Here is a 144,179-nt window from a genome sequence, read left to right on the forward strand (position 1 = left end):
ATGTGTTTACGGTACAGAGAGAAGGCTTGGGAGGGCATTGCATTGCATGCCATATCATTACATTTGCTGCTCTAGATTCACGTCAAATTGCTCTCAATTTAATTTCTATTTATTTATTGTGTATGATATTGAGTTATTGCTTGTGGTGAGGACCCCATATTTATTGGACATACTTGTGGATTAGATGGCTCCACCTAGGCTTATAACTTGAGGTTTAAGAGATATACAATTATTATTAATGATTGAGTGTTTGTATGAGACTAAGTTTTTATCTTCTCTATCTAGTCAATTTCTTGGCATGATTCCTTTCTTATATATGTTTTTCCAAATGTCCCGTGAACTAATCGTTGTTTTCTAGAATATAATACCATAATTCAAGAGTACGTGTATTTGTACTAAATATTTTCCATGTTACTCTTGTTCTACATGACAACAACAACGGACATTTCCGGTTAAAGGTGTAGATGATTATGATGTGATGATTTTAATTCTAGAAATTCCAAAGCTTATGATGTTCGAGATATGGGGTAGATTTTTCTCAATTTTATTCATTGTTTTTTATCTCAAAATAATTGTTCCTGGCGATGATAATTCCATAATGAAAATCGGTTGCATTTTGAAGTCTCTTATAGCTACTATATCTATATATATATATATATATATATGTATTTTACTTACGGACGGTGTTTACCTACTTTTGAAGTTTGCATGTTATTTTACATTCTTGTAATTCATTATAAAAGCTCTTGTCACACGTGTAAGACTAGATTTTATGATGAAATTTATATATTATAAAAAAAGTCTTGTTTTAAAGGCTAAGCATGCATGTTAATGCCATTAATATTCTAGTTATGTTCTACAAACTTAAATTCCGCACTTGTTTTCCAAAAGAGATTAATGATTTTGGGAATGGTACGCCTATCGGGGGGATAGTGTAGGTGCCATCATGATCATGATTTAGGTCGTGATAAGGTGGTATCAGAGCCCTAGGTTACCAGTCTCATGAGTACAAGAGAAATGTCTAGAAGAGTATCGTGGAATGATACGAAGATGTTTGTACCCATCCGCGAGAGGCTATAAGATATTTAGGAAACTTCTATTCTTTCACTCCTATCATGCCACTTCATTCAAATTGGTATCTGGTTGATTCAAATTGGTATCTAATCGATTTCAATTGGTATTTAGTTTTAGTGTCTTTTGGAGTGATGTGTACACTTGGTTTGCACTGGGGAGAGGTTTGGACGATTTTGGATGTCATGTGAAGGTTCTAGACTTAGCAAATATTTCTTTATGGTTTTAGTCATCTCGCATATGCGAGAGAGAGAAGGTTAAAGTCGTACGCACGGCGCATACAGGAAGATAGGCGATGGAATGCGATATGTTACATACCAAGGCCCGTATCTGCGAGACATTGTTCGCAGATGTGAGGTCGTATATGCGGAGTTTGGTCCGACAAGCGGATCTGCAACCGATAAACTTGAGTTTGCATGGGCGAAAGAAACCCCGCTAAAGCGAAAGCACGTCTGTGATGATGGGTCAGCATCTACGAAATCACTGGTAGGAATCAATAACTAATTTTCACCTGTTTAAACATTATTCCAAACACCAAATTCATTCAAACCAACATTTCCTGCATAAAAATCAAAGCCCGGAAAAGGCGAAAGTTTAGCATAAATATCAAAGCCCCGGCAAGTGCATAAATCCAACATTAAAAAACCAAATAAAAATAACAAAACCAAAGAAACAGTATCCAAATTATCCAACAACCCAAAAAGAAAAAAAATGAAATTGTCCAAAAGAAAACCCAAAGACAAGTTGAACTAGTGAGCTGCAGGGCTCAACCCTGTAGAGCTGAACTCTAGGCCTCATCCTTTCCATCTGTACTGCTATCATCGCCATATGACCCACCCTCAGCCTCTGTCAGGAAGGAGTACTTCTTTTTATCATCCTCATCCTCGATAGGGAATTTCCCCTTCGGATTGACCCACTTAAAGATCGCCTTGATGCCTCTCTACATGTTCACCAGAAGCTTGCTCCTTGACTTGTTCTTCCTTCTCTCAGTGTCAAAGTCCTAGCTTAGCTCACCGTGGGCCTTGTCCATATTTCCATAGGCTTTCTTGAGCAAACCTACGGACATTTTCAGCTCCTTCTGTGCTTCCAGGTACTGTTTCATCTCCTATTAAGTGGACTGGTTAGTACTAGCTTCTGAAGGACCAACCTTCGAGGGACCATGGAGAAGTTGAGTCACTGGCTCTCGAATGGCCCTCAATTAGGAATCAATCGAACTAAAGGGTCCCTCCAGCTACGAGAGGGACTCATCATCATCAACATCCTCAACGGTCACCTCGATCTTCCTCTTCTTGTTCTGTACTGCGCTACCCTCTCCAATGACCTTCAAGGGTGAAACACCCTCTCTGGGTCAACCCAATGATCTATAGGATGCTGAGTAACCCCTGCCTTCTTGCACAAACTAATAATTAAGGAAGGTAACACCAGACTCAGGCCACCCTGGTGCAGGTACTCCTCAAACTCCTGAATCACGTGATAACCAACGTTCATCGGAATGTCATTCAGCATATGGGCAATCATCAAGGTACGAACGTATGTGAAGTTAGTAGTGTTTCCCAAAGAACATACCCTATGAGTGATGATGTACTGGCACCTCTTAGCCTCCGCGAGAAAGTCTGTGTTTTAAATCTCCGTCTTCTTGTGAACCCAGGTAATCTTATCCCTCTTGCTTTCAGGATTCATCTTTCAAACTAACCAGTCCCTATTTCCACAAAATTCTTTTCCATCCATAGCTTCCCTGTCATGGTCAGGCAATCCATAATAAGCATTAATCACCGCAGCACAAAACTTCACCATTGTACCCCAAATGATAATCTCTGGATCAAGCTCAGCCAAACTTACGAGCTTTAGTTTCGTGTAGAACTCCCACACCCATTGCTCGTTTGACTTGTATAGGGTGGGAGCAAAGCAAGTCCAACCAGTGTTGCGTGCACGTTCGGTACCTTGCGCATGTTAATTCCCCTCTCGAGTAGGAGTTTCTTGTCTAGCAAATTATCAAAGTAACGGCTCTGGCATGGTGTCATATTGTTCCTCAGCATCCCCTTCGATATTTTCTTAGACCTGGGCGATGTTTTCATTTTCGTTTAGATCCATCTTTAACTGATTAGTACCTGCATTGATCAAAATCAAGTTAGTACGACATTTGATTCATGTTCAGCATTTCAAAAAATTTCAAACAAGCCAAAGAAACCAGCAAAACAAACCCAGAAGGAACTGTTGTGAAGCTTCTGTTTTCAGCAATTTTGTGCAGGTCTCGCACCTGCAATCGAGCTATCACAGATGCAAGACCGCTTCTGCGAGGAAACTCTCACAGAAGCAAGATCGCTCCTGCATAAAATCCTCCGCACCTATAGAATTTCCCTTCCCTTGTGGCCGTCGCACCTGCGCAAATCTACCCGCAAATGCAGCACCGCATCTATGGAAGTTGTTTCGCGCGCGAGAAAATCATCATCTTCCTCAGACCCAGAAAAATTTTGATTTTCCCCCATAAGTTTTGACCCAAATTCTCAGTCTTTACCCTTAAATCTTCAATCATTCAAGCATGCATGGTGATTAAACACAATGGGCCATGATCTCAAGCAACAAACACCCTAAAATTCTAAAAGCCCCACCAAAAAATACCATGAACACCGACCCGTTGTTATTCAATTTTTCAACCCATTTTCGAACAATTTTTGTACTTTACATAGTGATAAACATGATCTTATGATGAACAACAACCAAATCCAACAATTTTTCAACCACCCATATGCAAACCCACATCACAAATTTCCACAAATCTACCAAAATTCTCAACCCATAAACAGGAATAAAACCAGATTTACAAGCCAAAAGTTAGTTCCAGAGTAAAAGGAAAGCATAAGACCTACCTTGTAGTGGAGATTCAGGAGAGGTGAGGGTGTTCAAAATTTTCTCGTTTCTTGAGAAATTAGCCCTCAATTTTTTGTTTCTTTTAAGTGTTGTGTTTGGAATGGGGTAGAAGTGGGAGAGGGGAAGAGTTTTATGGGGAGTGGGGTGTAACGTTTGGTAGTTGGGGGAGGGGGGGATATCTAATGAAGAGAGGAGTAAGGGTATGAAGAGTTTGGGAGAACACCTCTTTTACCCCAATTGAAACTGCTCGACTTCTACCTTAGCAGAGTGGAACCCGTGTTCGTGAATTTGGCTGTGTGAAATTTCACCGTCTCCACTAAAATCATCTTCCAGCCGAGTTGCTTCTATGTAATTTTCGATCACGTCTGCGAATGCGCTTCTGCGATAGTATGTCCGCTTATGCGGATTCTTTTCTACTTAGCGGTTGCCGCATATGCGGACAACCCATCGGACCCACGAGTACGCACCTACGAAGAACCTTTCTCATAGGCAAAATATACAAGGATTTATTCTTCGAGGAGCACTGGTCCACCGCAGGTTGATTCAAGACCCAACTCTCCGACTCTTATGTGACCTTTGCGAAGCATGATAGACTATCGAGATCCTTTTCCTGTGTTCGACCACCCAAGTTGAAATATTTGAGACCCCATGGATAGACAAAGTTGCAAATTCAATAGTACCGACCTTATTGTTAGTCAAGGCAAGTGACTGTCAAACGACAAGAGCCTGGCAGACAAGGATGCGCAATGAATTTTGTATAGAGAAAATTCACCACCTACGCATTCCACCATTTCTAGCACTGAGAAGATGGATCGTGATTTACGGCGGCACAACATAAGAGACAGCCGTGGATAGAGTGACGAAGTCACCAGAGATGTGGGGCAACTCGAGACCATTGGAACACATTTGGCAACCAAGACCATGTCATACCTTCTGGATTGATTCATCTATAATTTGGAGGAGTTAGTAAAGACCGGCATTGAGATATCTTTTGAGCCAAATTTTCCCGATTACCTTCATTCTGGAGAGTTGCAATTCCAGCATGTGTGTTCAATTTGGTAGCCATAGATTACTCACAACGAGAGCTATTTCATAAATAAAGGTTAGTACCCATGGGCGTTGGCAAAATATGGGATGTCATTTCCTGGTTAATCATTCTACGCATTTTAGGAAGAATCCCTCAAGAGGCCAAGTCTAGCAAGCACAGCGAGTGTCTCCGACACTTTACCGGTTCTACGTATCTCCCTTCCACTACTCTCCGTTCGGGGATAAAAAGTTTGTTAATTGGTATCTGATGTAACAACCCATTTGGTCGTTATGAGCATTCCTTCTCTTTCTCTAAAGTACCCCTCGTTTGGTTTCGCGACAGTAGCATTTTACGGGTGGGATTTGCGGGTAAGGGTGACCTATAGCCGATTTTGAGAAAAAATAAATCAACCTAGGAATTTTAGGGAAGTAGGTGCCTCGTACGTATCTGCGAAACCTGATCCTCGTAGGCTTGAAATCTGAGGAATTAATGAGTCCATATCTGCAAAATATTTTTCCGCAGAGGTGGCATCGCATAGGCAGGCAGCAGTTCGCGTAAGCGAAAATCGCAAAATAGGTCAAATATTTATTTATCCATTTCAGGATTGGACCTCATTTTCACCACAAAATGTTCCTAGAGCTGATTTTAGAGTGATTTCAAAGACTTCCATGGTTTTGTCTTGGGTAAGGATCTAAACGCTACTTCATTTCTCCTTCTTAATCCTTACCTCTTCCTTTAGTCAATCCAAGTTAGGTTTTGGGTTTCGAGAAAAACCTTTTTGGCTTGTAAAACCCTAGGTGGATAGATGTTTTCTTATTTTATTTAAATCATGATTTGTTGAAAGGACTTCACAGTTTTTAGTTTGGGCATGTTCTTTGCAAACTCAAATCCCAATTCTAAAATGGATTTTCAAATGGGTTAACTTTTGGGTTTTGCTTGAACTTTGAGAATTTTGGGTAATTAGGGGAAGTGAAAGCTCATTTGGGGTTAGATAAGTATGAAACTTAGGTTGTTGATCGTTGGAGCTTCTAGTAGACTAAATTTGCGTAAAGTTGCGATTTTGTCCTTGTGGACCCGGGGTCATTTTCATAAAGTCGTTTGAGTCCTTCTAGGGGTATGATAGCTTGGATGTTCATAGTATCTCTTGCTAATGAAAAATTTTTGTTTGACTAGACTTCGCCCATTCGAATACGTTCCAAGAAGGGAAAAAGCTCAAGGATGGATGGTTCGTGACTCCTGTTCGGCTTCGAAGTAGGTGTCGGTTTATTTTAGCATAGACTCCGATTAGTGAATAATATGTAGGTAGATACTGTTGATGGGGAAAGCATGATAGTCTTTCAGGCATAGCGTGGAAGTTGATTCTAATTAGGTTGATTGCATCAGCTGTTATGCGGGCTTGTCGCCATATTTAGAACTGGCTGTGTTTAGAATTGATGTATATATGGTGGGGTAAGGTCTTGTCAATCTTTAATAGGGTATTAATAGGTTTTGGTTCCATGAAACATGCTAAGTAGTGGTTTCTTAATTTTTGTTAGACTTATGGATAGGGAGGACACGGTTCAATGATGTGTGGTTTTGTATTCTTGATTTGTGTTATGAATTCCATGATAGGAATTTTGATGAGTGACTATGCATCAATTTACTTTCCGGCCCTGGATTATCTCTGATTTCCCTCTGCTATTGTACGGAGATTGAATTGATTTCATGCATGGCATTGCATTGCATCTCATCCCGTTATTTCATGATATAATTGTGATTCTGATATGATTATAAAACTTGAAGTAATGAAAAGTCGAAGAGTTTAGCCTCCGAGGTCTTTACCAGAGCATAAAAGTGAGATGAGAGAGTCCATGATCCAAGGTCTTTATTGGAGCGAAATATGTGTCCGTGATTCGAGGTCTTTACCGGAGCGGAGAGAGTGCTCGTGTCCGAAGTCATTTACCGGAACGAGAGGTACATGGACTTCGCAGGTCCCCCATGGGTCATGGCTATGAGACGTCGCCCTTAGCATGTGTGTACGATGTGGAGAGGAGGCATAGACGGCATTGCATTGCATTGCTCCACCTCGGCTTATAACTTGAGGTTTACGAGATCTACAATTATTATTGATGATTGAGTGTCTGTATGAACTGCCTATTTGTTCTATTTGTCAACTATTGTTTATTATATATGTGACCTAATCGTTGTTGGCCGATGATACCTATGAGTACGTGTATTTGTACTCATGCTACTCTTTTACACCCTTTCCGGGGTGTAGAGTTGTTCCAGGTTGATGTTCGAGATATCGGGGTAGATTTCAAGGATTTCACAGAGACGTTCTGGGTGAGCCACTAGCCGGTTCGGCATTCCGAAGTCCCTTCTTATGTACTCTATCTATTCTACCCTTATGGACAGTGTTTACCAACTTTTGGAGTCGGCATGTTATTTCAATTCTTGTAATTCATTATAGAAGTTCTTCTACTTGTAAGACCATATTTTGGAAAATTTATTGATGAAAGTCTTGTTTCTTCATTTGTTAATGTCATTATGACTCTAGTTATGCTTCTACAAACTTAAATTCTGCACTTGTTTTCCAAAAGAGGTTAATGATTTTGGGAATGGTACACCTACCAAGGGGATAGTGTAGGTTCCATCATGACCGTGATCTAGATCGTGACAAATAGATACAAGGAGGGACAAATTTGATCCAATATGTGGAAGGAGAGCAGAGCATTTTTGAGACTTTTTAATAGGTTAAGGACATTTTTGACCCTTTTCCGTTTTATGGTGTAAACACCTGTATATTCGAAAAAAGTCTATGAATTTTAAAACTAGGAGAAGCCATTGAGTTAAGTATCTTCTCATCATTTATGTCCCAATTCCTTTAGTATAGATATCTATCTGACAGGAATGTTTGTAATCTAAACATTAGGGTGAACTTCTTTTACTATCTCTATTGCAATACTAACAGATTATTATTCATTTGTTTTGTTCTCGTCAACATTTAATTTTTTGCAGTTCGTAAAGCAATTTAGCAGATAGTAACTTAAAAAACATCTAAGTGCTCCAAATGTGATGAAACAATGTTTAAGAAAGTAAAGAAAACTTTTGAATCTTGTGGTCTTGAATTAAAGATATGTAGAATATACCAAAATGTCATTTAATCTTGTGATCTTTTATAAGTCATATTTCGTCACCAAAAATCTTGTGTGACGAAAAAAATTTCGTCAATCATTCGTCCCTAAAAGCGGGTCGCTAAAAGTATACAAAGACAACTTAGTGTTTCGTCCCTAAATAAAATTTATTAACTACGAAATCTTCCTTTCGTCCCCAAATGCATAGTATTTGTGACAAACATATTTGTCATAAAAAGGATAGATTATCGTAGTTGATAGTGTGTTTTTGTCACTAAAGAGACTATTAATACCGACGAAACTACCTTGTCACTAATTATTTAGTCTGTTCAATGACGATATAAATTGTCTCAAAAGTTATATGTATTTTGTAGCGGAAATAATGTAATTTCGTCACTAAAGACTACCTTTTATATACAAAAAAATGTTTCGTCCCTAAACGTATAGGGATTAGTGACAAATTTGTTGTTATAAACAAAGTTTACAATTTTGTAGTTGAATCTATCATCTCGTCACTAATAGTATTGCTTTTGCTGACAAAAAAAAAATCATCACTATAAATTGTCATGATTAGTGACAATTACAATTGTCATAACATAAAGCATTAATTCGTACCCAACAAAGAGGAGGATACTGGGACAAATATATTTTTGTCACTAAATGTAATCAACTTATGACGAACAAATTTGTTTCGTGACGAAAATATATCTGTCTAGAAAAATTTAGTTTAGTCGTCGCCAAAAATTAATCCTTTAATGACAAAATATTTGTCACTAATTATAGACATTCAATGACGTTTAATTATTTTGTAGGTAATAATTTTTAAAATTAGAATTGCATAAATTGAAAACAAAATAATAAAACATGCCAGATAATGATACAATTCACCCATGATCATATAATTAACAACTAAAATTGTACTGAGATCATATCTCATTACAAACTCCTAAATAAAAGTAAAATATGTCTACTAACAAGAAAATCCAACTGAAATATACTAAATATTACTGCTAAACTAAGATAGACAATGCAGTTTCTTCCAAAGTACCAATCCAACTGAAATATATGAAATATTACTCCTAAACTAAGACAGATAGTGCAGGTTTCTTCCAAAATACTAATAATGTGGTGACACTTAGCTTGCAATCAGTCTTGATTCAATTCCCACATTTAATACCTGCGGAAAAGAGAGAAGAAAAATAAGATTAGATTTAAAGTGTAGAAGTTGAAGAATTCAAAGCTCAATGGTTATGAGTGCACAATCCAAAGCTAAATTGAGTTCATCAAAATGGTTTAGCAATTTGGAACATCATCAATACATAAGCAACATTATGGGTATGAAAACATTGAACAACTCTGCTGCTTTCATTAGAAGAATAAATAGTATTGGAGTAGAAGGTACAAAACAATTTTTGGAACATGAAAGCTGCTATTGGTATTGCTTTTCCCAAATGTGATACTACACTGTCTCGGTTCAAGCTTTGTAGATTCGTGGTCTTTGAGACCTGTTCTTAACACTAAACAGGTTATGTGGAGTAAGCCTTTGGTGGGACAATTCAGGATTAATACTGATGGTAGTTACATGAAAGCTAAAGGTCTTGCAGGTATTGGGGGCATCATTAGAGATTGCTCTGGTAACATGATCAGTGCCTTTTCTGTGCCAAAATGCTTATTCTACATGAGGCTGTCTAGTATTTACCTAAGAACACTTTGGCCACAACTCATTGCCTTTCAGAACCATAATTCCACTCAAGCTATGATTTTCTTTTCGTACACTTTTTATGTCTTCCACATGTTTTTTTTTTATTAGCTGTGGAAAATTGTACAAAAGAAAAGCTGTCTAAAGAATGAAAATAAATGAATATGATTAAGAGACCAATTAACAATGGCAAAAAAAGAATGTAATAAAGGCCTGAACGTAATGGGAGAGTCTTTAAGCAGAAGCAAAGATCTCGGGAGGCAATAGTGTGATTGATAATCCAGGAAGTTTACTATAGAGCTAGCTTATTTCCAAAATTAACTAGCCAGTTGAGTAGATTAGACTGCTGTCCAAACCTGGTATGAGTGGTATAGAGGCTTCGTAAATGAGGAGAGTGTGCACTGGAAGCTGGGGAATGTCCAGTTCCAGTAGTGATTGTTTTTTTTCTTTTGTTTGAGTTGTACAGACTTGCTTGGTAAATAATACAATGTTAGTTACCCGGGAAAAAAAAAAAAAAAAAAACCAGAACTAAGAGTTTGCAGAAGCTTAACTGGAACATATAAACTAATTACTGCAAATCTGCAATCATGAAAACAATCAACTATTCCTAACTTCAAGTCTAGTTTAGTATATGAAAGAGGACCACCAATTAATGAGTATTATCCTGGATAAATAAATATCTCAAAGTTTAAAGACTGCTGCAACAACAACAATTCTAATATCTTCTCCTAATAGCAGTAACTCTTTTTATGTTTCAAGTGTCTAGCTAGATTTATGAGGAGTACTACTCTTTCCTTCATGTTTATTCCAGTTTTGATGAGTACAGTTGTATAAGAGGCATATATAATAAAAGAACAAAAATAGAACTTATCATGTAAAGTTGTGTTACTTCTAACCTTGATGGCGATGAGCTAGCAAAATGTTGCATTTTTTTAAACATTTCCTCTTGGCGTGCTGCTAAAGTAACCAGTTGAGAATTTAATGCTTGTATCTGGGCCTGCTGAGTTTCTATCTGGGACTGCTGGTTTTCTATCTTGGACTGCTGGGTTTCTACCACAACTTCAGCTGCATTTAATCGTTTCTGTAAATCATGTTGGGCACTAGCAGCTTCCTCTTTCGTCTTTCTAAGGGAGTCTTCTAACTCTGCTGTTCTTCTTTGTGTGGCTCTGGTAGTATCAGGTTTCGGACCATAACCGAGACCTTTTATGTACCCCGATTTTGTACCAAGTACAGTATCCATAATTTGATCAATAGTCATGCAAGGCTCTCCCGGCTCTCCCGAAGTATATATATCTTTCAAATCTTTCATGGTGTTCTGCATAAGAATAGTAATATTAAATTATAATCTAGCAGCAAATACAACTATATTGCAGTGAAAATCACGCTACCAAATAGCAGCACAACACACAAATTTTTTCAGCGAACACAACATCTAGATTGGAAATCAGTTTTCTGGGAACACTATCAAAATCAATATTCCTTGGTAGAATGGAATTCACCAAACTCGCTCGGGAATTGACTTGAGTAGTTGTTTCTGTTGTAAAGTAGAATTTTCATTATTTTAAAGTTCAATCACAAGAAAAAATTTATTATGAATTATTCAAGGCTAATCTCGATTTCTAAGCCAAAAAGAAGGAAGACACAACTTCTGAAGAATATTTACCCGGACAAATGCAATGGATATGGTATTAAAATAATAATTTTCTTACATAGTTTGTCTCAGCCTCTAGAGATGACCATCCTTTTTCAGTCGAGTAATGAGTACTCTTGTAGAACTCAATTCTATCAGGCTCTACTCCATTTTCAGCCTATAAAATAAAATATTAATATGAAGTAGAACTAAAATATTGTTAGTAAAAAGAACAAAAATGGTATAACTTACAAGTTCAGCACGAGCCGGTACAAACGCTTTTGACCCCATGAAATGATTAATTTTAAGCTTACTTCGATTGGCCTTGTTTATGTCGCATCGTTTCTACAAAGAACATATAAATATATGTAACTTAATCAACAAGGATAATAACATGAATATAAATTACCTTATATTATGATCAACACACAAACAATCACAAAGCTTATTCCAATTTTCTCGGGTCAACTCGGCACTTCAATTTTCACGAGCTTCTTCCTCCGAACGTGCGCTTTCAAATAGTCGTTTTAACTTGTACCGCCATTGTCTAATAATGGTCTTCTATTTTTCAAAATATCCTCACAACTATCTTTCACGTAATGCTTCATCCAAATCAATTACAAACTTCTCTAAAAATATACACAATATGTTATGAAGAAACACACGAACAATCAAAATTCCTTTTATATTAAAACAATAATTAATCATCACATCGGCTAATATATCTGAATGGGAAACATCCTGTTAATGTGCAATGGTCAAAAGGGGGTTCTTATTCTTGGAAAGCTTTTTGTGGTATTAGAAGTGAAGTTGAAGTCAATATCAAATGGATTATTGGCAATGACTTTATTGTTGTGAACCTTGTAATATGACTAATGAGCTTGAAAATATACTGACCATTTATTTTGTGCAGGGGAACATGCTAGAAAAATGTGGGACTACTTTGCAACACCATTGGGCATTGAATTCAGGAACATGAATCTAAAAATGCTATTGCTCAACTGGTGGAATATCAAAAACAAAAATCCTATTGCTGATTATATCTTGAAAACATTACCACAAATAATTTGTTGGGAATTGTGGAGTACAAGATGTAGCAACAAGTTTGATTTCGAAAAACCTTCATTCTATAGAACTAGTACTAATATCCTGAATACTGTTTTGCAGGTTACAAAGAAGGAATTTGGAAATGCAAAGCTAGGAAACAGCTGGAGCTGTCTATGCCAAGCCAGTGAAGCATCCATACAACGTCATACTATCACTAGAGTCAACTGGTACAAATCCGAGGCCCCTTATATTAAACTCTATTTAGATGGAAGTTGAAATTGTGGAGGAGGAGGAATTATCAGAAACAACCAAGGAAAGGTCATTTTTGCTTACTATATCAAGATAGTGCCTGGCACTAGTAACCTTGCTGAGGCAGTGGCTTTACTCTATGGATTGCAATGGTGCTCCAAGAATGGTTTCACAAGGATCTGGGGAGAAACAGATTCCATGTTGCTTACTAAGTGCATCAAAAGAGAATGGAAACCTCACTGGAGAATTCTCAATCAAATTATGGAGATCCAAAGAATTTTTGAAGAGCATGATTTCCTAATTAGTCATTGCTTCAGAGAAGCCAATAAACTAGCTTTGAGTCATGATTGTACAAACCTACAACTCTTTTCCTACTCTCCCTAGTTTTGTTAAAGGACTTGAAAATATGGATAGGTGGAACCTTCCATCATTTAGAATCAAACTCAAAACCATCCCACATTAGATAGCAGATCACTTTTTCAAACTTTGGGTTAGGACAAATTACACTAGCTTCATCTTAATGGTCATGTATCAAGTTTGGTATGCCAAACTCAATATGTACATTTTTGCCCATCAATGATCAAAGGAGTCCTAGTTTGAATTAAAAAAAAAAAATGGACAAACTGGACGATAGCAGGTCACAAGAAGAGTGTGATGCTAGATATTAAAGAACTAGCTAGAATTACCCTTTGTGAAAAACTTTGATATGTCCTGGAAAACGGGGATTTCACCTTAAAAGGAACTTTAATTCATATCTTGTATGGATAAAATTGCCTATGTCATATTTAAGTAGTAGTCATAAGGTTCTTGGTGAAAAGGAGATTGAGTTTAAACTAAACTCTTCCTTTTTTCATACAAACAGGCCAAAAAAAAAAAAATAGATAATGCAAATAGATTATTTTAAAAAACTTAGGGAAGCATAAATTGCAGTTCAAAAAATTTGTACTACATCACAGAAAATGATTGTAGTTCATGTGTGAGTACTCTAGAGCCATACGTAGTAAGCGAAGGATACATGAGTTAACTTACTACTAGCTTTCGATGGAGATAGATATAGCCGATGAGTTTGCCAAATAAATAGATGGATGAGTAACAGCAATACCCAAAAGAAGAGAACTCACTATAATCACTACCATGTAATAAAATTACAAGAGTATAGAATCCTTACGTGGCATCTAATTAGTGCTGCATCTTTGTCCTCTCTTGTGAGTTCCTTCCACTTGTTTGGAAGCGAAAGAAAATTTCTGGCAATTATCCCTAGTTCATTGGATAATTTTGCCGATTGAGTTGGCTTAGTTGGCCTCCCTTTACCAACTGGGATCTCAATTTTCATCTTGCTTCCCATAGTCTTCCTCATCCTTTCAAGACCTTTCCCTCTAGTCTTGCCACGACCATTCCTGATCCTAGGGGAATCATCTGAAGGAAAAAAGTCAGTTCAAAATACCACATATGAGTATCGCACAGGATGAAGAAAGCAACAACTTAGGGACCTTATTTCATTTTACAACTTATATGAGCAATTTCGCCTCCAGATAACTTTCACTCAAGTGCAATCCAGTTAGAAACTGTTACATAATACTTCAACTCATCCTTAAGAACATGGTCTAGTAAAGGGTTTTCACACAAGTATTATCTAAAAAAAAAAAAAACATCAGATAACTTTTAAGCCCTTAAATCCACAAAACAAATGGTATAGATGATTGTGGAAAATATAGACGACCAGTCAAGAACAAATGTTGGAAAAGCAATTATTTGAGAAAGCAAAAGGCAAAAAGAGATGGCTTTACAAACAACAGAAGAAAGGAGGAAAAGATAAAAACATGTTGCTAACATGAATAATTTTTTGATGTTGTGCAAACTAAAAACAAGTTTGCTTTGAACTAAAGGAGGGTGAGGATGAGGATCACTAAAAATTATTACATGATGCTAGTAGGCACTATTACAACCCTCAATGGAAAAGTGTGGTATCTAAAAGTTGGTGGAAGTTCCACTTAGGGTAGATTGGTACATTGTGTAAAAATCAGAATTTCACTGTCCTGTTAATGCAATTCGAAGGTTGCACAAAAAGGTCAGATTTTAATTACCACTGTAATTGGCAAAACCACTCGAATGAGAATAATAAGCTGGGGTTCTTATATGCTGCACTGTTTAGGCTCATTCAATGCATGTGGTGTTAATGTTGGTAAGACTATTAATTGCTGATCTTTTTCAAAAAGGTGCAGATATAGACACAATATGAATAAGGTTTGCCAGAAGTTCCTTCCACCACTTGTTTTAGTGGTGAGAGGAATTTGCATATGATCGGATTGAAGAAAATGTGGAAGAAAACTAGATTGCACAAAATATGGAGACAAAATTTGCTATAACACACACGGATCATTAGTGAATGATGTTGCAAGATTGGATTGGAGAAGCGATTGATTGTTGCAACTATTGATATGGTAAGTTTGTGGAGGTTTGCATGGAAGTCCAACCAACAAGTATTTGAGGCATGTAGCAAAAGGCTAGTGAGAAGCAACAAATGTTAATGCCAATATTCATGCTTACACTCCAATAAAGAGCACGAAGCTTGGGATACATGGCATGTCCTACTTAGTAGGATGCACCTTCACGAGGGTAAGAAGTAAAATTTGTTTGGGTCACCGTCGGTATCTTGAAGCTAGCCACCCATGGAGAAGAAGCAAGAAATTTGATGGGAAGACGATAAAACCAAAAGAGCTCTCGGGAGATGATGTCTTGCAACAATTGGATTTACTCGGTGATTATAAACCGGAAAACACTCAAATAATAAGAAAAATAAACGTGTTCTGGAGAGTTGAATTGGGTGAGGAAAGTATTTTATTTGAGTTACCATATTGGAAGAGCTTGAAGTTGCGGCATAATTTAGATGTCATGCACATAGAAAAAACATTTGTGAGAGTATTATGGACAGGACTTTATTAAATATTGATGGGAAAACTAAGGACACATATAAAAGCAAGACAAGATCTTAAGGATATGAACATAAGAAAAGAACTATGGTTGCAACATGATGGTTCTAGTTGTACAATGCCTGGAGTCAAAAAGGACCAGTAGTTATAATATGTCAAAAAAAGAGAAAAAAAAGTTTTGGGCATTTGTAAAAGATGTTAAATTTCCAAATGGTTATGCTTCAATATCTCGGGGTGTGTAAGTGAGATGATGGTAAAATAAGTAGACTCGAAAGTCATGACTATCATGTCCTAGTACAACGAGTGCTACCTATTGCTATTCGTGGATTTGAAAATAAAAATGTCTCTTCATCATTGATTGAGTTAGTTTTTCTTCCAACGATTATGTTGTAAGACATTGAACGAGATGACTTAGAACAACTTGAAAGGGATATAATTGTTATATTATGTAAGCTTGAGATGATCTTTCCACTTACCTTTTCGATGTTATGGTACATTTGGTTGTTTGATTTATCACGAGAGGCTATGTATGGGGGACAGTTGAATATATCGTTGGATGTACAAAATTGAGAGGTTCTTTTTGAGCTTAAGAGTTATGTGCGAAACAAGGCACGACCGATCTTCTATTTTGATTAAGGCTATATTATTGATGAATGTTTGACATTTTGCTCTATGTATCTTACCCTGAAACTAGATTTAATCGTGAAGATCGAAATGATGATGGATCTAGCAAGAAAGATGAACACAATTCTAGACATATTTTCAAAGAGTGCTAGAACTGGATTTGGAGATGGAGATTATGATGCCATACCAAGGAAAGATCTTGATATGGCTCGGTGGTATGTGTTGAATAATTGCGAAGAACATAATCTTTTCTTCGAAAGAATTTTTCTATTTATATATTGATATATTTATTTTTGTAATACTATTTCTAAATAATTTTTTTTACATGCGAGAGCATAAAGAAGAGTTGGTGAAACAAGATGTTGGGAATATAGAAGAGAAACAGTATAACAATTTCCTTTATGGTTTAAAAGGAAAGTAAGTGATTTTAAGATAATAATCATGTTGTTGTGTTTAAATTTTAATCTTTTTCTTCTTTACTAATTGAACGCTATATTTTTTTAATCATAGATTTTGAAATTATATAATAAGGACAAGTCAATTGGCTTCAACAAAATATCCTTTATTGGAATCCGTAAGAAAACATTCATCTCATAAATGGTGTTAGGTATCTTATTCAACGACGCGATGAATTACGTAAAAGTCATTGGTATAGTTGTTTTCGAATCATCATGAAAATGAGTTGATTGATTTTTATGGTATTATAAAAACAGACATCATTGAGTTAATAGATGTTGATAAGTTCTATTTAAATGCAAGTGGTTTGATCTTGACACAACGGGGATGCAAAAAGATAAACATTTTACGAGCATATGTGTTAAAAGATTTTGGTATGAACATGATTCTTTCGTTAGCTACAAGTAAAACAAGTATTTTACATTGACCTCAAAAACAAAATTGGCGAATTTATTTTCTCAAATTTCAAGATTTATATGATGTCCGGAATATAAATCAAGATTCGATGTTCAACAAATAATGAGTCGCATGAACAAATAATGATGTGTATCAAGACATTGTCACAAAAAAAATTTAATAAAAAAAAGAATGATGATACCATTACCCTGGATACAAATGTAATTGAATTGGAGGCTCAGGTGCAGAAATTTGAAGTTGATTATATCGAAGTAACTTCTTCCAAGAGGATGAGATATGGTAGAGTATAAGTGATAATGAGGAGAATGAAGGTAATAATAGTACTAATGATGATGTGATTACCCTGAAAAAATGGCGAACATTGGCTTGTGATGTAATCTCAAATAATAGTCGATTTCTTTTTCCATTTTTCGAGTTTTGTATCTTGTTTAGCGGGATTTAGAAGGGATGACTTTCATAAGTTCAAACCCAGTGCGATATGAATTGTTGTATATATTCTTGTGTTTGATGACCTGATCCTTTCCCCTTTTTAATGTTATGTGTTGCTAAGTTGTGGGACTTCTTTTTATTATTTGATTAATAAATTATCCACTAAAATGAGCTTGTTGTTAGATGGTCCCTATTTCTAACTTGAGAAATTTCAAGGTGCATCACCAAGATGGCACTCTTGACTATGTGTTATCGTTTAAATATACTATTTGCTACTTCGGAGTAAATAACTCTATATTCTCAAAGTTACTATTTTGAATTTCCTTTGTAACGTCTCTTTTTATCGTTTCGTAAATGAATCATATAATAAATGACTTGAAATATGAAGGTAAGAGTGTCTTTCTTTTGAAAATTCTTACCAGCAAATAATTTATAAGATCATTTTAGCATCTATCAATCTATATAAAGCCCTCTTCGTTTTTTGTGCACAATATGTTCTTTTCATTTTCTTTTGGTTGGAAAAGAGCTAGTTGTTCATCTTTCATAATAAGTTATTTGAAAAAAAAATTATCATAATTTATATGCTTTTCACAAGTTATGTACACAAAATGTTCATTTTCTTTAACTACCTTATTTTCCTACTTTATATATCTTTGATAGTGTTGTGCCTTATAATTGACACGTTATGTGAATGTAATCATAATAAATCTTGCGTGAATACACTCCTTCATATATATCATTTGATTCTCAATTTCTCATTGAAGTTATGATTTTAGCTATTTGGAATCTCTCGGGTGCACGAATTTTGTATTGTTGTGTTTTCCATTCCTTGTTTGCTTGTAAAAGATTAGATTACCTCTTTAGTTCTAATATATTTTTTTTTGCATATTAAAAGTGCAATGGAGTTGTATCTTACCTTCAATTTAGTGTCATTTCTCGGTTGATCCCTTTTTAGCATTTTAGTTTCATACAAGTATCCTCAGTTGTGGCATTAACTATTTTCATAAGGTAATAGAGTTGGCTAAAATTTTCCAGGTATAACATCCCTTATGTGTCCTCAGCCAGTGGTGGTGACATGATCCTGTATGTTGCTTCCTCTCAGTGAATTAGGAGGAGGATTTCTGAATATAACTTATATTGTTCCTGAAACGTAGGAGTTGGGTTTAAATATTTTGACTAGAGAATAAAGCTTAGGAGTTGGTAAAAATCAGGTTTTTATTCAAAGATCTTATTGATTCTTTTCTTTTTTTTACCAAGTGATGTAGATGGTGAACCCACATCACCCATGGACACAAAAGATCATCCGGTGGTAGTAATCCTAGTGACAACTATTAAAGTTCGTTGAATTTGGATTAAATATATGAAAATGTGATTGTGTGGTTAGAATGGATGTTAGAATGGCTAGAGTGAATATTGGGTTTAAATTTAGTTTGTAAGGCTGATGATCGTACTTTATGATGATATTTTTTGTGTTGTTAAAATATGTTGATATTTCTTATAGTTAATATGCCTTTTTGGGTTTGATTATGAGGTCTATAGGTTAATATGCCTTTTTAGATTTGAAATGAATTTGGGGAGCCATTTCTTATGCTCAAAGTGGCGAGAAATGTGATAAAGTTGAATCACGTCGTGCCACGATGTTAAATGTGGCACTTGGTGGGAGGCAACCTATCAATTTCAAAATTCTTAGTCGTTTTTTGGAATTTTCTTTTTTAGAATAGTTTATTATATTATTTTTTACTAATATACCAAGTTTCATGTTATTTGGAATTAATTGGACGAGTGTTTAAGGGGTTGAAGTTGGTTAAAATAGTGCAAAACTTTTCTTGGTTAAAATAGTGCAAAAGTTTTCTTGCTTAAAACGGCAAGTTCTCTTTGCCCGGTTACATGGAGCGTTTGACAAAGAAGTCCCAAAGTGTTTTGTGGTTCGGATGGTTTGCCTTATTTTGGGTCCGGTAAGTGTTAGACCATTCACCTCTCTATTTATTTCAAATCGTAACTCCCGCTTCCCCGACACCCCCACACCTTTCACGACCCCACGAGGGTATGCTCCTCTTCTCTTCTCTTTATCTCCCTCTCCCTTGCTTTCTCTTTCTTTGGCTAATTTTGTTTTCATCATTTCTATACCCGTGGTTTCTTTGTGTGGAATTTAGATAACAAATCGTGAGAATCGTGTTCGTTGTTTGATCGTGATGAATATATGATTGTTGAACTATAATTACCACTTTTGGGAGGGTAACTCTATTATCCCGTTGTCACAAAAACTTGGTTAAAGTTATGCACATAACCAGTTCGATATATTTTCTGAAAGACGATTTCATTCGCCAATGAAGTCTAGGTAACCAGGTGAAATTAGGAGATGCGTAGAAGTGCGTTTTGGGTAGTGCCGGTTGGCTTTAAAGTGTTCTGTTAAGATTTGACCAATTTATAAGGAAATGAAAATTGGGGAGAGGAAAAGTGTTACAATTTTGTTTTCAATCTATAGCCATGAATTTTGAATTTTTTTTTGCATTGTTTTTTGTTTTCTTGAGTTGAGCCTTTGATAAACATGATCTTCATTTTATTGTATGATCAATGAATTATCCCCCAAACCGAATGGTCAATCAACGTGGTAAGCACCGCATGTAGCTTACGGCGAATCCCCAATTCATTGTTTAAAAAATGTGCCTGTTTTCTACACATGAAAAGTTTATGTGCCCCAACTTTAGAAATTCTATTTTTCTGAAAATAAGTAGACAATGAATAGTGATGTGCCAAAATTCACTTGTTTTCCTTTTATTTTTTAGATGCTACTAATTTTAATTTCCCATTCCGACAAAGATGGTCATTTTAGGTGACAATTGTTTCCTTTAAAAGAAAAGTATTTCAATTTAAAGTGAAAATCGTGTCTATATGTAATAATGTAAATGTGTCTACTTCCTTTTCCATTTTATCTTTATTAAAAAAATTATAAATAATTGAAAGTTTGTGTGCTAGTTTTTTATGCTTTAGATCCTTTTTGGGGGATGGTGGGAAACTCTTATTGTCACATAGCTTGTTTTAATATTTGAGGATAAAAAGTACACTCTTAAAACTGTTTTTCAAAATATTTTTTGTGGGATTGGTTTAACCGAAAAAATTAAAAAGCTAGAAAAACATCCTTGGGTGGAGGTTGTAGCATCTCACTACTTATGCTATATTTTGCTTCCCTGTAGCATTACTGTAAAGATATCAAAGTAGTATAATGTTTTAAATACCTGTTTCTATAATATATAAAAATTGAACTTATAAAAAAAAAATTTTGTTTGTGGAAATACAGGACCCAACAAAGAAGTTTGTAAGACAAGACGAGGTTCCGCAGGCGGGGGTCGTTTTGGTATGTTAGTTGTAATTTTGTCTTCTGTTTATTAATCCCAACAAACTTTTACTCACCTTTTTTTCCCTTTAGATTCAACTCTTGAGGCTACAAACGCGATGTGGGGAATTGAAGTCATTAGCGCTTGATGAAGTTGAAGGATGTTGTGGGTTGTTAAGGATCCTTTCACAATTGCATTCTCGAGTTCTAGTTTCGAAATGAGGATCATCTCGAGTGAGAAAATGTATTCCCCTTCTCTAGATTCCCGTGACACGCATTAGTTATTCTCGATTTACGAAATGGAACAATTTACAGCTTTGTTTATCATGTAATTATAATTGTATAATTTAAGTTAAAATTTTAAAATCTTGTATAGTTTTTCATAATACTAACGAAAGTGTTTGTTCGACCTATCATTTGACGATCCATAAAAATAAACTAGAACTTAAAATGGAAGTGTATTTGGTACAAAGGAGATTTTTTTATGCAAAATATTTTCTAAAACATTTCCTAATTTTTAAGATTATTTTAGAGAAAATGTTTTATCAAACATTTATTGACTCAAAATAAGAGACAATTTTCTCGATGATTGGTAGCATTTTATATTTCTACAAAAAGCGCAACTACTTTCTTGTGATGTAAGGTGAACCTCGTTATTAATAAAATTCCTCTTCTTGTTATAATAATTATTATATTGCTGGAACGAGTTAACTAAAATTGACAAGCAAAGAATGTCCACAAAAGGCAAAATGACTAAATTATGTGAAAGGTTAAACTGCATTTCTTGGTCTACGTTCTAATCTTTGTTACCTTTGTCGAATCCGATTAAACGAGTATAAATTTATCCATTCATTCTAAAATATTTGTTGGTGCATAGTGGTCAAGACTTAGTATAAATGTTGGCCTTCCATTTATTTGATTAATAAAAGTGCGTAAAGTTTCTTTTAATCTCATAGTTTTTCTTTCAATCCGTAGATTTTTTGAAGAAAATAGAACCGAAAATTGCACTATTCAACTACGAAATTTAAGTTGTCACCATTTGAAAATTATATTTTTTTGTGACAATTTCGTTGTGACTAAACTGTAGGTTGAGTAGAGATAAATAACACAATTGTTACTAATTGTTCTAACTATTAGTGACAAAAATTAAAGGCACAATTAAATATAAAATTTAGCTAAAGTTTGGAATGATTAACTACAAATTCTAATTTGTCGCTAATGTATCAACAAAGTTTTTGCGACAAAAGTTTTTGTCTCCAAATTTTAGTGGTATATTAGTTAAAATATGTGTATAGGCATTTTATCTCTTTTATTATGTAATATGGTTATGTCGCTTGTCGTTAGTATGTCTAGTATTTCAAAGAAAATTATGCTTGTGGGTATATCTATTGACGGATAAAACTCTAATTTTTATTTTGTTTAGATCGAGATGTGTCTGAATCTTTTTCTTTATAACAACAAATTTTTTTGTAGCCAATAATTGCACTAGTCAACTACGAAATTTGAGTCGTAGCCATTTCAAATTTATATTTTTTGTGACAAAATTGCATTGTGACTAAATTGTAAGTTGAACAGACAAATAATACAATTGTCACTAATTGTTTGAACTATTAGTGACAAAAATTAAAGTCACAATTAATTATAAAATTATGTGGCTAAAGTTTACAATGGTTAACTACATATTTTAATTTGTCACTAATGTATCAACATAGTTTTTGCGACAAAAGTTTTTTGTCTAAAAAATTTAACTTATTTTAGGACGAAAATTAGTTTGTCACAAATTTGGTACATCATTAATGACAAAATAATGTGTCACTAATAACTTTAAATTCGTGGCTAATAGTACTCAATAAATGGCGCCAACGCTTTTTTTTTGGAGGGAAACTTTTAGGGGACAAAACTTTGCTACGAATTTTGTGTTTCGTCACTAAAAATATGTGCCATGTATTTAAGGACGAAATGGAACTTTGTCACGAAAAGTGAACATTTAGTGACGAGTTTTGCGTCGTAGCTAGTATTTTCGTAGCTAAATATCATATTTCTTGTAGTGAATACAATATATTAAGGCATCCTTAAAAACTCCAATGAATAGCTCCTCAATAACTACTTGGCCAGTTCAACTGTGAAAGTTGAGGTTGTTGATAGACGTTGGTGGTTGGTCCAACCATATCAACTGGACAAGCTATCTTTTGAGACTACTGCAGAAGTGAATGAAAATTTGATGTTGTAACTGGTTGAGCTGGGTGATAAAAGGTCAACTAAATTGACATTAATAACACAAAACTTTGTACATGAACCTTTCCCTTGCATATATGTTAACAACAGCGAGTTTGACTGCATGGAGCATGCAAGGGGAAGGTTCGAGATAGAAAGCCCGAACTCTTGTGTGCCCCATACGATTTGTTACATGTAAATGATTCAGCTGCACACGAAAAACAATTCCTGTGAAACCCGTGGTCAAGCACAAAGATTTCGTGACAACTTGGTTACTCATTGATTCAATATTGATGAACTGATGATACAGTGGATTTACGGTTCCTCGCCATCGATTTCCTCGATGCACTACAATAAAAATAGGAATATCGACCAATTATAACTCTTGTTACTCAATGAGAATCATCCAAGAAATTAGTAAGAATCTCGTTTCTTTACAGAACTTGTTTTTCTTACTTCCACCATAAAAGTCAATTTCTTGATTATTAAGGAACTATTTTTCAGAGAAACATGAAAAAATTAGTTAGGAATTACTCATATTTAAGTTCATAAATCAATGTCATGAAAAGAAAAAATAAAATTATGAAACTAATGATATCTTACTTGATTACTTCTAGCAACTCTTCTTCTCTCTATGAAGGCAAAGTATTCAATGATTTATGAAGAAAAGTGTTAATAGTTAGGGGTTTTTATAGCAAGAACAATGACAATTATTGTGACCAAATTAATGGCTTACATAATGTAATCTCATTTCTTTCCTTTTAGCAATGATTCTTGTAATATATTTTTTGGAATTTGATTCTTGCAAAATCTAACTTATTCAACCTATATTAGTAAGTTTATTAAAATCTCCTACACCTTCTTCTAATTAGGAAAATAATTGTTACCCTTGCCTGTCTGTAGGTTTTAAAATAGAAGGCAACTTTTAGGAACAAAACTTTTCATTTAGAGTTTAACTAATAATTTAGAATTATATACACTGATAGTTAGTGTAACGAAGTTTTATACTATCCAATTATCTTTATCTATTGTGGTAGATAACCTGTCTCATTTTCAAGATCACAAATATCATAAAAAATTATTTACACTAACATTGTATAAAACTTAAACTCCTAACTAATGTCCATCAACTTTCGATAGTGTAAATATTTTTTACACAACAAGCCACTTTCACTTCTTACATCAGGTAACTGCCTTATTACCAAAGTTATAAATTTTATTTTTTATTTTAAGGGAATTTTAAAAATACCACTCCTTAATTAAATTTTAACTTGTATTTTTTATTTTTTTTATTTTTTTGTTAAGGGTTCAAAATTTTATATATGTATAAAATTTTGTCTGAACTCTATAAACACATTTAAATTACCGTCTTCCTTGCATGTGGTTCCGCTACTGCATGGTGATATTCAACGTCGCAAAACAATCACATATCTCACACAACATGTTAGGTAGGGACGAATCTAATAACTTGTAATTTATAGATTAACGTAAGCTTATATAATTTTTGTCCAAACCTTGCAAGGCTGCAGGTTAAGAAGCGCAAAGGTCTTTGTAGCTTGAAAATATATGCTCTAGAACTCTTGTCAATATAGTTCTTTATCAGTAACAGTAAAACCCTTAATGTTGGTCATTTCGTGGACTGTTGGAAGCTGAAAATAGTTGTACTTGCAGCAAGATACCTTCAAGATAAAATGATGAACTTGACCTATCGTCTCAACTGCTGACCTAATTCCTACCTCAAGTCTTTTGCTTCGAGGCTCCCTACTTGCCTCAATAGCTTGAAGCAGAGGCAGATTCAGGATTTGGAGGTTCCGGGTGCCACATCATCAAAACTAGTAAACGGGTTGGTTTGTTCAATTTTGGGCTACGATTCGGATTATTATCTTTTTCGATTTACATAGACAAATCGACCAAATATACATATTTTTTTATTTTGTTTTGTTTTCTTTTCTTTTAGATATTCTGAGATGAAAGACACCTAGCTAAGAGTCTTTTCTTTTTCTTTTTTTGGAATAAGAGGGCTTATTCTCTAAAACTTTGAGAAGGAAAAGATTTTTCACGTTAAAAAACCGAACCTATATAAACCATCTAATACCTTTACCTCATGTATTCATACTCCATTGTCTTTGCGTGTTGTTGCAGATATATAATTGAGAAAGAATTAAGCATTGTAACTTCAACCCAGTCATTTTCACTTAACGCGAACATCAGTGGAAGATCAAAAACCTTCAAATTTTAAAAACTCTAACATAATAATATTCATCATTTTTAAGAATCTAAACTTTTAAAAAAATTATAATTTACTATTTAAGTATATTTTTATTAATATTTATGTGATGTTTAAAAATTTAATACTCATTAGTATGAGATACGCACAAAACACGCATATCAAGAGATTATACTTAAAGAAAGAAAGAAGTAAAAAGAGTCAAGAATTAATTAGAGCAAAAAAAGTCTTTTTTGTTTAATAAAGAATATAAGTAAAAACTAGAATTTAAATACAAAAGATAAAAAATGAAGATGAATAGAGCTGAGCGTGTACTTTCCATCAAGCAAATAACAAGCCAAAACAAGTAGAGAAAAATTAATTAAAAGGATAAAAGAAATGAAAAAGAAAAGAGCTGAAACGTGTACTTTCAGGCTGCCAAAAAAGAATCGCAGCAGACCAAAAGAGGCACGCTAGGTTCGAACTCCTATCACATGCCTGGAATGTTGTTCCCTTTGGCAATGCCACCTTTTGAGCTTTTAGTATTCCGGGTGGCAAGATTAATATATATACGATTTCTTATTCATAAATACATATATACACAGAGTTTTAATTGAGGCATCCAGGTACCGTGCCTCTCCCACCCTTCTACGTAGATCCACCCCTAGCTTGAAAGTTATCGCTTCAATTGATTTTGATTTTGATGAGATGATAATGAAGGTCAAATACTTTCCCTTCTAAGAATGCTTGGAAGTTCTCCCAATTTGGAGGACCTACTATTTACGTTGAGCTGGAAAATTAAAAATGAATCCGTTTTCACTAAAGGTAAATTTTGAAATCCCTTAACCACTGTGTCAACCTCTAGTCTTGTGTTTTGGGGATTCAAAATCTATATATGTACATAAAAAAAAATTAAAAAATTATCTAATATATACAGTGTAATTATTTGTCGAGGGGGTTCAGGTGAATACTCTTACCCCCTCCTAGATCCTGAAGACCATCCTTAGGGTAGATGTAGAAAGTCTTCATGGCCAATGCTTGAAGCTCGCAAAGGAGTTGATGGGGTACGCTCGGGCTTTCCCAAAATTGGAAATAATATGTGAAGTGTGAACCATCGACAGTAGGCGAGAAAGTGTTGTGTTATTTATTCGTCAACTGCATGCATGTCAGCCTTGGATATTTATACTTCTGGTTCCTTATCCAGAAATTTTAATCTTTTATTCTAGTTATGCGACTAACATTATTTGATCGATCAGCAATTAATTGAGTGAGTTACCTTGGTTTTTTTTAAAAAAAAAAAAAAAGGAAGAGCAAACCAATCGCTTTATATGTATGTATAACAAAAATGGAAGTGTGTTTTCGAATTATTTCAAATCAAGACCAACCATTACCTTTTTAATAGCTTACACAAGTTGTTTATTTGAGTTCAACTGTGCAGTAAAACGTGAATTATATTTATATGTAATCATGTTTTATAGTCATTTTCTTCCCAGTTATCAAAACGGCTTCTTAATGTTTACATTGCTTCTTTGGTGGGTGGACTACTGGATTCGTGAATAGTGGAGGGAGAAAATTTGGGCAATTCGCAGGAATGCCTTATTTGAAAGTATCTTTTGTCATGGCTTTCCATACTAATTTGCCTTATAAGACAAAATCTATATCTTAAAGAAAAGTTAGACAAAATCTATTTTAATTATATCTTATTGTCTTTTAGTCTTCGCCAAATGCACCATAAGCGGCTTTAGGACTTAACTAAAAATTTGCCCATTAAAAGTTTGCCCATAAAAACCAAAAAATCAAGATTGTAGCAGTAGCAGAAGAAAGTATGTCGGGTCCGGCATAACTTTGGTAATTCTTAACAAGTGTCCAGATTCAAAATTCTACCCGAGGATAGCAAACTTAGGCTTTAGGCCGAAGCAGTTTTGAATGCCAAATATTTATATGTAATCATGTTTTATAGTCTACCCAGTTAGACTTCTTAATGTTTACATTGCTTCTTTGGTGGGTGGACTACTGGATTCGTGAATAGTGGAGGGAGAAAATTTGGGCAATTCGCAGGAATGCCCTTCTTTTGGGGTGGTCTTTAATTTTTGCATTCAAAATTTTGGGGTTCGAATAAAATTTCCCGAGCAAAGTTTGCAAAAACTGCACTGCCAAACTACGCAAATCCCAACTTATGCCTTGCGATTTTTTTTTATTTTTTTTTTGTATGCTTGAAATTCAAGGTCTGTCACGAACCCGAATCTCAATTTATGCCTTGCAATTTATTTTTTGGCAAAATATAAAGACCACCAATTTAAGGGGCAAAAATTAAAGACCAATGCTTTTGAAGGGCAAAAGGCACAAAAAAATGATTTTACTCTAAACTCAAGTGATGTAAAAAAGAAATTGTAGCCACAGAACTTCGAGAGATTACTTATGTGTTTTCTATTTTCTCCAATAATAACACCACTATTAAATCTCATGAGCTAACAAAAAGAAAATAGAAATGAACAACAATAATGTATAGTAAGATTTATCTAGCTTTCAAAAATCGAGATATATAGGTGCATCCGTGCATTGATATTTAAAGGAAAAACATAGACAAATCCAGTCGTCTTTAACAATTTTATCCAAACTCACTATTTTTACTCGGTTTCATGTATATATACGAAGACGAATTTAAAAAAAAAAAAAATAATAAGCCAAGTAATTTAAAAATATATCATGAATTACACCGATGCGGAAGCCAGTGAATCTACGAAAATAAAATATAAAAAGAGAATGATAATGAGTTCTCATGCTTGCTGCATACCAATTTAAACTTCAGTATGCTTCTAACTACTACAACCACAGATGACAGATAGTAAGAGAATAGTCAAGCAACTTATTTTTCAAATGCCATATCCAACTACAGTATTCGACATCTTACGTTCGATACATTGTCTTTTCTTTTGAATTAATGAGACATTACCTTGACTAATTCTAAGCTTAAAAACAGCATTTTGCTGACTAAGCAGGAAATGCATTTCATATTTTTTGCATACAAAGTTCATTTTCTGCTAATGTATCTATTCGAACTTCTTTAGTCTGAATTTGCCCGTGTTGATTCTGCTGAGGACACCACGATCCAGCTTTTTGTAATGGCCTCGAAACTTTTCGAGGGCATTATATACAAAACCATCAACTTTATCATCATATCTTTCGTACAGCACGGGGAGCACATGTGCAGCAACAAAGCCTAAAGCAATCAACATTGCGAGCATATTCAAAATTAAAACCTTTCTGGAGCTTAATGTGACTTCCAGAGAAAAATACGAATACTGCTGATATAAAATCTTGAAAAGAATTCAGAACAAATGTACAATCAATAATCGAACGAGCAATCCAGAGTATGGCAAGATCTCTTACCAATGTACAGAACAGTCAAAAAATTGCACCAGCTTCCAATTATAGCAGCAACCCACAAACTCACCACAACCTAGAACAAATCCCAAGACATTAATGTTGCAGAAGATAGTGGGTTAACTAGCTCACTACAACAAAATATGCTTTTAGCGACAATTAATTTGCGGCAATAACTTAATTGCAGCTAATTATATTCTAGAATCAATTATTACCGGCAATACCAAACTTTAGCCCTAACAATAAATGCCGCTAAAGGCTTTAGCGACCTTGGATCTAATAGCATTAACCAATTGCTGGTAAATGTTTTTGTGGCAATAACTATTGCTGCTAAAAGAAAAATATATTGCCACTAAAAGCCTCTTTTGGTGTAGTGACTTGCACACAACCACACAATAAAAGCAAATAGAGAAGAAGAGATAACACAAGGATTTAACGAGGTTCGGCCAAGCCTACACCCTCGGGCCAAAAGCAAAGATAGTTTTCCATTATGATTGAGAAGACTACAAAGAATTTCCAATTACAACCCATTTTATAGGCCCTAAATAATTCATATTTTCCACAACAATTAATTTAGTTGTCCTCAGAAATAATCTGGATCAGATGATTTAATGACGTTTTCTTTTGTCCAAGTGCTTAAAGGTCAAAGCACCTTGAGAGGAGACTGCATATGGACAAAAGAACAGCATCTTAACCCCTAAATACACCAACCATTGAGCAATAGGATTTCAGAGTAACACTATATACGGGAAATAAGAGATTCAATATCTAATTACAGTGTATTAAGTAACATAGGAGAAAAGAAAACCAATGAGGAGAAAAATAAATGTATAACAAAAGACAGAAGAAGGCAGGAAGCCTTCTTTTTCTTTTCGGGAAAGGAGCCGGGAGACGCAAGTTTAATGGCGAAAATCTTACACGTACATCGATCAACCAACTCAAGCAATATTTTATAGCTAGTTGAGTAAAAATGCCCACTTATCTTTTTATTGTTTCTACTATCCGTTTTCTAAAATCTGGGGAAAACATTGCACATGTATGCATCTTACTTAACAGAGGTATTTGTTTGGAGCAGATATTTAGAATGAGCTGACGTGTACACAATGTTGAACAAGCAAAGGCAGCAGTCTGGGTTTGGCTTTTGCAACTGAATTGAAGGGATAGGGAAATCTGCTTGCATTCTTTCTGGAATCTGACAGCATAAATGTCGTGGTATGTCCACTAAGTGGAAATGAAGGGTAAAGTACACCTCTCGACATTAATTATTATTTTTAATCACAATTTCTTCAGCGCTATATAAACAGAATGGAAAGCTGTCTGGAACCACAAACATAAGGAGAGCCAGAAAGTAGAGATAATACGATATTTATGTATTATTGTTGTTTTAGGAAAGGAATTTCCAGAACAATTGTTCAAGATACTTGAAAAATGCTGAATCAAAGAAAGCTTACTAAAGGGGTGAGAGGCCCATGACCTTTGCAAAAGAATTTGGCGAAGTTGATGCAGAGAAAGCAAAGTAATTATTTAAAAGATCAGGCTTGAAAAAGCGTCAAAATATGATACAAATCAAATGCATAGTAGTTTGTAATGAGCTTTTGCAATTGGATCAGAGGAACAATTTTCATTTAAATAAGCTTGTCTATTTAAAAGGATTCCAACAAAAAAGTATGAAGATTTACCACTAAGAATTGTTTGATGTTATCCCCACAGGCAACTTTTTGAAGGAAGGCTAAAGCACGGTTTACTTCAGCTCCTATTGACTTGGCAATGCAGATGAAGAAGTCATCAGGTAAGACAAGATGAGGGACTTTAGCTGGAGACCTGTTGCCACAGAGATCACCATTAACTTGATTCAAGAATATCGTATCAATTGAGAATAAGACAGGAGAGTAGGTTAAGTTGTATTACCTGTTTATCATGCCAGAAGCATTTTTCCATATAAACTGAACAATCATACCAATGACAAGAGCAAAGCATAAAAGTGAAAGAAAATTATAATTCAGCCACTCAAATAACACCCAGATGGCTGAGGCACTGGCTAAAACACCAGCTGAGATTTTCTTGTTTCTCCATAACAGGACATCAGCAGCTACAAAAAACCGAAGAAGCATGTATAGGATCCGCAATACAAGCATTGTAAGGACAAAGGAAAGCTAAGGTTTATAGGTGTCCTACATTTGCCTCCACCTAAAATGTGGTGTACCGGCTTTTGACGGCCAAATAGCCTATTGAGTTGAGCATTAACTGAGCTTGCTTTCTCCTCTTCGAAGAAGGACCCTGACTTCTGCTTCGATAATGACTTCTGCTTCGACAGACCATCAGCAATTGATTCCACAATGTTGTTCAGAAGATTCTCGGCCGTACTAGTTCTCTCAGGCATTTTCCTACCTTTTTAAGATGCACAAGAGATTAAGTCAGTCATCAGAAGAATAAACTTCAATGCACAATGTTATCATAAACAAGTACAAAATTCATTTAAACAAAAAAATGATGAAAATTTAACAAGCAAAAAACAGCTTTTGATAACTATTATAACAGTCAAAATAGCACACTTATCCAGGTTGATACGAGGTTGGAAATAGTTTGGTCCTAATAAAATAAAACATTTTGCCTTTTTTCAGACTCACCAGACTGAATCAACTGGCCTTCCCACTAATATAGGCATTCTTCTTTTTCTTGTTAATAGTTTTCTCTTCTTGTACTTCCTCTGCAAGAAGAGCATTTGTTCTTCCGTGAACTGCTTATAGCTAATCTGACACAGAACTGAGCTCTAATTTATTATCGGTGAGGAAGGGATTCGGAAGCCCTATCTGATATCTCCTCTTTTATCATAAAATTAGCTAATCACGTTCTAATAATCCCTCTCTCTTCTAGCAGCCTAAAGTTCTTCTTCTTCCTTCATCTACAAGGAAATCAAATGTTTTATCTAAAAGATAGAGCATTGCAGTCATCAAGACAGAAGAAAATTACAGTTGAGATTTGCATATGGCACTACCCTTATACTCCTTTATTCTCTCCAGGCCCTATACATCATTTCTTTTCAGACAATTCACTATTCAACAACTTTGAGACTTTAGGCTTTTGGTATTCAAGCTAGAATTCAGGCAACCCAAAAAAGAATAAAACGAATGCGGATGGATACGAATCTTTCTCTATCAGTCAGCAGACTCTATACACTTCTCAAACATCGGTAATGTAATGATGGCAAGAGATGCCGCCAGTTAATTCAAACATCTGTATATTTAATAATAATAATAATAATAATAATAGACTGATAATCACAACGCAATTATCCAACCAGGGAAAAATACATGACTATGAGCAGCTTAAAAATTTGCAATTCAAGTTAAACCAAAATTAGGCGTTCCTCTTTCAGTTAAACATGCTCAATCACTTTGTGTGCAATTGAACAGATATGTAACACACATGGAATCAAAAATATTCCAAAAAGAAGAAAAAAAAAAAAGTATTGCTTCCTGCACAAAAGAACAAACTACGGAACAGCAATCTGCGAAAAGTAAACCAAGAAAAGTAAGGGAAATACTATGCACAAAAGTTCCTTTTTCTTTATTGGTGGGCCAATGGGGGGAAAAGAATAACAAATCTGATGGCAAAAGCATATCAAGAAATATTACCAATGATGAAGAAAAATAGTGTCATTCATTATGAATTAACTTTACCAGTAAAAAGGAGCACAAGAGGGGAGCAGAAACGCTATTTAGCTCTAATCAAAACACCATATTTGTCACTGTACCTCTCATCACCTTAGCCCATAGCACACAAAATTGAACCCCACACACACCAAAAAAATAAATTAAAAAAATTATAAAAATAAAAAATAAAAAAAAGCACAAGATTCATCCATACCATTACAGTGGAATGAAATTGGACAAAATTATTCACATGCCAAAAGCATTTCAAACAATCTGCAATTTATGGCTAACAATGGGCAACAATAACTGCTACTTTGATATGGAAAATAGCAGTACCATAGACCAAAAGACCATAACTTTGGAGTGAGATAACTCCAGAAACCACCAAGAAAACTCAAGATTTAATTTCCCCAAATTAGATCTATGGATTACCAAAAAGACCCAATTTTTAATATTTGCAGGAAAAAACAAGATGATTCTCATACACAACAACAACAACAACAACAACAACAACAGCCCAGTGAAATCTCACAACGGGGTTTGGGAAGAAAGAAAATGTCACGCAGATTACTTTCCTACCAAGGAGGACATTTGAAAAGATACTCGATATAAACAATGAACTTAAATCAGAGTAACACAGTGAGAAAAGATCTAACAAGCAAAACCAAGATATCAAAAACAAGAGAAAAAAAGACTCACCCAAATGTAAGCAGCCAAACAATGCAAAAGGTAGGAATCTTTTTTTTTTTTGGCTAAAAGAGATACTTTTATGTTTTTTGAACCTTTTGAGGTATCTCTATTATGTTACTACCAAACACTTGTACTATGTACAGTTAGTGAAAGAGTTGGGTAGAGTGATTAGTATATGTTGGGAATTGGAGTCATTTGAAGAGAAGGAATTGATGGTATACAGTTGAATTTGAATTGGGAAATGGGAGGAAAGATGATGAGAATCTATAAAAGCTTATTGCCTGCGTGTAATGTTTGTCTGTATTAAACACACATGCCACTTGACTTGTGCCACTATTTAAATACTCCCTTAATTCTCTGTTTTGCCGCCTTCAAATAGTAGATTCGGTTCAATTTTATCATATTCGCGTCTCCTATCACTTTTTTATCGATCTTTCTTGCGTTGTGACTTAACTTCACTCAGTATTGTTTGGATTTATCGATTGTTTCGTATGTAAACATAGTAATATCGAGTGTTATCATTAATAAAAGTTATAAAAAAAAAAAAAAAAAAAAAAAGTCATCATAAGATAGTATTGACTTCATTTTACAACTGTCAGTATGTATTAAGCCTAAAAGATTGAAATTCCTTTTAACTGACTTATAAGAAAATTAAACAAACTTTGATTTAACACGTACTTGACATTTTGAAATACTACCTTCAAACTCAGGAAATACTTTCAAGTTGATCATTTTTTGCATGATTTTATAGATGACATGTCGCAAACGTGCATACCATAAATTATTTGATTCAAGTAAGTAAAGAGAAGCTTGAAAGATAGGCAATACTTTCTAGCTGATCATTTTTGTATGATCTTGCTAGGACCAAGCATGCAATCACGCAAGAACACGATAGGGGCAAATGCTCGCAGTCGTCAGGGGTGTTGGCCGCGATCGCGAACGGCAAGGAACTCCGCATTCCCGAAGTGGGGATTGGGCAGACTTGAATAGTCTAATTCAAACCCATTTATTCTAAACACAATTTTGGGAGTTCTAAACCTCGGATTTGGGCTATTTTTAGGCAACCTTCACGATTCTTTAAGGGGGTAAGTTTCTAATACCTATTTTTGTCAGTAATCATGATTCCTAACGTTTAAATATGACTTAATCTATGAATTGAATTGGAAAATAGGGGATTTGTGCCCAAAACTTAAGAGGGGATTAATTATGGAGATTGAGGATCAACTAATGATTGGTATTGGATGAAAATTGAGATGTGAGGGTAACCAAATTTTAAAAACTAAATTGTGATGATCGGGCTTTGCTCAATATTGAATAATCACGTTAAAAATTGCTAGTTGAAGGAATAGAAATGCATATGCAAATTGTAACTTAAACATGATCAGGTACCAATCAAAATCTCATGTTCAAAAATCTCTCGCCAAGAGGATTTCCTATTATTATTCATGTGTAATTTGTACACTTTGAATATGGTGCACATCTTGCACGCACACTTCCTAGCTATTTCAAGGATATCCAAAAAAAAAAAAACTCTAGAATTTTTTTCTCTAAACAAAGAAAGAGCAAAAAACTTTGTAGTTATAGAGCTCAATTAGACTGAGCAGGACCAATGTAAACTGATAGATTCTCACATCTTCAAAAAAAAAAAAAAAAAAAAAAAAAAGTTACTAAAAAAATGCACAAAACTTGGGACTCAAGCAGACTGAGCTCCAGCACAAACTGGTGGATTTTGCTTCCCCACAAGAGTTGGCTTGACATTCTCACACCTAGACTTAGCTGGTCCTTCCTTTCCATTGTAGGCAATGTCTATGTCTCCAACTTCAACTCCTTCACATGGTACTCCTTTACTGCACAGTAGCAGCACTGCATCTTGTGTTCTTGATGTACCCCTTACATTTTTTATGCTCACTTTGCTTATCTTCACTTGTGATGGCAACTGCAAACGTACAACAAAAGTAAATCTACAACTTATTTATTTTCAAAGAGTTTAACTTTTATACACCGACAACGGTGGTGGAATCAAAAATTTCGCTAAGGATATATAAGATCTGATGTACATTTATAAAAAGTACTACAGTAATATATTTGTCCTATGTGCATAGTTTCACTTTGGTTATCATAGTTTGACTTGATATAAAGTTTAATTAAAAAAAAAGACTTTTGAAACTTGTGATATTTAAATATGTCATAACGTTTGCGCGATGATAAAGCTTTTGATATTTTGTGGTATTATACATGTCATAATATTTGTATGGCTATCAAAGTTTCTCATTAAGAAAATATAAGAGTGTTCCATTGTTTCTGCAACTAACTAATAAGGAGATATTGTCAAGCGAAATAGAACGTAGGAAGTATAATTAAAAAAACCAACCACTCTTTGCGAGCTGTAGCCGACAGTGTAAAGGAATTTTTGCACTATCAGGTCATTTTAAAGATGAGTGCAACCTAGTGCATGCATGCTTAATAATAAGTGAATATGAGGACTTACATCTTTGTTGCATTGATTGTATGGGCAATAGACTTGATCAATGACAATAGGGTTGGTAACATTTTGTACAATGATATCTTCATAGTGCAAATCCGTGACAACACCTTGATGAGAAGCTGGCCATGTCTTTACCCTAACACCATTATCAGTATTAATAAATGTGCAATTCCTCACATAAACTCCCACCACAGGCTTTTCACCAGGAGTCTTTCCAAGGCTTCCAACACTAATACCATGTCCAGGTCCACAAGTAACTCTAGTGATATGAAGTTGTTCCAATTCATCACCAACAGAAATACAGTCATCTCCAGTGCCAATGACACAATCCGTGATGTTTACGTTGCTCGATCGTGCCACGTGGATGCCATCGGTGTTGACGCTTTCTGGTGGAGCTGTGATGTTAACTCGGATGAATGTCAAGTTCTTGCAACCGTTCACGTTGACATGGAAGAGTTTGCTGTCTTGTGATGTTATGTCTTGGATTGTGGAATTTGTAAGGAAGTTGAAGCTCAAATTCTGTACCAGAGTAAAAATATATCAGTGAGCATAACATTTAGATAAATGTAAGTTGTATATATGAACTAATGAGGTAAAAAAAATATGTAAATACGTGTCACGTATAAGGTACTCACTCCATCCATTTATGTGACATTATTTGATTGAACACGAAGTTTAAGAAATAAATAAAGACTTTTGAAACTTGTGGTCTATAACAAGTGATAGACATTTGTGTGACTATAAATTATCTCATTACCAGAAAAATGAGAAGTTTAAAGTTAAATTATTCTTTAAAAAAAAAAATATGACATTCTTTTTAGAACAGACTAAAAATAAAGGATTGACATATAAATTAGGACGAAGAGGGTAATTACATGTGAATGTATATGAATATAAGAATTAATTGGTAACATGATAAAAATGACAACGAATCTGTTATCGTAGCTCAAACTACACTAATAGTGAAGAGAAAAAAATCTCTACAATTTTAGTATACATATAACTTAAATCCCAAGGGTGATTCTTTATACCTGTAAAAATTTATTACAGTATAAGGTTATTTAAAAGTTAATCATAAATACTTATAATAGATGGAATTAGCAACCTGAAAAAAATAAAATAAGTAATCTTGTATGACATGTTAAATTGCATTGCATTAATAATGTAAAGTTGTTTCTATATCGTCGGTGTATATAAGTTAAATTCGTGTTAAAACCTATGAGCACAAAATGTAAGGGGAATGTAGATGTGACTTACATTGGGAAGATTGCCACAACTTTTGGAATCCTTGCAATTATTTTGAGCCCATGCTGCTTTACCTTGGCCATCAAAAGTACCACCGCCAGAGAGTGTAAAACGATCAATATAATTAACAGTCAACCATTCAATATCAGCATTGAGTTGCTTAGGATCTTCATTAGCTTTCAAAGTGGCTTGGACTTGAAGTTCAAGAGGTGCCTTGCATGGACCTTCTAGTTTTACTTGAGCCATTTGAAATGTACCTTTTGGTATCACTATTGTACTTGGGCTTGTTGATGCACATGCCTCTTTAAAAGCATCCAACACTGCCTGTACAATTTGAATATCAAAATAAGAGAAATATTGTCATTACACAGCCTATACATTTTTGAGATAATTACCTTTCTGGACCACTCTAAAAAATAATAGCCGAAAAACGTATGTGTTTTGTATATTAAGTATAAGTATACATAAATATACTTATAATACACTTAATCAATGTATATATTTGATATATTTTAGCTAGTGCCCGTAATTAATTTCGACCGGCAGGACAAAACAAAGCCCTACATTTTTGGTAATCATCAAGATAAGAAAAAGACTATAATTGTTAATTAGTTTCAGTTAAAAGGAAATCTAGATTGAGTGCAATGGGTTCAACGAAACTCATTATTTTCGGTTTGAACCACTATACATATGCAAAATAATTTAGGAATATAAATATATACTTCCTCAGCGAGCCACTCCTCTCCCTTTCACTCGAAACAAGATCGTTTTGTGCCAAGCATAAGATAAATCAATAGGACCATATTATAATCCTAGAAATACCATAACTTTCTTTTTGAACGTCTCAACTTTCTTTCTCAAACCATTTCAATTTATACGGGGATGTTTGACTATACATGAAATTTAAGAAAGAAACATTTGAAGCCTATGTCTTAAACATATACCATAAGATTTACGTGACTATAAAAACATGTCATTAAGGGTAAATAAGAAGTTTAAAATTGAATTATTTCCTAATATAAAAAGATGTTATTCTTTCAAAGAATGGCACGGAGGGAGTAATAGGTCATATCCATTCTGAAGCCTCCAACTCTAAATATTGGATTTGCATATAATTAATGTGAAAATAGTTAATGAAAGTTACCAAGATCAAATTAACTAGATGATGAAAATGCATGATTTATATACCTTACTGATATCTCCATTACTAGTTGCGCCATATTTAGTAATATCAAACACTGCTGGCTGAGATGTTGGTGCCTGAGCGTCTCCAAGTCTTGCTAAAAATAGCAATAGAAGTGCAAATGATACCTTGATATTATATTCCATTTTCTTTTCTTTTTTTTTCCCTTTTTATCTTTTTCTTTTTTATTTAAATTTAAATTTATTGTGTTTTTTATTGCGTTTGAAATGGTAAGTGAAGGTTTGAAGCTCTTTTATAGTGTAATTAAGATGAATTGAGAACCATTAAATTTCTACAGGCTTATTCGGAATTTTGGTGGTTCATTTTGTCTTTGATCCTTTTATCCTTATGACTTATTCTTATGCAAAACCAATAAAGTAAACATTAGTTAATCTTCTATGGGAGCAGCTTCTCTATTGGAAAGGAGGAAAAGATTAGGATAAGATGCAAATACAAATAATTAGGTTGTGTTGGAAATTCCAACACCATTTAGCCAAAGCAAATTAATTAGAATCTCTTGCATTTCTAAAATGTAGTCCTAGACATCGCTTTGAATTTCATCATTCATCGGGCATTTTGGAAAAAATTTAAAAAAGAAGAAAAAAAAAGGAAAGAAGAGTTTAAAAAACAAAGATTTTAGTAGTTTCATTTTTGCAACTTAGGGAATACCTACTAGCTAGCCAGCAAATTAGGAACTACCGAGTCCGGAGCCAAAATGGCTTCTTTTTGCAGCCATTACACAAAAATGGTATGCTTTTTTTTTTTAAGATCAAAATGGGTATTTCGTTGGTTATCCAACGAAATACCCACACAGGTTACTGTTCATGGCGAATTATTTCAATCAATTTTTTTTTATTTTTTTATTTTTTTTTTTTTGCATTTCGTGCAATGTTGCACGAAATGCAACAAAATTTCTTTTTTTGTTTTATTTCGTTTTTCATATAACAAGCGAAATAAAACAAAAAAAAAAAAATTTGTTGCATTTCGTGAAATGTCCAACGAAATGCAACAAATTTTATTTTTTTTTTAATTTCGTTTTTCACATAAAAAACGAAATAAAACAAAAAAAAAAAAAATTGTTGCATTTCGTGAAATGTCCAACGAAATGCAACAAATTTTATTTTTTTTTTTAATTTCGTTTTTCACATAAAAAACGAAATAAAACAAAAAAAAAAAATTGTTGCATTTCGTGCAATGTTGCACGAAATGCAACAAAATTTCTTTTTTTTTTAATTTCGTTTTTTATGTAATAATGTAGGCTCAATACATCAAGGATACGTAAACGTTCGGATCGTCGTTTTAAAAAGGTAGCAAGTAAATTTTGTTTAAGGTTTAAGTGTTTTATTTTTTAAGGTTTTGATTTAAGCGTGTTATTTTTTAATCAAGACATAATGTTATTTTGAATATAAATCTAATTCTAATTCTAAAAAATATAAGGTGAAAAACTAGTTGTAAAGTGGTCAAACTTTAGATGGTCATAACTTTGCGCTCGGACGTCCGATTTACGCATTTTTTTTTTGAACTTGCGTATTTTTTCGAGATCTATGGGGCAACCGCTATGGCGGTTTGGCCGAGCCGATTTTTAAAAAAACACCTTTATCCCATTCAATTTCAATTTTCCCCCAAATTGGCGAGAAATTTTCGCTTTATTCACTTATAAGATGATGATACGCAATAGATTTCAACGTAAAAATCCTGTGGTAATGTAGTTGTGAATGTCAATTTCACTTCGCGGTTTCAATTTTTGAAAATAAAGTCGACTAATTTTCTCGACATATAAAGTTGACTAAAATAACCTTACAAATGTTTTCAACCCCTAAAATGACTATCCGAACGTCTATTTATCCTTGATGTATTGAGCCTACATTATTGTCCTCGAAAAAAATATCGGTTCTATATAAAATTATATTTTCCTATTTCGTTTTTATATAAACGAAATAAAAAAAAAAAAATTAATGCTATTTCTTTAAGCATTTCACGAAATGCAACCAAATTTAAAAAAATTATTATATTTTCCTATTTCATTTTTGTATAAAAGAAATAAAAAAAAAAATTATTTCGTTTACACAAAAAACGAAATAAAAAAAAAATTGTTTCGTTTATACAAAATGAAATAGGGAATATAATAATTTTTTTTAATTTGGTTGCATTTCGTGAAATGCTTAACGAAATAGCATTAAATTTTTTTTTTTTATTTGGCTCATAACAAAAACGAAATTAAAAAAATAAATATTTTTGTCCTATTTCGTTGGACTACCAACGAAATAGGATAAAAAATATTTATATAAACGAAATAAAAAAAAATAAATTTTGTTGCATTTAAAATCGCACGAAAATGCAACAATTTTTTTTTTTTTTATTTCGTTTTTTATGTGAAAAACGAAATTAAAAAAAAAAAAAAAATTTGTTGCATTTCGTTGGACATTTCACGAAATGCAACAAATTTTTTTTTTTTGTTTTATTTCGCTTGTTATATGAAAAACGAAATAAACAAAAAAAGAAATTTTGTTGCATTTTTCACATTTATTTGATTGAAATAATTCGCCATGAACGATTGGGTATTTCGTTGATAACCAACGAAATACCCATTTTGATCTTAAAAAAAAAAGATACCATTTTTGTGTAATGGAATTACTAAAAAGCCATTTTGGCTCGGATAGAACTACCAGTTGTTAATATTCTTCAAGTTATATAGCCTCATCGATTGCAATAGTGATAATTTAATAGTTTAAGTACTTATTCATCTTATATTAATATCTCAACTGTGCCCGGTTAATTTTAAATTTTATGTAGTTCTAATAATGTTTGACGTGTCCGACAAGTTGGCCGCTACTATTTCATTATTAGCCCATTTTAAAAAGAATGACCTAGAAGTTTTTTTATAACTACACAAATGTTATGACATTTTTAAGAAACCACAGTTTCAAAAGTTTTATAGTTACAAATGTTACAGCATATTTAAGACACGCGTTTCAAAAGTCTTTCTTTATTTATTAAACCTTATAAACAAGTCAAACTATGACAAACAAAAACGAAATGGACGTTCCATTTATTCATAAATATTTAACTTATTTTTCACTTTTATTGTTATTTGGTAGGATGATAAGCTTAGATTAAAAAAAACATGATTAGTGAAAATTCATATAGTCAATCCCAATTTATTAGGCTAAGCCGCGGTATTATTGCTTATTACCAAAAAAAAATACTTCAGAAATTAGTTTCAAGTCAATCTCCTAGTCCTAAAAACATGTAAATGCTACATTTCTACTATTACATATTTTGTACATGTTGAAAGGAAGTGTGGTAGGGAACAGCCTTACTCCAAACTTAGCCCCACAAGAGTATGACATGGAGATTGCAGAGGAAACTAGAACAAACAACAATATTGTTCAAGTCCAGTTGGCACCAATCAAAACCTCAACAACCTTATCCCACATCATAAATCTAATCTTCCCCCACATCTAAAAACTAAGCCAATTTCCCTTCACACATCACAAAAATTATCTAAAACATATTGCCCCCCACATCACCATTCCAACAAAAGGGAATAACAAAGAGGAAATCCAATTCCAAGCCAAGAAAAAGAAAGAAAGAATAGGCTAATTGCGAGTAGTGAGCAATGGCTGCTTCCACACAATGCTTCTTGCACCAGTACACTGCACTCTCTAGCCCTGCTAGAACACAGAGGTCTGTTTCATCCCTCAAGCCTAACCAATTGGTTTGCCGTGCCCAAAAGCAAGATGATGCCAACAACAACTTTGCTGTCTCTCGCCGATTGGCTCTCACTGTCCTCATTGGTGCTGCTGCCATTGGATCCAAGGTTTCCCCGGCCGATGCTGCCTATGGAGAAGCTGGTATATTTCTCCTATATAGGACCTCTCACATTCTTGTACAAGTTTAACTATGATATACTGTCTCAAAGATTTTCTACGCTATCAGGTCATCTAAAAGATGATTATAGGTACCTGATCATAATATGTGAATTAGTCGCATACACTACTACTTTTGCCTTGCGTGGATGATATAGAGATAGTGTTGTCATAATCATAGAGTAACCCAAGCCACCTAGGCTGACTCAAATTCAAGTCTTTCTTCACTTGAAAATAGAAAATACATACAACCTAAGTCAGACTCATAGCACAAAAGTTATTTATACTGTCAGTATGTATAAATTAAATCATTTTTGTACACACTCACTATGATCTGAATATTGAGCAAGTGCACCTACAAAAGAACAACTTTCCACCACTGATCTATGTTGTTCGGATCCTCCAAATATATCGTAGTTCATGTGTCAGCTCCTCCAAAAGTAATGCATTTCTGGAAGATCTGACACGGATGCAACGACTTTTTTAAGGATCCTAAAACATGATGCTTAATTATGAACTTGATGATGGTGTTGTGATATATGCAGCAAATGTTTTTGGCAAGCCAAAGGCAAACACTGATTTCGCAAAATACAATGGAGATGGATTCAAGCTGGAAGTACCAGCCAAATGGAACCCCAGCAAAGAAATTGAGTACCCTGGTCAGGTTCTCAGATTTGAAGACAACTTTGATTCCACCAGCAATCTCATTGTCACTGTCACTCCAACTGACAAGAAGTCCATCACTGACTACGGCTCCCCCGAAGACTTCCTCTCTCAAGTAATTCTCTCTCTCTCTCTAAAATCATGAATATTATAGTTGATGGACTGAAAGTGGTGAGCTCATAAGTGAGTTTTTTTTTTTTTTTTTTTTTTTTTTCTGAGCAGGTGGACTATCTGCTAGGAAAGCAAGCCTACTTTGGTAAAACTGATTCAGAGGTAAGGAGTCATAACTACCATGGATTAAAGGATTTATGTTCTGGTTTGTAGAGTAGGAATATTTTTAAAATTTGGTGAAAGGACTGCTTTTTCATATGAGATAAGCAAAGGTTACAAGCATAGTATCTGCTGCTCTTCTATAACTTGAGCATAAGCTTTTTCATTAATCTACCTCAAAAGGCCCTCCATTTTGTCCCCAAATAAAGAAAAGATAGAATGGTGGCTTCGAGATTTTTTTCAATATCCACTTAAGAGTATGAACAAACGAGTCTAGAATACGGTCAGTATAAGCTACCCTCATAAATTAGTCCTCAACTGGCTAGCAAGCTCTCGTCAACTGGTGTTGTCATTGAGAATGGGAGGCTCAATTTGGGGAATCACTTGGTAAGATCATAACAAGTAATGGCTTTTGATCATATTACCATGAGATCTTCAACTTCAGCACCAACTAGTGGAAGTAAAATGCATTTAAATTTGCTAACTGTAGCTGGCAGCTTTTTTCTATAAATCAAATGAACCATATCCATATAACACATGGAACGAGTGAAGTACGAAACTATGTGTCAATCCCAAGCAAGTTGGAGTCTTCTATATGAATCCTCACTGTTTAGTTGCTCCGCTCCGGAATTGTCTAAATTTGGTGGCTAAAGCACTGTCTGAACTAATGTATGGACAAATTATGATACAAAAATGAAGTGAGAATTTGTTGGTGCAGGGTGGATTTGAATCTGGTGCAGTGGCAACTGCAAACCTGCTGGAGGCATCAAGCGCAGAAGTCGGAGGAAAACCATACTACTACTTGTCAGTATTGACAAGAACTGCAGATGGAGATGAAGGTGGGAAGCACCAGTTGATCACAGCCACAGTGAATGGTGGCAAACTTTACATTTGCAAGGCACAAGCTGGTGACAAGAGATGGTTTAAGGGTGCTAAAAAGTTTGTGGAGAATGCTGCCTCTTCTTTCAGTATTGCTTGAGAATAAGAAAACCATTATTTAAGTTTGTATCTACTTAGTTGATCTCCCCCTTCTTCAAAACATATGGTGCTGAGATGAGTTGCTCAATTGGACTACTTCCTTTTTTCTCTTTTCAACCAACCCCAAAAAAGTTACTGGAGATGTTTGAAGTATTGTTGGAGGAAGCTAATGTTAATAATTTAAATATTTTCTTTGCATATATCTGACATCCTTTTCCGCCTCTCTTTCTCCCCACACTCACATATGTAACAAATGCAACAGCTATGTTAAAAGGTATAGAGCCTGTTTGGATGGGCTTGAAAAAAGCAGCTTATAAGTTGCTATGTTAAAAGGTATAGAGCCTGTATGGATGGGCTTAAAAAAAGCAGCTTATAAGCTGAAAATAGCTTATAAACTTTTTTTAGATAAAAAAGCCCAAACGCAATGACAGCTAATTATTTTTTGAACTTATTTTAAGACAAAAATAGTTTTAAACAGTAAGCCAAACCCTATAAGCCAATCCAAACGGGCTCATAGTATCATTTACATTGTTTTAGAAGGGAAACAGGTTACTTCAAGAAGAACCACCCAAGGAATGCAGTTGGATAGTTGAGATCCCTCCACCCTTAACCAAAGGTCTTGGATTTGAACCCTAGGAATATAGATTTTCCCGGTAGCAAGTGCATCACCCTTGGATGGGCCTTACTCAATGTGCATTTGGATTAACCGGAGGCAGTGGGTTTTGGATGAAAAAAAAAATTATTTAAAAAAGAGAAATCTATTCTAATAACTCAAACTCACAAGGCTTTGGTACAATTCATATAAATCTTGAGGAAATGGAATTATCTCAAAAGGAAAACTAGAAGCGTTTTCCTTCTCTTCCTTTTTTGGGTTATTCTGAGGAGTAAAAAAAATATAAAAATAATTAAAAAAGTATTATTTTTCTTTGAATTCTAACATGTAAATTTTGAGTAGGACAGAGCTTTAGAATAAATCTAGTCCATCACCCTTAAATTTATTTCAATTTTAAAAGAAGATGAGAGATGGAATTAACTGAATTAGCAAAACTCACTAACTTGACCAAGCCTAGATCTTCAAAAGCAAATTTTATAGTGATGTACCAATAACATGCCTTGGTGAATAACAGTGACAACACTGCATCTAACCGGCTCAAACCATTAACTACTTACCTACCTTAAATAGCAAGGGCCAATTAAAGACGCAAGCAATCATTTAAATGGAAGAAAAAAAGTACAATATGGAGAAAGTACGCTATTTATTAAATGGACTGAATGCAAATTTCACATTCTTGTTTGTCATAAATGTTGGTTCGACATGAACGTAAAGAATATACACAGAAACCAGTGATAGAAATAAGAGATCATTCTAACATTACACACTTGCCCTTTTGCATCTCTGACTTACAGCTTCGCCCATTGCTGCAGTTTACACCATTACTAACAGTGCCATGTTGATTCATGTTTACTCGATCCAAGCCCCATATACGAATAGTACGATCATCACTCGCAGATGCCAGCATATGATGATTTGCTGGGTTCCAGCTAACACAGTTTACCGTCCCAGAATGTCCGGCCAATGCCCCAACAAGTTCACCTGAGCCTCTGTGCCATATATAAACCTGAAAGTGTAGCAATAGATCAGGGTCAAAGTCCCTCTCAAGGATATAAGGTTCATGGTATAGACAAAGATCAAAGTCTCTCTGAGCATGCAAGGTCAGTATCAATATCTGACAACATATTTCTGTGATTTGTGCCCAGTAATAGAGAGAAATGGAAAATATCATCTTTTCACTATCAAAATTTACTTCTCTATCGTACATTTCAATGAAACAAACAATTGACAGGACACAAAAATTACGTTTGCACTACAACTAGTAATATTTTCATCGAAGAGCACACCTAATAAGATTGATTTCTCTTCGGCTTTCCTCCAAAAAAAAAAAAAAAAAAATTCCTCAACATTTAGACTTTCTCCAAATAGGTATCTCTTAATACTCAAATGCTTCGTTCCCAATGTATATTGCACACTTTCTGACGTCCTGCTTTTCAGATTCACAAGTTTCAAGAATTCAAATCATTACTACCCACATCATTGTGGACTACAAGAAAAAATGATATCTTGAATTCTGTGGAGTAGCATCTTCATACACAAATTTGTTGCATATCCAAGTACACATATCAGCTATTTTTTACAATTGGACTGATGAGCAGACTAAAAACTTGATTCCAAGCACAAAATTTGTACATTAGAAAGTAGTTGCGATATACTACATTTTTGATAAGGGTAGTTGTGAATTGTGATATACTAGATCACAGGAATATGCCATAAAAATTAGGATGTATTCAACGCCAAAGCCTATAAAACTTATCTAGTTCCACAATAACTTCTATAAATTTGAAAGAATATATGACCACTAATTGCAGAAATGCAGGTCATGCTTTAAGGTGATTAATCTCATGAAAATATACTTGATGTGTTCATTATTCCTTTTTTTTTTTTTTTTTTTCCAGAAAACTTGAGATCTCCTTCTTTGCCAACTATTATAGACCAATTCTGCCTCACACTTCACATGGAGGTCATGACCTGAAGGCAGTAAGTAACTGCATGTCATTGATATAAACTCATGATCACTGAGAGCATTGATTATTAGAAAGGCAGCATGTGGTTCCAAATAGTATAATACACTTTACTCATGATAGAAGAAACTCAAAACAAAAACAAAAAAACAGAACAACAGATTAGCTCAGGCTATTTTGAAATACTCAAAACAACAATATAGCAGAAATAACTCTTTAAGGGCACCATTTTACAAGAATCTTAGAAAATGCAAAAGAAATAATGTCAATTGCATATATGAAGCATAAACATGAAATGTTATACGCCAAGAAAGATAACTTGTTCACAGGACTTCTTTATGCAGGCAAATATAGTTTTTCCTCATTCAGGTAAACAAAAGATCACTTTTCTGGTCAAAATACTGGAATATAGGCAATATGCAACCTGATTTGAGGAATAGAATTGTCAATTTATTCATGTGCTAAGATCACTAAAAGGCACAGCCCCGACAAAATAAAATTCTGCAACTTTCAAAATAGATTGTGCTTCTACATTCAACAAGAGAAGTAGTACCTGTGAGTCCTCGCTTCCACTGGCAATAAAAGCTTGATCCAGTCCTCCAAAGCACGACCTCACAACGAACCGAGAACGTTTATGCCCCTTATATTTGGCTGTGAGTTTAATCATTCCCTCTATATTCCAAAGATGAATTTCTTGGTTCGAAAGACCAACCAATACGTATTTATTGTCCGTGGACAATACAAATGAGGTTATTTCTTGATCCTCCTGAATTACTTTCTCTACTTTTGATTCCCATTCAACTATTACTATCATATCTTCTTTACAAACAGAGACAATATGCTTCCCATCACTTGTTATCCCCAAGTCCGATATTCTCATAGTCCTGTGGCCTTTCCAGCCCTCAAGCTCTTTCCCTTCCAAATCCCACATGCTAATACTTTTGTCAGTTACACCACAGAATATCCTTTTGCCATCAGCAGCCCATCCACATGAGATCAAACCAAGGCCATTTTTCATATAAGTGTGTATACATTCACCGGACTCGACATCCCACCGTCGGACAACTTCCTCTACACCACAAGTGAGAAGCTGATGGTCATCAGGACTCCATGATATATACGAGACAGCTCTCTGGTGACCAGTTAATTGGTGCTTCAAGCAGACACGGCCATCCAATTTGACCTATAAAGAGCAGAAAGTTAGTAATGAACTTAAATTCTATCAATTATCCTGATTAGTTCAAATCTTCATGATTGACAGCTCTCTTTTCTTTTATTCCCAGCATTGCCTCTCCCAACCCCCCACATAAACACCAACGGTTTCTACTAAACTTCTAAAGACCAACTTTTTCAATTTAATTTTATTAAACATAAATTGCACCTGATATTAGGATCTTAGAATTTGGAGGAAAACGAACCTTGCATATCATAGTCCTCCAAAATATAATCAACCATCAAAAATAAGAGGACATGATCCCAATATGTCCAATATTAATCCTTTGATAAGAAAACAGAGGCAGTAATTTTATTTTATTTTGATAACTGTGGTGTCCGGGCTAGCGTGCGCGCACCTCGACTAGTTCCACGGGATACCTGCCACCTCCCACCAGCAACAGGTACCAGGTAACTCTGTCCACCAAGGGTATAACAGATGGGAAGAAATCACCTATTGTTTTCCTCTATTGGGAATTGAACCTGAGACCTCATGGTGCTCGACCCACTTCATTGACCACTAGGCCACACCCTTGGGCGCCAAACAGAGGCAGTATTTAGGAGTAAATACATCAAAAATCTGATTTCCAACTTATAAAGCCAGTTGAATAAAGCACACCAACCCTCTAAATCTCTTTTATCAACAGTTTGTTAAGAATTACTTCATGGTGAAGTAATATGTTTTTTGAGATGGTGAAGTAATATTAGCTATCAGCTTTCATGTTTTCTAAAGGACATGGAACTCTTCCATGTGTTTATTTCTCTTCAAACTTGAAAAAGGACATCATTATATGAAACAACTACTCCCTCCGTTCCATTTTATGTGAGACCGATTTATTGAGTACCGAGTTTAAAGATATTAATTTGACTTGTATAATATGTTTGTGATAATGAAAGAGAATATAAAGTAGAGGTGAAAAGATAGCAAACATCATATCAAACTTGAAGTGTGAATAATTAAACGAATCCTTAAAGTTATAAAAATTTGTATAAAATAGAAAGGTGTCCAACATTTTGCAATGTACCAAAATCAGAACAGTGTCCTATAAATTTGAACGGAAAGACAAATTAAAATGGAACTAAAGCCATAATATAAAATTTAACAAGGATTTGTATGCAATTTTTTTCCCTCAAATTGAATGCTTGCTTGCGCAAGTATCACTTGAAACATCACTGTCGCTCTATGTTACAGAATCTGATAAATCCTAAATTAAGTTTTAGAGAACCTCCACTCAGCGAAAGGTTTGCCAATTCTGTATACCTCTAATGCAGACAATGGCAGATATGCAGCTTAGTAGTAACAAGGCTCTTATGTTTCGTGTTATTTAATTTAGCAGCTTATGCAAATCTGTCCACCAGATTTGTGACTCACTCATCCCTTTCATAGACATGCACATTAACGTTTAACGTGCCATTCATAAAATGGCTCCTTTTTAAATTTGGAAACAATTTAACTTGAACTTTCCATTTTGACCTTAATGACAAGCTTTTACAGCTACACAAATGTCATGGCACGTTTAAGACTACAAGTTTTAGAAGTTTTATTGCCACACAAATGTTACTGACGTAATTAAGACCACAAATTTCAGAATGTCTTCATTTCTTTCTTAAACTTTGTGCCTAGTTAAATAGGTTTACATAAATTGAAACAGAGAGACAATAAAGCATCTCTTCTTACACTGTAAAGTGACACAACAACTTTGGCAGATATTCATCAATTTGAGGGGAATCAGATGGACTATACCAAGGAATACATTGGATGTTCTAGCTTGCTGGAATAGAGATGGGAATATGTCAGGACACAGGGAGAAATGGAAGATTGTCCCAGCTTGCATTTGGTGGACAATTTGGAAGGAGAGAAACCACAGATGTTTTAAAGACGAGTATCTCCTTTCAGAAATTGAAATGAATTGTCTAGTGTTTTTCTATTTTTGGTGTATTCATCACCTTCCTCAAGAGGCTGAGGACATTGTCACTGTTTTAGATTAAGTTACACGGACTCGGGTGCGGGTATCCGATACGGGTACGGATTCGAGTGTCGGATTCTGCGAAATCTAAATTTTAAGATTCGGGGGTGCGTATCTAGTTATGGATACGGGTGCAGGGATTCGGCTGTAAATATGAAAAAATATAAAAGGCATATGAAAAAATACGTTCCAAGAATAATCCGTTGTACAAAGGGGTCAATTTTATTATGTTCAACCAGTAAATATGTCCGTGCTTTTGTGCGATTAAAAATATAAATTAATTATCAAAAAATTGACATGCTAATAATTAATTTAAAAATTATCCCTATATTGTATAAGAAAGAAACATTTTTAAATAGCATAATTAGGTGCCTTTCAATTTTGTGTCACAAGTAGCATATAATGGAAAATAAAGGGGATAAAAATAGCACATATGAAGAATAAAGGGGTCATTTTTGTACGCTAGTACAATTAAAGACTTTTAAGAGTCCTAATTCAGCTTGTACACGACTACATGTCTCCTCCAGCTGTAAACAGTCGTCTTCTTCATATTCTCCAAATTTCCTTTTCAAGATTTTACATAGCAAAGCTTTTACAGAGCAAAGTTTTCAAGCCTCTAGGTCATCTCTTTCACAGTCTTTCATTCTTTGTCTTTCATTCTTTCCTCAAGATAGGACGAGAAAGTCATTCAAGGTCGAAAACAAACCCTCCATCTATATCACTGCTTCTCTCTGCCATCCGAACTCAACACAACCTTGTATTCTTGGTTTATATGAAACATGAAGCAGCAAACATAAGATAAAAGTACTATAATATTGAAGGTATGTCATTTTCCTTATCTTAAATCTGTTTTATTTTTAATTTTGAGAAATCAAAATCTCAAATTTTTCCCCCAAGTTTGTCGACGGACTATGGTCAAAGTATCCGTATGTAATTGACCGTATCCCGGACGTTTGCCGTCCCCGCACCCGCACCCGATCGTATCACGGACGGGAACGGCACCCAAAATGGCGAGTCCGTGTAACTTAGGTTTTAGATTGTCAGTGAAGGTCCTAGGTGGTAGGTTTTGCCTTTGTAACCACTACTTGTAAGTATTACTGAAGTACACCTTTGGTGAAGCTTTGTCTACAATAGAATGTTAACTGTTTCCCCAAAAAAAAAAAAATTGAAACAGAGAGAGTAATAACTTTGTTCTTAACAATGGAATAATAATGAACAAACAAATATATTTTAGCTTTCCTTGCCCAATTTTGGATTGAAACAACTGACACAATAATTATCGAATGCGAACCATGATATGACTTGCAATATTCTAATCAGTGATAATGGAAAATCCATAGGGCTATAAATTTAATTAGGTTACATAGAACACCTCCCATTTCTTCATAGTGTTTATCTATACTTTTTTTTTGCCATGGCTTCTTTACTTTCTTCAATCCTTGTCTAACGTTTTTGTCATGCTTTCTCTTGAGCCGAGGGTCATTCGGAAACAGCCTCCCTACCTCCCAAAATAGGATAAGGTCTGCGTACACTCTACCCTCCACAGACCCAACTTGTGGGATTACACTAGGTATGTTGTTGTTGTTGTTGTAGAATATGTCCCATGAAACTAACACCTCAGCCCATATTTAACATCAGCCTGCAACTGATTTTTGTTGGGGACAAGTAAAAGAGGCATTATTGATATAGTTCCCAGCTTAGGTGGAATGTTGTGAAAGTAGTACAGCCAAAAGTATTTACAGCTTCAACATCATCTATATTGTGTTGCACCAAAAAGAAAGCAAAAAGGAACCAAAAACATATCACTATGATTACTCATTATTTCCAGCTCTATAAAAATTACTCTCTTTTTTGCTTGATCCTAGAAAAGATGAAAAATATCAATTATCAACTAATTAGAAATTATATAGTGCAAAGTACAAGTCAATGCATAATTATTATTAAATCTCCTCTTACACTATAAGAACCTGGTGAAACACGAGGATATATAATAGTCACTTAATAACACAACAGAAATGTTAACTGCAGCATAGTTAGTCACGATGTAAGGAGGTTCCAATTAGCTTTCAACATAACAGCATAAAATTGAATCACGTACTCAAGTCCTACTTGAGTTTGAAAGCTATACCAGTCAGAAACAACTCAAATGCATCAGTAATAGTCACTGGACTTTTAACTCTCAAAACAAGGGCACCCTACTTTTCTCAGACTGCAAAATACAATTTCTTGATAAACTTAATTCCAATAAGCTGCAAATCATGTAGACCAGAAAATGAGAAAGGATGAGGAGGCTTCGCTATTAGATACAGACATGTGGAGTCTTAAGTCTGCATACATACAGACATACGTCTTGGACCAGTAGGGGCACAAACTATCTGATTACAGTCAATCCTACAAGATCTCCCGCGGAAGTATCTACAACTTGCAAGATCAAATGGAAATACGCCAAAAAAGGAATAAACCTTGATCACAACGGGTTGATATCACCTCTACAAATATTTTGCTTTCATTGTGTTCATTATATATTACTATCTGAGGTTGCGAAAACCACAGAAATTGTTTGTTTGCGCACCCATATGTGGCACTCCATGAGACTGTGAAGCATACAAGCTATTAACTTTTTAAAGCAGAAGTAAAAGACCATATGAAAGCAACTGTGATATAGGATGCAAAGAGTGGAGGAAAAGAAAATCAATAAGCAAAGTGACATTTGATCTAAGTTGAAAAACAACAATTGATATGACAACAAAATCAACAGAATCTAAATATACCTCCCATACAATTACTGAATAATCAGCAGATGACGAGGCTAAGTACTTTCCATTATGGGAAAACTGCAAGAACCAGACTTCATCATTGTGTTCTCGTAATATCTGGTGCAGTAGAAGCAATGAAGAAACAATTAGAGCTTAAGATAATTAACAAATTGTATCTGCAAGAAGTAATCCACTATCAATGGTTGCTCTAAAATGACTTACAACACAAAAAACAGCTCGTTGGTAAATGATAGCAACCAGAAAGCCAGTGAAGATCATTTTATCAAGCATGGAGTATCTGGAATGAAAGGAACAGAAGGTGCTTTGATGGAATATCAACTACCTACCAATCTTTAAAAGCAATAGACTCCCCAGACACCTTTTGTATCTATATAGCTGGGCTAGTTTGTCCCCTATAGACTCCCCAGGTACCTTTTTGAACTTTGTTGCCTCCTTAACTTTAGATTGAAGATTCATAATGGAGCCAATAAGTTACCCCCCCTTTTGCTATATTACCTTTGTAACTATTGTCCATTTGCTTGATGCCAGTAATGAAATCTTTACTTCATCAAAAAATAAAAAGACATAAGAAATAAAATTGCATTCATGTTTTTTTTTCATGATTAGTAAATCATGAATTGCATTCATTAGAAAGCTCGCTATGATAGGACAGCATGTATCCCCATATTGATGCTCACGGACAGTGGGTGCAAATGAATATGATTTTAGTAAGAGTTACGTTGCGGAGCTCACATTTTGGAGATCCACGGCATTGAAAGCTGGAGTGTCAAATCTCTGTTCTTCATTTGTTATTTGGTGAACACAGTATTACGTAAGCTTCTAGCGTTCGTATATGTAATTTATAGTATATAGATACATTAAAGCAATTTGACATAGTTTCTGTGGGGGTATTAACTTCTTGCATTATTAATAGTAGTTCTTTTTTGAAAGGGAGAACAACGGTAAGAACTATTTTCGTGTTACCAGGAGGTTACTAGTTCAAGCAGTCAAAACAACACCCACTGTGATATAGGGAGCTTAATGTACCGGGGTGACCTTTATTCCAAAAAATATAAAGCCTTGTATTATTTCTAAAACTTGATTTAACAAATTTAAATGTTCCACTCCATGTCTTATAGCAACTTAACAATCTATGTAAATCCTATCCGGTCCAAATACAGCTTTAAGATAAGCCATGTTTATTATCGTTACAGCTCTAAAACAAGCATTCTAAAAGAGCATATGCAAAATTGGCAAAACATTCAACCACGAAGAGTTAAATGAAACAAAGCATGAACTCAATGAATGCTTTTCTTCATAACACCAACATATGTTATTCAAACAATGATATAAAAAAGAAGTGGTAACGTTTCTAAACACAATGACAATGTTTAGAATGCAAAGGAATAAACTTGATGCAATACTAGTCATCGCATTCATTTACCAACACACAGATAAAGATATGACAAACTATTGCGTGACTGCAAGATGCATTGAACATGGAAAAATTTTACTTTGTACCTCAGACATCTGACACAGGTTGTGTGAGGCTTCTTTTTGTTTCCCAAATTGATGAACCCAAGTGTAAAATTTGGGTCCACTAATTTGTGAAACAAAAAGAAGCTTCACACAACTAGTGTCAGTTGTGTGAGGCATAAAATAAAAGTTCCTCCTAAACATGTCAAACAATCAAGAGCAGAATCAAAAGGTTTGTAGATCAAACAAACACCCAATTGTTAATGTGATCTAACCTGCATTGTTTGAGAAGGAATATGATCTCTTCCGCACTGATGATCAGTGAGCAGTGACATTTCACCTACCACAGAGTTGTGAAATCTACAAGCATCTAGTTGCAAGTCAAGAGCCTGCTCAACAAGATGTACCAGTCTCTTTTCTGGAATCATAACTGTTGGGGGAAGCAATCTTTGCAATTCCTCTAGTAGATTTGTACGTGACTTTACTCTCACTATACCTTGACCTGATACCCCAGCAAGAACCTGCTCAGAAGGTGATATAACACACGACGAAAGCTGATGGACTCTATCACTGTTTACGCAAAGGGGTGAAATCTCGGTCCTCAGTGTCTTCAAGGCATCCATGACTTTTTCTTTGTCCAACAGTTCGAAAAACTTCTGCTCCAATATCACAAAAGATGCCAACTTTACAATTTTTTCATCCACCAGACTAAACTTTTTCAATGTGTTTAAACTTTCATCCCATTTACCATCAAGAATTTGCTGCACAAACAAATTTATGACAGAAGAGTGCAAGGGTATCCCTGACTCTTCCTCTAGATTGGCCCCCGTCTTTTTATAACCAAGAGAATATAATGCCTCAGTGATAATCCGAACAAATTCAACTTTCTTGACAACCCCTTTTGTACCAACAACCTCATCATCCCCTTGAAGAGCCAGGGGCCGAGCCATGGAGTCACTCAATGAACAACTTACAGGATCTCTAACAAATGTCCCGTCTGAAATATCTACAGATTGTCCAGAGGATACCTTCACACGTTTCGATGGTGGTTCATCATCCTCCGCAGCTCCCATGAAACGAACACCTCAGCCCATATATAATAGCAGGGGGGAGACAAAACTGAAAAGCTGAAATTGTAGTCCTAAATCCTTCAATTAACAAAAGGAGACCCATGTAACACCAGAGAAGGAATAACATAAAATTAATCAAATAGAAACAGAAAAAAGAGAGAGAAGGCAATTTGCAGGATTTAATTTCAACGATCTAAGATTAGAAAAAGATCAGAAAAAAGAAAACCATAGCAATGACTAATGAGATAGTGATCAAAACAGAGAGTTAGAAAAAACTGCAATTAAGAAGAATACAGGCTAATCTTTATTATAAGTATGTAATCAGTTTATTGATGAAGATTGCACAGCATTGAGCAAGAGGATTTCCTGAGACTAATATCACATGCGAACATACCCAACAAGTTTTATGAAAGTAAATTGTTTGGACAGATTCTCAACGAATACTGCTGCCAGTTTCAAACAGTCAAGAGCTTCTAACCATCCCCTACCAACACCTTAAACAGAATATATAGAATTACGCGATAAAATGCCATCACGAGGTGCAACCAGTAATATTGGACCTGATGCCAGATAGCAATAATTGCTTATGCTACACAATAATTTTGCTTGCTTAAGTTGAAACTCATTACACAGAAGGCGCCATCAGAACTAGAGATATGGATCCATATACAAGCTAGTTGCTCGGACTCTCCAGAAATGATGCCGCATCCGTGTCGGATCCTCCAAAAATACACTACTTTTGGAGGATCCGACACGCACCCGTCGATATTTTTGAAGAGTCTAAATAACATAACAAGCTACAGCACATAAAGTCTCCTTTTTAAAAACTACTCGAGATAAAGGAAGGGCAGTGAGGGACGGCCTGAATTAAAAGCTTAATAAACATACAGCCTAAAATGGACATCCAGATTTCATACTACTAATTATCCAACTATTGAACAACCTGCCTACTAACATCAATGGAGCATTTGCTACCATTTTCATTGAATAACCCACTCGGTCTACTGAATACCATCCTCCAGATCAAACAGCATTATCAACTACTTATGTTCCTCCACAAAATAAGAGAACTGATGCAAACAAAGAAATTCCAATTACCCCAAATACAAATGTTTTTACCAGTGTGCACGCTAGCATGCAAGTTCTCCATTAATCAACACTAAAGCTAGGTAGTTAGTGTAAAATGAATGCATATATTCAATAGAAAAGAAAACACATCCTACATATGTTAACATTACCGACTTGGTAGCTCTATCCAGAATAGCTTGGCCCCTAATGGGAAGAGTCTATTCCTCCTAATCATATGCAAGGACGACTTAAGGCGATAAATTTGGCCACAATAAAGCTGGAGCTATCAGCAAAATCTCACTCATTAGATGTGAAAATTTGCAAGAGCTGGCTACACAAGGTAATCATTCTCTCAAAATGAAAAAGAGGGTCTACCCTATTTCTATACAGGATTATGGATATGTCATATCAGATCTTGGCAATAAAGTTAATTCCTCCCCAGGCTAGATATTGATGTAGGCATGTAGCGAACCCACTGAGCCCCTCAAACCTGTTATGATAATGATAGTAGGATACATGTATATATGCACAAGACAGTGATGAGTGTTAAACCTTTTATGATCAAGAATGATAGTAGGATACACGTATATATGCACAAGGTAGTGACGAGTCTTAAGCCCCTTAAACCTTTTACAATCAAGAATGATAGTAGGATACACATATATATGCACAAGATAGTGATGAGTCTTAAGCCTCTTAAAACTTTTACGATCAAGTATGATAGTAGTCTTAAACCTTTTACGATCAAGTATGATAGTAGTCTTAAACCTTTTACGATCAAGAATGATAGTAAGACACACACACACATACACACACATATATATGCACAACATAGTGATGTGTCTTGAGCCGCTTAAACCTTTTACGATCAAGAATGATAGTAAGATACACACACACACACACACATATGCACAAGACAATGACGAGTCTTAAGCCTCTTACACCTGCTATATCCAACAATGAACTAATTATCGACAATTTCACTCCAACGCAATATCATTTTCGGTAAATCTAAACCAGTAACTCTCCACCAACAGCACAAGCTAAGGATCTTGATCGAAAAGATTCGATCGAAACTAAAAGTCATCCAATTGCTCATACAGAAAGAAAAAAAAATTACAACACCCCATAAAACGACAATGGCACCACTTTATACATTCCATTTTCACCAAGGTAAAGCAGGTAATAGTAAACTTACTTGCAAAAGCTAATTTTAACTCAAAATGCATAATCTTCTTAGTAAAATAAGCAATACTACAATAACCACTCAAAATCCAACTTGGGAAAATCAGATTATAGATAATCTAGTAATACCATTCAACAAATATAATCAAGAATGAAAATCAAACCAAACCCCACAAAACATTTGCGTAAAAGAAAAGTAAAGTATACATTAAAAAAAAAAAAATTACCAGAATAAAGATTGGGCAAAATCAGCAATACCCAAGAAAGCAAATATAAAGATTCAGATCAAATTGTATTCTTTATTTACTTTGTATGTCGGCAAAGCTAAAAGAAAAAAAGGGAATTTAAAGAAGGGTAAATAAAGGTAATATGAATGATTGTTGGGAGTTGAGAAATTGGGTATTTGTTAATGGAGAAAGAAATAGAGCAAAGTGTTGTTTGTTTGGCATTATACTTGTTTTAAGGGGTATTGTAATTATACTAATCTTTTTGCGTGGATTAGGAAACCACCTCTCAAACCTTCTAAGGCGGCCTATGAATATCCAACAAGCTTTTTGTCTATTGGTAATACTGAAATTGTAACATTAATGGAAAGAACTTTCGTTCTTAGCCGGCAAGTATGCCTTCCAATTTTAGGTGCGGATAAGTAGATATTTCAATTTGTATAAAACTAAACATGTAAATATAAATACTCATATGGCACATAAATTTTGGAGTGTTCAACTAACAAAGTAGAGAAGTTTCTAACGTAACATGACCTTCAAAGTTAGAGCAAGATACGTGTCAAATTTGAGGCTAAGTTTGAAGATTTATTTATTGTATTATGCTAAGAATAATATTAGCGTAATGAAGATTGATATGGTTTGAGCATGTGAAAAAAATTAATATGTATTAGTATATGTTGCTTCATTTACATAGAAGGTGTTTACCATGCTTCAAATTTATTTATTTTTCTTTCGAGTCAAGGAGCTATTCAAAATAATCTATCTACCCCACAAAAATAGGAATAAGGTATGTGTACATCTTAGGCTTCTTGTATCTCACTTGTGGGACCATACTAAATATATTATTGTTGTTGTTGTTTTCTAATATACTATGCTCATGTATTTCAATATTTGCAAACATGCTTGTTTATTACTCTCTCTGTTTCAAAATGTTTCTCTTACTTTCCATTTTAGTAGAATGCCTCTTTTTTTTAATAGTTTTTTAATTCTAACTCTCAACGTGATATGTTTAGGATCATAAGATTAAATAATATTTTGATAAATTCTAATCATCTTCTATTTAAAATCACAAGATTTAAAAGTTTCTTTTTTTTTCTTTTTTTTTTTATACTTTTTTAAACTTCCTTTCAAATCAAAACGATACAAACAGGAAATGGATAGAGTATTAAAGGATTGAGGCTGTCTTTTTAATTGATGAAATCAAATTTAAAGACGAATAATTTTTATGCCATCGTCGTATTCTAAGCTTGTATAAATATCTAAAATCACAAAGATATGTCTTTCTAAAATTTATAATCATGTAAAAATTGTTTATTGAAAATTAATATTATTTGTATTGGTGTATATTCTCGATCTCTTATCTTTGACTTTTAGCTTCTTTGGACTTCTATATATATGAAATAAAAACAACTAGTAATCCTATCTGTAAGATTCATCAGGATATATTTTAACCTTTTGTCTTACAAAAATAGGTTATAGAAATTAATGATCTTTTCGGTACTTCATTCACCTTGGTATTCTAGTGGATCTCTTTTGGTACTCCCTTCGTTCATTTTTATTTGTCCATTATATTAAAAATACAAGTCAACTTTTACTTGTTCGATTTGAAAATCAAGACATAATTTATCATTTTATACTTATTTTATCTTTATTATTAAGTACTCTAATTTATTTCCCAATATCGATGATTAAAATAATTAAGAATAGTATAGTAAAATTACCATTTTATTTGTTGTTTACAAGAGTGTGTTAAATCAAACATGAACAGAACGAGTAATATATATAAATGTTTTACATTATTGAAGAACCCGTAAATGAAAGGAAAAGAAAAGTTGCTTATAGGAATAAAATTCAATTCCTAAATAGTTCATAGATCCATATTAGTGGGTATAATGATTGAGAATCATAAGTATGAATAGAATATATTGACAATGGATGGACTAATTAAACCAATTTGGAGTCCAAACTAATTCAAAATTACCACATGGAGCAAGAAAACGAACATAGATTTTATGTTCCACTAGGGATTCTCGTTAACTTACATGCTCATTTATTACAAACAGAGTCAATAATCAGTAGATTCAAAATATCAATATTAAGATATTAAAAAAGTAGTTGATGATAGTAGGGTTCTCCATTAATAAACTAACTATTACGATCAAGGGATCCCACGGGGGATTATAGCCTGCTTGTTTAAATATTGTCAGAAGTGTTTTTTCGAAAAAAAAGTACTTTTATTAATATTAGAATAGCAACTGTGGGATTTCACTGGGTATGTTGTTGTTGTTATTGTAATATTAGAATAGCAATTTATGATGGGGGTGGAGGGGGATCGTCTCATAAAACTGACACTGGTTATGTGGCGCTTCTCTTTTATCTTACAAGTTAATGGAATCAATGTTTAAAATTTTCAACTTGTAAGATTAAAAAAAAAAAATGTAAGATTTCACCAACTTGTAAGATTTAAAAAAATAAATAATAAAAAAAAAAAACTCACATAACTAATATCAATTATGTGATGCATAAAATTAATTTTTTTGGTGCTTGGCTAACATTTCAAAAATATTTCTAGAGAAAAGTTAGTCCATTAATTATGAAAAATAGTTTTGCTACTATAACATCAAATACAAGGACAGCAAGATATTGGTGGAAGATGCATATATTAGACGAAGATAGCAGACGTACTTTAATAAGCTCTTGAACGAAGAGGGGGACAAGAGCATAGTGTTGGGCGATTTGGAGTACTCCGAGATTCGTCGTGATTTTGGGTATTGTAGGCGCGTTAAGGTTAAGGAGGTGGACGGGGTAATGCGTAAGATGAGCCGGGGAAGAGCGACCGGCCTAATGAAGTCCCCATAGAATTCTTGGAAGAATGGGGGAAGGCAGGCTTGGAGTGGCTTACTCGGTTGTTTAATCTGATTTTTAGGACATCGAAGATGTCTGAAGAATAGAAATGGATTACGATGATCGCGTCGTACAAGATCAAGGGAGACATCCAAAATTGCAACAACTATTAGGGTATCAAATTGCTATGCCATAGGATGAAAGTTTGCTAGAGAGTGTGTTACACCTCGGAAAATTTTCCGTTGATGCACAGTGAATAGGCGAACAAAGAGCACGAAGTATATGGTGTTTCGATAAGTAAGAAATAGCATTTGATGATTCTAAATAAGATTTCAAAGACATTTGAAGTAGGAGACGAAAGTTGTTAAGGAAAGTAAGGTATATGTCATGTGTCGGGCAAGATTTACGAGTATCGAATTAATGATGACTTAATGAAGTTTTGGAGAAGAGTTATAACGTCCCTTAGATTGTTAATGAAGTGTTAAATAAGTGTTAAGAAGGTTCCATAAGGATTTAAGAACAAACAAATAAAGGAATTGAGTTTGTGGGAACTTTGGTAAAACTTGGCAAAATTTTGGTCCAAATTGGTGGGGGCATATCTCCTAGAATATGAGGAGTTTTGGTGTGTTTATTTTTCCCAAATTGAAGTTTATCGAGTCTAGTTTCCAACGCAACAAACCGCTCGTCAATGTGATGTCTGAGTAAAAGGTTATGGTCATTCTACGACAGGTATCGTTCGAGCAGAAAATTCTGCGACCATTTGACGCCCAAAATTTTTGACGGCCGCGAGAAAATTTCCGCGTCCGTCAAATTGACACAGCCCAAAGATCAAATGGTCACAGTGACCCATTTTTGACTGGGCAGTTCTACGGACCATTTTGACGGTCCGTAGGAATTTATACGGCCCGTCAAAATGGGCACAGAATTGCCCGACGGATCAGATTTTAAGTTATTAAAAAGGAGACCCAAGTTCATTAATTCATTTTATTTTCACTTCACTTCTCTCTAGAACCCTCTAGAACTCTCTCTACTCTTCATCCACAAGAAAACAAAGGAAATCAAAGATCAATAACAAGAATTCAAGTGAATCAAGTGTAAGAAACCCATCAAAGTTCATCTAAGCCAAGGATTCCAAGTGAAGGTGAAACTAGGGTTTTCTCAAGTGAAGTGTTTGCACCCGAGGTTCATTCCTACACCATCTAAGGTAGAAACGTGAGCATTGAAGAAGCACGTGCAAGTGATAGAATAATTGAACGGAAAGGTATGTAAGGCTAAACCTTTCTTTCTAAGGCATGAATCTTATGACATGAATTTCCTTCTTCTTCATGAACCTTCTATCCTCAAGAGAAACTAGGAGTCTATGTTCATGAATAGCCATATGAGACAAGAGATACATTACGAGTACGATAAAGATGATGATGAGCTTAAGTCTAAAGATTCTAAAGTTCATGATATGCTAGTTCCATAAAGTTCTCGCTATGATTACGATATGATGTTTCTACAATCTAATGACCCTGTTCACGATCCCTGGAGGTTACATCGTTAGGTTACACTCACCTTAAAAATGTTAATTCCTTCAAGGTGAGATATGACGAATATGATCACTCCATAATATAATCGGGGGTTCTCGACCTTATGTCACCCCGATATTGTTATAGATTGTCTATGAGCTCTAATGCATGTCCTACGACAATCGTTCCTAAGAATTATGAGTCTATGTTCATAGAGGATTTCATATGAGATAAAGGTAAGAGATATGCCATAGATGCGATAATGGTAACGAAGAGCCTAAGTTTAGAGACTATAACGCCTATCATACGATATTTTTATGAAGTTCATGCCATGAATATGATATTATTTTCATAGATTGTCCTTAATTCAAATACATGCTCTATGAAAAGTTATGATAAGCTGATGAGATGTATGTGATGATAAAATATTTCCTTAGTAATGGCAATGATGATGATGAGATATACCGAGCCTCGTTATGGCCGGGTACGGAAGACATGTATGTGATATTGTCGAGCCACTACGTGGCCGAATACGGATAATGTTTGATGTGTATGAGCAGATACGGTATTATGATATGTATATGTATGTGCATTCCGCGACCATTACGAAAAGGTAAAGTAAGCATGACAAACAACTCAAAACGGTATTTGAACTTTCATTTTATGTTGCCCTTCACGTTTACTTATGTTACTGTTCATGCTTTACATACTCAGTACAATGTTCGTACTGACGTCCGTTTTTTTTTTTTTTTTGCTCATGCCCACAGTAGACAGGAGGCGACCCAGACTCGTAGAAGCTGTTAGCTGACTGAGAGCACTCCATTGTTCTGGAGGTGCCATTGATTTATTCTTTTGGTATATATATATATATATATATATATATATATGTTTTGGGCATGACGGGGTCCTGTCCCATCTATGTGTCTAGTACTCCAGTAGAGGCTCGTAGATACGTATGTGTGGGTAGTATGGTCTCACAAGTTTCTCATATGTATACGCATGTATGTACATTATTATTTTGATAGCCTAAAGTATCGACATTTACAAAGTAAATATGTTTTAAATGAAAGTCGTTTTCTATGATTATGAGCGTAAGAAGTATAAATGAAAGCAGGGTGAGTAATAGAATGAGTGGTGCTCGGTGGTTAGCCCCGGGTACCCATCATGGCCCTAGTCGGGTCGTGACAGATTGGCGAAAATGAGATTGAGGAGAAATGTGTCATTTCCAAAAATCAGTTAGGATTTATGCCGGGGAGATCGAGCACAGAGGTTATTCACCTTGTTAGGAGGTTGGTGGAGCAGTACAGAGAGAAGAAAAAGAACTTTCATTGAGTATTCGTTGACCTAGAAAAGGCCTACGTCAAAGTCACGAGGGAGGTTTTATGGAGATGTCTGGAAAGTACGGGTGTTCATGTAGCACACATTAGAGTGGTTCAGTTATGTATGATGGAGCCAAGACCCCAGTGAAGATATTAGATGATGACTCTGAACACTTCCCAGTAGTGAGGGCTCTGCACTAGGGATTCGCTCTCAGCCCGTTTCTTTTTGCCCTGGCGATGGATGCACTAACACGTCACATTCAAGGAATGTGCCATGGTGCATGTTATTTGCATATAGCATTTGATTAACGAGAAGCGGATCGGTGTTAAAGCAAAGTTGGAGGTTTGGGGATAGCCCTTGAGTCTAAAGGTTTCAAGTTCAGCAAGACTAAGCGAAAATATTTGGAGTACAAGTTTAGTGACGCGATTCATGAAGCGGGGGAGGATGTGAGGCTTGATACTCAAGTCATCCCTAAGAGAGAAAGTTTTAAGTATTTGGGGTTAGTTATCCAAGGTAATGGGGAGATTGACAATGATGTTACACATAGTATTGGAGCGGGTTGGATGAAGTAGAGGCTCGCTTCCAGCGTTTTGTGTGATAAGAATGTGCAGGTTCAACGGAGTGGTGGTGAGACTGACTATACTGTATGGGGCGGAGTGTTGGCGTGTTAAGAAAACTCATGTTCAGAAGATGAACATTGCAGAAATGAGGATATTGAGATAGAAGTGGGCATACCAGGAGAGATAAGCTAGAAATGAAGTGATTCGGGATGAGGTGCGAGTGGCCCCCGTGGAGGATAAGTTATGTGAAAGGAGATTGAGATGGTTCAGACATGTGCAGAGGCTCATGTGTGAGGTGTGAGAGTTTGGTTGTGGTGGACCTAAGGAAAGGTAGAGGCGGGCCTAAAAAGTCTTGGAGAGAGGTGATTAGGCATGATATGGCGCAGCTTCAACTTACTAAGGACATGACCCTTGATAGGCGAGTGTGGAGATCGATTATCAAGGTACAGGCTTTAGTAGATTGTCGTGGATCTCATATACGTACCAGAAATATTAGTAGCTTTTACATCTACTTTTTCTTAAATCTCTAAGGCTACCTGCTTATTTCTTTCATTTCATTTATCTTATTATCTCGTAGTTGTTACTGCCTTGCCCTTTATTATGGTTGTTTTTTCATCTTTCATTAAGCCGAGGGTCTATCGAAAACAACATCTCTATCTTTACAAAATAGTAATAACAACTGCGTACACTATACTTCCCAGATCCCACTGGGTCAAATTATACTGAGTTTGTTATTGTTGTTGTACATATTTTTTCCTAAAAATTTGATAAAACGCTAAAACTTTCTAAAGTAGTTCTTTTTAAAAAAATAAAAAGAGTATTTTGACTACTTACAAACTTGGGAAATTTACTTGTCATAGCTAACTCTAAGACCTATTTATGAATAATAACTACCTTTTATTTTATTTATTTTTTATAGCTAAAATATTTTCTTAAATTACACATCATAACTAGGGTCCTGTATTTTACAAGTTTCTATTAATTAATCGTTAATTAACTATTAAAATACTCCAATAATAATGTCTTCTTCATCACTAAGCCATCCCACCATTGAACCACCACCACTGCCGCTAGCCCGCCACCGCCGCCAGCCCACCACCAACCCAACACCCCCCCCCCCCCACCACCACCACCACCACTTCTTCTTCTTCTTTGGATGAAAAATCCCTCATTTTAACTACCCTAGTGGTATTATTTTTCCAACTACCTTCTTCTCCATTTCACCCGTCCACCCCCAAACCTTTTTCCCTCTGATCTCCGGTGAACTTGACGCTACCCCTCCCCCTTCATCTTATCTTTTGGTTTCACACTTAAACTCATCGAAGAACCCTTCAGATCTGGTCACAAGTGCATTTTTCTGGCGTTGCTCCGACGTACACCGTTGAAGCAACACCGACGAGTACCACAGAGCCATTAACGGCGACCCAATGTTGGGGAAACAGATCTGGCCATTTGTTCTATTCTCCGACGAACGTTTGACTCACCCCTCCACCCCTCTGATGACTGTATTCTTCATTTTTTTTAGTGTACATAGAGTGTATTTTTTGTGTTTTCACCGGAGATCTGACTTGATTTGACTGTATTCTCCATTTTTTAGTATACTTAAAGTGTATTTTTTGTATTCGCTTGTATTTCTATATTCGAAGGAGAAAACGTGCATTTAAATAATCAAATACACCCGAATCCAGTGTATTTCTTAAAAAGATTTGAATGTATTCATCTTTTTTGGTGTAAAGCCAGTGGTATTTTGTATTTCGCTTGTTTTTTTTTTTTTTTTTGTATAGAGTATATGTTTTTGTATTCGCTTGTATTTCTGTATTTTGAAGGAGAAATTGTGTATTTGAATAATCAAATACACTCGAATACAATGTATTTTTTTAAAAGGATTTGAATGTATTCATCTTTTTTTAGTGTAAATACAGTGAATGTTCCAAATATATAGCTTATCTTTACTCCACTTTGTTTTCACGATTTTTTTATTTCGCTATATTTCAAAACAATGAAATACAGCCATTAAGACATTAAAGGTAGCTACGATTTGTAATTACCAAACTTGTAACTATATATTGTTAGGAGCTAATAAAAGATAATTGTTTATGTAAATTCCCTAAAAACTTAACCAAATAGGCTATTAGTCTACAGCTTGCTAACTTGTGAATTCATTAATTTCGTGGTCTAAATCATCCCACGACTATAGTCCTAAAATAAAATTCTTCAACTAATTTATTCCTCCTGAGAGGTGGGATAAGACGAGATACCATGGATTTAGATTTGGTAAATTTATACTTTGTTTGGTTGAAGATATAATTTTATCCCAAAATAAATTGATACATTCAACCAATCAAAGTAAAACTTTATACCTATACTACCCCACCTGACCTCATGAACCAAACAACCCCTAAGTTATCTTTCTCCCTCCGTCCTTTTTATTTCAGGTCAAGAAATGTGAAAAGAAAAAAGCCACATGTTTCTAGGACCGAGATCAGAAATTTGGAAAATTTACTTCCGTCTTTTTTCCATTTCAGCGGCTTCCAAAGGTATAGCTTACCCGAGTAAACACCTCTACTTGTTTGTCTGAAAATGGAATATCATTCTTGCAATATCAAGTTCTCATAATAGGGAGATAAGGGGTAAAAAGAAGAAAAAAAAAAAAGACAAGGATCATCAAACAGATTATGTATTTCTGCCACATATGGTCAAGGATTAAGAATTTTCGTTCACCAAAACGAAAAATTCACCTCAAGATACGACTACATGCCTTCAAAGATTACAGGTTTAACATGAACAGTATATCGCACACTCTTTCCATCACAGCTTAAAACAAAGCCATGTGGTAGAATGTCAATAGCTGTTAATATAAGCTTAAAAAAATGCCTTATTCAAATAAACGGAAAGTATAGAACGTAGTGATTATCACTTTCCCCTTGCGCCAAAACTTCAACCCTAAGGTCTATGAAATATCTAGACGTCAACAACCTCGATCAAGGTTGGCTCGTAATCATCAGGTGCCTCGTAGCCATGCAGATTCATAAAGGTTGCAGCCACGTTAGCAAGCCCACCAGTGGGGACATCTTTGCGGAATCTCACACCGGGTGCCAATCCAGGACCACCAATTGCAATAGGAACCTATAGAATATAAACAAGAATTATCGATTCAGAAATCATTCCACGAACCAAAGTAAGATTACTATTTTTTTATAATGTTAAAAAGTATTTGATGGACAAAAGCACTAAGTGCTACCTAGGTTTACAAGTTGTGCAAGAGACTAAGCATGTCCACCACAGCATCTACATCACTTACAAAAGACTGCTTGCACCAAAAGGATAGGCCTATGTTTAAGGCTAAATATGTTTTCCTTTTTGCCTTGGAAAATCCAATGATATCTTTCTAACCAAACTCTCCACTAAATCACAGCTGGGATAGTGTTCCAAATGGCCCTCTCAGATTAGTAGTCGAAGTTCTCCTCATGAATGAACACGATCCTCAAATTTTCCAACCACTAGGACCCTTCTCCTTTCCCTCCCTGTACTAATTCTGATGTTTCTTCTCCCTATTCTAAAGTATCTTGACCTGTACATTCAGGGTATCTAAGTAGCTTTTTTTAGAAATTATATGCTTTTCCAGTTTTTTTCATCTCAGAATGGCGGCAAAAAATGAAGTAATATAACCTAAAATTGATGAATTACTTACAGGTTCGCAAGTGTGAGAAGTGAGAATCTGAATGTTCCCATTCTTGTCAAGTGCCGGCTCTCCCTTCTTGTTTCTCTTAACCATATCTTCAGCATTTCCATGGTCAGCAGTAACTACATATATTCCACCCACTTGTTCAACAGCATCGAGGATCATCTGCAAGAAAGATAAGTTACAACCATTAGTGATGTCAATGACAGCTATCTAAATAAAATATGATGTCATGAAGATGCCATCATGTAGCCTGAAAATTATCATCCCCTTAACAGAAATCTGAAGTACCTTCAGAAATTATGTCAAGGATTGAATCTTAAAAATGTAGTGAATGAAACTGAGTTTCAGCAGAGCGTCAATTTGATTAAAAAAACAATGAACATGACCAGAAATGCAGGCTTCAGCCTCAAGTTTCAGTAAACAAAGAGGGTGTTTGGCTGAGCTTATATAAGCTGGTCAAGCTGGCTTATAAGACCCTTCTGACTTACTTATGCGTTTGTTAAACCCCTAAAAAGCTTATAAGTCAAAATAAGCCATAAGTCATAAGCCACAAGTTGGTCACCCCCAAATTATTTTTTTCAGCTTATAAGCACTTTTAGTTTGACCAAGTTTTTTTTTTTCTCACTATTTTATTCCCCTTTTTTTTCCCTTTCAAAATATCATTTTCAAAACAAAGCCACTAACCTCCTCTCCATTCTACATCCGTCGTTCATCCTTTTTCTTGGAAAAATACTTATAAATTTATAATTTTTTATTTTAAAAAAAAATTAAGGGTATTTTGGTCAATTTATCAAAAGAGCAGCTTATCAGCATCTTTTTCCCAACACATCAGCTACTTATTATCAGTTTCAACACTTCCATCCAAACACGTAACAGCTTATTTTAACAAAATTAATTTCAACACTTAAAAGTGCTAATCAGCTGATTATAAGCTATTTTTATAAACAGCTAATCCAAACAAGCTGAAGCTCCAAAACCAGATTACGTCTATGCTCCAATGATCAAGGCATGAAGCATCTTCAAAAGACAGCATCATAGAAATTAATTCATCCAAATCTTGCAGCTCAACAGAAATGCAGTGGGCATCCAACCATTATGTTAGTAACATCAAAGCTTTGGCAAGAAAGATCAATAAAAGAAAATCACAGGAAAACCTTATAACACTCGGAATAATAGATCCAACGAAGCACTATTACCTTGACACCTTCATCAGCAGCCTTGCAAGCTACAATTGTTGCTTCGATGTCACCAGTATGTCCCACCATATCACCATTAGGTATGTTCACACGTACCTAACAAATAATTCGGGAACCAGGGTAAGCTTGCTATTTAAAAAATAAGTCTTATCAAAAACATAAAAAACACTCGCAAAGCAACAGGATATATTACCTGATCAAATTTGCCGCTAAGGATGGCATCCCTAGTCCTTTCAGCAATCTCCAGCGCCTTCATCTTTGGCTTAACATTAAATGTGATCCCACTGTCACTTGGAATTTCCACATACTCTTCCAATTTCTCATTAAAATACCCCGAGCGGTTTCCATTCCAAAAGAAGGTGACATGACCAAATTTAACAGTCTCACTGTTGAAACAAGAATTGAAGTCATTAATACCAGTTAAAAGAAAGTTCGAACTCTTGTATAGATGTTTCTTCTTGTAGAATATTTTAATATGTAGATTGGAATATTTATCTTCCAAATAAGCTTTTAATTTTCTCTTTTTTTTTTTTTTTCCGAAAACTAGACTCTGGCTTTATGCTATTAATTAATAAAAGTAGCAGCAGCCTCTAGGGTAAATCAAACATTTTGAACTAATAATAGCAATTCCAATATTCTGCGAGATATTACAAACAAAGGTACCAGAAGAAACATCACATCAACTCACCTGCAAGCAAAAGTCCGAACACCATTGCGCACTAGATACTCCCCAGATGTCCTGTCAATCTCTGGAGGAGAAACAAGGTATTTGCTTGGAAGCTTCAACTCACCATCATATTGGAGCATACCAGCATAATGGATTTTAGGGACTCGTACACGATCAAACTTATCGAAATCCTCGTATTCAAGGGCCTTGGCAAGCATGGTCATACGATCAGCTCTGAAGTTGAAAGTCACTACAGCATCACCGTCCAAAACAGGCCCAACAGCCTTTCCATTATCATCAACAATAACAAAAGGGGGTAAGTACTGATCACTGGCATTGGGTTCCTTCCTCAACGTCTTAATTGCTTCAACAGGATCCTTAAACTTGTGTGGAGCCTCGCCAAGAACTTGTGCATCCCAACCTCTTTTTACAACTTCCCAGTCATTCTGCATCAAAGGTGTGACTCATAATTAACCATAGGACATGAAGAATGAAATCCCAGGTAGTTTGAAGAATCAAGTCAACTTGATCAAATTGATATACAGAGTAGAAAGAAGCAACCAAAGGAACAAAACTCTGGAAAGATCAGAAGAACTGTTTATGTGACAAACAACAGAACATGTCAATGTCGAGGTAGTATGGTGGTCCACAAATAGCATTTGCTTCTTGGAATTCTACTTCTCATTTTTTTCTTTTGATAAGCAACTGTGTTATTGGTGTCTGTTAAGAATATTAATTATGTCAATAAAGTGTATTTGAGGATAATACTGTATGTATCACTTAGACCAGTTAGGAAGACCGTAAGTACATTAGAGGATTCTGTGATGTAAATTCTGACCTATCCTATTTTACAACGTCCCTATACACCACTATTTAAGCCACAATAGCTTCAGAGCATATTCGAGTTCAGAATGCTCAAAATCTCTTCATCTCTTCACTCATTACATGGTATAAAGCAAGATAAATGATCCAATGTTGAGCCTCCATTTTATGTTATCCACACTCTAGTTGTTTAGTCCTAGAGCTTACACGGGGTGTTTGAATGACCGACATCAGGTGAAGGAATGGGTTGTAGTCTCTTTAGTTGGACTTGGACAACCCTCACTTCATGAACCAGCTTTTGGAATTTGAGTTAGCCCCAATTTCCTTTAGGAGAACAGCTGACAACAGACATGAAATGTTGATATTGAAAAGAGTAAAATGGGTACAACAACATATAGTAAAGCTAAAAGATTGGAGAGTGATGAATGGAATTCTTCTTGAACCAAAAGATTAAGACAGCAGACAGTTATAAGAGGCAGCAGACAGCATCAACATAACCTTTATCCAATTATCGTATTCCACTTGTTTTTATCAAGCCAATTATCTTATTCAACATCAAAATTATACCTAGCCACGTCGAAGAAAATAAAATTAGATGAAGTTCTATCAAGTTTCGTGAATGGATTACCAAAATGAAGGCTGCTCCAAGCTCTACATGGAGCTTTAGAAGCTTCGAACAGTATTAGGAGTAGGAGCCGACAATATCTAAAAGAAAATTTAATATGAAGATATTTAAAAGCCACAAATTTACCTCATAACGATCCATGGTAACATACATGCGACCTCCACCAGATGCAACCCGGGCGTCAACACCTTGTTCACGTAATTTTGCAAGATCATTCTCAAGGGTCTCCATGAAGCCCACACTAGAACCATCCAGAACATCACGCCCGTCAGTAAGGCAATGGACACGAATTCTTTTGGCACCATGCTCAGCAGCACCTTTCAGCAACAACTGCAACCAAAAGCAATTTGATTAATAAGAGTTAAGGGCAAACTGGACTTTCTATTGCTTTTTGAAATGAGTGAAAACAATTGGTATCTGCAATATGTAATCAATCATCACAGTATTGTTTAAAAACTGACAGGCGTACCTGCACTTGGTCAAGCCTGGAGTGGACACCCCCATCACTCAGGAGACCAATGAGGTGTAGAGTTCCTTTCTCAAAACATTCTTTAACATACTTGAAACCTTCTCCTTCATAGATTTTCCCAGAGGCAAGGGCTAGGTCAACAAGCTTTGCACTGCAAGGAAATACATTAGAGACAATAATAAGCAACAATCTACATTAAACAAAACAAAAACCCAAGGAAAATAGCTCCCCTAACCCAGTGATTGCATAAAACATTCTGGAATCAGGCAAACAAAAAAAGGAACCAAGTCCAATCACGATTGGCGCTAGAAATAGGAAGTCTCAAAGATATTCTGTTTGTACTCCGATGTGGGTGGCAGTACGGAGGTATAGCAACAGTGGAGCCAATAAAGGAGTGAAAACAATTAATCCACAAAGGAGAGAAAACAATTAATCCAGAGACTGGTGAACGCTCTTTCACTGCTGTTTATTTCATTTTATTTTCTTTTTCTCTTAGCAAGAGTTAAGACGTGTTTTTGGGACTAAACTCTAAGGGATCAAGCAAGATTCGGGTCCCAATACCAATCAGGAAACACCACTCAGTTCCAAAGTAATGATCCCTTTTTTTGTCAACATATTTGGTACAAATTAAGTATCTCTTTTTTTCCTAACAATTTAGTTGAAAGCACGGGCATGTAAACTTTGCTGCATGAATCATATTACACTAAAGAACAGATAAAGATCAAAATATAAAACTTTAAACTTAACAACCTACAAGATCAAACAAAAGAATAAGTAAAGGATTTGTATTTCATCTATAGAAGGAAAAAGCTCACCCTTGAGCAAAGATCCTTCCAGCACCAAGAGCATTGTGACCAACCTCACTGTTACCCATATCATCCTCTGTGGGTAGTCCTACAGCATTCCCATGTGCCTTAATCAATCTCCACTTTTCAGGAGCACCCTATAAATTTACAAAGACCCATATAAACAAAACAAATCATAAATCCATAAAGCAAGAATCTTTAACCAAACAAAAAAAAAAAAAATCCATAAATCAAGAATCCTTAACCAAAGAAATATCTGTTGTTACTCATCCTTTTTACCACTTTCAGGAGCACCCCAAAAATTATTTTTGTTTTAACAAAGACCCATAAAGATAAAACAAATAAAAAATCCATAAAGCAAGAATCTTTAACCTCTTTAAGGGAGTCCATAACAGGAGTATCAGCAACAGCAATAGCATTATATTGATTAGGTTTAGCTTCACCCCAACCATCTAAAACAATCACAGCAACTGTCTTCCCTTTAGGTAACTTTGGGTGGTCCTTCAATTTCCATGCATCTCCTGAACTACCCATATTCTCAGATCTTAACAATTTCTTCACCAAAAAACAAAAAACAAAAAATATTAGATCTACAAGGTCATATGTAAGAACAAAGAAGATATTAATATAGATTTATGTACAAGAGAAAAATAAAGAGGAACTACCTTAATCGGTGTAGAAGAGAAGAGAAGAGAGAGCAGAAAGGTTGGGATGTGTTAGTGGAGAAAACTATGGAGGAGTGAATAGGGGTCTTTATTGGAATGCAAAACCACTAGCCTACACTTGTTGCTATTATTAGAATATATATATATATATATATATATATATATATATATATGGCTTAAAAAAATAGACTAATGTAGAAATTTCAAGATCTTTTTATTTTAATAAAAATAAGGGAAACTCAGGAAAAATATACTACTCTCTCTCGACCGACCTGATTCAAGTGTCTTATTTTTCTTTTTCATATGTATCAAAAATAGCATCTCTTTTTATATTTAATATAAATAAATTTTTCAATTTTAATATTTTATGTGATAAATTTAAAATTATAAGATTAAAAAAAAATTCTCATTTCTTAAATTTTATGTCTAGTTAAATTTAAGACACCTAAATTGAGACAGAGGGAATAGTAAATTACTTACCTACATGGTTTGTTTACATTAAAATCAAACTCAATAGTTAAAGATCAAAGGTGAAAACATAAATTTATAGTTATTAAGTGAAAAATGCATATATGATATATATTTTACGTTTATTGATTTGGTTTAATATACCGGATAAGTTTTTAGCTTCAAAGAATATTGTCGAAATTTTAAGAAAAATATAAAAAAGAAAAGGAAAAGTGGGGAAAGGTGAGATGAGTTAGGTATTTAACGTGCACTGGCACGTGAGAATCTTGCAGGGAACTTATTTTTTCCGTTTAGAATTTTTATTTTTAGCGTGATAAGTAAGGAGAGAGATACAAAGACGCATGACTTGTGCACCAATAATACAAAAACAAGTACTTAAAAGAAAAAAGAGTATTTCGAGTGAAGAAAGCAAAAAAAGGTAAGGAGGTTAGAGGTGTATAGCGATGCAGCACGTTGTTTTTGAAAATATAATTATTGAAAATCGAATTATTGATTTAAGTCAAAGAAGGGAAAGTAAAAGGGGTCAGGGGTGAATAGTGATGGATTACGTTGGTTTTTTGAGAAAACTATTGTACCAAAAAAATGTTGGTTATTGTTGTTTTCTTTTTTTATTATTAGTAATAAATAAAGACAGGGATATGCTAATTAATATGCCAAATTGGTTATATGCTTGATTATCAAGAAAGTGATGTTTTTGGTAGGCGGCTCACCTTTGGGCCGTAGTATGGCCCAACTAGCTTCTTTGGGCCTTCCTTTGGGTCTGGATTATAGCGTCCATCCACTTTCGCAAGGTAGTAATGGACAAATAGCCTATTTAAGAAGGGATTGATATTTAAAGCTTAATTTTTGGAGTTCATAAATACATACAAATTTAGGCACTTCAAAATCAATTTAAGACTCGCGAGTCTTTAAAGTTCAAAAAATCTTCACTTCGAACAAGATTAAGGGGTATTAAGTCGCTCATAAAGAATCAGCGTGAGAATGACTTTTCGAACAAGTTTAGGGGCAACTCTATGTGATGACTTTTCAAACAATTTTAGGGGCAACTCATGTATTTTCTATTTTTGTTTTCCTATTTGGTATTCGTCATCTTCCCATATTTTGCATGATTTTCCAGCCTCAGTGCCATCCACACTTCAATAACGCAGGTTAACCAAAAATCTCAACTTTGGGATAAGAATGTGAACTCTTTTGAGAGACTAATAAATATACAAAATTTGTTCACATGGAAAATTGTAGAGAATGTTCTATGTGGAATTGATGTCAAATATTCTATGATTCTTTTCATAAGTAAATATCAATATCATTATGATGAAGTTCCACAATGCTGTTTTTATAACCGGCATGTTTTGGCAAAATGATCACATCCTTCGTAGACTTCCAGACCTGGTTGGCCAAGATCTTCCTCTTTAAAGCAAGCACAACGTTTGCTCATTTTTCCTGTCAACGCTATCTCCGTAGGTCGTTGAACTAATCTCGGATATCCATCGTCACACCAAACCTGAGAACAGAAATAAAGTTTAATTCATCAAGAGTGTAGAGTCCTGAAATGACGTTTATCTGCAGTATCCCTGCCATTCCGGCAGTACCTAAAAAGAGCATTTGCCTTCTCTACGGAAATGCACAATGACACAGGCTTCAGGAACCAAGAACCTGCCCATCTAATTGTGTGGCCGTTTATCTAGAATGACATACAAACAACTTGAAAATATCATTGAAACCAATGAGTTGGAAATCCATTTTGCTGTGCTTGAAATAGCTTTTGTTGTGTCCCCCTAGTTTGTAGTTTGGACCAAAATATGTCATGGACCACTTTACTTTTTACGTTTAGTTTCTCCCCATTCTATCACACGTTGCTGCTAGCAGTGTTTTCTCTACATGCAGCCATAACCAGATCTTTTATTATCTTTTCTAAAAAAATTGTTTCCTTTTATCCTTTGTTTGGAAATTAGAAACAAACACAAAGTAAGTTTCCCTTGTTTTGTTTGTTAGAAAGAATGAGAAGCAAGATGACATGCAGATGAAAACATCTCCTATCACATAAGTTTTTGTCATCCAAAGAGAACAGTCAGGGGAAAGCAGAGAAATAATATGTTGTTAGGAAAAAAAAAAGTTTTATTTGGACTCCATGCAACGGATAATTTATTTTCTTCTGAAATTCCTCCCTGTTCTCAACCTAAAGCAAACAGGGCAGGGAGACCTATTATCTCGTCTTCCTTTCATTCTTCCCCTACCTAAATACCTAGTTCTTAAGGGGAAAATCTTTGAGGTATGTAGTTTGGGACATTGAAGAAAGAATTGTACCTCTGAACCCTCTTCCTGACTCCACCTTGAATTACAGCTAGGTAGTTTAGCCTCTTCATTCTTTTGTTTTTCCATCAGCTGAGCCCCTCTGGCTGCCTTTGCTTCAACCCCTTTTAAGTACTTTGTAGGATTTCCTTCACTGTCATAATAGCGACCCACAAGCTTACCAACAAATCTGCCAGAAAGGAAGTGAGTTAAAGATCATTCAGTTCTTCAACTTTAAACCTCCTACCTATAGTAGTCATAATAGGGGAAACAAACAGAGGATGACTTCTTAAACCAAATCTTTCGTTATTGCTTTTTAGCTGCCAAAAAACTGAAATACATAATAGGATTTAATTTAATTATTTTGTTGATAACTATGCGCAGGTACATCCAACCCTCCCCGCAAAGGTAGAGGTAAGGTCTGCATACATCCTACTCTCCACAGACCCCACTTGATTACATTGGATATGTTGTTGTTATGCACGAGTATATAAATGATAGCATTATAGATATTAAGTCCATGGTTATAACAATATTATTTGCTTCACCAGAAACAAAAACATCTCAGGTAAAGGTCATCTTTAGCTTAATCTTCCTTGTTCTTCACGTTGATTTTTATTTCGGGCTACTTACCCTTCAGACACACTTTACACACAATATAATGAAGAAAACAGTTCCTCAGACACACCTCCCATGATTGTATTACAAACTAAGCAGTCGTAAGTCGCCAGGTCTACCGATAAGAGTTCAAGTTAGTCCTAGTTGGAGTAGCTGAGACATATAATTTCATTATATCTTTTTCAAAAGAGAAATTTCATTAGGTATGGAGAGATGGCGTTAAGACCTAGGAAAGACAGCTTTGTCAATTGGGAATCTGTTAAAATCCAAAAGGCAAGGGAGTTTAAGATTTGCCATCTTGTGGCAAAATAAATGTCTTGAGTGGGAAGGAATAAAAAGAAATATCTTTCAGTGGGAAATATGGCTGCAGGCTGACAGCCCATATTCTCTGCCAAATGCAAAGGTCATAATCGGCAATGCAGGAGATAATAGTATAATACCATTAGGGTCCATGTAATTTCATGCAAGGTATATTAGTTAAGTTATTTATTACTAAACCAAAATAAAATAAAATAAAATAAACTCTTCACATGGACTTTAGGCAAATGACAAGGTTAGCAGGTTAACCTCTTTTTTTTTTTTTTTTTTTTTTTTTTTGAGAAGGAATGCAGGTTAACCATTCATAATGTAGGATGGTTCGAAACTTGGTGAAAAAGGGGCCGCCCTTTTATGTTTTCTCCACTTAAATACTAGACCTTTTTTGCTGCAGCGTTTGAACCCATGACGTGCACCTAACACACATAACACGTGCTATGCCCTTCCCAACCGAAACCCTTAGAGCTTTCTAATTCTACTCTCCTATGCTTTCATTCCCCTTCCCAACAGAGAGACACATGCACAAACATACAACCACCTGCCTAGTCATGCCTATATAATTCTCCATTAGGAACAAGCTACTCCTTGACGTTTCACAGAAATATCTTGGAAATTAATTAAAATTCTGAGTTTTGAATAAGAAAGTGAAGACATTGCAGATAACTTTTCTCCCAAGAAAAAATCCACCGTTCACAATCCACAGTACGCATTCAAGATTAATAAGTTTAGAAGATGAATTACTCACATGTACGTTCTGAAGTAGAAGCCTCTCCAGTCAACAATACTCTTAACCTATAAAAGTGAGATATAGAGTATAAGTTCATCCCCTTCAAGAAAAAATTGCCATATACAGCATCTGTAAAAGATATTTCTGCAGACTGATGTGAATACAACTTCATTCCCTTTCAGATAATATGTAGTGCCATGAGCAGAGATGGTCTGTAGGACTTAACAATGGAAGAAGATAACCATAAGCAAAGAGAGTAACACCTTAGCATATGAACCTTGCAAAAACCAGAAGGCAATTTGTACAATTACTAGCATCGTAAACTTTATTTAGACGGAAAACCATAAGCCATAAAGTAGTATGGGTCATCAAAAAGATTGCACCAGATATATTAGCACTGCGACTGACCAAGGACATAACATGTTCAAAACAGAAGCAACCTCTGAATGACAACAGAACATCATATTACCTCGGCGCTGGATAAATCGCGCAGTGAGTCAGTGAGTCCATCTCCTGTATTAACATACAGTAAAACAACTTAATTTTAGAAGCCACAGTTCATCAAGACTAAATTAAAACAGAAGAATCATATTTCATTTATACCATGGAAATAAAAAGGCAAGCAAGAAGTTAAACATCGCAAGTGCTGCATTTAGCCATTGTTTAATCTTGTTACACTTTGGAGGCTATCTAGAAGCAAGAAAAAGGAAGTCTCTTTAAGTGGTCAAATTTGTAACAGTTTTTTTTTTTTTTTCCTTCCAGAGAGGAATTCAATCAATCACAACTGAAATTGTTCTAAAAAGCCAGCACTTATTGCTTCAAACATCACAATTCATAGTTCTCACTTCTCAGATCCTTTTCCTAACAGTGATTATCGAAGAAACTCGAAAGATTTCTACAAATAGACCAATCAAGCACATTCTTAAATTATATACTGTTTGTGCCTGACTGAGCTTTTTCTTTCCTGATAAGTTGCACTTGACTAAGCCTAAAAAATGTGATCCTTATTTTTTAACCGGGGAGCGTAGGTATTCCTTGCCATTCTACAAAACCCCAGACAAGAGGAAAAGTACAGTTGACTACTGCCATAACCAATATTCAGATTGCAACCAAAATGGGGAACACAACTTTTAATATCTAGCTTCTTTTGGTACAGATATATGGGCAATCAGCAACAGAAGGTATGCTATAAAGCTGCTCAATTTACTGCTTCCCTTATGCATTCACCTTCTAGGTGAAGCTTTTGCCAGTTAAGTATGTAGTTGGTTATTACATGTCCAAAATACCTCTTGTTCCTTAGAAGCTGATGACACCAATATCCTCTTCAAAACAAGTTCCTATTTAAAAGTTGATGACGCCAATATTAAACTGAAGGTACAAGAATCCTTGGCTAGTGAATTTTGATATCTCAGTTCTCAATATGGTCAAAAATAACCCAAGGGAGAATTGATATGTGACCTATGACAAATTTCATGCTAGTTTCCTCCTCTTGCATGCTAAAATATCCTTTAAGATTTGAATCTTCTTTTTTACTTTAAGCACCTTAGCACAAGCAACCTGTTCGCACAACGTAAAAAGGAACACTATATAATCCAAGGGACAAAGATAGAAGACGAATTTGATCAGATAACAGTTCACATATATAGTATGAACTTACATTCACCATTTCTCATTAACCTTTCAAAGAAAAAACTAAAAAGTAATACAACAAAAAGAAAAAAGAAAGGCAACAGCTGAACCTATAATGATTGTTTCCACCTTACAGATGCAACTGGTGCTTAACCACTACCCGAAGCATAACAGAACTCTACTGATATATCATGCAAACAAGTGAGAGGAACCACCATGAATAACTAAAAAAAAAAAAAAAAGTAATTTGAAATAATAGGAATGCCATTTCCTTGGCTGCTGGTAGTGGATCCATTTTCTCTTAGAAAACCACTTAACATATCACCACAACCTTGCTACATGTGACTCTCCAGAAGTAGAACTGCCTTAAAAATGGAAAAATTTCCAAGTAAAGGAATGAAAATACTTCCATCAAGCCAGTTTGCTAGCATAGGAAAGCAACCTTTTTCGCAAAAGCTGGACTTAATCTGATGCTGTTAAGATCTTCCATCTATTAGAAAGGAAGGTTGATTTATTAAGTTGGTTTTGCTTCTGTCATGAACTCCTATTCACATTATTTGCAATCATACTGTGCTTTGCACTAGACAAAGTTATAATGATCTTAATGCACTATATAGCAGATCTACCATACTCCCAAAATAGAAATATAAACAAAAGATTCTAACCTGTAAAATTTCCTGAAACGAATGCACGCGAAGCATCTCTGAAATTTGAAAATTGTAGAAACAACATGTGTTAGTTAGAAAACGCTGAGCGGTTAAAAGTACTCCAAAGAGATTAGCCTTATATAACACATGGTCAGCAAAATTCTAAACCTGATTTTCCTTTATCAGAAAATAAAAAATTCCCACATAAATTAGAACAATAACTACACTTAATATTCAACAAACACAATTTATGAAGCGAAAGAATTGGAAGAAGAACAAACCTTCCAGCAAAATGGTTGTAGCCACCTCCTACTCCATAATGACTCTTTCCTTTGCTCACATCAAACACTGACCTATTAATAGCATCAACCAAAAGGGATAACATCACTGAAGTGTTAAAAAAAATGCAATCTTTAAAACACACAAGATTATAACAGCAAGATTTGACAAGTACCCAATAATACCAAGAAAGATGGGCAGGTTTGGATCAGACCCATTGTAAAGAGCAAGTTCTTCAACAGTGAAAAGTCTAGGAGAACTCTATCCCCCACACACAAAAAAAGTAATCTTGAGATTCAGATACAAATATATCAATACAAGAAAGAATAGTGATATGGGGTTAAAGAAACATACTTGTGAAGTAGAGTAGTGTGATTTGAGAGGGAAATTCTTGAAAAGGAACAAGGAGAAAAGAACCACTATAAGTGGAATCCCTAAAAATGGAGACCAACGCATTTTTTCAACCATAGAATTGTATATTCTTTACTCTTTCATTAGCCTTTCTTCTTGAATTGTGTCTTTGAAAATTACTCCATTATTGAAAAATTGAAAAAGGATTCCTTTTTAAAAGAGAACTGAAAATTATACACTTGATTCTTCAGCCTACTGTGGAGAATAAATAGTTGACTTTTGCAACTGGATGAGTTGAAATTTGGAACACTAATTTTTATTTTTATTTTTGTTTTTTTAACATCAAACACTAAACATAGTACTCGTTCCAAATTAGTTATTTTAACTTTTCGAGGGTGAAACTATATGATTTTTACCAACAATTTAAAGTATTGTATTTCTTTTATCGAATGACATAAGAAAAGTTGTAATTTATAGTATTTTTTGCATAATTTTTTAATATCTAAATTTTGATTGTAAAAATTGAATTGATCAAATACGTTTTAACTTTAAAATTTAGTTAATTTGACTCTCGAGCATTGAAACATGATAATTAATTTGGCACAGACTGAGTAGTACTAAAATAGTTCCTCCTCTGTGAGAGACTAAATTTTAGAATGAATATTTTCTAGTTCAAGCAAAAAAAAAAAAAAAAAAAAAAAAAACCTTGTAAATCTTTATTTGGACGTGAGTTTGTCATATTTCCTATATTTGACAATTTTATGCATTCGTCTTAGATGACTTTAAAAATAAAACGTCGGAAAATATTGAATTTCCAAGCAATCTTATATTACCTTACTTGTATTAAGATTGAATTGGATTTCACAAAGATGGTGCTCCTTTTTATTTGTTTTTAAATTTCTTCTATCTTCAAATTGTTATATTTTGAGGAGAATAATCTCATTGATTCATTTTGAAAAAAGGCGTAGGAACAAATTTGTAGCAGAGCAACATACTTCAGCCATCTCATACATGACCCTTTATCATTTTTAGCCACTTTAAAAAGGAAGAACAGATTTATATATTTAGTAACAATTTAACTTTAAAATATCCATTTTACCCTTAATGAGATGATTTGCAGTCACATAAATATTTTTAGCTTGTTTTATAATACAAATTTCAAAACTCATTCTTTCTTAAACTATATGCCAAATCAAACATCATCACACGAATTGAGATAGAGTAATACGTATTACAAGGTGGGAGATAAATGACTTGTCTTGCGATGGATATGAACTTAGCTAAAAATAACATCATATATACAATAATTTCAAATTAATTAATTAATCAAATGATATACTGTAAAGCACAGAAGGTTGAAGTTGTTTAGTTACATTAAAGAATCTTAGAACATTTATCCATTGCTCCCACTTCTTTAGTCGATGAACAGCTATGGTATCTGGAATAAGCTCATGTGAACATCTTCCATTAGTTCCTGGATAATCATACATTCTGGGCTTGTTTGTAAACCTATTTTTTGCTTTATTCCCCAAATTTAGCCATTGACCAACCAACTTATCTTCGGGTCCATAAGTATTATTCGCGGGAATGTTTGATTTTCTGATCCATTCCACCAAATCCCATGATAAAATGAACCCCATTCCGGACATGTAGTGCACAAAAGGGTTCATGCTAGGACAAGGTATAACAAAACCATAATATAGATCAATTCTAGGTAGTGGTTGGAGTGATGATGCTAATGGTGCAAGCCTCAAATAAACATCATCATCAGCCTTCATGACATAGTCATAATGAGTGGGAAGGATTCGAGAAAGGGTAGAAAAGTAAGTATAAGTTTTGCCGCTATTCATGTTCTCTGAGCAGTTGAGGACGATAATGTCATTAAAACGCATAATTTCTAAGGCGATGAAAGTTCGTTGTTCTGCATTGGTGATGTTGCAGAAAACGAACTTTACGTCAATACGGGCTATGGGTGTGGATTGAATTCCATACACAAGACGAAGGAAATGTCGTCTATCGAAATTTCCTGGTCGTGTAAAGATTCCTATTAAAAGGGTGAATTGTGCATTCATATGGGTCGGTCTTTGCAGTAAAATGGTGTTGTTTAAAGAAGTTGTTAACGAAAAGTTTAGACGAATATTAAATGATATAAAGAAGATGAAGAGGAGTACAACAAAAAAAGACAAAGAAGTCAGAAGCAGTTTCCTCCCTAACATCCTAATTTAGAAATGCTTTAAAAGGTATATCATTAAAGATTTACACAAAAAGGAGCCAAGTTTGAATACTTAGAAAACAGATATTGTGCTAAGTTTCTTAAGCAGATGCATCATTTAAAAGGAAAAGGCCTTATCATTATATGGCATGATTAATGGTATGAAGAAAGTAAAAAAATTGTGATCTTGTCATGCTTTGTATGCAAGGAGTAACTAATCTTGTGAAGAATATGTGATGAGGTGCTTTAGAATGTGACAATTTGAAACAAGTTTGTTTAGATATTACTGAAACTTTGATTTCACTTAAAATTATGAGAACCCAAAAGCCATGTTACCAAAATTGTATTCTTGTGACACGGTGTTTCATAGTTAATGACATAATTCGACTATCTCATCTGTTTATGTAACATGTAAATGAGTATAAATTTTGAAAATATACTATGGCTATATATTCAGTATTCTGAAAGTCTCAAACATTTAGATGAAAAGAAACACTACAGAATTACGTTAAGTAAATCGAGATACTAAAATTGTAGTATCAATAATTAACTTATTTTCAATCTATTAGGAAAATGAGTCATACGGAGGGACAAAAAATGAATACCAATAAGTAGTTCTTGATTGGGAAATTTACATGAATGGACCTTTGGCCAACTACTTTGCCAACATGATCAAAATATAAACTATCTATACATTATTAGTGTTGTGTATATGTGTGTATATTATATGTATAGTGTATATATCTTATATGTATAGTATATTTAGTATAAAGTATACACTATCTATACACTCTGTACATATTTGTATATTAGATGGTTGAATGGTACTTGATTGTAATTTTTCCTTCTTGATTCATATAGCCTGTTTGGCCAAGCTTCTAAAATCAACTTATTTCAAAAAGTGTTTTTCAACAAAGTACTTTCAGTGAGAAGCAGCTTGTGTTTGACTAGTTAATCTAAAAAGCACTTTCAAGCAGTAATTAGTGTTTGACCAAACTTTTAAAAAGTGTTTCAAAGTGTATTTTGTCTCAAAAGTGTTTTTCAAAAAGTATTTTTAGTAGGCGTTTAGACATGCGATTTCATCTCATGAGATGAAATCAATGTTTAGACATGTGATTTTATCTCATGAGATGAAATCACAAATCATCCAAAAATGCATGATTTGGGATTCCAAATCATTATTTCAAAAATTTTAAATGTAAAAGTTGACCCATAAGTTTATATTTTGTAAAAATAGATCTATAAGTTGGTATATATATTTACCAATTATGTTTATTGTAACACCTCGTAGCTTCAGGCGAAGGTTTAACTCATAAGATGATAACATAATGGAACCAATAGTAGGTTATAGGAAGTGTTTTGAAAACTAATCAAGTCATAAGAAATGTCTTTGGCAAAGCAAAGTCAAGCCACTCTACTGGGCATGTTTGCAAGTGAGTTTTTAGAAGGTCTTATCTAATGACCATAACCCCTTTATTAATTAGTAATTTGGGAAAACTTCCCTAATGAAAGTTGTAGCCCTTTGAATTAACTTTCCAACGGTATATATTACAATCAAACGGACATATGTTCAAAGAGTTATGGCTATTTTACCGAAGAGACGCAAAGGCAGTACCGTTCACCGAGCATGTTATACGAACCGGTTATACGGCCCATATAATTTTATACGGACCGTATAACTCGTCCGTACTTCGTGACACTCCAAATCGACGTTCGTTCTCGCCCATGATAAAATATGGTCATATTATACGATCGTATAACTTTATACTAATCGTATAATACGTCCATATAACTCCCGCCCCATTTTTGTATAAATCCAAGTCTTGAGTTCTTCTATTTCATCATTCACAATTCCAAGCCCTAGCAACAATCCAAAACATCAAGGTAAGCCAATCCAAACCCTTCCAACTCAATTCTAACATATATTCTAATAATCTAAGCAAGAAATCATTGTTCCTAAACTAGGGTTTTCAAGAAAACCAATCTCAAGGTTCAAGAAATCAAGAATTAGGAAATTTTCTCCAAAATTCAAGTCTTTAATTCAAGATTTTTGGAGCAATTAAGGTATGTAGAACTTCCATCCACATGCGGGAATCTCTACGTTCTTCCCCATGCTCCGTTTCTTGATATCCATGAAGTTCAAACCCTAGTGGCATTAAACCCAACATATCGGTAGCCCATAGTTATGTATTTATGAATATGAATTTTGTATCTATATTCGTTATTGTATTCCTAATCTTCCATTATGGTTATTAGGAACGCTAGCTTAATCCATGAATCATGAATTCTTCCTCATGTGTTCTCATTATGTTTATATGAAATTTTATGATTTTACGTAGCAAGTTTCAAGCATGTTTTCAAGTCAATTATATATAATTACGAAACTATTGTTATTACTCACGAATCAAGAACATGTTTGTACGACTACGACAAGTTATCTCATGAAACCATATTACAAGACATTTCATGAAACCATGTTACAAGTTATTTCGTGAAATCATGATTACAAGTTATTTACAAGTTATTTCACGAAAATCACGGGCTTCTTAGCCAACTATATCATGTTCATGTTTTCGGGATTGCTTAGTTAACCGAGATGGCTCGTATAGCCCGAAACTACGTAGCCACCGTAGACAGTGGTTGTCGCTAGCGAGGCAACACTTCCTTCATTATGCGTTTGGATCCTTACATGCTTATTACTTAAATTCATATCCCCGGCAAGTGTCCGAGTGTTCATTGGTAGTGACGCAAGCATGCTAATACGTCATTAAGCATACTATAAAGATTCCCCACGTTACAGCGCTTTATATACACGTATTTCCATTGATTTATCGTTTTCGTACTTTACTCATGTTTCATGCTCATGTTCAAGTTACATTCATTAGCCATGTCCTATACCTATGTTGTGCCATGTTCTTCATTTCAAATAGGTTTTACATACTAGTACTATTCACCATGTACTAACGTCCCTTTTGCCCGGGCTCGCACTTCACAAGGTGACATCGATTTTTCAGTGAGCATACGCCGCGCGGTAGGATCACCCTCGCCATCGCCTTATTGCGAGCCCCACTCCCTTCCTGTTCAACACTGGAGTGATTAGTATTCCGCCTTTACAGTAGTCCGTGGCCATGTCCCGGTAGTTAGTATTCGTATTACGTTTTAGAGGTTTTACAGATGATATTAGTTCACAGTAGCCGCTTATGCTTTCATGTTTGCGTACTATTACGTTTTCATGAATTTTCATGCTATGAGATAGTTTCAAGACTTTATTCCGCAAATTATATTTTCATGTTTCATTTAAATTGCATCATAGAGATTATATTGTTTTCACGCTCTGGCGTTGTGTTGTGCCTACAGGCTCGCTTCTGGACATTGCAGCAGGCCCGAGTGCCGTGTTACGCCCAGGCCATGGTTCGGGGCGTGACATTTATCAACCATTTATATCAAATATTTAAAGATCTACAAGTCGGTAGTATATTTATAACAAATTTACTCTTAGCAAACATGAGGGAGGATTATATTAAGGAAAAGTGGTCAAATTTACTATCAAAGTATGGTTTATAGTTTATATTTGCTCCTCCGTTAAAGCTGATCAAACTCGCTTTCTTCCCGTGTGATGGAAGTGTGACTTGGACTAAAAAATTAGCCACATAGGCTCCACGCAGACTTCCAAACCCAATTATTTTAACCCATGACCCGTGACCATTTACCCATCATATAAAATAATAAACCCTAATCCTTTTATTTTAGAAAAGAGACGAGAGGGAAATGGAAAGGGAAATCAGCGACTTGGAACGGAAAGGGAATCACCAAATACTGATATTACATAAGAACAATACAAGTAGACAGTGATATTACATAAGAACAATAAACGTAATTACATAAGAAAAATATTACCAGCTTCATCCATTCATGACAGTACCAAACATAATACTAAACTTAACTTCATCCATCTTACAAAATTCTTTCTGTTATTAGCTTATTAAACAACCAATACAAGGCAGCCTTAATCTTATTTTGTTCAAAAAGCCCCCTTATAATTAGAGTACTCAAAGTAACAACATTAAACTCAACACCACTCCTCAAGAAAATACCTAGCACTGAAAACCCAAGTTTATATGATGGGTAAACGGAGAACTCCAAGTCGCTGATTTCCCTTTCCGTTCCCTCTTGTCTCTTTTCTAAAATAAAAGGATTAGGGTTTATTATTTTATATGATAGGTAAATGGGTCACGGGTCATGGGTTAAAATAATTGGGTTTAGAAGTCTACATGGAGCCTATGTGGCTAATTTTTTAGTCCAAGTCACATTTCCATCTAAAAAAGGGTAAATATAACAAGTATCCTAACGGGGAGGGCAAATTTGATCCCAAACTTTGACGGAGGGTAAATTTGACCCTTTTCCATTATATTAAAGAGTAGTTACACTACAACTTATGTTCAATTTTCCATTTTATTAAACTAAATTTTGATCAATTGATGTTGTATTTTTTAGAAAGGGCTTCTAGTAGCGTATTAATTTTGTTATGAACTATGACTTGCTCATTTGGTAAGATTGTATAATTGGGAAAGTTTTGACGTTTTCACAATTTGTGGGACTTTTATGTCTATAAAAAAAGGTACAACTTAAGAAATTCAAATTGCATGTCCAAATAAAACTTCAACTTCAAATCATCATGATTTCATCTCTTGATTTCAAATCATGTCCAAACGGCTCCTTTTAGGGAAAAACTATTTATTTAGCTTCTAAAAACAACTTCTGCAGTTCTGCTACTCCCAAAAACACTTATTTTCTTACAAAAGCTTGGCCAAACACCTAATTTTCTTAAAACAAGCACTTTCTGGGGAAAAAAAAAAAGGAATTTTCACAAACGACTATACTTTGGGGGAATTTTTTAGGCATAGCTACACTTTTGCTAATTACATTTCGTAGCTATAGTAACACGTATTCAAATTCGGCTGTATTTCATTGTATTCATTCGTAGCTACTTTTACACTGTATTCAACTTATTATACTTAAATTCGGTTGTATTCAAACAACATAAGTGCAAGAAAATATATAGGATATTCAATTGTATTTAAATTCACTATATTTATTTGTATACAAAAAAATCTTCTTCGAAATACAAGCAAAAAATACAAAAAGAAAACACTGAATTTTACACTAAAAAGTAACGAATACATTCAGATTTAAGATACAAGAAATAAAATAAGCTCAGATCTGAGATATAAGAAATAAAATACACTCAAATCTAAAATACAACGCCGAAGATTTTTCCACTGCCGGCAATGGTGACAATCTGCTACAACTATGTCGTCGCGTCTGCCCCGGCTTGTCGTCATCTCCGTCATCCGGTAAGGGTCCAACCAAAAATAATTTCTCTCTATATATTCAACATAAATACAAATACATCTCAAGCAACAACAATGATAAATCTTCGATCGGAAACTCCCAAACTTTTGATTCTGATAAGCACGTCACCAGAAATACTCTTAGATCTGAGATATACAATCAGATGTGAGAGATACACTCAGATCTCGTCTTTGGAGAATACACTCAATGAAGAACTCATTATCATGTATTTGAACGTATGAGTTATAAGTATTTTTATGTTCAAATACATGCAAAATCAGTTTCAATGTCACATTCATGAAAGTACTAGTTTCAATAATTTTTTAACTAAAGCATGTATTGTACACAAAATATATGTAACGGTCAACTCACATATGTTCATTTTTTGCAGGACCATGTTACATATAATAATATTGTGCCGGTCATGTCCGAGGTTGAGACTCTTGGACTGCGTCCATATCTCAAAGAACAGAACTGCAGCAACCACCAACACACATGAGGTTGCAGATGATTATGATGATTTCAGTTCCACACCACCCCACTTGGCTGCTGCAAAACAACCTCAAAAGAAGGATGCATCAAAATCTCCACCACACAAGAAGCCGAAACAGATGCGAACTGTACCACAGACAGTGGACAATACAGCAACTCCAATCCCAAGTACTGTTACTCATTCTAGGGGTGGACGATCTACCAGACGTCCTGTTTTGGCATCAAACAAGTCTGTTGCAACAAAGGAAAAGGAAAAGTCATGTCCAAGCGCCCCCCGTCTCCATCCCGACCGTGTTCCTGATGATGCTCCAAATACAATATAAATACATAACATTATACACACTATAAGACCTTTGACCGTACCTTATTGCATTAGACCTCTCTGTACGAAAATTGAACCTATGTGAAATTGCATAATTTGCCATCACAAATTACTTTAATGTATTTTTGTCCTTGTAAACTTGATCAACAACAACCTCTTTTTGGTTTTTGTCTTCGATAATTAGATTGGTGTCTTTTCAAATACAAAGAACATCCTTGCCATACCTTGAAGACGCCAAGTCTACACACCCGACTGTTTTCATAGAATCGAACTGACTTGTGTATCCAAGTTGCAAAATCTCTCCTTGAATAAAACTTTCATCGGTACGACAAGGCTTTTATCATTAGTGGTTATGCACAAAGGATACATTTATCAAATATTCTCTTTCTTCAAATCCATGTAAACTCTGACCCCCATATCATTGTGTATTTCCATCGGCATATCACTACCCTCCACCATGTATTTGATGTATATTTCTGTTCTGGACGTGTCTAACTTCAACTGAGTTGCAATTGTCTGTAACAAATCCATATATGTCGAATACTCTTAGAAAACAACAGCATCGATTTTGAAATTCACATAACGGTTCTCATCATTCCAAGTACCACAGTGTCTAATCAACGAAGATATAGACGACATTTTCCAACAACCGAATTCAATATGCTTGGTAAACTCCTGAAATACATTATCAAATAAAATATGGAATTATTATAGAAAACAACTAATAATGGAGAAAATCAACACATACAAAATATATACAAATTATGACACAAAGATTTGAATGTATGTGTATTTTGGACACGCAGTTCATTGGTGCATCAAATACGGTAACACATATGTAAGGACAATACACATACATTCAAATCTTTGTATGTAGTTAGGTGTAACAAAACATACAAAAAAGGTGTTCAGATACATGATAATCAGTTCTTCATTTGTTCAAAATACACAGTTAGTTGTAACATACAAAAAAAGTGTTCAAATACATGAAAATCAGTTCTTCATTTGTTCAAATACACACTTAGGTGTAACAAAACATACAAAAAAAGTGTTCAAATACATGAAAATCAGTTCTTCATTTGTTCAAATACATAGTTAGGTGTAACAAAACATACAAAAAAGTGTTCAAATACATGAAAATCAGTTCTTCATTTGTTCAAATACACAGTTATGATAATCAGTTCTTCATTTGTTCAAATACACGCTCACAAAACATTCAAACAAATATGTAACAAAACATTCAAACAAATATGTAGATCATCTCTGATTCACAAAAAACATACACGAAGTCGTCTGTCTGTGTATTTTTAATCACATTGATGAACTGACGGCACTACACATAGATATGAATAAATCACTGCCTAAAATATAAAAATATAACAATGGAGATAATAAAACATAAAAGCGAAAATCAAATACCACAAAACCATCACTCACCAAAATGCAAAATTACGACGCAACAAATGGAATGCGCTCAACAAAGCGGTACTTCAAATGTTTGTACAGTGAATTTGATTTGTAAAAGATTTTCTCCAAATTCCTTTTGTGTGATCAAAACCTCTGTTTTTTACGATCCCTCTGTTTTGAATGTTTTTGAAGATTGATTTTACGTTACTAAGAAGAATAAGGAGAGAGAGAAGGAGAAACGTGTGATTAATGGGAATCTAATTTGCTGGAAGAGATTGTAAAATATTTAATTTCACCTTCCATATTAAACGCATGATTAATGCCTAATATCCAGGGATTTGTTTTTATCATACACGTTACATGCCACATATCCGTGTATTTGAAGACTTCCAAATACACCAAAATTAATACGTATTTTGCCATAATATTAGCTACGAGCTGTAATATTGGAATGGTAGCTACGGTTGGTTACATCCAATCTTAAGGTAGCTATTCCTGTAAGTTTGTCTTTAAAGTTTGTCGTAAACAATTGGGCTTCAACCGAAATAGGCCCAAACCCAATAGAAAAACAAAGTCTAACTTGGTCTCTCTCGATGGATCTTTGTCGTCGTCGTCGTCTTTTTTTTTTGTTTGACAAGTATCAGCGATCGGATTCTCCCTCCCTCCAATGTACTTTCTCTCTCTACAATTTTCATCATTCCATCTTTTTAAAATTTATATAATTTTCTTCCTCAGAGATGTCGTATTTTTAGCTTTGATCTAATTATCGAATGCAATTTCATTTTCTGTTATACCTTTTTTTGGCTGTAAACGAGATTTAGTTTATTACTTGGTTGCAGTATTGTAGAAAATAGAGAAGAAAGATGGGGGTGAAGCAAGTTCTAAAATCCCTTGATGCTTTTCCCCGTGCCGAAGAGCATTTGTTACAAAAGACTAAATCTGGCGCCTTTGGTAATCATTATTATCTCTTACACCTGTTTCGATGGTTGTTACATATCGTTTCATAATGTATTACTATACTATATTGTATTGTATTGTACTATATTATTTTTGTAAATACAATGTTTGGATAGATTATATCGTTTCCTGTCGTTACATAACCAATTACAAGGATAAACCTATAAGAAAAGTAGGGTACGAGGTAGAGCTATTATAAAAAGGTAGGTAAAGGATAAAATATGAATATTAGATGATAAGCAAAGACATTACGAGAAGGAAAAAAGAAAAGGTAACGATGCGATCATCACACCAATTGATTGTTACATAAACTCGGACTTTCCGTCGTTACATAACGATGAATTTAACAATACGATACAATATAATTTAGGTAACAGCCAAAGCAAACATTGTAATTAAACTAACAACACAATACAATAGGTAACAACCATCCAAACAAGGTGTTACTCCATGTCTTGTCTTGATGTTTGTAACTAGGATGGATCATCATGACCCCATATATTTTATTTTTTTTGCCATTTTCTTCATCTAATGGGACAAAAAGGTGGTCTTAGTGTTTCAAACGAAGCAGCAATGTGGTATTCCCTCACACACAACAACACACACACACATTGCTTTTTTTTTTTTTTCCCATTTAAAAAAAAAAAGCAATGTGGTGTTCCCTCTGTCGTTGTACCACTGAATTTACCTTTTGTATGGTTGCTGGTCAGACTGAATGTCCCAAAAGAGTTTCATTTAGCTATTGAATGTTAAGCATGGCATAATGCTCTTTGTTTTCTCTTAGGGTGTGTTTGGTATGGGGGACAATGTCTTCTTGGAAAATGTAGGTCTCTAATTTATTTTCGAGGGTTTGGTAAGTAAGCAAAAAAATATTATCCCTAGCAGCATTTATATGTAATTTAGCAAGACACTAGGGAGGTGGGATGGGGTGGGGAGGACATTGAACTTGGAATGTCACTTATGGAACTTGTTTTCCCTACTATTAGGGAAGTCGTTTTCCTCATTTTAAGGCACTTGTTTTCCTAGAGAAAATGTTTTCTAGAACATTTTGACTAACCAAACAAGGGAACATACCACGCACACCCTGAATTCATGCTTGACTATTACTATAGTGTTCTCATTCTTTGAAGCATTGTCATACCCAGGAAGTTGAGTTGCAATGCAACACTTTGTAGCCTTTTTGTTCACAATTTAGTGACTGGATTTGAATCTGTACCATAATTTAGGATATTGCCTAAAGAGGGTTTTTAGGGTAATGTTGATAGGAAGTAGCATGTTTTCTTTTCATATGGATACTACCTGAAGAATATGATGGTTATTTATTCTCCTTTTCTGGAAGCATACTGTTTTCAAAGAGAAACCATACTTGATAATAGGCTGCATGTTATCCCATTGTATTTCTATCATTCACAGAAAAAAATAGCACATCCTGAAGCATTTTTTTTTTTTTGATAAGGATAGCGCGTCCTGCAGCAGTGACAGTAACTGTTGGTTATGAATTGAATATCCTAAACTGTATCTATATTTAGGCTGTTTCTTCTGAATTGTGTCTACGTTTCTTTAAATATGTTGCTTCTGTATGTTTATGTTGTGCTAGTTCATGTTTGTGCACAGATGTTTTCAGCTAATGTCCCTCTAGTTAGTTGATCGTAGACTATGTTTAGACATGCCATGACTTTTAGAGATGAATTTTTTCTTCAATAAAGTTATTGATGCTACGTCTGGTTGTTTGATTCTATAAAATTTTCCTGCGCTTGTGTCAAAGTTGCTCCCAACGCCTGGTCAAATGCAAAAGGCCTGGTACTGAATTGCGACAGTTGCTAGTTACTTCAGTTGGCGTTACTTTGGATTGTCATTTAGAAGATATCATGCTTACTATATTCTGCATTTTTTCTTTAAGTTTGATTCTTTACTAACTTTACACCTTTGGTTTTTTTCTCACTAGTTTCCATTGTGGGGCTGATTATCATGTCGACATTATTTTTGCATGAACTGAGTTACTATCTTAATATAAATACAGTTCACCAGGTTTTCCTCTTCTCTTCGATTCAGCTTTCTCTTCATTGTTTACTTTATCCTCTCCCACTTAAGAGTAGCTTAAAAGTTTCTGCTCTGAATTTTGCTTTGGCAGATGGCTGTTGACTTAAGGCGCGGAGAGACTCTTCCAATACACATCAATATGACATTTCCCTCTTTACCTTGTGATGGTAAGAAGAATAACCCCCCTGCTGGTCCATGTTTGCTTACTCTCTTTCAGATTTCATTTTTATTTGTGAATACCCAGTATCTAAATGCTTCAGACATTGACCAATTTGTTCTACCGTGGTAGTTCTAAGTGTGGATGCTATTGATATGTCGGGGAAGCATGAAGTGGACCTTGATACAAACATATGGAAGGTAATTGGTCTATTTGAATTGAGAATTAGTGCTCTGCCCTACCTATCAAAAAAAGAAGTGCTCTATTAAAATGAAAAGAAAGTGACCAAGATGATGCATAACACTGTAGCTTGTAGTATGTTAACCGTGCTTTCATTTTTGTAGTGTCTTCACTAGCAACTATTTGTACCTTTATTAATCCTTCTTAGTTTTCTTTTGCTGTTCTGTGTTCGCTTGGGGGGTTTTGGTGGGGGGGGGGGGGGGGGGTAAGATGCAGCAGTAGTGGGGTATGACGGAAAAAACGGTTATTCTGTTTTCACTTAGGATATGATGGTTATATTCTTCTGACAGACATGTTTGGCATTTTTATGCTGGCTAGTTGCTTTAATCACATATTAGCATCTGAAGAGAACTGCACTATTAAAAATATTTTGAGTGTTTATGGTTACAAGCTATACTTAAATAGTTGGCAATGCAATGGTTAGGATTAAGGCCTAGTTGTCTGTTTTTTGATCAGTTACGGCCTAATTGTTTCTGTTTATCAGTTTATGTTACATTCACTATTTTTCTGGAATCTTTTTTTTTTTATTCTGGCTAGAGACTTGTATGTTTGTGCAGGATAGCTGTGAGATTTTGATTTAGTGAACCACTAAATTTGCATCAAAAGATAAATACTTAGTATTGAAATAAATAGACTTAAATAAAGTGAAATAGGTTCAGAGGATTAATAACCCCCACATTTAAGTTCATAAAACAGTAGGTTCTGAGTGTGGTGATTAAAACAAAGGAAGGGGTTAAGTTTGAAAACATGTTGGTTGATAATGATGATTTCATTGAACTTGTGGAATGAAGGTGGAATTCAGACAAGGTGAGTGGTTATCCAGATACTATTCTTGCCAGGAAGTTAAATTTGTTGAAGAGTGATGTTAAGAAATGGAACGATAAGGCTGGAAGAAAGGAAGAAAAAGGCTTTGAGCAGGTTGGAAGAATTGTATCATTTTAATGGAGCCTTAACTGATGAAAGTGCAGTAAAAGTTGAGAAGGAAACAACCACCTGGGAGCGAGAGGAAATTGCTAGGACAAAAGAGACATCCAGAAGGCAGAAGTCATGGTGTCTGTGGGTAACAATTGGAGGCAAAACACAAAATTTTCCCACAAAGTGGCAAATTCTCATAAGAGGTTCAATAACATTGACAAAATGATTGATGGTAAGCTGACAAAAGACAGTAAACTGATTAAAGAGCATATTCTGAGATTCTATTGAAGACTTGTTTACTGAAAAAGAATATTGGAGACCTGAGTAGACTGTTGATGAAATCACATAACTCTGATGAAGAAAAAAATTGGGTACAAAGGCAATTTTCAGAAAACGAAATAGAGGGAGAAGGCTCTTGAGCCAGATGATCTTAATATGTTTTCTTCCAAAAGCATTGGGAGATTGTCATAGATGATAAATGAAGACGGTGGAGTGGTTCTAACCGAATGGATCTTTGAAGAAGCTTTAATGCTACTTTCGTTGCTTTAGTACCCAAAAAAAAAGGAGCGGTGGAAGTTAAAGATTTTAGACCAATTAGTCTATTGGGAAGTGTATGAGATTATTTCTAAAACTTCGATAGAGAGGCTGAAGAAGGAGATTGCATAACTTATATGCAGTAATCAAAATGCATTCATAAAAGGGAGGCAAATCATCGATGCAAGAGTCGTAGCGAATGAGTGCCTTGCTCAATACCATGTGAATTGGTCAGTTTTTTTGTTAAACTAATGAGGCATATGAATTTTGGGATAAATTGCTAAAATGAATGTATAGTTGTATAGCCACTGTCAGATTTTCAATATGAATCAATGGGAACCCTGAAGAATTCTTTAAGTCCCATAGAGGATTGAGATAAGGAGATCCTTTATCTCCTATCTTTCTGTGATGGTGATGGAATCCTTTAGTCTGATGTTAAAGAAAGCTGAAGGATATGGATGGATTAAAAGTTTTGGAATAGAAGGAAATGGTAGTAACCTGACAGGTTAGATATTTAACATATTCTGCATGCAGATGATACAGTAGTATTATGTGGAGCTGAAAGGAAAACATGTTACACCTTAGGGTGGTATTCATGACTTTTGAGGCCTTTTTTGGATTGAAGATTAATTTATCAAAGAGGCAGTATCTATGCTGTCAATTCAGAAGATTCTATTGATGAAATGACCGAGATTCTGGGGTGTCAAGCAGAGAAGTTTCGTGCTGTCTACTTGGGATCTAGAACTTGTAGGTTTCTCCTTTTTTTTTTTTTTTTTTTTTTTTTTTTTACCTCTTGTATATGGCCAAGTTGGCCCTGCTATTATCAGTGAAATCTTTTCCTAAAAAAGGTAGCTATCTAGAACTAGTGGACCTCCTTTACTTGCAAAATCTGAGTTGGCAAAACCTGGAGTTTTCATACTTCCTTTCTGCATTCTGTCTGTACATCACATTCCTTATTAAAAAAGCCTTGTAAAATTGTGGGGGTAACTTGCGGTTACTTGTAGTTGACATCAGTTGCACATTTCACTAAGATATGCTATTGCCTTTCACTTCATATGGGGATTTTTGTTTTCGCTTGCAATACCTACTTCCTATGCCTGTCCAAGCACATATATTCTCTCTTTTTTTTTTTTTTTTTAATCTTTCCCTAGCTTTTCCGGAGTTATGAAAGCATTTTGCTAATGGTTAAGAATTTTTGCAGCTTCGCTTGAACAGCGATGGCCATATTACTGGAACTGAGTATTTATCGGACCTTGTGGAAATGGAACATAAACATGGTAATGCCTTTTTGTTCTTTTCTTGACTCGGGGCATATACTGTGTGCGACTTTTTTCTCCTCACATTAGTGAACTTGCATTATTTTATGTTTTGGATAAAAGAATATACTGTATGTTTAATAGCATGGCTCTAAATTACAACTTTGACCAGATGACCACAAAGACCATCACGGTGATTCAGATAATAAAGCTCATCTGCAAGGGTTCGATCAAGATGCCGAAAATATGATTAAAAAGGTTAAGCAAGCATTGGCTCATGGGGAGGGATGCAGAGTATGTGCCTCTTTCATTTTTAGCTTGTTATTTTATTTGTAATCCTACACCTTTTCTCTCCTTTATGCCTCAGAAATAAGATCAGGAAAAAGGTTGGGATTTATATCCTTATCCTTGGAGGTACCAAGTTATACCACTTGGGCTGCATGAGCAATAATAATTGTATTGCTTACTGCAGGTCTATGGTGTTTTGGATGTCCAACGTGTTGCTGGAAATTTCCATATATCTGTTCACGGGTTAAACATCTTTGTTGCTCAAAAGGTTAGATCTCTTGGAATTTTATGTTCTTTTATTGTATGATTTTGTGCAATGATACAACAGCCTGTTGGAAGATATTGACTACTCCATTTAACTTTCTTTTCTATTATTGTTAATTATATATGAATCAGTGATCTTTGAAGGTTTCTAGCTGGAAGATGCTAATATTAAATTTTGAGAATTGTTTAGTTTAATTTATCTTCTGAGGAAGTAGGCAAATTGACCTCTGAAAGGTCTGAAAATCCAATATATTTTAAATGAGTTATATCTTGGTGATTCAGCTAAAAATGAAATTGTCATTTGTCGCTGGAGGTTTGCTATTTTTTCTGTACTTGTGCTGTTCGAAGCTAGTGTCTAGATGTTCATTAATTTTCATTAAGAGAAGTATTTAGATATTACTTAAATCCAATGATACAGTTACATATTGAGTTGTTGAATAGTTTGTAACGGCAAGCCATATGCTTTTTACCTACATGTAAAGCAGTAAACCACACTTTTTAAGTCTGTCTGCTGCATAAAATTTGGCCCCTGTTTTGAAGTACATTACCTCCTAAAAGTGGAACTTAAAATAGACTTGAAAATAACGACCTCTTAGGAATTGGTTGATTAGAAGTTCTTATAGAAATCAGAATTGTTTCCTGTTTTTGCTTCCAGTTTTTGCTTACTCCTGTTTGTATCTGTTTTTAACCGCTGCAGATTTTTGGAGGTAATACTCATGTCAATGTGAGCCATATCATCCATGACTTGTCATTTGGGCCCCAATATCCAGGTAGTCACAACCCGCTTGATGGAACAGAACGAATTCTGCGTGGGGCAAGTGGAACATTCAAATATTACATTAAGGTTTGAGTTGTAGCCCTCATTTGAAAATATCGACATTGTATTTAATGTTTAGTTTGGAACTACAGTATTTGGACATAGCCATAGATATTTCTCGAACTGAGGAAATGAATGTGCAACTGCACACTTCAGTCATTTTCCTTTACCTTTTCTGATATTATACTTTAGTTTTTTATCAGTCATTTTCCTGGACCAAAAAGGAGATATGAGCTGAATTTAGGCACCTTATCTTTTGTAATTGGGAGCTCACTATCTGATTTTCTGCCTATACTTGGATATGTGCCAAATAATGGCGCTTACACAGGTCATAAGATGGTGCATTCTCCATAGAGCAACAGCATTAAATAGAGGGGTAGTGGGGTGAGCCCATTATCTGTTGAGTTTCAAACCATGTGCCACTCGCTCTCAGCAATTCTCAATTATCAAAAAGCATTACATAGAAAGACTCTAATCCTAAAGTACCATTTTCATTTTTTGGTAATTATAGTCCCAGAGTATTTAATTAGCTTTAGGACAGGATGGTAGATTGTGGAGACATTCACAGTGGTGCATGATCTTCATATCCACTTTGAACTGAAATTGAGGAGACTATTTTTCTGCATCAGGGTCGTCAACAGTATACAAATGATTTAGCTAAAAAAAAAGGATTTTAACTGCATATAGTTTCATCAGCTTCCTCCTTCCTGTCCTACTCCCGTTTTCAGGCTGTCTCAAGATTGTATCCACTTGAAATGGGAACTTTTTTTTTTTTTTCTTATTATATTATTATAATGCGTTTTAATTACTTTAGTATCAGAAAAAGGTCAATTTTGGGACCCATATTGACTTTTAACAGTATTCAAATTTTTTGGAAGTCAACTTTATCTTCACTTTTGGACCCACTTTAATTTAAATATGATATATTTCCGACTTTTACCTTAGTGGTTGAGTCAAAACTAAATGTGACACATGTATTAAGAGTTCAGACCCAGGGAGCAATTATTTAAATATGCAGTTCTATTGCAGGAGTAATTTCTTTTCCTGGTATCTGCTAGCATCCTCTGTCAAATTGTCCTTTTAAGTATAACCAGAAAGTGAGAGATTTCCGTTGATTTATGGTGACAATTAACATTTAGCTGAAATGTAAGGTCTAATTAACTCATGTGGATTCCTTACCAAGTTTTTCGTAGAACGCCTGTTTTGTGTTGGCTTTCTTTTACTTCTCCACATTTTGAGGTTATGTTTTTTTTTTTTTTCTTTTTTGTGTAGATTGTTCCCACTGAATATAGGTATCTATCAAAAGAAGTTTTGCCAACTAATCAATTCTCTGTAACGGAGTACTTTTCTCCCATCAATGAGTTTGAACGGACATGGCCAGGTGCTTCTCTACAGTCTTAAGTACTCAACAGACTAATTCCTTCTATCAATTGCTGCACTTTTTCCGGTTCTCTTGTTATACCTTTCTGCTTATTGAGTGTCTTTCTCGCTTAATGCAGCTGTATATTTCTTATATGATTTGTCACCAATTACTGTGACCATCAGAGAAGAACGTCGCAATTTTCTGCACTTTATCACTCGGCTCTGTGCAGTACTGGGTGGTACTTTTGCCTTGACAGGTTTGCCTCTAATACTTAGCTGTACGATTTATTTAAGGTAAAATTCTTTGATAAACCAGAAGTCCCTGCTATAATTCTATTCTTCCTTTTGCACGTATATTCTTGTCATTTGAAGGCTGAACTCGATGCTCTACATTTTGTTGTTCGTGAAGAATTTGTAAATCATTTGCTTGGGTCTGTGGAAAATGCATAGATATATTTTGGTGCCAGTAAATATGATTCCGAGACTTCTTTTTACTCATATTCCTTTCTTACATATTGAGAATGGAAAGTTAATTTCAGGGAAGATTTTTTTCACGAGTCGATCAATTCCCTGGGAATTCTCCCGTGTTCTATAATCTTTTTCCCATGTTCTCAGTTGGCGGATCTACCATTCAGACAATATCTCCATTCTCATTATTTTCTGAAATATTATAGACCTGGCATCTGCCAATGACTTGGAGTTTATATTGCGTCTGTTGAGTTGGATACTGATTTTATACGTGGTTATTACATAGGTTTTGGGAGTGGCTTAATATTGGGAACTACATTATTATACTACAAGTGAGAAGGCTATTGTAGATATAAGTATGAACAATTTGTTTTTCCCTGATTTGTTTGGTTTCCTCTTTAGATCTTCTTTTGTCTGAAATTCGGTGGTACCTCCCAATTATTTTTTCTTGCAGTTAAGAAGCTGGACGTTGTATTTAGTTGGAAATCTTTAATCTAATCTAATGTTTTGTGTATAATAGGCATGCTAGATAGATGGATGTACAGGTTCCTTGAAGCAGTTATGAAGAAAAACAGCAGAACTCTTGTGCGGTAATGTAAGGTTTACCTAGAGACATGTTGCACTACAGAGTAATATTCAGTCGAGGGATTTCGTAATCCCAGAGCACCATACGTGGGAATTTTAGCGGTGAACAGGGGAGGTCCACAAACGAGGCTTGTGTATATTATGTTTCCTATGTATTTTCTTAACCTTTAATTTTGATAGCACTTTTACACAAATGTACCCTGGTTTACCCAAGCCATTCTAGCAGTCTGAGAAAAGATTTACTTACTGGTCATTGTAACATAATATCTAGTTTGTAACTCAAAGGAAATGAACATTTCCAGGTTTTCTTGCTCAAATTTAGTGGAAATACTTGCTGGATCTGAGAGATGGATTTCTATGTGATGCTTCTTACTTTACTAATCGATGTCTTGTTTAGTGCACTACTTAGAAATACAACAGTGATAGTCTTGGTTGATCTAGTAAATTGGAGTCAAACCAATTTCTGTCTTTTGGATCTGTTTTGGCAAGACAATAGGAACTAGGGGCCTGGCTCAGACGTTGCTCGACTCAATCGGGTAATTTATTTTCCAAAGTATACAACAACAACAACAACCCAGTGAGATCTCACAACATGGGGTCTGGGAAGGGTAGAGTGTACGCAGACCTTACTCCTACCAAGATAGGACGGCTGTTTCCGATTTTCCAAAGTATACTATTAGAAAAACTAATTCTTGAGCTTAGTTATGCATACATCATATCGATAATGATTCTGATCACCTCTCCGCCTGCCTAACCTAATTGTGTGAGCAATCAATCTTGACTAATCGATCGATCCATAATGAAATTACTTGTGAGCCCAGTAGACCTAAAGTTAAGAGATAATTGAGCATGCCATGACGTTGTAGGTAGAATCCTCAAAGAGCCAAGCAGGCCCAAGTTAAGATATAATTGAACATGTCATGGCATCGTTGTATTAACGGTCTATGTAGTAAGGACCTATTGGTTTAGGTAATTATCTAATGCGTTCCCCAACCGGAGAAGTCAATTTTGGAGGAGAAACTATGCGTTTTTGGGATTTGCGTGTTCCATGGTTAGAGCCTCTAAGGGGTCCAAATGGGTTAGACTTGAGTAGGTTGAAAATAGACATACAACCTTGGCAGGAGCGGCGCGGAATATATGACTTATGCTCCTTTAGGTTCTTTAAATTCCGTGGGTCGTGTAGCTATTAGAATGCAGTCAATTACGTCTCTCCCAAAAGTTGGTTAGCTACGTCTCATTTTATTCTAAAATTGTTCTTCTTCTAGGTCATTTGTGGCACGCGGGAAGGGCTAGATAATCTACTTTAACAAACCTATATAACTAGTCTGTGGACGAAACACCCCTTGAAGATATTGCTTCTATCATTTGTTTTATTTAACCCGTTTCTCTAATTTTTGGTTCTTCACGTCGAGAGAAATAAACAAAAATCTCAGAAAAAAATCTAAATATAGAAAATTACTTCTTAAAGTAAAAATTTCATTCCGGGAAGAGAAAGATCTGGAAGGATTGCCTTTCATCTTTGTCCTCTCTTCTTGAAGTGAGCGAATTGCATGTAGAGATTTGTAGAGGCTTATAGTTTAATTGATTGAAACGTATTGCTCATAACAGTGATATTGTAGTTTCAAGCCCTGCTAAGCCTACCATCACCTTCTCTTCACGCAGTTAAAATACCCGTCACCCTACAGATCTCAATCTAACGACGCATTTGGAACGATCACATGGCTGGTTCTTGTCGGTGTCTACGAGGAAGAAACAACCAATATGGAGACGACGTCTAATAATGGAGTCCGGAGCCTAAATGGCATAAAATTTGCAACAAAACCACAAGGGGTTTATCATGCAATATTTTACCAAAAAAAAAAATTGTCAGATCGAAATTAAAAAACGTTTTACAAAATAAAGTTTTTTTTTTCTTTTTGTTTATGAAGATGAGGTACCTTTTGATTTTTCCCTTTTAAAATTTCAGTGAAGCTTTTTTTTTAATTCAAACATACACCAAAAGTCATATAATAATTAACTCAAACAAATATTCTAACTCTAACCTTTCATACAATAATTAAAAATGCGTTTTCTAATACGTGAACATAAAAAAAAAAATACTAAAAATATAAGTTAAATAAACGTCACACATAATCTGAATAGTAAATGTTAAATTAAATATGTAATTAAACACCATAAAATATATTATATATATTTATTATAATAAAGACAACAACATATTCTTGGAAGATTACATAAGGAAACAACGATCGTACAACTTAGGAAAAAACATAAAAACCAACAAGCAACAACAACTACTGATTTCTGTCGGAGCAGCGATTCTTGTTATGACCTGTTTGCTTGCACGTTGCCCCGACAAAAATCATCAATAGTTGTTGTTGCTTGTTGATTTTTATGTTTTTTCCTAAGTTGTATGATCGTTGTTTCCTTATGTAATCTTCCAAGAATATGTTGTTGTCTTTATTATAATAAATATATAATATGTCTTGTGGTGTTTAATTACGTATTTAATTTAACATTTACTATTCAGATAATCTGTAACGTTTATTTAACTTATATTTTTAGTATTTTTTTTTATGTTCACATATTAGAAAACGCATTTTTAATTATTGTATGAAAGGTTAGAGTTAGAATATTTGTTTGAGTTAATTATTATATGACTTGTGGTGTATGTTTGAATTAAAAAAAAGCTTCACTGAAATTTTAAAAGGGAAAAATCAAAAGGCACCTCATCTTCATAAACAAAAAAAAAAACACTTTATTTTGTAAAACGTTGGCTACGTTTTACTTGACAATTAATTTCGATTTGACAATTTTTTTGCCGTAAAACATTGCTCCCCTTCATGATAAACCCCTTTTGGTTTATCGTGGAAAGGACAACCTCTTTTGACTTTTTTGTGGTAAATTTATGCCATTTAGGCTCCGAACTCTCTAATAATGGCTCTTGGCCCAGACAACATTCTATCCATAGGGGAGAGTTTGGGCGACCTGGGTAGCCCCCAGGACAAAAATTGCACTCATTCTTAAAGAGTTTTAAGTTATGCAACATTCGTGTGAAGAATATTTTCACTATAATACCGAATGAATATTTACAAGCAAGCCTCCTTAAAATGTGAGATTCATAATCTTGAGAATAAGATAGATCACTTGCTACAATGAGTAAATACAAACTGATGGTGTAAATTGTTTTTAGACTGACAATGTATATAACTTGAACTCATTCTTTAATTATATCAAAGTATATTCTGAACCATATGAAAGCGAACGTGGAAAATAACACACAGAATCTCATGTCAGGAAACAAAAGCCAGCCACTTTCCAAAGACAGAGAAGTCGGAAATTGGACTTTTAAAAGGGCAGAAACTTGGTTCACCAGGTGTTTATTAGGACATTGGGTTATGGTTGAGCTGACAACATAATAATGAAACTTGAAGAATATTCTCTAGATTTACCAGTCAAGACAACCACTCAATCAAAAGCATTGACCCTTTTATATTTCATAAAGTAGCGAAAGTATTCAAAGTTCCATGCTTTCAAATATTTTTGATGATAAAATGCTCTACAACTTACCTATGCTCACCTTAATGGCACATTTTCTATGCGGCCTATTTCTTGTGCTGCTAAGTACCAAGTGAATTTTCATGGTACTATTAAAAGTAGCACAAGATGAGGAATTCCTCATAACACAAAAATACAACCAGCATCAAATACGGATTTGACTTCGAACTATTTACCTGATGCTCTGGAAAATATTAGAACTGAGTTAAGCACTCTGAAGCCTGATCTCTGGCAGCCCAGAATTTTCTGATCGTCCAACTACAGAATGCAATGGTTGGTGTTGTTGCTGCTGATTATTATGAGGGTGGTGGTCGTGGTGATGTTGTCTTGTGGGGTAGCCATAATATCTATCATCAGGCAGAACGTGTGGCTGCGTGGCACTGGTTGTCTGTGCACGTGATGATCGAAGGCGTCTGCTTGCTCTCCATCTCAAATACTCTACGAGGAGCGAATTCGTACTAATTGCAATACCGAACCCAGTGAAGGAGGAAAGCAGCACTGATAGGAGTGCATTAACATTAAGCTGCACATTTAGCAATTATGTAAATCTTTACGTATCTGTTATTTTTGCAGGTGGAAACACCAATGGCCTTTTCCCAGTCTAAACAGGAAACTTGGAAATATAGCAAATTAAAGACTGAAAGATTTTTACCACTGCATAGAATATATGGGCGAATAGGATAACAATTGCAAACTGAAATGAAGCATAAGCCCATATGTAACTCTTGCTGACTGCAAATGGCCAAAGAATGTAATTATCATTCTTAATAAAAAGACTCATCCATCGAACGAAAAATAAATAAATCAAAAGGAATGTGTAAAGAATGAGCAACAATAAAAACATGTCGAATTTCTAAAAGACTAAGCCATTCAGTTATTTTGTCCGCCAGGTCAATTTCACTATATTCATGGTTATTGATGAGGTACGCAATATAGCATCATAACCAGTTGAGATCTTTTTCCTTCTTTTGCTTTCACTTAAAACTGTTCCTAAAAAAAGAATTGTAGCGGAGATGCTTCCCTTGTGATAGAGAGTGTTTGTGAAAATGGGATAGCTAACATGCGAAAACTGAACAATTTTACCCAATCACAGGCTTTTAGCTAATGAGACAGAACAATTTATCCAAACACGTTAACCATGTATACTAACGATCAAAATTCCAATATATGTGGGCTACTTAGCAGTCGTTTGTAAATCCTATGATATACTGAGTTAACTTCAAGTTAGGAAATGGTGAAATTGCGTATACTTAATATTATTTTTAAATTACATAGACAGTGATTTTACAGTTGTTAGTTATTTAAAGAGACAAAATCCAACATGCATTCACTGGATTAATAGCCTCTCTGTCTCTCTAGCCAAAATCTATTTGGAGGCATTCAGTTAAGTGCAAAAGGGGAATTATTGTGTTGAGTGTGCATTCTCATCTCCGTTTCTATGAGCTAACCTAACCATTGACAGAAAATTATCAGGAATAGAAATTTTAGGCTGGAATCATTTCACAAATGACATCTAATAAGAAGAAAATCAAGAGAAAAAAATCATACCCATCGTAGAAGCTATCATAGAAGAAAGGAGGCCTAAAACAACAGAGAAAGGTAAAGAGATGGCAAGAGCTCGAGCGCCTAAGTCAGACACCTGTCACAATACAAGATAAATTGATAAATGCAAATATTCTACATCAGACAGAATCTGAAGGCTAAATGAAATATGACCAAAATAATGGTTGTGCCTTTAATAGGAGTGGCTTATATTTTTTGGACAGTTTTATATATCACTACAAGCTTTGACATTTAAAGAGACTTACTAAACAATCACTTTTATGGATATACCGAACAATGACATGTATTGCAGTAATGAGCTACACTAATTTACCCCCACACATGATATGAGCTACCAATTATTCCATCTACCCTTTATAGAAGTTCATGGTGTGACATGTTGTTACATATTCCACTTAAACAATGAATAACATGAATCTAGAATATGAATATCATGATGGTTGAGATGAGGAACCAAGCAGTGAATAAATAAAGCCAAAATTGCATTTAGTAACCTAGCTTTTAGGAGCCGTGTGTCATTTGTCCTACTTTCAGATGTGCAGTTTTGCTACCTAGTTTATAGGGTTGGTGCATTTGTTGACATATGCTTTTGAAATGTGCACATAAAACCCAACTTCCTAAAAACCTGTAAAACTGGGGCTTCCTCTTTATGGAAGTAATTTTAGACGAAAAAATTCATGTATCTTGCACACGATTCTTTATCAGTCCGTTTGAGGGTTCAAAAACTATTTTAATTCATATATTATCTTTTGAAGTAATAAAAAGATAAAAACCATCAATAGCTCCAAAATCTCCCCTTACATCTATAATCAGACAAATTTAAGCCACCTTAATACAGTGCTAACAATTAGTTTTCTTTTGAGTCCATAATATTTATGATGAAAGTTATATCTTCTAAAAATAATGTATAAATAAAAATGGGTTTACTTAGATTATCTCAGCATATTAACTCGTGTAGGAAGAGATATAACAATGAAGAAACAAAAGGAAGTACCAGAAGCTGCTCCAGAAAGCAAAAATATGCAAGCATGCTGACCATGACAAGGATAGGTACGTCTTGCCAGACTCTGTTGACAGAAAAAGTAAAAGGCAAATCCCAATTAAGTGTACAAACCGATTTCCATGTGACGCTCATTAACATTTAGAATAACTTGGTTAAAGGTACCACGGAATAAATGAGAAACTTTTGACACCAACAACAACAACATACCCAATATAATCCCACCAAGTGGGGTCTGGGGAGGTAGTGTATACAAACCTTACCCCTACCTTTTGATGGTAGGGAGACTGTTTCCGATAGACCCGCGGCTCAAGGAGAGATGAAAAGGCAGCAGTAATAATAGGCAGTAACAGCAGCAAGATAAGCAATCGGAAACGGCCTCCCTACCATCACAAGGTAGGGGTAAGAATCCTCATGCTTCACAGTTCATCAAGCAGAGAATCAAAAGCTTCCATATGTTTAGATAATATCAAAAACATGTTACACACGTGTGAACGCAATTATTAATGTTTGTCAAGATTTAGGAGTTCATGAGTAATTGGGAAGGTTTTTAGGATTAAGAGATCCTAATGATTCGTGCTTTACAGTGCATCATGTAAAGAATCAAGAACTTCCAAATGTTTATGTCATGTCCATAATGTCCATTACTGACTGACTGAATTGCAAAGACATAAAATCTAAATGCATGAAGCTAAATTTTGCAATAGAAAAATCTGCCTAGAATCACAAAGTATTTGATTGGTTATATTTATCTGACATATTTTAAGTCTGAGGTTCACAAAAAATTCAAGTGAAATTAAAGGAAGCCGCAAAACTTTATCAGCTGAACTTGCCTGTAACGAGGCACTTCTCTCTGCTGTGTAACAGTTTGGGACCTTCTGGCAGCAGTTGGAGGATTTTGAATTTTCAATAATGTTACCGGAAGGTTTCGTACTTCCTGCTTGCAAACATCACAGATCTTGTTACCCTTAATACTAAACCACTTCAAGGTGCAGTCTTTGTGAGCGAGTGCAAGGTCTCCTTTGCAGCTGCATTCCATTTTAAATGTTTCACTTTCTTCACCAAGTTCAACAAAACAAATTCTGCAAACAGCCTCTTCCTCGGGAATATCTTCACCAGTATTATCTATAGCTGTAGATAGCGAAGGAGAAAAGCCATTATAGAGAGGAGACAGCATGAGTAAAGTCCCTTTAGACTTAACTCTTGACCTATATGAAGTATAAAATCCTAATAGATTCAAGGATTCTATGTACTCTCAAGAGCAAAAGAAAGTGACCAAATAGAAATTAGTCATTGCCATAATTAAGCAGCATTCTCCATTCAGAATCATCATCCTCATAAATTTGTACTTCCTATTTGACATAGCCAATTCTATTTCTAGCTAATTTAAGGCTGTGATCGTATCTATCAAAAAATTGTTGGGACAAAGACCTTAACTAATTGAAAGTAAGATATACAAATGATTTTCCTTGAGACATGGAGTCCTAATTTTAATTTGATAGAATTATAGTTGTGGTAGTGGAAAAAATATAGAAGTAGTTGAAGTGCCAGTCTTATCACATCAAATATTAAAATGTTTAAGTAATTGAATTTGAATTCTTGAAAGCTGTATAGAAGTAATATTTTTGGAGTGGTGTCAAACAGTTTGAAATGTACCAAAATAGAAAGAATGTCAAATAAATTGGGACACAGGGACCAAGGGAGTAGAGGATGAGCAAGTAGAGGATGAGCAAACAAAAATAGTTACAACCATAGAAAATGTTTCAGTATAACTTGCCACAAGTAGCAACTAAATCACGAGTGGATATAATTCTCGATACGCAGAGAAAGGCACATGCATATAGAGTTAACATCTTAGTAGTTCTTAAAGACTGATTGTGTATACAAATTTTATTGCAAGCTTTTATAATCTCCAAGGAGAAAACTGCAGCTCAATCCCTACAGAACACCAGAGGCAATAGACTCCAGACTTATTCTTCTTACTAATAATATGAAAATAATTCATTACCTCATTTCATAGAGGTGTTAACCACTGAAAAAAGGTGCCGAGAATCAATTTACATATATGATCTGTTACATTAAGAATGGTGCTTATCCAAAATCAAACAGGTACACAAAATGATCCAGATAACAGTTAGTGTTGAAAGCTTGTAGCAAGAACCTTTTTAGTTCAGAAAATGATCAAAACAGTTTATCATAAATGCACTGTCAAATTCACTCGTGTAGCATTATCCAATTGGAGAAGCTAGTGACAAGTATAAAATTTATAAGAATCAGGATGCACGAAAATTTGGCATACCGTCTTCTGTTTCTTGTGTTATGTCTGCTGAGGCATCAGAATCCGTGGTTGGGCGAACAACTTTGGAAATTACACGGATGAGACGGCCACTAGAATCTTCCCTCCTTAAGCTTCTGCTTTTAACATGGATAGGCACTGAAAACGAACGCTTCATGTGCTGTTGGGCTTCAGGTTTCTGTCAGTAAATAAATCAACAGTACAAACAAGAAAAAGTAAGAAGGAGTACACACAAAAACAGTACATCCAAATAAGTAAATATTAGGACAAAAGATATACAATTAACTCTGAGTGAGCATCCACACAATTGTCCTCTGCAGGCTTTACCACAGTTCCCATCGGTGTCTCTGGTAAAGAGCGGATTGATTTTGTCGTCGAAGAGAACAAAACTTTATTGAGAGAAAATGACCTCGAAGTTGAAGGCTTATCTGAAAGTGGCATATCTGGGATAATGAGAACTGTCTTTTCACCATCGAGAGTTACGTTTTTGGCCCTAGTGCTTTTCTGTGGAATCAGATTCTTCATAGATGATATGAACTTGGCAGAGTGGGGCCTTGGGGGCAACCCTGATCTGGCAGAGTTAGGACTTGGAACATCTATTCTTGTAAAACTGGATAATGCATTTTCCAAAGATCTTGAAGGTATTTGCAAAGAGGCGAGGTTTGGCCGTCTTGTTGACTGCTGTCGCACTAAAGTCGCTTCTTCTATCTCTCCATTCTTTTTCCATAGATGTAAATTTCAGAACACAAAGGCACCAAAATAATACAAAAGCAAGAAAAGATCGGCATAGTTAACTTATAAAAGGAGCACAAACTCATCTAATGGGAATTCATTTATAAGCAAAAAGTTACAACTTTGTCCAGAACCTATACATCTGAAGAACAGTGGATTTTCCAAACGCAAAATGGAGATCAGATATGCTAAACCAAATGATTAGTACAACTCAAGTCTCAATAGAGGTCAACAAAAATGACAAAGTCTTCTTGGCATACATGTTCTGAGTATTTATTTCTCTTTTTCCCCCCCTACTACTTCATAAAAAGAAGAAATGCAAAAAACCCATCAAAGCTCCAAACTAGCTAAAGTAATTCCATAAATATCCCAAATCAACTAATTCATCAAACTTACTTATCTAAAAGGGGAAACAAAAAAATCAAATCTTTCACATTCCAGCTTCCTCCACTTCCACATCCTTCCTTCACCAATCACCAAATAACACTAAATTCAAGAAAACCCCACAAAAAGAAAGAAGAAAAATCATTTGTTTAGCAATTTTCTATACACAATCACACTCCCCAACCCTTCCCCACCAAAGGGAAAAAAACCAAAAAGAAAAATGAGACTCTAGGCCTTGTGCCAATACATGCTCTGAGTATTTGTTCCCCCCCCCCCCCCCTTTTTTTTTTCCCTACTACTTCATAAAAAGAGGAAATGCACAAAACCCATCAAAGCTCCAAACTAGCTAAACTAATTCCATAAATATCTCAGACCAACTAATTCATCAGTTCATTCAAACTCACTTATCAAAAAAGGGAAAAAAAAAAAAAATCAAATCTTTCACATTCCAGCTTACACCACTTCCATAAATTCCACATCTTTCCTTCACCAATCACCAAATAACATTAAATTCAAGAAACCCCACACAAAAAGAAAAGAAGAAAAGATCATTTCTTTAGCAACTTTCTACAGACAACCACACTCACCAAACCAAAAAGAACCAAATAAAACACAAACAAGATAAAAAAGAAAAATAAGAAGCACAAAATAAAAGTAAAAAAGAGAGACTTACTGAATTAGTATTAGCAGAAGAATCAAATTCAGTTGGTATTTGATGCATTTCTTGAACAGAAACAACTACAGAATTCTCCATTTTTGCAGTCACAAAAAAAAAAAAAAAAAAAAAAAACAATAGTAATAAAAGTTACAGTACTATGAAAACAACCCCAGATCATAAAATCATTTGGATTTGGATATTTTTAAATTAAATTCCATTTATTTTGTTCTTATCAAGAGAAGTAAAATGTTTTTCAAATTTATGAACTAGTGGGGTTTATTGATTGCTTTAGACAGTAATGATGAAAACAAGAAAAGAAGTTTAAAAAAAAAAAAAAACAATCTTTTTGGTTTTTAATAGTAACTAAATATTTTTTTGTGTTCATAAACAAAAACTATCTTAGCTTTGTAGACAAAACAAAACATTTTTAGCTTTTCAACAGCAACTAAAAAATAAGTTATTTTTTGTTTCAGATTGTATTATTACCCGCCAACGTTCTTTGGTTTTGCCAGCTGAGTTTAGATTCCTTCTTATTATTTGTTTTGTTTTAAATTCTAATATTTGTCATGTCATGTTATTATACTTTTCTTTTGTTGCTTTTGGTTATAAATATTTACTTTTTGTTTGACTGTTTTTGACTAGGATTAACTGCCACCAACTTTGCAAATCCATGGTTTTTTAAATTTTATCAGTGTTGTTTTGTGCGGGTGGGGTGTGTGTGCGTTGGGGGTGGGGGTAGGGGTATAAAATATAAAGAAAGTCTAGTGAAAAAAAGAATTTTACTCCATCCGATCATTTTCATTTGTCCATTTTTTATTTTATATGTCTTTTAAAAATTAATAATTAAAGTATATAATTTACTATAATACGCATATTAATTTGTGTATCATCTCAATAGATTTGAAAATAATTTGAAATTAAGTAATTAATGTTAAGGATAAAATAAAATAAAAAATATTTTTCTTTTATATTCTAAAATGGACAGATAAAAGTAAAATTTTATTTATAATATAGTGGATAAATAAAAGTAAACGGAGAGAGTATATTTTTAGAATGAAAGATAATTTGTTTTACATCGTAATTAATTCATTTTGCTATATATTTCCTTTTGTTTTTAATGTAAAAATGCAGAAAATCTTAGTTTAATTTATTTTTTCTTAACATTTTTGTGGACACGACAACTTGTTATCATTATTGATCTAGAGCACGTTTGGATTGACTTATAAGTAGCTAATTCTGAATAAAGTGAATTTTTGAGTGTTTAATTTATTTTTTCTAACTTTTTTGTGGACACGACAACTTGTTATCATTATTATTGATCCAATCTCGAAAGTGTTGACTTAGTATCAAAATAAATCTAAAAAAATAATTAAACCTATTTAATTTAACTTACCTAAAGCAACTTATAAGCTGTTTTTTTTAAGCCCATTCAATGAGACTCCTAATCGAGAAAGTTTTGACTTTTAGTATCAAAAGTACTATCTGCTCATAATTACTACTGTATTATCACATGTGCACTGGCGGGGATAAACATTCTAATTGAAAATTTAATTTTTACAATCAACTTTACTTCAAATTTAAGAATCCGTCTTTACTTCATCAGTGTAATAATTAGGCCATGCACACCCCTCCCCCCTTCTTAGCTAGAGTACTCCCATCTTCCCAATATGAATTTCACCTTACAAAAATCTCGTCCATTAAAAAATTAATAATATCATATGAAATTTACTAAACTATTTTTATTTATTAGGAGACTGATGGAGCAGTATAGGGAGAGGAAGAGGGACTTGCACATGGTATTCATCGACCTAGAAAAGGCATACGACAAAGTGCCGAGAGAGGTTCTATGGAGATGCTTGGAGGCTAGAGGTGTACCTGTGGCGTACATTAGGGCGATCAAGGACATGTATGATGAGCCCAAGACCGAGGTAAGGACTATGGGAGGAGACTCAGAGCACTTTTCAGTGGTGATGGGGTTGCACCAGGGATCAGCTTTTAACCCATTTTTATTTTCCTTGGTGATGGATGGATTGACGCGGCAAATTCAAGGTGAGGTGCCATGGTGTATGTTATTTACGGATGACATAGTCCTGATTGACAAGTCTCGCAGCGGAGTTAACGCTAAGGCAAGGTTTGGAGACAAACTGCCGGAGTCTAAAGGGTTGGCCGAGTAGGACCAAGACGAGTACTTGGAATGCAAGTTCGGTGATATAGTGCATGAGGCTGACTTGGAAGTGAAGCTTGGCACCTAAGTCATACAGAAGAAAGATAGTTTCAAGTATCTTGGGTATATTATACAAGGAAATGAGAGATTGATGATGACGTCACACATCGTATTGGTGCAGGGTGGATGAAATGGAGGCTTGCCTCCGGAGTGTTGTGTGACAAGAAGGTGCCACCAAAACTTAAAGGCAAGTTCTACAAAGTGGTGGTTAGACCAACTATGTTGTATGGGGTGGAGTGTTGGCCGATCGAAATCTCGTGTTCGAGAAGATGAAAGTGATGGAAATGAGAATGCTGCGATGGATGTGTGGGCACACTAGGAGCGATAGGATTAGGAATGAAGTCATTCGAGACAAGATTGGAGTAGCCTCGGTGGAGGACAAGATGCGGGAAGCGAGACTGAGATGGTTTGGGCATGTGATGCGGAGAGATGCAAATGCCCCAGTGCGGAGGTGCGAGAGGTTGGCTAGTGACGGTTTCAGAAGAGGTAGAGGTAGGCCGAAGAAGTATTGGGGAGAGGTGATTAGACAGGACATGGCGCATTTCCTGCTTACCGAGGACATGACCTTAGATAGGAGGGTATGGAGGACTCATATTAGGGTAGAAGGCTAGTAGGTAGTCGCGTTTATCCTTTATTACGAGTAGTTGTATTGCTCTGTAGTTTCTTGTCACTTGATTTACTGCGAGTATCTGTTTTCACAGAATGGTTTATCATGGCTTATTTACTTTCGTTGTTTTCATTTTCATAATTGCTTTGAATTGTTTACCCGTATCTGACCTTTCCTATGTTTTTTCTTGAGTCGAAGGTCTTCCAGAAACAGCCTCCCTACCTAAGGTAGGGGTAAGATCTACGTACGCTTTACCCTCCCCAGACCCCACGTTATGGGATTCACTGGATATGTTGTTGTTGTATTTTTATTTATTAGATAATTTTTGAGAATTGAGCAATATTAAAGAAAACTACTTCTTTTATGCTAAGAGTATAATTGGAAACACTTATCAATTTTTGTCTTGAATTCGTAAGATAACAGTTATTTAGGGACATTTTTATTTACTAAGATGACACTTATTTTGGAACGAAGGGAGTAATAAGTTTCATCTTTAGTCAAACATACATTTTGCTTTTTCATGGAAATCCAGATTTTAAATTATCCAAAACCCATATCGAGTTGAACTTTACTACTATATAGAAGCATGGGTTTACACACCATGCTTCGTCGTCCGTTTGCATTTAAAAAAAAAAAAAAAAAAGTGTGATCCCCATAATAACACCAACCAATATTTAAAAAAAACACCAATCAATATTAAAAAAAAAAAAAACACCAACCAATATTTAAAAAAAAAAAGAAGTAAAAAAAGTGGAACCCACCATCTCCAAACACCCGGAAAAAAAAAGTGGACCCCATATTAACAAAATCAAGCAATATAAAAAAAAAGTGAATCCCATATTAAAAAAATAAACAATGTCAAAAAAAAAGTGTAAACTTTGTATTCGTAGCAAACACTAATATAATAAAATTTTAGATACGGAGCACAAACTACAATGTTATATTAATCGTGTTTTGAATATATATATATATATATATATATATATGTGCATAAAAATAGTGCAAACTAATAATGTGGGCCCCATACTAAACAACACCAAGCAATATATTAAAAAAAAAAAAAAAAAAAAAAAGAAGAAGAAACTATATAAAGCATGGGTTTAGACCCATGCTTAGGTAAAATCCGTTATCGCTTAAAAAAAAAAGTGGGGGTGGGCCCCATACTAAATAACACCAAGCAATATAAAAAAAAAAACAAAAAAAAGTGAAACTCACCATCTCCGAACTCATGGGAAAAAAAAAGTGGACCCTATATTAACAAAATCAAGCAATATAAAAAAAAAAAAAAAAAAAAAAAAAAGGTGAACCCCATATTAAAAAAAATATAATGTTAAAAAAAAAGTGCAGACTTTGTATTCGTAGCAAACACTAATATAATAAAGTTTTAGATACGAAGCACAAACTACAATGCTATATTAATCGTGTTTTGAACATAGTATATGTATATATATTATATGCATAAAAATAGTGCAAACTAATAATGTCCAAAAAAAAAAAAGTGCACCCCATACTAAACAACATCAAGCAATATAAAAAAAAATAAAAAATAAAAAAAAGAAGAAGAAAAAAAGTGGAACCCACCATCTCCAAACTCACGGTAAAAAAAAGTAGACCCCATATTAACAAAGTCGAGCAATATAAAAAAAAAAAAAAAAAAAAGCGAACCCCATATTTAAAAAAAAAAATTGCAGACTTTGTATTTGTAGTAAACACTAATATAATAAAGTTTTAGATACGAAGTACAAACTACAATGTTATATTAATCGTGTTTTGAACATAGTGTGTATATATATATACGCATAAAAATAGTGCGAATTAATAATGTCCAAAAAAAAAAGTGCACCCCATATTAAAAAATCAAACAATATTCATGTAATTTCCAAAGTATCTTATTAAGTCAATAATGATAGATTCATTGCCACGTGCGTATCAATCCATTATTGGGAGCAAATGAAAGCAAACCATACAATTTTCTTTCTTTTTTTATATTAGCCTGAGATCTAATCTAGATATTAAACTATTGTATTTGCTATTCCGCCATGTCATTTATTTGTTATGTTTACTAAAATAAATATACTTAAAATATTTATATTTTAAAATAAGATAGAATTTAATTACTTTTTTATTTTTATTCTTACTCTAATAAATGTGAAAAGAGATTAATGTCGTAAAAAAAATATATCAAATGGAGATCAAATAATGAATAAGGTAAATTAATCAAATTATAATTCTAATCGACGTTTTCTTAAAAAATTATGCAAAAGACAACATGACAAGTAATGAGCTAAACCGAGAATATTTACCAAAAATTAAAAAATAGTATTTCTTCGTTTAAATAGAAAATCAATTTCTACTTTGTTTTGTTTTAAACGTGTAAAATTAATTTAATAATTTGAATTAGAATTATCCAAATCAAAATTTGATAAAAAATAATAAGTATTTTACACCTTTAAATTAATCGAATTAAAATTGAAAGTATCAATAATCTTAAATATTCTATTGTTTTATATCTCAAAGAGAGAAAAATAGTTTCTTTTTAAACGAGTCTTCTCTTTTTAAAAAATATTAATAAATTTGCCGATTTTGTATTCGTAGCAAACATTAATATAATAAAGTTTTAGATACGGAGTACAAACTATAATGTTATATTAATCGTGTTTTGAATATATATATATATATATATATATATATATATATATATATATATATATATATATATATATAATCACTATCCAAACACAACTACATACACATAGATGCACTATAATATAAAGCGTTGGGCCCGTGCGCAGCACGGGCATAGGCCGTCTAGTTGAAGCTAATAAAAGCATTCCAAGATATGATGAAAATGGTATTTAACACTTAACCAAAATAATATAAAAACCTCTTCCAAAATGGCATATCTATCGGGCCATATGCAAAGCATATGAAAAATAAAATAAAAAAATTCACATCAACCAAAAAGGCATGAATTCATGATTAGTTGCATTAACATAATTATTTGTTTATTTTTATTAAAATGATTTAATAATGAATAATTGCTTTGCATGTCAACTACTTTTTCTTAGATAAAATGTTATAAACAAATGTAATCAAAGGCGGAGCCATGAGTTAAAGTTTATGGTTCTAAATTGTTACTGAAATCATAACTCATCTTAATTACTAGATTCCAATTAAATATTTATACATATTTAATGAATTGCTTAATAATAATATAGAGTCTAAGCAAAAGCCGCTGAATTGGTTTGAACTAGTAAACAATACTCTTATCTCCGGCCCTGAATGTAACTAAATGAATAATGTTCGTAAATAATGTCTTTTAAGCTGTACATCCTTATTGACATACATAAATTACATACATATGCGTTTTCCAGTAAATCTTTTTGAAGTAAAAACAAAAAGAAGTAAAACTTTCATAACCCACACCGATCTATACCTTCAATCTCTCTCTCTCTCTCTAAGAAAACTTTGAATTATCATATATGAACGAATATCAGATCCTGGATGAAAAATTAAAGAAAACTCTCTCTAACTAATTTTCGTTTACCACATTAACGAAAGTAATGCACAAAGCTAATCCAACGCTAATCAAATGAAAATGTTGACTGAAAAGACTAATTAATTTCACTGCAATGAAGTAATTCTACTCGTTAATAAGCTGCGGTGCCACCGTGGTAAACGACGTATCCACATTTTGTATTTATTATATTGAATCATATTAATTTTATTATAGTCAAGTGAGAAATTAATGTGACAATAGACATTAACTTGTGAAATTTATCAATTAACTAGTGAGATTTAGTGATAACGGTACCGTTATTATATATTCATTAAATCGATATAAACACTTCATATAAGTGAATCTTTTTCGTGTTGTCACCATAATAGTATAACGTTGTCTTTTCAGTAGCAGTATGTTTTTCTCCAAATTTACTTTGGTTTTATATGGTTGGCGCAATATCTAACTTAAACTTTTGTATCGTTTATTCAATATACACCTGTATTATTTTTTGTTCTAATTATCCTCTAAACTTGTACAATTTGATAACACTTCTATATGATCTCAGTCCAAGGAGGTGAGACACATACACTCTCGCGTGATATTTTTTTTTTTTTTTTGGTCCGCGGAACATTTTCTTAAAACAAACTTTTTTATATTTCTAAATTCAAGAGGTAATTAGGATTAAAAAATTAATTTAAGTGCATACTAATAAATGGTGTCAAATTCAGAGGTAGGAATATATTAAGCCTTATATTACTGCCAGCATCTTTCTTTATTTTCCCCCTCTGTTTGGTTAAGATCATTATAATTAATTGGCATGACAGTATTCATCTTATTTGTTACTGTTTTTTTTATTTTAAAAAAATCATATGACTGGAGAGGGGGGATTGAAAATCAAATGACCTTGGAAGATAAATGGTCGTTTTCATTATGAAAATATTCAAATTATAAGACTACTAATTAGATAAACCATAATTAGAGAAAACAAAACCAAAATATAGAGAGTTTAATAGTTTAGGTTTGAGCTATAGATTTCTCTAAACAAATGACAGGCCGAATAGCCGACCAGCCGACCCGGCCTTTGAGGGCATGAAGCATATTTTCTGGCAGTCTTTTTTTTTTTTATTAGTCTTTGATTAAGATGTACTCTACTTTAATTATGAACTAAAAAAATCACTCATCCACAATGCATATACGAAACGAATTAACATATACAAAAGTTATGACGTGATCATAGTTAATTAACATATATGATTTTCTTATTTATTAATGAACTAATATAAATTAATATGATTTGATGCATACATGGAGTTTAAATAAGTTTTGTTGAGAACTTTATTGTCATGTGTTATATAAGAGAACATATAGAGGTTATTAGTTGATTTTGGGTTTTGTAATGCTAGGATTAGGAAATATTGGTTTTGGAAGACGAAACGGGCGGGGGGGGGGGGGGGGATCGTTATACCAGTGAAAATATGTCTTTAAAATGATTTGAAATTAAGTGTTTGAAAATGGACTTATCATGGAAAAAAATTCTGCCCTTGGAAACAAATGGCTAGACCTCTTTGCTTTTGGAATATTGAGATTAAAACTCAGGATAAAAATGTAGTATGTAGTTAGACACTACAATATTAAAGATATGTACTCTCAAGAGTCGAGAGCAAACTCCCTTTATTTCCTTCCTTCATGCATTCACATATTTCTCTGAGAAAAATTCCTTTGAATTTATTTATTAAGCAACTTTTCATGATTTTGAGGCCTCAAAAATTTTAATAATTAATTTTATGATTTTATTTTTATTTAGATAATAAAATTTGAGAAGAAAGAAAAAGGTAGAATGAACTTTGGTAAAAAAGGAAAGAAAGAAAGACATATCTACTTTTTAATATTAAAAGTATTTTAGTACATTGATTAAACTAATCAAATCTTCTTATTAGTAAATAAAGTTTTTTATAACAAAATCCAAGGTAATGTATTGTAAATAAATGTCTAATATTTTATTGACTTGAATTAACCTTTACTAGTATAAATAATGATATTATTATGCCAAGTTAAATTAATAATACTACACTATAGACAACAAGTACAAAAGAAAGAATGTGACACTAATTTTTTCCATATATGGGTGTGTGTGTACGTATATAAATTTTATGTAAAAAGTTTAATAAAAAAGATATGTATATTTTAACACTTATATGCTGAAATTTAAAAAGAATGACAGTAATAATATCCAATACATTTTTTCAACTTTTCGTTTTGTATTGTCTCTGAAATGACAAATCACCGCAATCTTGACATGAAAAATATTATCAGTAGGGCATTTAGATTCACATAAACTCGATCTAAGACATCGATAAGAACCAGAGTCATAATGAAGTACTCGATTGCAAGTAAAACATGGGTTCTCCATCACTCCATACGTCATCCCATAGCTAGGAGCTAATTAATAATTCAAAAATAACAAATAAACTACTAGAAGATAACATAAAGCTTTCAAAACCAAAAAAAGAAATACCAAATGTTGCATATAGGTGAATTTATCAACAACAAAAAAATCATATTAATTTATTATGATTAAGTAATAGATATGTGAAATTATGTATTTTGAAGAGTAAAATTCCATTTAAAGATTGTTTTTTGTTAAAAGTGAGATGTCTAAATCTGCATACACAATTGAATATTAAAATATTGTATTTAGATCTTAATATTGAACTATTAAAACTACTTGTTTTCTCAACTTTTGACTGTTTATAATTTTTATCTTTTATATTTATTAGAAACTAATAAATATAAAATTCAAATAAACCAATTTAAATATTTTATCCACAAGTTCTTAGGTTGTTTGGTGATGATTGTTAGTGGCCCACTGATGGTGATTGGTGGTGGCAACTATTGTACGATAAGAATGATGATTGGCAATTGTTATCGTGGAAGTGATTGTGTAAATGATGAGCAATGGTGGTAGCTGGTGACAACAACAGTGGTTAGCAGAGGTTATTATACGGGGAAATTGATCGTTCGCAATGATGATAATTGTTTTTGTGAAAGTGGTTGGTGTAGTAGCGACTGGCGGCCATTGACAATGGTTGTAATAATAGAAATGTTTAATAATAGAAATGGTTCATAATGGCAGGTGGTGCTTGATAAGTTGTGCAGTCATAGCTAATGGAAATTTTGGACAAAGTAATTGCGAAAAATCATCTTCGTGAAATACTTTTCACAACTTCTAAAAATATTAAAACATAGATCAATTCTGAATAGTTAAATTCATTAATTGATAAATATTAATATAAGCAAAATCACTTAATAATTTGAGATTTGAATCATTCTGATTCAGATTTCTATTAAGTCTTAAACCCCTTAACCTTTTGGTTTGGAACAATACTTGCTTTCTTTGTTGAATGGGACGGTAAGTTTCCTTGAGCTCAAGGCAAGGGACAAAAAGGGGATAACCACGTATATATACATCTTAAGAAGAAATATTTACGAAACGTGACGATATTTTTATATTTACAAAACATAACATTACAAATCCTATACAAAATATGCTTTTAAAAAAAAAATTATTTTTTTTTAATTTTTTTGTTTTAAATTCGCTCAAAAATTTATGTATGAAATGTGTATATCTCGCTCAAGGCTTAAAAAGTTCGCTCAAAATTTAGTGTATGAAAAATGTATATCTCATTCAAGGATTAAAATAATCTTCAAATTTTTTTGTATGAAATGTGTATATCTTGCTCGATGCTTAAAACGTTCGCTAAAATTTTATGTATGAAGAACGTATGAAATGTGTATATCTCGATCAAGGCTTAAACATTACGCTCAAAATTTTATGCATAAAAATGGCATGAAATGTGTATATCTCGCTCAAGACTTAGAATTTCATTGACATTTTTCGTATATAAAGTTCATATTAGGTTTCTAAAAAAAATAATACAACTACAACAACATTGTAACAACTTTCATACAATATTCAAGGCTTAAAGTTTTCGCTCAAAATTTTGTGTATGAAAATTATATTAAAAATTTCGCTCATACATACACATTTCATACATTTTTCATACACAAAAAATTGAGGTAATTTTTTAAGCCTTTGAGCCAAAAAAAAAATTTTTTTTTAAAAAAATAAAAATTATTTAAAAATATAAAAATTATTTTAAAAAAAAATCAAAATATTTTTGTTAAAAAAATTAAAATATTTTTTTAAAAATATATATTTTCTGGAAAAAGAAAAAAAACGAAAAATATATAAAAATGCGGCATGTTTCATAATATTTCGTTATGTTTTGTAAATAAGAAAAACTATCGTCATATTTTGTAAATATTTCTCCATAACATGTATATATACGTAATTTTCCCGGCAAAAAGGTGTTGGCTCATTGCATTTATCTTCATAATGTCAATACTTTTTCCTGCAAACACACTTGGGTGCTTAAGTAACTTATATTCCAGCTTGTAGGGATTTGAGGGAGCTTGTTATTAAATGGAAGCATCTACAATGGGAACTAAAGATATTTGTCATGTGGCTTTATAAAGAAACAATTCACTGACATTCCGTATTCTAAAAATTAACCCACATGCAGGCAAATATGAACGTCAATCAAATGTAAAAACCCATCAAAATTTCTGTGGCACTCTTTATCTCCTATTGAAATGAGAAATCCAAGCATCCTATATACAATTAGTACACTAATCCGAAAGGAAATACTGGTACAAAGTTTTTTAGAAACTGAGATTAAAATATCTAAACTGTCGCTGCGTCCCGCAGAATGTCGTTCAAAAGCTTGGGTAAGTAACACAACTTAATATCAAGCTTGAGACAAAAAAAGTATGACTAAGAGACAATATAATAGCGGCCAAGAAAAGAGCGGCTTTCTTGATAACCAAAGATTACATATAGGTTGTACCAAGTGGATATTAAATGGTTATTTCTTATGGAATTCTAAGTATAGCGTTTGAGTTATAATATTATCTGGAGCTACTGCAACTCTAAACACAGCCTGATAATTCAACACAGATGCTTCACAAATTGGACATCAGTCGCGCATTCGTCTCGTCATGGACATTTCCAATAGCCGCCATATTCACAGTGTCCACGCCTGTTAAACAGACCAGTGAATTACATCAAAAACATAATTCTAGAGCAAATCTTCGGGAGGATGGACATATCAGGACAAAATGCAGAGTTTCCGTTCACATACACAAAACAAATAAAAAATATCTTTGGTTAACTTTTCCCCCTTATTTTCTCGAGAAGGGAACAGCATGGGGACACAATAGGTAATACAACCACATAAAACATCTGGGTATTGTTGCAGTTGCAGCTGCAGCATATCCACATTCAACAGTCGTAGAGACCAATCAAAGTGGGACCTTAATATCCTTTTTTAACACTATCACTCCAGTCTAACATGTTTTTGACAGCAGGCACCTTTATAAAGCTTTTATAGCTGAAACTGTTTCAAATCCAAACAACCATTCTCCGAAGGAGCAAACAACTTAAAAACACATGCATGACGCACCATATGACAGACCAGCCACACGTGCTTGACATATCAAAGACTCGAGCTTCATTTTTTGATTATTACATCAAAGACAAACCTTTTTTATAAGGAAATTCTTTTGTCTGTATTAAATCAAAGACAAGCTTTTATTTACTATTTTCGAACTTCTGTGTTCAGTTCTTACCCACTTGTGGGATTACACTGGGTTTGTTTTTGTTGTGTTCAGTTGTTGGTGCCTTTATGATTATTATTGTTATTGTTGTAGTAGTAGTAAGTGCTGCTTAATAATTTTGTATACAAGTAAGAACATGTGGAAAATTATCAAAATCACCATATGGATGAAAGTATCAAATTCATCAATGGAGAACAAGGAACTTGCCTTACAGAAAGAACTAGAAAAATTTCCTCCCAGAACCTTGGTCACCACTAGCCTTGCCATCTCCAAAGCCATCAAAACGGTTTGAACGATTATCATTGTCAGAACGTGAATCACCAAATCCACCAGAGCGGCCTGAGCCAAATCCTCCAAAACCAGATGAGCGATCTGAACTCCCGAAGTTTCCAAAGCCACCAGTCCTATTTGAGCTTCCAAAACCACCACTGCGATCTGAACCACCAAAATTACCGAATCCTCCCTGACGATTGGAGTCACCATAATTCCCTGAGCGGCCTGAGCTTGGTCCACCAAAGCCACCCCCTGATCGTCCAGAACCAGATCCACCAAATCCGCCTGTTCGACCAGAAAATCCGCCTTGCCCACCAAACCTGCCGCCAGAATTTCCATAACCACCAGAACGACCAGAACCCGAATCACCAAACCGACCACCTCCCATGCCTCCATAAGAGCCAAACCGGCCACCACCTCTACCCATGTCACTGAACATGTCTGTTGCTCCAGCCTCTACTTCTATCCTTGGAAGCTTTTTTCACCAAATACATGAAAATAAGATAATTTAATAAGATGAGAAAATAACCCTTGGTCACAACTGGCCTTACAATTCACCTAATTTGAGCAAGAACATCAGCGTTATGACACTTAATTGTTTAGATAAAAAATTGCTAGAGCCAGCTATAAGCTACTTCATTTTCAGATCCATTCCAGTCTACATATTAACACAATTCAATATTATTCAATTAAGTAACCATCTAGATAGATATAGAAATACAAAATCACTCCCTCAAGAAAAGGCTAAGGCACAGAGGATACAGAGAGTGAGAAATTGTACTCCATGAAGTAAATGACACAAGAACTTGAACTAAGTCAAAAGTTTACATGAAATTTAGTAAAGACTTTAGTTTGTCTACTTAGTATTCAAATAATAGCACACCACAACATTTCCCTCACACGGTAAAGCATGCCAATGAAGTACTAGACCTACATTTACAATATTCCAATTAAAACTATCCCAAACATCCCATTTTCTGTGACATGATTTCACTAGGCACCCTAGGTAAGGATATCTGCTTGAGTTACTACATTGAAATCATAGAGAGATATCCTCAACAGCATTTGGCATTAAGTGAAAAAAAGCCGAAAATATCTGAAAGATCAAAGTAAAACAATGCATTGCGCTACTTTCATTGCAATCATAAAATATTTGTTGGCAAGAACTTTTGATCTTTTATTAAAATAATTCAACTTTTTGGACCCGGCAAAGGAGGAGTGGAGAACTAAACAGCAGCCCTTTAGCACTAACAGTTACAGAAGTCACAACTCACACAGCAGTTATAGTTCTCAAACATAAAGCTTTTTTCTCCAACCGAGGGCACGTATGATAATGTAGGCAAAACATGAATAGATGACATCAAAAAGTAAGAGCATCAATGTATTAGCAGTCTTACCTCGATAAATCTGCATCCCACATCGCGTTCAATACCTTTCACATCCCTATGTTGGCTTGAAGAATGTATCAGAATTGCACTTCCTGTCTTCCCAGCACGTCCAGTTCGACCGGATCGATGAACAAAGATCTCTGAAGAGTTTGGGAGCTCATAATGTACCACCTGAGCAGCAAATTATCAACTTCAACTTCAGAAAGAAAAAAGACAAAAAGCAGACTGCAATTGAAGAGACTCAATACCCAGAAACTTCTCACGATACCCAATTGGTTTCGTCAGGCATACAAAGCAGAGATGTCCCCAGAAGCAACTTACTTACTTTTGGCCACATCCTATTTCATTTACTAATTTATTTTCTAATATTCAATTATTATACTGGCATACAGCAGACTTGATGCACGAGCCGAATACTGGTTTCAAGTATTTGCTCCCTTCTAGAAAGTTTCAGATATCATAATTTAGGTGAAAAGCTAAACACACAGCATATATGACTCAATAATATAACAACATGTGGGTGGGGGTGTTGGAAACAATATTTTAGGAAGGAGGGGAAACAGGAGCAATTGAATTGTAGAGTGTAAAGAATTATATTGACCGATGTAGCATGCAAGTTATATTGGAGAACAATATTAATTTGCACTCACATACAATGAGTCGGGTATTTATGCAGAAAATTCATAAAATTACTAGAATATCACATTTGGCACTAAATTTGTAACCTAAAGCACATTTAAACTCATTTGCCACTAAACTAAAATTTTCCTTTAAAACATGAAGGATCAGGCAAAGTTGGTATTTCAACATGCAACTTCCATTGAACCCCTTCTATTCCATTTCATGTTGTTGGTTTGTTGATCTACGGTTCTAAACAGAAGGTTCTGATATATGCTGTCTGCTCTATTTTTGGAAAGTGCAGAAGAAAGAAAAGAAATGTGGTGCTTATTCAACTTAAAATCAGAAGTACAGGAATAAAAGACCAACCAGATCAACATTAGGTACATCAAGTCCTCGAGCAGCAACATCAGTGGCCACCAATACATTGAATTGACCTTGGCGGAAACCTGATAGAGTTCTCTCCCTCTGGGTTTGTGAGATGTCCCCATGCAAAGCTTCACATTTGAAACTCTTTTGCATTACATACGACAATCTATCAGCATCACGTTTAGTTTGAGTAAAAACAATGCACTTCCCTCCTTTTGCATGCTCCTGCAGAAATGACATGCTCAATTAGTTCCCGAAATTAAAGATTATTGAAAAGTTAGACAGTAGAAAGACCATTCTCTATTTTTATTTATGTTGGTGGCAAAAAAATAAAGAGCGGCTTAGAACAATAAAATGTGCATAAAATAGGACAGGGGGGTATATCTCCATACAGTTATCAGAGGTCCAAGAATTGCTGGTTTCTGATGCATCTCACAACCAATTGAAAACAAGGAAATCCCATCAGCCAATTTCTGATCAGAATCTCCTACCTGGGATATATAGAAAAATTAGCTCCAAGGTTCTCAATAATTAAAAAGGAAATTTGTAAGATGTTGAGCATTTTGGCCTCACAAGATCGACGTGAAGTGGATTCTTCAGGAACTTTTTGGTAATTTTCAATATCCAACCAGGCATTGTGGCTGAAAACATCATTGTCTGATGCTTCTGCGGAACATTTTCTAAAATGGTCTCAACATCCTCCGCAAACCCCACATTAAGCATTTGATCAGCTTCATCTAGAACAACAAACTGGATTTCTGCCAAATTCAAAGCACCCCTCTTCAGCAGATCAATAATCCGACCTGGTGTTCCCACAACAATATCTACTCCCCTGTCAAGGGAACTCATTTGGCGTGAAATGGGAACACCACCATAAACACATAGTGTATCCAGACCAGGAGCAGACTCAAAAAATTCTTTATCCACTTGTTTGGCAAGTTCTCTGGTTGGCGCCAAGACTAAAGCCAAAGGATTCCTTCCACGTCTGCATAATTGAAAATAAGCTGATTTTTAGTAATTTACAACTGTAACAAGTTCCAAATTTGCAACAAATATTCAGAATCAAACTTTAATTACACTACCCAAACCTAGAAGACGATAAATCAATACATTATGCTGCTAGCATATTTGTACTACTAATATAAAAGCACAGAGAGAAAGCAGACTGCACAAACCCATGCTTCTCGTTGAAGCGAATGATCTTATCCATGATGGGAATGCCAAAAGCTAGTGTCTTCCCAGTTCCAGTTCTAGCTCGACCAATCATGTCGGATCCTTGCATTGCTGGTTCCAGAACAGCTTTCTGCACAACCCACAAAGAATTAAAGTCCGCACCTCTCTTTGCCTTGCATCTCATGACCAAATTAATCTAAGGCTATGCATTAAAACAAGCAGTACGTGACTAAATTAAGCTCATTCTGGACCGATCATTCTAAACAAGACTGGAGGAGGAGAAAATCCTGATATGTTAAGTGCCTAACTATGCGACCAAGGGTGTGGCCTAGTAGTCAATGAAGTGATTGAAAACCTTGAGGGCGAGGGTTAAAATTATAGGGGAGACAAAAAAATTTGGTAATTTCTTCACATTTGCTTAAGCCTTGGTCAAAACTACCCAGTACCTGTGTTGCGATGTTCACAGAAGGTAGCATACAACTAGGCGAGGTGCCCCGTTATTAAGAAGATGTTAAGTGCTTTATTAGAAGAACTGGCCGACCAACCCCATGAGAGTACACCATACAACTCTTAAGTTACTCGTCCCTAGATAATATTTAAGTATTAACTTCATCGACAAAAAGACTACCAGAAACACATTAAAGGTTTGTTTGGTATGGCAAAAATGTGTTCTCCAATGATCATATATTCATTCATATGAAGACAAATTACATACATAAGGTATCTTAAGCTTTTGGATGAGATGGATATACACCAACATGTTCCTCTATTGGTGTAAAATGGCATCATTCACTTGATGTCATTATATATCCAACTCTTTAACCCATATAACTTGATTCAATCAACACACGGACAATGTTTTTTAATAAAGTGGGATTACCATATACTCCCTCCGGTCCATAGTAAGTGTCCTTTTACATAATTAAGATGGTATTAATTGTTTTATTCCAAATTTACCTTTACCTTATTTAGATAAGTGAACTTTTATGTAATCAAGAAACTATACTAAATAGGTATCATTTAATTAAGGGTAAATAAGTCAAAATACCTACTCCTTTCTAGAAGTTACTATTTTCTTAAGTGTGCCAAAGGCCAAAAGGACACTTATTGTGGACCGGAGGAAGTATCACTTAAGTTTATACCTAACCATACAGGGGGAATTAATACAGAAAATTACTCCCTCTGTCCAGTTTTACTTGTCCAGTATACTAAACATTGATGTCCACTTTTACTAGTCCAGTTTGTAAAACCCAGAGATAATTTAACATTTAATACCTATTTTACCATTATTATTAATAATTGGGTTAGGAAACTTCAAGGACTTGTTAGTGGCTGCACAACATTTTAATTATGTTATAGTGATTTCAATTATTTAAAATGATTTATAATAATTAGGGGTGATATAGTAAAATTGTCCTAAGGGGTGTGTCAAGTCAAACATGGACAAGTAAAAAATGGACAGAGGGAGTATTTGCTAAGTTAAAACATTTCCGAGAAAAATATCCCATGTGAAAACATTTCGAATCACACAAACACACCCTAAAAGCTTAAAAAACCAACTACTATTCTTATACTTATACACCCTATTCAGTACTATTTAGAAATTATGCAACGCATGTTATTTAATACAACAAACCAAACAGTCTGTTAAAAAATAATGTCGGATTAACTAATCCCAACATACTAATACACCCGTACTAACGACCCCTTAAGTTGATACTTAACCAAACAGTGGAAAATAATACAGAAAACTGCTCCCTCCGGATCAAAAAGAGTGTCCACTTACCCCTTTTTTTTTTTTCAAGAAAAGTGTCCACTTACCAAATCAAGAAACAATTAACCTTATTCTTCCAAAATTGCCCTTATTAAGTGTTAAGTGATCAAATCTAATACCTATTTAATTAGGGGTAGTTTAGTCAAATTACCTATTTTTGTCTAGGAGTCAGCATTAAGGGGCGTGCAAATGGCTAGGTGGACTCTCTTTTTGATCCGAGGGGAGTCCAAATAATTGAGGTTTTAGACTTGAGCACATGGATTAACGAATTCACTTACTCCTAAAAATTAAGAGGTTTATAGACTAAAACACCCTTAATTAAGAGGGGCTTTGAAACTATAACAAGCATTAAATTTGGTCATTGAATTAAGAATTTGTCGAGGGTAAATTTGTAAAAAGACAAACTAAAACCTGAATTATTTTAGACCAACTTTAAAAGGCTAAATCCTCAATTATTTTGGACCGGAGGGAGTATTTGCTAAGGTAAATCATTTCCAAGAAAAACATAACACACCCTAAAAGCTTAAAAAAAGACATTTTTTTGCCAACCTGAATAGGGAAGAGCTTAGTAATTCCTTTTTTAGCCAAAGCAAAAACAATCTCTTGAGAAATACCAAGTTTTGATATCTCAAGTCCTTCATTATCTTCAGTGGCGGATTCAAGATTTTAACTCAGGGGTTCGAAAAAATAACAAAAGCTAAATATAAAAAATAATGTTGTTGATGGAATCGAACCTATAACACTAGAGACAATTTTGAACACCCTGGACTGCTTGAGCTAACCTTTTACATTTATTCAGGGTGTTCAAAAGCTAATATATAATATATATATATATATATATATATATACACAAAAAATCTACCTTATATATACACTGTAAATTTTTGCCGAGGGTGTTCGGGAAAACACCTTCGGTTGGCTCTGCATCCGCCTCTGATTATCTTCAGGTAAATCCGCAACAGCATATCCTACTTATTTATTATTAAAGTTCCTATTTTGTTCTTTACCTTAGTGTTATTCATATAAATAAAATAGTTTGTAATTAAAGGTGAAGGGTATTTTAGTAAACTTACATGTTATTATACAAAAAAGAACATTCCGTCAAGCCAAACAATAAAAATGTTATTAAACCACAACAAACAATAAAGTCTATCCAAACATGGTATTCATTAAAACAGTACAATACCATACTGTACATTATGAAACCATGAGTAACAACCATCCAAACAGTGTTATACATAAAATTATTTGCTAAGCTAAAACATTTCCAAGAAAAACATTCCACGTGAAAACATTTCGAATCACACAAACACACCCTAAAAGCTAAAAGAAGAAAACATTTTTTTGCAGACCTGAATAGGAAAGAGCTTAGTAATTCCTTTTTTAGCCAAAGCAGAAACAATCTCCTGAGAAATACCAAGTTTCGATATTTCAAGTCCTTCATCATCTTCAGGTAAATCCGCAACAGCATATCCAGCTTGTAAATAACCACTAGAATGAAACCCTCTTACAGAAGAACAAACCCCAAATTTACCATCAACCCATTTCTCAGTTCTTGATTTAGTATTAGTATTAGTAGTAGTGACAAAACTGTTATTTTGGGTAGTTGGTAGGGCATTTCCGGAAAAGAATAGATGGGTAAGGGCATTAAGAGCAACCCTTTTAGAAGCATGTAAAGAAGAAGACTTTTTCAAGAGTATAAGGCTGTTCATTTTTTGGTAATATGGAAGGAGGGTTTAATTAGGGTTTATCAAAAAAGGAGGATTTAGCAAAGCAAAAAATGAAAGGCGGTTGGAGTTGGAGATCTTTGGGTTTGGAGATATTTTTGTTGAGGTAGAAGAAGAGGTTTTGGGAGCAAGAAAAGGGGTTTTGGTGTATGTATTGTTGTGAAGGGTTTAAGAGGAGGAAGATCCACATAAGCTGGGCTGGGGTTTGTTTGTCTTGGAAATGGGTAGGTTAGTTGTAAAATCTGATCTAGATTGGGCTGGGCTTGCTTGTCTTGTAGTCAAACTAGCCCAACAAAATATTGGGCTTGGAAAAGTTTTAAAGAAGATTTTCACTTCATCTAATAGTACTTGGAGCCCATTTGAGAAGCTTACGTAAATGTATCCTTCGACAACTAGTTTACCAACATGACCGAAGTATACACTGCCTATACACTTCGGTTATATATGTATGTATATAATATGTATACTGCATGAATATTTTAGAGCTGACAATTTTCAGTCCATATTTAGAAAACTAGTGAAATAGGCCGCGCTTCGCGCAGTTATTTCATGAAAAAATTATTAATGTATTTTATGCAATAGTTTTTAGTTTAATTTAATTTGAGACTAGAAGAAGAAGAATCATGAGAATTATTAATCTCACCTATAAAAATCGCGTCTATTAATATCATACTAATAATAATTTAGACAAATATAACACTGAAATAAATAAATTAAAAAAAAAAAAACTGGCAACATCCTCTTTTGTATGTGAAAATTTCTAAAAAAAATAATCAAAAAACTCGATTTGATCGTCGTATATTAATTAGTGTCACCGTTCGGTTTTCTTTGCTCGCTTTTATCAAACTTCGGTTTGGCTATGTGTTTAGAAAAACACCGAACCAAACTAGTTCGGGTTTTTTCGGTTTCGGTTTTTTAAAGTTCGGTTCGGTTCGGGTTTTCGGTTTTTTCAATTCGGTTTTTTTAATATAATATTAGAAGCGATTCCATTGTCACCAATTCATATTCTCAAAAGCAATAAAACATAAACCGATAAATTGAAATCAAAATCAAACAAACAAGATACATAAGAATAGAAAACTATAATCATGACATAGGATTAATATACATTTAATAATTAAGAAAACACATAAAAGACATATTAATCCTAAAGAGACATCCTAGTTACCTTTCTTTGTTAAGGTATTTGATTTTTTTAATGGAAAATTAAAATTATACAAAATGCAAAAGAGGACTTATTACAATTGGGTTTTTTTTTCCTTTAAACTTAATAGGCACGGCCGTATTAAATTTCGGTGCGCGTTCGGTTTTTCTTCGGTTTTGTAAACTTCTAATTTTGACGTAAAACACCGAACCAAACTAGTTCGGTTCCTGTTTGTTGATTTCGATTGGTTCGGTTCGGTTTTCGGTTTTCGCTTAATTATGCTACTCTTATTAATAGTGTCTTCTTGCTTTCAAAATTCTATCAAATGTGTTTAGAAAAGATTTGGCGACACTCTTGAGAGGTCAACGACTAAATACTTACACAGTTGAGAAAGTTAAAACATTTAGTCCTATATATGATTCAAATTAATTTTCTAATCCTTGGGTGGCCTATCGGTTTTGGTAAAATAATTTGAAGTAAATGTAAAAGAAAGTTATTAATCATCTGCCATCAGCTTAAATGTACTCTCTTTGTCTTCTTGTTGGAATTAAAGAAAATAGGAACCGTTGAACTTCTCCTTTTGACTGTTAATATTTCATTGAGCAAACACTAATGAGTAATAACGTACTTGCTTCAATCTTGATCCTAATTATGCAAATTGGAAGAACGGTTGGAAAGCAAAGCGTGTAATGCATAAAACGGCTAGAAGGTTGATTAAGCGAAATGTATCAAAAACCGAATGCTTACCCTAAAATACATTAATTTATGTTAAGTGATAAATTGTCGTTTTCATATGAAGAATATATCTCATGTGTTCGTTGGTTTGGTATTTATTTCTCTCCTTGAGTGCATCTACCTGAAACAAAAATAAAGAAGATTTAAAATAAAAAACGTTACAACCTATAATCATAATGTGGAAAAACTGAAAAGATCAACATTTTACATCAATATAACCCATATGCACATTGTAAAAAAGTTGAGAAGATCAAATTTTCAATAAAAACAACAATCGCACAAGCATAAAGTGAAAAAATAGGAAAAGAATGATAATTACCTCTCAGTTAACAAAACTAAGAGGAAAAAAAAAAATAAAAACATATTTATGAAAATGTAAGACGACACAGAGAGTGACATTGAGGAATTAAAATTATTGCTGCAAACAGATAAAAATTATTATTATTGTTCTTATAGTTTATAGTTTGCTATTATAGGCTGCATCACTCAAGTTTGGCACCCAATTTCACCAAATAATATTTATAATCATTTATCTTCCACTTCCTTGCTTTCAATCCAAAATCCATAACAACCAAAAAAATTAATCTAAAGTACCTTAATTCCTCCCCTGCATTTTCTTGACCCGCCATCTCTACTCCTGCAAAATGGATAGATAGAAAAAAGTATTGTTTTTACAGTTCTAATTTTAGAATTTTAGTTGCATAACTTACGTCCCAAAATTAATTTCAACAAACCTTAAAAGATTGGAAAACAATATGTATAAAAATAAGTCAAATTGTGCATCCTAATATATCGTTCTTCACTTCTGTCTTGCTTAGTAAAAAGCTGCAAATAATGAGCATAACAACTCTTATCACCAAATTGCATAGACAAAGAAAAATAACTAATAAATAGAGAAGAATACTTATAACTTTTTATTATAAATCTACCTCCCTTCTCTGTTATATAAAAATTAGATATTATTAGAAGCTCAAAAGAAAAAATATGTCTATATGAAGGAGAGAAAGCGGAAAGCACATGAAAGCTGACGATGTATACTGAACAATAAATACATTGCAACAACCCCAATTCAAAGGCTAAAAAACTACGTGGCAATTTTAGCATTAAAAAAGTGAATATCCTTAAAGATACCCAAATAATAAACGTATCAAAACACTCACTTGCTTGCTAAATTATGTATTTGAGTACCTGACATGGGATTAGTTCCTTCTCCATCAACATTTTCTTCCTTTTTGTGCTTTTGCTCTCCCCTCCGCTCTATAATACCTTCAATTTATTGAAATGAGAATACCATGTTGGTGTGATTTAATTAGGTGTCATGACTTGTACATTAAATAATTAGGAGGTTATGATCATGAAAGACTTGGCAATTATGAAATTACTAATACTAATTAAGAGTAGAAGGGTTATGAGTTATTGAGATGACTTTTTAAAATAAAATAATTGAAAAAATGATATAAAAAGTCAAAAAAAGGAGAAAATAAATAAATAGAATCCCACATCACATTGTCTATGTCCAACTTTATATTATATATAGATTAACCTATTTAACCCACATTTTAGTGAGTGGGGTTACTCATATTTCAGTTGGATAAATATGGGCTTCAAGTCTCTTTTAATCATAGAAATATAGGCAACTATGGGCATTCATAAATGAACTCACTAGACCCAATAACAACTTATTTTCCTCAAAATAGGAGAAAATGTTTTCCTTAAAATTTTGAAGGAAAACATTTTCGCGATCGATAAAAAACACACCAACGCACCCCTAACCCCAACCCACCGCACCCCACCCCATCACCTACACCTACCCCCCACCCATGGTCCCCTGGCCCTACTACACCATCCCTGCCCCTGCTCCCTAGCACCCCCACCCACCTCTACGCCATCCCTTACGCTCCCTCCCCAACCCACACCTCCAATACCGCCCTCCCCACTACCACCACCCTGCACCCCCCCCCCTCCCCCCCCCCCGTAATTTCTATTTCATATATTTTATTTTACTTTTGTAAAAAATTTATAAAAAATGAGAAATTTTCTTCTTACCTCTCACCCCGACCCTTAACCCACCACTACTTTGCCTGCCACCCCCCTCCCCCGATTTTCTATTTCATGTATTTTATCTTACTTTTATAAAAAAATTATAAAAAGTGAGTTTTTTCTTCCCCACAACCCACCACCCCTCCCTCTCCCCCCCCCCCCCCCCCACACACATTTTCTACTTCATATATTTTATTTTACTTTTGTAAAAAATTTATAAAAAAAAGAAAAAAATTTTTCTTACCTCCCACCCCGACCCTTACCCCACCACCGAGCTAGCTCCCCCTCCCCCCCCCCTCCCACATTTTTTATTTCATATATTTTATCTTACTTTTATAAAAAAAATTATAAAAAGTGTGAAAATTTTTCTTATTCTATTTCATAATATTTAATTATAAATGTATGAAAAAATTAATTCAATTTGACAAAAGAAAAAATTATAGACATTACACTTGAAAAATATATATATATATATATATATAACTTGTTGTATTAACCAAAAGTGAGAAATTACAGCGGCATAAAAGGAGCTATGCTATTGGACAATATGCCCCAATAGTCAGCTCAAGCTTAAGGACGAGAAAATACATCGAAATCCCCCCCTGAAGTAGGACCTTTTTTTTTCAAAAAGAGACTTAAACTTTGTGGAGGTCCTGTTACCCCCTAAACAACTTTGAACTAATGTTATTACCTCCTTTTTGAACCACCTGGCATAGAGAGTGCATAGACTCTCCTAAAGAGAATGAGGAACCCAAAAACCCAATATAATCTTATATTTACAATGTATTTTTCTATTTTTCTTGTTATTTTAACTTTTTTTCCTTATTCTTTTTTCTTTTCTTTCTTTTTTCTTCTTCATAAACCATCTCCACGGGACCACCCGCCACTTTCAACGCCACCATTTCTGCCAAAACTCGGACCAGCTTCAACTTTTTCTTCAACTCGAAAATCTCATTAAAAAAAATTTCCTCACATTTCGAACAATTATGCAAAACCTGAAAAGCCGTCCTTTCTTCCTCACCTCCAATCTAATGGTTTTGTATTGTTCAGTACACCCAAACTCATTCTTCCATTTCTTTTCTTCTTTGATGTCTAATCCCTCTTATCTTCTTTTCGTTTCAATAGTGAAGGTGGTTGCTGCTGACATTGAACCCAAAGATCCAATAATTTTGTCCGGTTTCCTCCCTCAGTCCTACTCCCCCCTCCCCCCCCTTCAACTCATCTAATATTTGGTTGGTGTATATGCTTATTGGTTTTGAATTTCTGTTTTAATCAGGAAGTTGTGGGGTGGTGGTGGTGGGGAGGGGGGTGTAGAATAAAGAAGAAGAAAGAAAGAAAGAATATGGGGGAGGGCTAGCTGAAGAAGAAGAAGAAGAAGAAGAACGTGGGTTAGGGGTCAAAAATTAGAAAGAGAAAAAGAAATAGTCTAACAAAAACAAAAAATGAAAGAAAATGTAATTTTAATTAAAAAACACGTGTCAAAAGGGTATTGGTTCGTGGTTAACACCTACTTCTTAAAAATTGTGATTGAACGAAAAAGGAGGTAATAACATCAGTTTAAAGTTGTTTAAGGGGGTAATAGGACCCCCGAAAAGTTTAAGTGTCTTTTCATTAAAGACATAAACCGTAGCAGCACAACAGATACATCCAAAACTGATAACCCCTTAGTCTTATTCAACTCCTAGTTCATAACTATATTGGATAGAAATTAAAGCTTGACAACCAGTTTATAGCTTCAGTTTGATATTTGCCCTTTGATGCACTTCCTGAATAATCACCTTGATGAGCAGGTTGGTATTTTGCCTCTTTTGCTGAAAAATCCTCTGATTCCTTTCCTTCCGGACACTGTAAACAACAACTAATGTCATTCGATATACTTCAGCTTGGGGTGTTCTACCCCTGGCATGTTGCTCTGCCCAACCGAGTTTTGCATTCCAACCCCTTGCAACTCTCTTGATGCCCATCCATGAAAGCAGCTAGGGGTGTTCATGGTCCAGTTTGACTCGGTTTTTGGTTAAAATCAAACCAAACCAAACCAATCAAGTCGGGTTTTTTTTAATATTCAAACCAAATCAAACCATTATAGTATAAATTATATCGGTTTAATCGATTTGGTTCGGTTTTTGCGGATTTTAAGGATGTATTTTATAATGCAAAACAATTGATACAAGTGAGGTACAAAAATTTCATATTATTCATAAATGGATAACAGAGTTCCAATGCCAAAGAAATATTGACATACGCTTGAGACAATATCCAGAACATCTTTGAACTGAGAGACGAAATCAGAGGAAATAATTGGCCTCTTAAATCTACCTATGTATTTACTGAGTGAGAAGCTCTTGATTAGAAGTATCAAATCAAGTCTTTTGACTGAAGTGAATAGCGTATTATTCATAATTGAAGATTGATATTAACAATTGGAAAACTAATAAAAGTTTGAATTTGAGATGAAAAACTAAATGAGGGAAAGTTCCATTTTTACCTTCAACACTTTTTTTAATTATTTTACCTTAAACATAAATGGGCTAGGGGAACAAATGGGCTTGACTTTCTTCTCTAATTATTTGAGTATGTATTGAACTTGGAATTCCCTAAATTAGGAAGAAGATAGATAAAATTTAATTAATATATATAATATTTTATATATGTATATATTGATCAGTTTGGTTTGGTTTTTTTTATGTGTAACACCAAACCAAACCAAATATTATCGTTTTTTTTTTTAAATTTAAAATCAAATCAAATCAAACCGAGCCAATTTTCGGTTTATTAAGTCGGTTTGACTCGGTTTACCGGTTCAGATCGATTTTTTGGTCTCATTTGAACACTCCTAAAAGCAGCTTACTCCATATTTGAGATGAAAAATCACAAAGGAAATATAAGTGCTCCAGGCTTTCATCTGCAGATTCACACAAAGGGTATTACTGGTCATTGATCACACCTCATTTATATAGCCTGTCTCTGGTCTAGAGCCTCCTATGTGCAGCTACCAATAACATAAATGTCCACCTTGGAGCTCCCAGATTGTTGAACACTAGTTTCCTCTATGGCACCTTCTGATACTGACCCCTAAGCTTGACATACTCCAACTTGGTTGAGTACTTTTGCATATGCTGAACATCATCCATGGAGTATCCAGCTTGAATAAAATACTTGGTTGCCTTAAGGATCTTCTGAACAATCCAAGAAGCTTGTTTTGGTACATCATTGATCATTTACCTATTCCTTCCATAGTAACTATGAGCCCATTTCACCCACAGTTTATCCTGCTTAGCACAGATGTTCCATAGCAGCTTACAAATAGCTGCTTTGTTCCATACTGCCACATCAAGAATGCTAAGACCACCAGCAGACTTGGGATAACAGATCCTCTCCTAAGCTCGCAGGTTTTTTTTTGAAAGTTCAGTACCACTAGTCCACAAAAAAATCCTACAAGTGGCTTCTATAGCTTGGATAATTTTCTTAGGCAAAATAAACACTTGTGACCAAAAAACTTGGATTTAAAACAGGACAAACTTGATTAATTGGACCCTACCAAAGATATGACAACACTACAAGAAAGTGTATATACGGCGACATTTTATAAATGTCGTATTAAGCTGATTAAATGTCACAAATTCATTTACCGACATTTAATTTACATTTGGATCACATGTCGTAAATTTTAGAATTTACATTTGGATCAAATGTCGTAAATTTTAGTGTGGGAAATTTTCCAACATTTACCTAAATGTCGGAAAGAATTTACGACATCTATTTTGTGATATTTAGGGAAATGTCGGTAAGAAATTTACGACATTTTTGGTAAATGTCGTAAAGAATTTACGACATTTATTTTGCGACATATAGGTAAAGGTCAGTAAGAAATTTTATGACATTTATTTTCCGGCATTTACCTAAATGTCGAAAAGAATTTATGACATTTATTTTGTGACGTATAGGCAAATGTCAGTAAGAAATTTACGACATTTATTTCTGACATTTAGGTAAATGTCGGTAAGAAATTTACGACATTTATGAAATGCCGCTTAAAATTACTGACATTTAGATTAATGTTGGAAAAAATGTCCACGACATTTACTTGTTGCATTCATAAAATGTCACATTAAAATTTTAGACATTTTGATTAATGTCAACAAATAAAAATGTCAAATGTTGTAAAAATTTATCTATATAATTTTTATTATGACACAAATACTTATATACAATTTGTACATTCTATAAATGTCAACCTCTTGTAACAAACATGAAATATATGTAAAGCAAATGAATTTTGATATTATAACGAAAGAACAAAGTAGCGATATAATAAATGTTATGTAAAAATTAATTGATAACAAATCAAATGATGTGTTCTATTTCAAGTAAAGCTAAAATCTAACTAAATACTATAATTTCAACATGAAACCAGCTTCACTCTCTATTCAAATTAAGTTCCTTAATTTCTCGAATAAAATCTGCAACAAAGCTTGATGAAATAACCAATCCACAAGTCGAGCATTTCGTTGACAGTAATTGACCTCAATTCCTTCAAAAATTCTGCACAAGAAATTCACATAAGAAAAAGAACTATAACAATATAATAAAGGGAATTGTTTCCTCCTTGACTAGAACTAATTAGGATATCAAAAATTACAAATTGGGTTTCTCTGAAATAAACAGATTGAAGAATTGATGCAAAAGCAACAACTATAAATGAAGCGTACTCCCTTTGAAAGAAAAGAAAAGGGAAAAAGGTGTCTTGTAATTTTTCAAACTTACCCACTTCTTTTTATTTGTACCAACTACACTAGTTCCAGTCTTCTTGATCCACGCCTAAGAAGAAATATTAAATTGGTTACTTTAATAGTTTACGAAATTCAAAAAAATATCACAATCTTTTGATAGCGTAAGTTTTATCAAGCCATAATTATTTATAAAGAAAAATAATTGTGAGATACATACGAATTATAAATACGTAAAAGAACATACAGTTCAAGAACAAGAAATTAATACTTTCTGTTGAAATGACATTTTGATCATTGATTAAAAAAACTCTTTAAACAAAGTGGTGGATGAGAGAAGCCAAAAAAAAAATAAAAAAATACAAGAACGTAGCTATTTTATGCATCTCACGAGACAAAAAGAAACTTTGTTTAAATAATTAGGGGAAAAGCAAGCAACAAAAAAAAGGATACAAATTTACCTTATCTGTAATGATCTCGACTCAAATTACTCGATTAATCAACGGAAATGAAGAACAACAATTTTTTTGGGACAATTTTCTCTTGTATATAAAACTGGAAAAATGAAACTTAAACAATAGATCTGAAAATGCTGAATTAAACTAAATTAATGGATAAAGTTAATCCGCCATAGCCGAGGTGATCTTCAGAATTTGAGAAGAAGAGGATTAGAAGAAGAAAGAGAGAAATTGAGAAGAAGGAGAAGAATCTTGGGAAAGAAGAATATCAGTGCAAATTCCATGCCTTCTCTTCTCTGTAGTCCGTTACATATACTGTGTGATCAAATTGGCTGAGCTAGCAAAGCTGACTAATCCTAGCCCTTGAAGCTCAATAACTCGTGATCAATCTCGACCCTCCACGTGGCAATTATTGTAACTAAATCCTGAATAAAATCCAGGTCATGACATACTCTACCCCTTGAAAATGATCCTTGTCCTCAAGGATCTAGGAATCAAAAACTGAAACTTTGCCTTGATGAACTTGTAATCCTCCCAAATTGCATCATCAGGAGGTAAATTTGTCCACTGCACACGTACTTTGACAGCTGCTATGTTCCCACGTTTCACTTGCTTTGAAACAGAAAGGACTTCACTAGCATGGCTCTTCTTTTGATTGGGCAGCTTATAAACAATGGATTGAAAAGCACAATATACTTTTTGTTCATTAGATATTTCAATAATGTACCCTCCAAGAACCGCGGCAACCAATATTTCTCTTGCAAAGGAAGGTTGACTGGCATTTTGATCAAGTTTGGAATCAGCTACAGTTTTCATAGAGAAAGATCTAAAGGATTTCAAATGCTTCCTTGGATACACATTGTCTATGCAATCTGGTGACCTATGCCTTTCTTTGGTTAATGCTTGAACCAGTACCATGTTAAGTGCTTCCCTCGTCAATATATAATTCTCCCTATGTGAACGAGGAAATCTGGCTAGTCCAAGAGCAAACAGAAAATGTAAATTCAATTGTAAACGAACTCTTTTGAACCAATTGCCCTAGCCAATAGCATTTCTCAATTCCTCCATGGCTTTAGCAGCACCGAAGGTCACCTTTTCTTGCTTCATGTACTCTTCTCTGTTCAGCTTTATAAGTAATTGGAAGGCCCAATTCAAGTTTGTTTTTGACCTACTCAAGTAATGAGACATTATCATGCAACTGATCATATATTCTAAGCCAATCGAGTTGCCACCTGGGTCAAAAGGAAGTTGCAAGCTCTTCATCAACTTATTAAGTTTGATAGCCTTCTCATTAGCAGAACTATTAATATCAAACGCAACTAGCCACGAGGCAGCGTGTGCAAAACCAAGAACTGTACCAATACACCGGCTAATGGATCCTGTTTGCTTTTGAAAATCATACTCGAGTACCTGTTGCACTTCAAATTTCTGGTAATTGAACCTTGAGTGTTCAGCTGCTAAGTCATTCTTGATCCCCAGATGATTTGGCAGTAAACTGATCATTTTATCTTTCTCAAAATGCATTAAGCACACCACAGATATAGACTTATTAAAACCAAGTCCTGTACACAAGTATGCAACAACAAATTTGATCATTTTAGCATAGAATGATGTGCTCTCAGTATCACATTGTACTCTAATGATATGTGGAGGATTATCTATGTGGCAGTGCATGATCTTATCAAATGGATAAGAGCTTGGATTCTCTTTGAAGTCTTGTTGTAATTTCTGAGCCAGAACAGTTATCGCATCATTCGTCACAGCTAATCCACAACATTACATGCTAATCTTTGATTTTTCAACAAGAAGAGAACACTTTCTCAGTTGTACAACTTTCGGGTCTTCATCCCCACTCTTGAATATTGCATATGAGTATGACACGTTCTCATCCAAAAAGAGCGAGAAGATGTCATTACGTAGGTCATAAGTCAAAGTGTTTGGATCGGAAACATGTTGAATGAAATGTGTCTCAGATGACAATGCCATTGTAAAAGCAGAAGCTTTCAAGTTGTCATTGGCAACAAATATCATTAAAAGATTAAGAAGATCGTCAATCTTAGCAACGAAAGAGACTTCCCCATGAATAAAAGCATCTGTAAGGCCCACGGTAGCTTGAGTCAGTACTTTCCAGTAGAATTGCATACCAGGAACACGAATAGAATTTTTGATAAAACAGCCCCTCTTTGGTCCTTGGAATGTGAAAACTGAGCCTCTTTCTTCTAGTAAACTTATGCGTCCTGTTGACTTAAGCAATGGATAATCGATATCTTTAACACTCCTAATATCATTACACGTCTCATAAAGAAAAATAGGAAGATCATGCGCAACATATACACCGGGATCAAACGGAAGGTGTAAAAACGTAATCTTATGCATCAATAGGATTTCATCAGTAATCAAGATGTCGCTCCCAGATTCTGGATACCTTCTAGTAGAGCCAAGATCAAAAGAATATGCATATTTGTACCTGCCCGAAATATCATCAAACACCTTGTGTGTAGCGGTAATTGCTACACATACATTTGAAGCAGCGTCGACATTCAGAAAGGCAAAGCCATTGAAATGACCAAAAAGAAGAACTCGGTTGAATGAATACACACCCGACTTTACCCTATCAAAGCAAGCCCAGTAAACCTGCCCAGTATCAACCCAATTACAAATGTATAAACCCAAGGCATGTGGAAGCAAACCAATAGTTGTATGAGGACCACCGAATGCTGCCAAAATATCCTTCTCCGGCTTTATATCGAACAACTTGTCACCAAACTCTATCTCAAGCTTATGTCCTTTGCCTTTAAATAGAAAACTCAGCTCCTTGATTGACATGGTCAAAGGTGCATATTCAAGTTGAATCGTGACATTATAAACAATGGACAGATCGTTGAGACCCATCAATTTCGGTATTGTATACTTAACAGCAAGAACATAAAGTTGAGTATCTAAATGTGAGTTCATGATCTTGGTCTCCGTGGTGTTTTCATTTTTGGATGCAGTGAAGTTCAACTAGAAATTCAGATTCGACCAGTTGAGGACATTCATCGAGCACTTGGTCCTCATTGTCTTCTGAATTGATGTCACTGCCATTTTCAACCTCCAGTAGTTCAGCCCTAACATGGTCGTCTGAAACTACTTGAGCCTGGTTTTTCCATTCACTCCTTTTCCACGAACAATCATCAAGACAAAAGTAGCATTGGCAGTCAACGCTGCGTATGCAACAATAGACGCAATAGTTGCATTGGCAGGCAACGCTACATATGCAATCCTCGCACCACTTTCTCGATTCTTTCAAATTACTACCCACAGTCGACATAGGTTCGTTGCTCTGATACCAATTATAATGATCTCGACTCAAATTACTCGATTAATCAACGGAAATGAAGAACAACAATTTTTTTGGGACAATTTTCTCTTATATATAAAACTGGAAAAATGAAACTTAAACAATAGATCTGAAAATGCTGAATTAAACTAAACTAATGGATAGAGTTAATCCGCCATAGCCGAGGTGATCTTCAGAATTTGAGAAGAAGAGGATTAGAAGAAGAAAGAGAGAAATTGAGAAGAAGGAGAAGAATCTTGGAGAAGAAGAATATCAGTGCAAATTCCATGCCTTCTCTTCTCTGTTAGTCCGTTACATATACTGTGTAATCAAATTGGCTGAGCTGGCAAAGCTGACTAATCCTAGCCCTTGAAGCTCAATAACTCATGATCAATCTTGACCCTCCACGTAGCAATTATTGTAACTAAATTCTGAATAAAATCCAGGTCATGACATTATCTTTTGAGAACAAAAGAAACTAGGGTTTGAGATGGGGAAGATGACGGCTCCGTTTTTTTGCTTTCTTTTTAGTGCTTAGTCTTTTTAGGGTTTAGTCTCTCTAATCTCTTTAATAGGAAAAGGAAGCTGTGATCTAAGGGGGGAAATTGGATGGAGTTCTTTTTGTTTTTTATTTTTGTGTTGTTAATTACGCCTTCTTTTCAAATCTAAGCACAACTTTTATTTTATATATTAATTTCGTAGTCAGAGGGAAACAATTGTGCAAGTTTTCCTCCTAGATTCTAATAATCCGAACAATAAAAAAAAAGTTTGGTAGAATTATTCTTAATTACATTGTAATTTGATGTAAATTAAATTTATCCATTTTAGTTTATAACTTGTTAGTAATTGAACATTGTTTAAGGTTAATACTTATTTTAAAGTTTCGTCACTGGGTTTCCTAGTATTTTTTATTTTAAATAAAAATAAACCAATTTAGACGGACTTTTAATTATTAAAACAAAACCAAACCAAATATTATTCATATCCATCGGTTTGGTTTGATTTTTTCAATTTTAAGAAATCTAATAGTATTTATCTCTTTCATTTTTTCCCTACAATTTATAAAGCATTTTTCTTTATTTTTCAACTTGTAATCTGTTATTAACCTTTCATTGTGGTGACTACAAATTTTCGTGGATTATGAAGAAAATGTCTTAAGATATATATATATATATATATATATATATAAGCTTTTATCAAGTAAATAAAGTTTATAAGAAATATAAAAAAAATATAGGTAGTTGTTTCTTTGCGCAAATGAGTTTGGATTTATGATTTTCTTTTAAAAATGAACTTAAGGTGTAAAGTCCATTATGTATTAGATAAAAAAAAATCATGGAAAAGAATATATATATATATATATATATATATATTATCAATTTGATTCGGTTTTTTCTTTGATTTGTTTTAATAAAACCAAACCAAATTAAATATTATCGGCTTTTAAAAATTTAAATCCAAATCAAACAAAAACCATACAAAAATTGATTTTGATCGATTTTTAACAAAACCGTGAGCACATTTCACATGTTTGATATAAATTATGATATACATCCACTTCTATATTAGTTATATTAAATTATTAATCCTTAATATAACTAATTATAATTAAATTTTCAATACTCATTAAGTAATTGAATTATTAGCAAATAATAAAGCTAGTATCTCAATAGATTTGTTATTTGTTATTAAAGTGTGCGGATTTGCATACACATAATTCTTGATAACTAGACTGGGACGAAGCTTGAGTTGGGCCTAGATATTTAGACATTATTACTTATTTATATAAATTATATTTAAAACTTATAATTACAAGTAAGATACCGTAAAATTAAATTAATGGAACTATAAACGAATATTCAGTATGATGTCATATAAGAACTTGTCTTATGAATTTGTCTTCAATTTAGATATTGATTTGATGAATATTTGCTTTTATGATACCATGTAAAAATTTATTTATGCAAGCATTTATACCTATAAAAAATGTAGAAATCACTTAGAAAGTACATCTAAATACATATTTCTATAACGTGTTATCTCACAACAAAAATTTGGTTAAACTAACTAATTGTTGTTATATTAGTCCTATTTTATGGTAACTTCAATTGTACGAAAAATTGTTTAATGTGGCTAAAAGATTATTGCTACAACCAATATCGACTACTGATTAAATGATTAGCTATGAAATTTTATCATGACAATAAATTTGTGGCTATCCCATTTTATCATGACAAATAATTGTAGCTATTAAGCCAACTATTGCCACAATTTTCTTACTCCAAAAAAATATTTATTTAGCTACAATTTTTTGTTTTTAGGGAAAAGGTTCAAATACGCCCCTCAACTTTGCGAAAGCAGATATACCCTCTACATAAAGCTGGGTGATATATACCCCTCATTATAAAAATGGTGCAAATATGTCTTTCATAGCTACAAAATGCAATATATACCCTTTTGCTAACAAGTTTTTTTTTTTTAAAAAAAAAAACCATTTAGGTTATTTTTTAATTAAAAAAAATGCCACGTGACTTTAAAAAAAAAAAAAAAGTCTACCCATTTTTTTTAGTGGACTTACTTTTCTAAAGCCACATAGTAATTTTTTTCCTGGTGGGTCGGGTCTAGTTCGTTTTAAAAAATGTGTAGACTTAATATATTCGACATTTGTATCAAATGTAATATTTTTAATGACATTTTCGCCAAATGTTGATAAAAACAACGACATTTTGCAACAAATGTCATAATATATTCTACATTTGTGTCAAATGTCATATTTTTAATGACATTTTCACCAAATGTCGTTA

At 34.3% G+C, this 144,179-nt stretch overlaps 11 protein-coding genes, 1 long non-coding RNA gene and 1 pseudogene across 20 annotated transcripts; 3 read left to right on the top strand and 10 right to left on the bottom strand.

Moving 5' to 3' along the window:
• Positions 1-8,922: 8,922 nt before the first annotated feature.
• LOC132037063 (uncharacterized) lies at positions 8,923-11,816 on the bottom strand. The gene is made up of 4 exons (XM_059427494.1): positions 11,661-11,816; positions 11,488-11,586; positions 10,675-11,093; positions 8,923-9,256 (listed from the first exon to the last, which is right to left on the bottom strand). The coding sequence occupies exons 1-4, from the start codon at positions 11,697-11,699 to the stop codon at positions 9,250-9,252; spliced, it is 564 nt and encodes a 187-aa protein (XP_059283477.1). The 5' UTR covers positions 11,700-11,816; the 3' UTR covers positions 8,923-9,249.
• A 1,764-nt stretch (positions 11,817-13,580) lies between these two features.
• On the bottom strand, positions 13,581-14,339 carry LOC132036889 (uncharacterized). Its single transcript, XR_009409706.1, has 2 exons — positions 14,213-14,339; positions 13,581-14,120 (listed from the first exon to the last, which is right to left on the bottom strand). It is a non-coding gene; the product is annotated as an uncharacterized LOC132036889 (long non-coding RNA).
• Positions 14,340-28,222: 13,883 nt separating this feature from the next.
• Positions 28,223-33,368, bottom strand: LOC132036997 (reticulon-like protein B8). 5 transcript variants are annotated; one of them, XM_059427428.1, is made up of 7 exons: positions 33,051-33,368; positions 31,841-31,932; positions 30,874-31,082; positions 30,607-30,787; positions 30,378-30,519; positions 28,705-28,774; positions 28,223-28,534 (listed from the first exon to the last, which is right to left on the bottom strand). In XM_059427428.1, exons 3-7 carry the CDS (start codon positions 31,076-31,078, stop codon positions 28,365-28,367), a joined length of 768 nt encoding a protein of 255 aa, XP_059283411.1. In that variant the 5' UTR covers positions 31,079-31,082; positions 31,841-31,932; positions 33,051-33,368; the 3' UTR covers positions 28,223-28,364. The 5 variants fall into 5 exon arrangements, with proteins under 5 accessions (XP_059283411.1, XP_059283412.1, XP_059283409.1 ...); XM_059427429.1 differs by lacking the exon at positions 31,841-31,932; XM_059427426.1 differs by lacking the exon at positions 31,841-31,932 and having other exon boundaries at positions 30,874-31,086; positions 33,051-33,366.
• A 1,327-nt stretch (positions 33,369-34,695) lies between these two features.
• Positions 34,696-38,203, bottom strand: LOC132036634 (polygalacturonase-like). Its single transcript, XM_059427015.1, has 4 exons — positions 37,960-38,203; positions 36,784-37,095; positions 35,530-36,045; positions 34,696-34,977 (listed from the first exon to the last, which is right to left on the bottom strand). The coding sequence occupies exons 1-4, from the start codon at positions 38,098-38,100 to the stop codon at positions 34,735-34,737; spliced, it is 1,212 nt and encodes a 403-aa protein (XP_059282998.1). The 5' UTR covers positions 38,101-38,203; the 3' UTR covers positions 34,696-34,734.
• A 3,242-nt stretch (positions 38,204-41,445) lies between these two features.
• Positions 41,446-43,934, top strand: LOC132036641 (oxygen-evolving enhancer protein 2, chloroplastic). Its single transcript, XM_059427022.1, has 4 exons — positions 41,446-41,808; positions 42,369-42,601; positions 42,709-42,759; positions 43,475-43,934. Exons 1-4 carry the CDS (start codon positions 41,574-41,576, stop codon positions 43,733-43,735), a joined length of 780 nt encoding a protein of 259 aa, XP_059283005.1. The 5' UTR covers positions 41,446-41,573; the 3' UTR covers positions 43,736-43,934.
• Positions 43,935-44,973: 1,039 nt separating this feature from the next.
• LOC132036644 (WD repeat-containing protein 26 homolog) lies at positions 44,974-57,616 on the bottom strand. Its single transcript, XM_059427024.1, has 5 exons — positions 57,273-57,616; positions 53,998-54,870; positions 52,262-52,363; positions 46,865-47,494; positions 44,974-45,353 (listed from the first exon to the last, which is right to left on the bottom strand). Exons 2-5 carry the CDS (start codon positions 54,793-54,795, stop codon positions 45,096-45,098), a joined length of 1,788 nt encoding a protein of 595 aa, XP_059283007.1. The 5' UTR covers positions 54,796-54,870; positions 57,273-57,616; the 3' UTR covers positions 44,974-45,095.
• An 8,549-nt stretch (positions 57,617-66,165) lies between these two features.
• On the bottom strand, positions 66,166-72,537 carry LOC132036646 (2,3-bisphosphoglycerate-independent phosphoglycerate mutase). 2 transcript variants are annotated; one of them, XM_059427025.1, is made up of 10 exons: positions 72,440-72,537; positions 72,147-72,329; positions 71,784-71,911; positions 70,969-71,119; positions 70,626-70,829; positions 69,074-69,498; positions 68,579-68,771; positions 68,386-68,481; positions 67,196-67,351; positions 66,166-66,630 (listed from the first exon to the last, which is right to left on the bottom strand). In XM_059427025.1, exons 2-10 carry the CDS (start codon positions 72,306-72,308, stop codon positions 66,466-66,468), a joined length of 1,680 nt encoding a protein of 559 aa, XP_059283008.1. In that variant the 5' UTR covers positions 72,309-72,329; positions 72,440-72,537; the 3' UTR covers positions 66,166-66,465. The 2 variants fall into 2 exon arrangements, with proteins under 2 accessions (XP_059283008.1, XP_059283009.1); XM_059427026.1 differs by having other exon boundaries at positions 72,147-72,318; positions 72,440-72,530.
• A 1,618-nt stretch (positions 72,538-74,155) lies between these two features.
• Positions 74,156-79,952, bottom strand: LOC132035935 (membrane-associated progesterone-binding protein 4). The gene is made up of 8 exons (XM_059426114.1): positions 79,766-79,952; positions 79,587-79,672; positions 79,414-79,485; positions 79,151-79,188; positions 77,326-77,369; positions 76,875-76,921; positions 75,212-75,386; positions 74,156-74,408 (listed from the first exon to the last, which is right to left on the bottom strand). The coding sequence occupies exons 1-8, from the start codon at positions 79,877-79,879 to the stop codon at positions 74,241-74,243; spliced, it is 744 nt and encodes a 247-aa protein (XP_059282097.1). The 5' UTR covers positions 79,880-79,952; the 3' UTR covers positions 74,156-74,240.
• A 986-nt stretch (positions 79,953-80,938) lies between these two features.
• On the bottom strand, positions 80,939-82,061 carry LOC132037714 (beta-1,3-galactosyltransferase pvg3-like). The gene has a single exon (XM_059428308.1). The coding sequence runs from the start codon at positions 81,976-81,978 to the stop codon at positions 81,085-81,087; it is 894 nt and encodes a 297-aa protein (XP_059284291.1). The 5' UTR covers positions 81,979-82,061; the 3' UTR covers positions 80,939-81,084.
• An 8,101-nt stretch (positions 82,062-90,162) lies between these two features.
• LOC132036651 (uncharacterized) lies at positions 90,163-99,771 on the top strand. 3 transcript variants are annotated; one of them, XM_059427031.1, is made up of 12 exons: positions 90,163-90,216; positions 90,395-90,498; positions 92,450-92,532; positions 92,636-92,711; positions 92,834-92,901; positions 95,592-95,667; positions 95,819-95,940; positions 96,119-96,202; positions 96,896-97,042; positions 98,288-98,396; positions 98,515-98,634; positions 99,366-99,771. In XM_059427031.1, exons 2-12 carry the CDS (start codon positions 90,411-90,413, stop codon positions 99,437-99,439), a joined length of 1,047 nt encoding a protein of 348 aa, XP_059283014.1. In that variant the 5' UTR covers positions 90,163-90,216; positions 90,395-90,410; the 3' UTR covers positions 99,440-99,771. The 3 variants fall into 3 exon arrangements, with proteins under 3 accessions (XP_059283014.1, XP_059283016.1, XP_059283015.1); XM_059427032.1 differs by having other exon boundaries at positions 90,196-90,216; positions 90,387-90,498; XM_059427033.1 differs by lacking the exon at positions 92,450-92,532.
• A 3,127-nt stretch (positions 99,772-102,898) lies between these two features.
• LOC132036652 (uncharacterized) lies at positions 102,899-110,095 on the bottom strand. Its single transcript, XM_059427034.1, has 8 exons — positions 109,637-110,095; positions 108,127-108,564; positions 107,851-108,025; positions 106,385-106,682; positions 105,546-105,618; positions 104,537-104,627; positions 103,641-103,720; positions 102,899-103,511 (listed from the first exon to the last, which is right to left on the bottom strand). Exons 1-8 carry the CDS (start codon positions 109,715-109,717, stop codon positions 103,194-103,196), a joined length of 1,554 nt encoding a protein of 517 aa, XP_059283017.1. The 5' UTR covers positions 109,718-110,095; the 3' UTR covers positions 102,899-103,193.
• A 1,430-nt stretch (positions 110,096-111,525) lies between these two features.
• Positions 111,526-112,717, top strand: LOC132038454 (uncharacterized; annotated as a pseudogene).
• An 8,087-nt stretch (positions 112,718-120,804) lies between these two features.
• Positions 120,805-129,107, bottom strand: LOC132036658 (DEAD-box ATP-dependent RNA helicase 53, mitochondrial-like). 2 transcript variants are annotated; one of them, XM_059427040.1, is made up of 8 exons: positions 128,578-129,107; positions 125,454-125,581; positions 124,852-125,263; positions 124,671-124,769; positions 124,279-124,503; positions 123,301-123,462; positions 121,830-122,378; positions 120,805-121,045 (listed from the first exon to the last, which is right to left on the bottom strand). In XM_059427040.1, exons 1-7 carry the CDS (start codon positions 128,935-128,937, stop codon positions 121,851-121,853), a joined length of 1,914 nt encoding a protein of 637 aa, XP_059283023.1. In that variant the 5' UTR covers positions 128,938-129,107; the 3' UTR covers positions 120,805-121,045; positions 121,830-121,850. The 2 variants fall into 2 exon arrangements, with proteins under 2 accessions (XP_059283023.1, XP_059283022.1); XM_059427039.1 differs by having other exon boundaries at positions 120,805-121,053; positions 121,838-122,378; positions 128,578-129,105.
• Positions 129,108-144,179: the final 15,072 nt, after the last annotated feature.

This window comes from Lycium ferocissimum, chromosome 11 (assembly GCF_029784015.1).
Source record: "Lycium ferocissimum isolate CSIRO_LF1 chromosome 11, AGI_CSIRO_Lferr_CH_V1, whole genome shotgun sequence".
NCBI classification, from domain to species: domain Eukaryota; kingdom Viridiplantae; phylum Streptophyta; class Magnoliopsida; order Solanales; family Solanaceae; genus Lycium; species Lycium ferocissimum.

Bases quoted from the DNA above. Each gene is read 5' to 3' on its own strand.
- LOC132036634 (XM_059427015.1), bottom strand. From the start codon at position 38,100: ATGGAATATAATATCAAGGTATCATTTGCACTTCTATTGCTATTTTTA. The intron at 37,096-37,959 runs GTATATAAATCA...CAAATTGTACAG, and splicing joins GTAATGGAGATATCAGTAAG to GCAGTGTTGGATGCTTTTAA. The intron at 36,046-36,783 runs GTAAGTCACATC...ACTCTGGTACAG, and splicing joins GTTGTGGCAATCTTCCCAAT to AATTTGAGCTTCAACTTCCT.
- LOC132036651 (XM_059427031.1), top strand. From the start codon at position 90,411: ATGGGGGTGAAGCAAGTTCTAAAATCCCTTGATGCTTTTCCCCGTGCC. The intron at 92,533-92,635 runs GTTTTCCTCTTC...TTGCTTTGGCAG, and splicing joins ATATAAATACAGTTCACCAG to ATGGCTGTTGACTTAAGGCG. The intron at 96,203-96,895 runs GTTAGATCTCTT...TAACCGCTGCAG, and splicing joins ACATCTTTGTTGCTCAAAAG to ATTTTTGGAGGTAATACTCA.
- LOC132036646 (XM_059427025.1), bottom strand. From the start codon at position 72,308: ATGGGTAGTTCAGGAGATGCATGGAAATTGAAGGACCACCCAAAGTTA. The intron at 71,120-71,783 runs GTGAGCTTTTTC...ATTTCCTTGCAG, and splicing joins GGAAGGATCTTTGCTCAAGG to TGCAAAGCTTGTTGACCTAG. The intron at 70,830-70,968 runs GTACGCCTGTCA...TTTTGGTTGCAG, and splicing joins CCAGGCTTGACCAAGTGCAG to TTGTTGCTGAAAGGTGCTGC.
- LOC132035935 (XM_059426114.1), bottom strand. From the start codon at position 79,879: ATGGTTGAAAAAATGCGTTGGTCTCCATTTTTAGGGATTCCACTTATA. The intron at 75,387-76,874 runs GTGAGTAATTCA...CCTTTCTGGCAG, and splicing joins TTCTACTTCAGAACGTACAT to ATTTGTTGGTAAGCTTGTGG. The intron at 74,409-75,211 runs GTACAATTCTTT...TTCTGTTCTCAG, and splicing joins GTCAGGAAGAGGGTTCAGAG to GTTTGGTGTGACGATGGATA.
- LOC132036644 (XM_059427024.1), bottom strand. From the start codon at position 54,795: ATGGGAGCTGCGGAGGATGATGAACCACCATCGAAACGTGTGAAGGTA. The intron at 47,495-52,261 runs GTATATTTAGAT...TGCTCTTTATAG, and splicing joins ATTCAGTAATTGTATGGGAG to GTCAAATTGGATGGCCGTGT. The intron at 45,354-46,864 runs GTACTACTTCTC...CTACACTTTCAG, and splicing joins GTGGAAGCGAGGACTCACAG to GTTTATATATGGCACAGAGG.
- LOC132036652 (XM_059427034.1), bottom strand. From the start codon at position 109,717: ATGGAGAATTCTGTAGTTGTTTCTGTTCAAGAAATGCATCAAATACCA. The intron at 108,026-108,126 runs GTATATCTTTTG...ATTTACTGACAG, and splicing joins ATGCTCACTCAGAGTTAATT to AAACCTGAAGCCCAACAGCA. The intron at 105,619-106,384 runs GCAAGTTCAGCT...TTCTGTCAACAG, and splicing joins AGAGAAGTGCCTCGTTACAG to AGTCTGGCAAGACGTACCTA.
- LOC132037714 (XM_059428308.1), bottom strand. From the start codon at position 81,978: ATGTTAGGGAGGAAACTGCTTCTGACTTCTTTGTCTTTTTTTGTTGTA.
- LOC132036658 (XM_059427040.1), bottom strand. From the start codon at position 128,937: ATGAACAGCCTTATACTCTTGAAAAAGTCTTCTTCTTTACATGCTTCT. The intron at 125,582-128,577 runs GTCTGCAAAAAA...TGGGTTGTGCAG, and splicing joins CTAAGCTCTTTCCTATTCAG to AAAGCTGTTCTGGAACCAGC. The intron at 124,770-124,851 runs GTGAGGCCAAAA...TATATATCCCAG, and splicing joins ATCCACTTCACGTCGATCTT to GTAGGAGATTCTGATCAGAA.
- LOC132036641 (XM_059427022.1), top strand. From the start codon at position 41,574: ATGGCTGCTTCCACACAATGCTTCTTGCACCAGTACACTGCACTCTCT. The intron at 41,809-42,368 runs GTATATTTCTCC...TGATATATGCAG, and splicing joins TGCTGCCTATGGAGAAGCTG to CAAATGTTTTTGGCAAGCCA. The intron at 42,760-43,474 runs GTAAGGAGTCAT...TTGTTGGTGCAG, and splicing joins TTGGTAAAACTGATTCAGAG to GGTGGATTTGAATCTGGTGC.
- LOC132036997 (XM_059427425.1), bottom strand. From the start codon at position 31,420: ATGCTCTTCTTGCAGAGGAAGTACAAGAAGAGAAAACTATTAACAAGA. The intron at 30,788-30,873 runs GTAGGACACCTA...GGTTTTTTGTAG, and splicing joins CATTTTAGGTGGAGGCAAAT to CTGCTGATGTCCTGTTATGG. The intron at 30,520-30,606 runs GTAATACAACTT...CTGTGGCAACAG, and splicing joins GCTTCTGGCATGATAAACAG to GTCTCCAGCTAAAGTCCCTC.
- LOC132037063 (XM_059427494.1), bottom strand. From the start codon at position 11,699: ATGGGGTCAAAAGCGTTTGTACCGGCTCGTGCTGAACTT. The intron at 11,587-11,660 runs GTAAGTTATACC...TTTATTTTATAG, and splicing joins TACCGGCTCGTGCTGAACTT to GCTGAAAATGGAGTAGAGCC. The intron at 11,094-11,487 runs GTAAGAAAATTA...ATTCTTATGCAG, and splicing joins TAGAGGCTGAGACAAACTAT to AACACCATGAAAGATTTGAA.